Source organism: Pristiophorus japonicus, chromosome 14 (assembly GCF_044704955.1).
Source record: "Pristiophorus japonicus isolate sPriJap1 chromosome 14, sPriJap1.hap1, whole genome shotgun sequence".
In the NCBI taxonomy this organism is placed as follows: Eukaryota; Metazoa; Chordata; class Chondrichthyes; family Pristiophoridae; genus Pristiophorus; species Pristiophorus japonicus.
Window position 1 is genome coordinate 24,684,438 of NC_091990.1, and position 144,179 is coordinate 24,828,616.

A 144,179-nucleotide genomic window follows, 5' to 3' on the forward strand; every position below is an offset into this window, starting at 1 on the left:
TGTCCTGAGTCAGTCTCCTGCCACGAATGGCCTTCCTCGCCGAGGGCCAGTGGAAACCTTCATCCGCTCAGCAATAACCTGCAGTTATTTCGCGCTTTTTACACAGAAAATCAACACAAGCCTTTTCACAGATGTGGAATTGTTATAAATTGGACACTGAGCCAGAGAAGAAACTTCCTGGTTTGTTTGGATACAAGTATTTACCTGGGCGGGGAATAGGGCATCCTGAAGAAAGTTGCTCAATGTTCATTTATTTTCCTTTGAATATAAAGGAACGGGGAGCGTTCCTGGGTTCTACCCCTTTCGCCCGAATTCTCTCTCTGTGCTGCACCCAGCTCAGCAGTTAGCCCCAGGCAACAAAAGGACAATCGGCCTCGGAGGGATGCAAAGTCCAAACAGCTCCATCCTGATAATGAAGGTGCGCCGGATAGAGCAAGGGGCAGAGGGCTGGGTCTGTCTCTGGGGTCTGGGTAGGGTCTGGCTCTGTCCCTGTCCCTAGGTCTCTCTCTCTCTCTCTCTGTCTGGCTCTGGGTCTCTCTCTGTCTCTGGGTTCCGGGGCAGTGACAGGCAGCAGCGGGCGGGGCTAGCTTCCGAAAGGCGGCAGTATCGGGGCGGACTGGGAGGCGGAGCGGAGCCGGGAGTTCGGCGGATTCCCCAGCAGGAGCCGGCGGGATGGATCTCAGATACCCAGAGCCCGAGAGAGACCCGAGCAGGGTGAGAGGAGGAGGGGGGTGAGAGGAGGAGGGGGGAGGACCGGCCGGAGCGGGGTCTGGGGAGAATTGTGTAAAATATAAAAACGGTTCAATAATGAAAGCGAAAGATGCCGAGGGAGAGTTTCACTTTCCGTTGGCTGCCCAGTTCGAGAGGAGCAGGAAGTAAAAGCTACCAACCTAAAACTAAATCTGAAAACAAGCTGGAAACATTCAGCAGGCCAGTCAGCATCTGGGGTATAAACCACTCCTCCGACCCTGGTCTGAATGGTCCCAATCCTGAACTCCAAACCCCAATCAACACAGACAAGGGACTTGTCCAAGAGAGTCAAGTGTTCAGACTGAATAGCTCCGATGGGAAATGCACCTGTGTCTTTGTCGGTTTCCCTAAGGTGATTTGGATTAACCTGAGGCTTTGGCTAAAACGCTTCAAACTGAATGGTGACAATAAGACAAGCGCAGGGTAAACACTGGGACAAATGGTATTCAGACTTGTTGTCCGGAGTGTGGCCAACACATGGATTGGACTTGCTGTGAAGTGGGGCAGTGACAGTGACCTTCTGACCTGTGACTATCTTGTGCCAGGTCAGGTTGAGTGACGAAATCTGCAATAATCTAACTTGATTTCATTAAGATGTAGACTTTTATAGAATTACACTATATCTACAGCACAGGAAGAGGCCAGTCGGCTCAACTAGTCTATGCTGGTGTTTATACTCCACATGAGCCTCCTCCCACTCCACTTACCTCTTCCCACCCTGCATTCGTATCATTTAAGAATGATTAAAGGATTTGATAGGGCTAAATAGAGAGAAACGATATCCTCTGGCGGGGGAGTCCGGAACAAGGGGACACAACAATAAAATTAGAGCTCGGCCATTCAAGGGTGATGTCAGGAAGCGCTTCTTCACACACAGGGTCGTGGGAATCTGGAACTCTTTCTCCCCCCACCCCCCCCAAAAAAAAAAGCTGCTGAAGGCTGGAGGTCAATTGAAAATGTCAAAACTAAGTTTGATAGATTTTTTGTTAGACAACGGTATTAAGGGTTACAGGACCAAGTCGGGTAGATGGAGTTAAGATACAGATCAGCCATGATCTAACTGAATGTGGAACTGGTTAGATGGGCTGAATGGCCTCCTCTTGTTCCTCTGTTTTTTCCTTCGACCTCTTGTATGCATCAAGCCTCCCCTTAAAGGCATCAACACTATTTGCTTTAACTACTCATTGTTACAGTGAGTTCCACATTCTCACCACTCTCCATTAAAAGAAACGTCTTTATTTGATCTTATATTTATGCCCCCTTGTTCTGGACTCGACCACTACTGGAAATGGGTTCTCTGTATCCACCCTATCGATTGAACCCCTTCATCATTTTAAAGCCCTCTATCAGGTCTCCTCTTTAGTCTTCTCTGTTGACATCTTATCCCAGCTGGCGTGTTGAATGTTTTATGTAAGGATATAAATGACCAAGAACCCTATTCCTGATTGTTGCAGGTGGATGATTACCATGGGATTAAAGTACCGGACCCCTATGCCTGGCTTGAGGATCCCAACAGTGAGCAGACCAAGGTGAGAGATTACCCAGCGACTTCCAATAGTCCTATACCCACACTCTCTTGGATGTCTCTATTCTATCAATCCTACAGGTGGCACTTGCATAATTTGGGCCCAAGTTTCGGATCGAGTTGCTCCTATTTTTTTGGAGCAACTAGTTTAGTATGGCGTATCTTAGAAATCGCAATTCTCGGCATTTAGTTTGCTCCAGTTCTAGTTAATTAGAATAGTTTCATTTTAGTACAATTTCTTTTTCAAAAGGGGGCATTACCAGCCACTTACGCCTGTTTTGCAAGTTTAGGCAGTGAAAACTTACTCCAAACAAACTTAGAACGGAGTAAGTGTAGATTTTTGTACGCTCAGAAAAACCTTGCCTACATTTTATAAATTAGGCGCAGGGAATGAGATATGGGGGGGTGGAAGTGAAGTTAGGGGATTTTGCAAAGCATTAAACACTTCACTTTTACCAATAAAGAGCTATCATCCATAATAAATGATAAATAAATCAATAAATCAACCAATAAATAAATCAATCAAAAAAAATTAATAAAAAATAATAATAACAAATCAATTAATAAATAAAAAATTTAAAGTTTCTACTCACCTACTGCAGCACAGGGGGCTCTCCAACAGCCTGCTAAAGAGCTGGTCAGATGGGCCACGCTGCTGACGAGGAGCTTGGGCGGGCCCTGCCGCTGAAGGTGTTTGGGCAGGGCCTGCCACAGAGGAAGAGTTTGGGCGGGGCCTGCCACCAAAGAGCTGCTGGTCGGGTGGGCACCACCGCCGAGGAGGTAAGGGCAGGTAGGCCACTCGGCCCAGGATAGGGGCGCCATCCCTTCGGCCAGGGATAGGGTCGCCTCGAGACAGGACGCACTGGGAGGGCCAGGAGCTACTGCACACGCATGCACACTGCTGCCGGCACACTTTTTGGCACAGGGCTGTAGCTCCACCCCCAGCTGCTTGTGTTGCGCTGCATTGACTGTGAAATAGGCCTGCTGGACTCGGAGAATCGCGAGGTAAGTTTTAGGTGCCTTTTTTTTCTAAAAAATAGGCGGGCCTCTTGGAATGCGCCGTTCTGGGAGGACGTCCGAAACTTGGGCCCATTGTATGTAGAGGTGCGTAAAGTGTATGTGGTGTGTAGAGTATATGTGGTGTGTATTGTATATATGGTGTGTGGAATATTACATTACATAGGATATACAACACACAAACAGGCCATTCAGCCCAACCAGTCCATATCAACGTTTATGTTCCACTCGAGCCCCCTCCCGTCTTTCCTCATCTAACTGTATCAGCATAACCCGCTATTCCCTGCGCCCTCATATGCTTATTTAGCTTCCCCTTAAATGCATCAAAACTATTCACTTCAACCACTCCCTGAGGTAGCGTACTCTCAGGCTAGATACAGAGGCTGGTTAAATACCTCTACACTGGCCCAACATTGTGCCTCAATGCAACCTCAAGTGCCTTTTCATTTCTCGTACCAGTTCGAGGAGAAGGTGAATCTTGTTTTTGTAATCCACTCTACTCTACTTTTCAGGCATTTGTTGAAGACCAGAACAAGCTGACGATGCCTTTCCTGGAAAAGTGTAGAATCAGGAACAGACTCAAGGAGCGGATGACCGAACTGTATGACTACCCCAAGTATAGCTGCCCGTGCAGGAAAGGGAAACGGTGAGTGTTGTACCAGGTGTGTCCTCACTCTTTGGGGCGATTTCATTGGCAGCGTTCTGCTTTGTTGGTCGCACTGAGGACCGTTTGTAAGGCTGGAGCTCCTTCACTATGGGCTACGGTAGTACAGTGGTTATGTTATTGGACTAGTAATCCAGTGGGTGAGTTCACATCCCACCATGGGCAGTTTGAAAATTTGAATTCAGTTTGAAAATTCTCAAAATGTAAAAGTGAGCCATGATGGTGTTGTCATTTAAAAACCCAACTGGTTTGTTAATGCCCTTTAGGGAAGGTAATCTGCCATCCTTCCCCTGTCTGGGCCTATACGTGACTTCAGTCCCACACCAATGTGGTTGACCCTTAACTACCCACTGAATTGTCCTAGTGAGACACTCCATTGTATCACACTGCTACAAATGGCTGCAATGGTTCAAGGAGAAGGTCTACTACCATCTTAGTAGGACAACTAGTGATGGATAATAATTGCCGGCCTTCCCAGCGATATCCACATCCTGAGAAGCAATTTAAAAAGAAAGACATCTAAAGGCATAGTCGGTTGGTGGGTTACTGATACCAGTTTCCATGCTCTCTGAAGAAACTGAAAATTGCCTGTTGTATTCCTCCCTCAGTACTGCACTGGGAGTGTCAGCCTAGATTTTGTGCTCAGGTCTGTGGAGTGGGACTTGAAGCCGCGACCTTCTGACTCAGAAGCGAGAGTGCTACCCACTCAGCCATGGCTGGCACTTAAGATGATGTGAGGACAGAAGTGGGCTCAGCTGAGATGACCTACGTGGCCAAATAGCTTGTCAATAGCTGTCGAGGTTTGTACCTGACGAATGAACCTAGTGACTGGGTTCAGTAAGAGACACGGTCTTCAGAAGGGATGGGGAGGAAGCTGGCAGAAGCAAAGAAGGAAGATTAACAGCTAAGGGTGTTCTGAAGATGTCACCAAGCCTGGTTGAGTGTCGATCTCCTGTTTTTCAGGTATTTTTACTTCCATAACTCTGGGCTACAGAACCAGTACGTGTTGTACGTCCAAGATTCCCTCCACGGAGAGGCCCGGGCCTTCCTGGATCCCAACAAGCTGTCCGAGGATGGGACCGTTGCCTTGAAAAGTAGGTTGTCCACTAAGGGTGAAGTCTCATTCCTATAGCTGAATGTTACGCTCCATCAGGGGGCAGGAGATCAGTTTGTAAATCAAATTTAAGTTTTTCTGTGCATTGTTTAATACTGGAGGGATGTGGGGGGAATTTAACTGCGATTTTAGAAGGTGCTGTGTTAAGAATATCTTACCTTGGTCAGTCCTCCATCTGGAGTACAGATTTCAGTTCTGGCCAGTGCACCTCAGGAAACACATATTGGTCTTGGAGGGGCTGCAGCACGGATTCACCAGAATGATACTGGGGTGAAAAGAGTTAAATTATGCATAAACTTGGCTTGTACATCTTTGAGTTTAGAAGATTGGGGGTAATCTGATAAATTGTTTAAAATGATAAAGGGATTCGATAGGGTAGATACAGGCAAACTATTTCCTCTGGTGGTTGAATCCAGAACAAGGGGTCACAATCTTAAAATTAAAACTAGGTCGTTCCGGAGTGAAATCAGGGAGCACTCTTTCACACAAAGGCTTGTGGAAATCTGAAACACTCTCCCTTGAAAAGGCTGGGGGTCAATTGGAGCTTTCAAGGCTGAGTGATCGAGTTTTGTTGAGTAAGGGTATCGAGGGAGATGGAGAAAAGGCGGGTAAATGGGGTTGTGGTGCAGATCAGCCATGATCTAATTGAATCGAGGGGCTGAATGGCCTCCTCCTGTTCGCAGCTGATGTTGATTGGAAATTTGAAGGGGTAGAGCTCCGAGGAATCTACGATTCATGCCGGCAGCACATGAGGCCTTTGTCTGCTTCACACAGCCTTTCAAAATCTATCGCTCTGTGGGGTATAAATTCACCTTGTGCGGTTGTACAAAATTCCCATTGATTCAATAGAAAGGGAAATCAATCGAGGTGGAAAATGGGCTGTGAATTCACTGTTACACATTTTACACTATCGGCCAACACCAATTTATATCCCAGTGTGTCTGTTGAAAGTTAGTAAACTGTTTTTTTAATTATAACTATCCAGTATATTTTATTTTATAGAATCATCATATATTAGAGCAGGGAAGGTTAAGGGGAGACCTGGTGGAGGTATTCAAAATTATGAGGGGTTTTAATAGAGCAAGTGGGGAGCAACAGTTTCCTCTGGCAAGTGGGTCAGTAACCAGAGGTCATGGATTTAAAATAATTGGTAAATGAACAAGAGGGGAAATAAGGAGAAATTCCTTCACACAGAGGGCTGATAAGATCTGGAGCACACTATCTGAGAGGGTAGTGGAAGCAGATTCCAGAGGAATTTCAAAAGGCAGTTGGACATGTATTTGAAGAGGACCAATTTGCAGGGTTATGAGGAAAAAGCTGGGGAGTGGGACTACATTGGACAACTCTTTCAAAGAGCCAGCACTGGCTATTAAAATTGAGATTGATAGAATTTTGTTAGGCAACATTAATATACGGTTCAGCAATGATCTAATTGAATGGTGGAACAGGCTCGAAGGGTTGAATGGCCTATTGTTATGGCTTATGCCAGGCTGCCTGTTGGCGGCCCGGCCGATCCCGGGGGCATAATTGTCAGACCAACAACGCAATCGGCCAACAGAAAAATCTGGTTGGCCCAGGGAGATAGGTCAATTCCCCAGCCTCCTGGTAGTATTGAGGCCAACCAACAACAGGCCTGCCCTGACTTCTGACCTCTCGTTTTGTTTGCCTAGTACTGGCGTTCTCCGATGACAATGAGTACTTGGCATACGGACTCAGCAAAAGTGGCTCCGACTGGGTCACAATCAAAATCCTGAAGGTCGAGGGTCCCGAAGAACTGCCGGACACTCTGGAAAAGGTGAAGTTCAGCTGCCTATCCTGGACTCACGACGGGAAAGGCGTCTTCTATAACCGCTACCCAGAGCAAGAGGGAAGCATGGATGGTACGTGGCAGGGTTGGGGTTGCTGAGATAAATGTGCGTTGGTTACACTGTGAGGCTGTGGTACCCTGTACAACAAACAACAACAACTTGTATTCATATAGCACCTTTAACGTAGTATAACATCCCAAGGCGCTTCACAAGAGCGATTATCAAACAATAAACTTGACACCGAGACATAGAGAGATATTGGGACAGGTGGCCAAAAGTTTGTCAAAGAAAGAAATAATTACATTTATATAGCGCAGTTCACGACCTCCGGACGTCCCAAAGCGCTTTACAGCTGATGAAGTACTTTTTGAGGTGTAGTCACTGTTGTGATGTGGGAAACGTGGCAGCCAATTTGTGCACAGCAAGCTCCCACAAACAGCAATGTGACAATGACCAGATAATCTGGGGTTTTTAGATGTTGGTTAAGGGATAAGTATTGGCCAGGACACCACTGCTCTTCTTCAAAATAGTGCCATGTGATCTTTTACAACCATCTGAGAGGGCAGATGGGGCCTTTGTTTAACATCTCATCCAAAAGATGGCACCTCTGACTAAGTAGCACTCCCTCAGTACTGCACTGGGAATGTCAGCCTGGATTTTGTGCTAACGTCCCTGGATTAAAGGAGCGACTTAAAGGAGGAGAGAGAAGTAGAGAGGTTTGACCAAACTTTTAGTCTCCTGTCCTAATATCTCTTTATGTGGCTCAATGTTAAATTTTGTTTAATAATCACATTGTAAAGCACCTTGGGACATTTTTACTGCATTAAAGGGGCTATATAAATGCAAGTTGTTGTTGCTGTAAGGATCGAATCAGGCTTGGTCGTGATGCTTGTCACAGTTGAATAATCTGTTGATCCTGACTGCGCAACAACAACAACAAATTGCATATAGCGCCTTTCACATTGAAACATAACCCTCATGAAAAATGGCTGTTCGGCATCTTCAGGATGAGTCGTTAAACCGAGGCCCCGTCTGCTCTCTCAGGTGGACGCAAAAGATTCCATGGCACTATTTTGAAGAAGAGCAGGGAAATTCACCCCAGTGTCCTGGTCAATATTTATCCCTCAACCAGCATCACTAAAAACAGGTTATCTGGTCATTATTACATTACTGTTTGTGGGATCTTGCTGTGCACACATTGCTGCTGCATTTCCCACATTACAACAGTGACTACACTTCAGAAAAGTACTTTGTTGGCTGTAAAGCGCTTTGGGACGTCCTGAGGTTATGAAAGGTGCTATATAAATGCAAGTCTTTTTTTAATATCCTTGTCAGTTATTTCATTAATTCTATTAATTCTTCATAAAATGGCTCCAATGGCGTTTCTGCGCCCCCTCTTCTCTTTACTTTCAATCTTTGTACATCTTCCAGCCCAATTGTTTTTGCTTTCACTCTGATTTATTTTTTCTTCCCATCAGCCAACACATTTCTCTTTCCTAAAGAAACTTTCTTTAACGAACCTCGGACTCTACTGGTGTTTTAGTTACCTTCGATGCGTGACTTACTGATGATCCATCTTTTCCAGGTACTGAAACCACATCCAGCCTCCACCAGAAACTCTACTACCATGTGCTCGGCACCGACCAATCAGAGGACATCCTGTGCGCAGAGTTCCCAGATAATCCCAAATGGATGAGTGGAGCCCAGGTAATTTATTAATGTCCGCAGTGTGGCAGCTGGCTCAGTGGTGGTAGCACTCTCTCTCTCGCCTCTGAGTCAGAAGGCCGTGGGTTCGAGCCCCACTCTAGAAATTCTAGTCCATAATCCAGGCTGATGCTATCAGTGTAGTGCTGAGAGAGTGCTGCACTGCTAGAGCTGCTGTCTTTTGGATGAAATGTTAAACTGAGGCCGCGTCTGCTCTCTCAGGTGAAAGTAAATGATTCCATGGTGCTATTTTGAAGAGACCAGCCTTTTCTGGTGACTATTCAACATCCCCGTAACTAAGGGATTAGCTGGTCATTCACATCATTTACTGTGTGTGGGACCTTGCTATTTAGCTGCATTTTGAAAAGTAATTCATTGGTGATGAACTGCTTTGAGGTCACAAATTGATGTGTTCAGGCATTATATGAAGGCAATTTGTTTATATTTTATATTGTCACTGCTAGGGGCCATAAATATAAGATAGTCACGAATAAATCCAATACAGAATTCAGGAGAAACTTCTTTACTCAGAGTGGTGAGAATGTGGGACTCACTACTACATAAAGTGGTTGAGGAGACTAGCATAGATGCATTTAAGGGGAAGATAAATAAGCACATGAGGGAGAAAGGAATAGAAGGTTATGTTGCTAGGGTTACATGAAGTAGGGCGGGAGGAGGCTCGTGTGGAGCATGAACACCGGCATTGACCAGTTGGGCTGAATGGCCTGTTTTGGTGCTGTACATTCGATGTAATTCATTTACCTAATTTGCTGGTTGAGGGATCTTGCTGTGAACAATTTGACTACCACTTTTTCTTACATAACAACAGTAACTGCACTTCCAAAATAATTTATTGATTATAGACTCTCTGCTCTGGGCAGAAACACTCCTCTCCCCCACCACCCCTCTGGAGGAACCTTCAAGAAATCCTTGTTACAGGACTCTGCCCATTTTCCCTCTCTGTTGCGCCGGCACATTAGAAAGGTTTTGTTATGTCTTGAATAAAGAGTCAGGCTAGATACTGCAAGCTCAAAGTAAGGTGTGACCATAGCCCTTTATTACAGATCTCAGAGTGCCTCTCCAGCCTGTGAGGCCTCCTTATATACAGGTGCTCCCAAGGTATTGTGGGATCCCTTGGGACTCCAGGGGATAAGCCCTCTAGTGGTTAGACATGGTATTTACAGGTTTACATACAGAACAACACCCCGCCCCCCTGCTCAAAGTCAATAGTGTAACTATTTACAATGTGAGTCGATCTGGGGCCTTCCTTTCCCTGGTTGATCATCCAGTGCAAATGCTGGTTTTGGTGACTCATTTGTTGGGCCCTTGCTGGGCTGTTGGGGTGGTGAGTCCTGCTGGGCTGCTGCGGGTGATGAGTTCTGCTTCGTGGTCAACCGCCGGGTCGGTTGCCACTTGTGTGTGTATTGGAGGGTCGAAAAGGGTAGAGTATTGTGGGTTGTTCTGGATAGTCTGTAAATCTGAGTTTGGTTTGGTCCAAGTGTTTCCTGCAGGTGAGTCCATTTGAGAGTTTGACCACAAAACCCTACTCCCCTCTTTGGCCAAAACAGTGCCAGGATGCCACTTGGGACCTTGTCCATAGTTCAACACAAATACAGGATCATTTATCTCAATTTCGCGTGACACATTTGCGCGATTATGATATGTATTCTGTTGAAGCCGCCTGCTCTCTACCTATTCGTGTAGATCAGGGTGGACTACCGAGAGCCTTGTCTTAAGTGCCCTTTTCATGAGCAGTTCAGCGGGAGGAACCCCAGTGAGTGAGTGGGTTCTTGTGCGGTAACTAAGCAGGACTTGGGATAAGTGAGTCTGCAGTGAGCCTTCCGTTACCCGTTTCAAGCTCTGCTTGATTGTTTGAACTGCTCATTCTGCCTGACCATTGGACGCTGGTTTAAACAGGGCAGATGTGAGATGTTTGATCCCATTACGGGTCATGAACTCCTTGAACTTGGCACTGGTAAAGCACGGCCCATTGTCACTTACAAGGACATCAGGCAGGCCATGCATGGCAATCATGGTCCGTAGGATTTCAATGGTGGCAGCGGACGTGCTTGCCGATATTATCACACATTCAATCCATTTGGAGTACGCATCTACAACCACTAAGAGCATTTTTCCCAAGAATGGGCCTGCATAGTCAACATCGACCCTAGACCACGGTTTGGAGGGCCAGGACCATAAACTTAGTGGCGCCTCCCTGGGTGCATTGCTTAACTGGGAACATGTATTACATCTGTGCACACAGAACTCTAAGCCTGCATCGATACCGGGCCACCACATGTGGGATCTGGCTATCGCTTTCATCATTACGATGCCTGGGTGGGTGCTGTGAAGATCACTAATGAAGATGTCCCTGCCCTTTTTTGGCACCACTGCCCGATTATCCCATAGGAGGCAGTCTGCCTGTTTAGACATTTCATCTTTGCGCCGCTGGTATGGTTTTATTTCTTCCTGAATCTCTAACGAAACATTAGACCAACTCCCATGGAGCACATTTTTTACTAAGGATAGTAAGGGGTCCTGGCTCGTCCAGGTTCTAATCTGTCGGGCGGTAACAGGTGATTGCTCACTCTCGAATGCTTCCATTACCATAACTACATCTGCGGGCTGTGCCATCTCCACCCCTGTGGTGGGCAATGGCAGCCTACTGAGAGCACCGGTACAGTTTTCTGTGCCTGGCCTGTGGCGGATGGCGTCGTTGTATGCGGACAACGTGAGCACCCGTTTCTGGATGCAGGCCGATGCATTCGTATTTATCCCCTTACTTTCAGAAAAGAGGGATATAAGCTGCTTATGGTCGGTTTTCAATTCAAATTTAAGCCCAAACAGATATTGATGCATTTTCTTTACCCCGTAAACACACACTAATGCTTCTTTTTCGATCATGCTGTAGACCCTCTCAGCCTTAGACAGACTTCTGGATGCATCAGCAACTGGTTGCAATTTCCCAAATTCACTAGCTTGTTGCAATACACACCCGACCCCATACGACGACGCATCACATGCTAGTACCAAACGTTTACATGGATCATACAACACAAGCAATTTGTTTTAACATAACCGCTTCCTAGCTTTCTCAAAGGCATTTTCTTGGCTTTTACCCCCATACCCATTCATCTCCTTTATGCAGTAAAAAGTGCTGGGGTTCTAACAATGTGCTAAGACCCGGTAAGAAGTTACCAAAATAGTTCAGGAGTCCTAGAAATGACCGTAGCTCCGTCACATTCTGTGGTCTCGGTGCGTTTTTGATTGCCTCCGTCTTTGAATCGGTGGGCCTGATGCCGTCTGCCGCGATTCTTCTCCCCAGGAACTCCACTTCAGGTGCCAGGAAACTCACTTCGTGTGTTTTAGCCTGAGCCCCACATGATTAAGCCGACTAAGAACATCCTCCAGGTTCTGCAGGTGCTCGACGGTGTCCCGACCTGTAACCAAGACGTCGTCCTAGAAGACTACGGTGTACAGGACCGACTTCAGCAAGCTTTCCATGTTCCTCTGGAATATCGCCGCTGCCGATCAAATCCCAAACGGGCATCTGTTGTAAATGAAGAGACCTTTGTGCACATTGATGTAGGTGAGGCCTTTCGATGTCTCCAGCTCCTGCGTCATGTAGGCCGAGGTCAAGTCCAGCTTCGTGAACATTTTCCCCCCGCCACCGTCGCAAATAGGTCATCTGCCTTTGGTAGAGAGTATTGATCCTGCAGTGAGGAACGATTGATAGTTACTTTGTAATCACCACTGATTCTGACGGTGCTGTCTCCCTTGAGGACTGGAACAATCGGACTGGCCCACTCATTGAATTCGATCGGCGAAATGATGCCTTCTCGTTACAGCCTGTCCAGCTCGATCTCCACCCTCTCTCTCAATATGTAAGGTACGGCTCTCGCCTTGTGATGGATGGGTCGCGCCCCTGGAATCAAATTAATCTGCACTTTTGCTCCTTGGAATTTCCTGATGCCTGGTTCAAACAGCGAGGGGAACTTGCTTAGGACCTGGGTGCATGAGGTGTCGTCGACTGACGAAAGCGCTTGGACGTCGTCCCAGTTCCAGCGTATCTTTCCCAGCCAGCTCCTGCCGAACAGTGTGGGGCCATCGCCCGCTAGCACCCAGAGTGGTAACTCGTGCACCGCTCCATCGTAGGAGACCTTTACAGTAACACTGCCGATTACGGGAATCAGTTCCTTTGTGTATGTTCTCAGTTTAGTACGGAAGGCCTTGAAGCCTTGCTGCATCACAATTTATCGAAAGTCGTTTTGCTCATTATGGACTGGCTTGTGCCTGTGTCCAACTCCATGGACAGGAGGAGTCCATTTAATTTAACCTTCAGCATTATCGGGGGACACTTTGTGGTAAATATGCGCACCCCATATACTTCTGCACCCCATATACTATCTGAGGCTCTGATTCGTCGTGATCTGTCCTCCTCTGCAACATGTTGGTTTGCAGGATTAGCAGGGTTTGCAGCTCGCCTGCACATACATTGGAGGTGTCCCATTGTTCCACAGCCCTTGCAAACGTATCCTTTGAAGCGGCATGAATGGAAACAATGATCACTCCCGCAGCGCCAACAAGGTGTTAATGGTCTTCTATTCACCACCCTTGATGGTAGACTCTTGAGTCATCTGCGAACGTGCAGCTGCAGGCATGTAAGTCCTACCCTGTACATTTCGATTCGAAAACAACGTTACTTTGCAGCAGTACTAGTGTGCTGAAAAATTTGTTTGGTATTGTCACTGGTGGCGATAAACGCCTGGGCTATCGCTATGGCTTTACTCAAGGTTGGGGTCTCTACAGTCAAATGTTTGTGAAGTCTTCATGGTCAATGCCAAGTACAAAGAAGTCCCTGAGCATGTGCTCCAAGTGTCCTTCAAATTCATAATGTCCTGCAAGGTGCCTTAGCTCGGCAACGTAGCTCGCCACTTCCTGGCCTTCAGACCTCTTGTACCTATAGAGCCGATACGTCGCCATCAGAACGCTTTCCTTTGGGTTTAGATGCTCCCGGACCAGTGTGCACAACTCATCGTACGACTTGTCTGTGGGTTTCGCTGGAGCAAGCAGGTTTTTCATCAGGCTGTACGTTGGTGCCCTGATTGTGGGATCCCTTGGGACTTCAGGGGATAAGCCCTCTGGTGATTAGACATGGTATTTACAGGTTTACATACATAACGGGTTTAATCTGCCTGAATGGGGGCTGCTGAAGGTTAATTATTTCCAGTTTAAACGGTTGATGACTCCAGCGGCGTTTAATTTTTTTTGTCTTCATTTAGGTTTCTGACGATGGGCGTTACGTAGGGTTGTCTATTCATGATGGTTGTCAGCCCAAGAACCAGTTCTGGTACTGCGATCTGCATCAGCTGCCAAATGGCATAATTGGTAAGTACCTGCTACTGGCCAAGCTGAAAGAACTTGTTACAATGCTACCTCAGAGATGGAAAATCAGCTGATGCAGTAAAACCCTTTCTACATTCACATCGACTTCCACACTCACAATAACAACTGTTTGGGAATGTACTCAAAGTCAAAGATGAGGAAAGGCCATTGGCTCCATCCCTCTAGGACCCAACTTGCCCAGCCAGCGTCCAACAGCATGTGTGGCAGAATCCATTCAGCCCCTCAACCACTGTTACCATTCTGATATATCTCCGCTGCATCCCCTCTAAGGCCAATATATCCTTCCTGAGGTTGAGTGCCCAGAACTGAACACAGTACTCCAGATGCGGTCAGACCAAGGCTCTGTACAACTGAAGGATCACTTCCTTACTCTTGTATTCCAACCCCATTGACATAAAAGGCCAACATCCCATTAGCATTTTTGATTACTTTTTGTACTAGCTTTTAGTGATTTGTGTATATGGACATCTAAATCTATATCCTCCCCCAAAGCCCCTAATCTCTCACCATTAAGATAATTTTCAGATCCAAAGTGGATGACTTTGCATTTCCTCACAGTGAACTCCACCTGCCACAGTTTGTTCCGCTCACTGAGTCTGTCTATGTCCCTCCATTACTTTCCCCTTTAGATTATTCTCAATGCTGATCAATAACCTTTTGAGTAAAAAAAACATTCTTCCAAAGATATGTTTTAAATTTACTTCTCAATAATCTGAATTTATCTCTTATTTTACAGGCCTGACTGATCTTAAAGTAATTTTCTGGGTTCACGTTATTTTTCCCATTTAACAGTTTATAATCCTCAACGGAGGCCTCCCCTTAATCTCCTAATTCCTAGTTGCTGGATTAGAATAAGAGAAACTTTCCTCTGGTGAGGGAAGTCCAGAATAAGGGGGCATAACCCTAAAATTAGAGCGAGGCTGTTCAGGGGGTGATGTCAGGAAGCACTTCCTTCACACAAAGGGTAGGGGAAATCTGGAACTCCCTCCCCCAAAAAGCTGCCGAGGCTACGTCAATTGAGATTGATAGGTTTTTGTTAGGTAAGGGTTACGGAACCAAGACGGGTAAATGGAGTTGAGGTACAGATCAGCCATGATCTAATTGAATGGCGGAATAGGCTCGAGGGATTGAATGGCCGCCTCCTGTTCCTATATTCGTTCTCTCTGGACTGCTCAGCTGGGATTTCACCGTTCTGAAACAGGGGCGAGCAGGAGCAGAGTATAGGTCAAGGGGGTCGGCTCCCCATGTATCTGCCCAATGTCACATGTACCTCATCTCCTATAGCCACGGCCCAGATGACTTGTAGGCCGTGATTCTTACCAACGGATCCATCACAGACCCAATCCACGTCCGGACCGGGGTCAAGCTGCGACATCGCCCCAACCCTCTTCTCAATCTTACTCGCTGCCATACTTCACCTCACAGTCAACAAGCTCTCCACTGGAGTGGAACTAAACTACAGAACCAGAGGGAACGTGTTCAACCTTCGCCATCTCCAGGCCAGGACCAAGACCACCCCAACCTCTGTCGTCGAGCTATAGTACGCGGATGACGCCTGCGTCTGCGCACATACAGAGGCTGAACTCCAGGACATAGTCGATGTATTTACTGAGGTGTACGAAAGCTTTCAAAAAGCTTTTGACAAGGTCCCACACAAGAGATTAGTGTGCAAAATTAAAGCACGTGGTATTGGGGGTTATGTATTGACATGGATAGAGAACTGGTTAGTAGACGAGAAGCAAACAGTAGGAATAAACGGATCCTTTTCAGAATGGCAGGCAGTGACTAGTTGGGTACCGCAAGATTCAGTGCTGGGACCCCAGCTATTTACAATATACATTAATGATTTAGACGAAGGAATTGAATGTAATATCTCCAAGTTTGCAGATGACACTAAGCTGGGTGGCAGTGTGAGCTGTGAGGAGGATGCTAAGAGGCTGCAGAGTGACTTGGACAAGTTAGGTGAGTGGGCAAATGCATGGCAGATGCAGTATAATGTAGATAAATGTGATGTTATCCACTTTGGTGGCAAAAAGAGGAACGCAGAATATTATCTGAATGGTGACAGATTAGAAAAAAAAAGGTGCAACGAGACCTGGGTGTCATGGTACATCAGTCATTGAAAGTTGGCATGCAGGTACAGCAGGCGGTGAAGGTGGCAAATGGCATGTTGGCCTTCATAGCGAGAGGATTTGAGTATAGGAGCAGGGAGGTCGTTCTGCAGTTGTACAGGGCCTTGGTGAGGCCACACCTTGAATATTGTGTACAGTTTTGGTCTCCTAATCTGAGGAAGGACATTCTTGCTATTGAGGGAGTGCAGCAAAGGTTCACCAGACTGATTCCCGGGAGGACTAGCAGGACTGACATATGAAGAAAGACTGGATCGACTAGGCTTATATTCATTGGAATTTAGAAGAATGAAAGAGGATCTCATAGAAACATATAAAATTTTGACAGGATTGGACAGGTTAGACGCAGGAAGAATGTTCCCAATGTTGGGGAAGTCCAGAACCAGGGGTCACAATCTAAGGATAAGGGGTAAGCCATTTAGGACCGAGATGAGGAGAAACTTCTTCACTCAGAGAATCGTGAACCTGTGGAATTCTCTACCACAGAAAGTTGTTGAGGCCAGTTCGTTAGATATATTCAAAAAGGAGTTAGATGTGACCCTTACTGCTAAAGAGATCAAGGGGTATGGAGAGAAAGCAAGAATGGGATACTGAAGTTGCATGATCAGCCATGATCATATTGAATGGTGGTGCAGGCTCGAAGGGCCGAATGGCCTATTCCTGCAACTATTTTCTATGTTTCTATTTAAAGCATGGGCCTTACGCTAAACATCAGTAAGACAAAGGTCCTCCACCAGCCTGTCCTCGCCACACAGCACTGCCCCCCAATCATCAAAATCCACGGCGCGGCCCTGGACAACGTGGACCACTTCCCTTATCTCAGGAGCCTCTTATCAACAAGAGCAGGCATTGGCGACGAGATCCAACACCGCCTCCAGTGTGCTAGTGCAGCCTTCGGCCGCCTGAGGAAAAGAGTGTTTGAAGACTAGGCCCTCAAAACTGCCACCAAGCTCATGGTCTACAGGGCTGTAGTAATACCCGTCCTCCTGTATGGCTCATAAACATGGACCATGTACAGTAGATGCCTCAAGTCGCTGGAGAAATACCACCAACGATGTCTCTGCAAGATCCGACAAATCCCCTGGGAGGACAGACACACCAACGTTAGCGTCTCGACCAGTCCAACATCTCCAGCATTGAAGCCCTGACCACACTTGATCAGCTCCGCTGGGCAGGCCACATAGTTTGCATGTCAGACACGAGACTCCCAAAGCAAGCACTCCTTCACAGCAAACGAGCCAAAGGTGGGCAGCAGAAACGTTACAAGGACAGCCTCAAAGGCTCACTGATAAAGTGCAACATCCCCACTGACACCTGGGAGTCCCTGGCCAAAGACCGCCCTAAGTGGAGGAAGTGCATCCGGGAGGGCGCTAAGCACCTCGAGTCTCGTCGCTGAGAGCGTGCAGAAATCAAGCGCAGGCAGCAGAAAGAGCGTGCGGCAAACCAGTCCCACCCACCCCTTCCCTCAATGACTATCTGTCCCACCTGTGACAGAGTCTGTGGCTCTCGTATTGGACTGTACAGCCACCTAAGAACTCATGTTAAGAGTGGAAGCAAGTCTTCCTCGATTCCGAGGGACTGCCTATGATGATGATGATGATGATATCCGCCCAATGTCACGTGTACTTGATCTCCTAAAGTTAGGGCCCAACAGCTTCCCAAAAATGGGTGTACTTCTCGTCATTTGCACCAGCCTGTCGGTTTGATGCCGTTACCCCATGTCAGGCCTCCAAAGTCTGGCACAGTCAAACTGCCCCCACTCCATGAGAGAGGTCGAGAAATCTGTCTAACAAATGTTTTAACAAACAGGAAGCCAGAAAATCGGCCACAGTCAGGGACTTTGTGGCGACAGGAACATAGGAACAGGAGTAGGCCTTTCAGCCCCTCGAACCTGTTCCACCATTCAATGAGTTCATGGCTGATCTGCATCTTAACTCCATTTGGTATGTAAAATTTGTGTCAGTACTGTAGTTTGACTCACTTCATTTATGGTTTAAGCACTCATTTCCCAATCCCCATTCCCCTTTCCCCATTAAGCCCCTTTCCCCATTAAGTCCCATTCACCCATCACCCCTGTGCTCGCTGACCTACATTGGCTCCTTGATTTTAAAATTCTCATTCTTATGTTCAATTCCCTCCCTGGCCTTATCCCTCCCTATCTCTGTAACCTCCTCCAGCCCCACAACCCTCCGAGATCTCTGCGCTCCACCAATTCTGACCTCTTGGACATCCCGATTTTCATCGCTTCACCATTGGCAGCCATGCCTTCACCTGCCTAGGCCTTACGCTCTGGAATTCCCCCTCTACCTCTGTTTCCTCCTTTAAGATGATCCCTGAAACCTACCTTACCTGTAGTAATATCTCCTCCTTTGGTTCAGTGTCAGCTTTTGTTTGATAACCACTCCTGTGAAGCACCTTGGGATGTTTTACCACATTAAAGGCGCTATATAAATGCAAGTTGTTATTGTTGTTTGCAATTTGGCCATTTTCAAGTCTTGAATAACTCTAGGCATCATTCTTACAGGCCTCCTGCCCTGGGTTAAACTGATTGACAACTTTGATGCAAAGTACACCTACATCACGAATGAAGGGTCTCTGTTCTGGTTTAGAACTAACCTTGACGCCCCTCGCTACAGAGTCCTCAACATCGACCTGGAGCAGCCAGCTCCTTCGCAATGGAAGCACCTCATTCCCCAGCACCAGAAAGATGTCTTGGGTAAGACGGGACACTTGCCTCTTTGGGGCAGTGTACATTGGTTGAAGATTTGTAACAAGAATGTCTTATCAAACCTCGCTCCTCCACATTTCAGATTGGGCAACCTGTGTCAATTATAAGTACCTGGTCCTGAATTACTTAAAGGATGTGAAGGACATCCTCCAGCTGTACGATCTCACCACCGGAACCTTTCTCAAGGACCTCCCGTTGGACGTTGGCAGCATCGCTGGATACAGCGGGCGGAAGAAAAACACAGAAATCTTCTACAGCTTCACCTCCTACCTGACACCAGGTATGATTCACAGAGAGGCTTATTGTAGACAGATACACAAATCACTAAAAGTAGTGCCATAGGTTACTAAGGCCATTAAAAAAGCAAACCAAGCACTGGGGTTCATTTCTAGAGGGATAGAATTGAAAAGCAGAGAAGTTATGTTAAACTTGCATAGACCCTTGGTTAGACCACACTTGGACTACGGTGAACAGTTCTGGTCGCCATATTATAGAAAGGATATAAAGGTACTGAAGAGGGTACGGAGAAGATTTACAAGGATGATACCAGAAATACAAGGGTATACATATCAGGAAAGGATGAACAGACTGGGTCTATTTTCTCTTGGAAAAAAAGAAGGCTGAGGGGTGACCTAACAGGGCTCTTTAAAATTATGAAAGGTTTTGATAGTGGGTACAGAAAGAATGTTTACATTTGTGGGGAAGAGCATAACTAAAGGCCATCAATATAAGTTAGTCATCAAGAAATCCAATAGGGAATTCAGAAGAAACTTCTTTACCCAAAGAATGCTGAGAATGTGGAACTCGCATTGGCGAAAGTACACAAAAATTTACTAGGATACCAGAACTGAGAGGTAACGACTATCGGGAAAGATTGAACATGCTGGTGCTCTTTTCTCTGGAAAATAGAAGACTGAGGGGTGACTTGAAAGAGGTGTTTAAGCTTCTGAAAGGGTTTGGTCGGGTAGACATAGAGAAGATGTTTCCACATGTCAGGGAGACCAAAACTAGGGGCCAAAAATATAAGATAATATACTAATAAATTCAGGAGTACTGTGAATGTAGAACTCGCTACCACAGGGAGTAGTTGAGGCAAATAGCATAGATACATTTAAGGAGAAGCTCGATAAACACAGGAAGGAGAAAGGAATAGAGTGGGATGAAGTAGGGGGGGGGAGGAGGCTTGTGTGGAGCACCGGCATAGACCAGCTGGGCCAAATGGCCAGTTTGTGTTCTGTACATTCGTTGCAATTCTACGAAGGGCAGATGATTTTGTGAGCTGGTGGAACTGTGCAAGTGTGAGGTTAAAGCAAACTCAATTAGTCAAGGGTGTGTGAAGTAAGTTGTAAGGTTGGGCAGATGCTCAGGGATGTTGCTTGACCTGTCTTCTGGGGGAAACCTTGTCGGACTTTGGGTAGAGTCTACGACGGAGCAGATTTCACACGGATGGAATGAGCTTGGTGAGCCGGCAGTGGTGCAAAGAATTGAGCTAACTTGGAGGGGCCCCTGCCCACCGATCCTGCCCTCAACCCCGCTCTAGTTTCAGCCACATCTGCTCTCCCCGCCCCCCACCGATCAGGCCAACTGGCTTCGGGCAAACATCCCTGGCGCCTGCAACTTAAAATTGCAGTTAGCGGGTTCGGGCCAGATCAGCCCCCCGCACCATTTTAATGGCCCCAAATTAAAATCCCACCTCCCCAATGAGTTTCCCAATTTCAGGCATCTTGGGCTGGATTTTGAGTCTTCCGCCCGGGAGGCAATCGAGCAGACGCTCCCCGAAAATCACGGGGGAAGAGTAACCAACACGCACCGTCTCCTCATCACTGTGGCCACGGCGATCTTCCCTCGAGCCGACAGCTGAGAGGCCGGAGCACCCCTCTGGGACAGACAGTCAGCCCATTTAAAAGACAAATCAGGGTCCTCTAACGTACATAAGACACCAGTTGCTATTTTAGCAGAGTAAAAAAACTTGCATTTCTACATCGCCTTTCACAAACTCGGGACGTCCCAAAGCACTTTACTGCCAATAAAATCCTTATGCAGTGTAGTCACTGTTGTAATGTAGGAAATGTGGCAGCCAATTTGCGCACAGCAAGCTCCCACAAACATCAGTGAGATAAATGAACAGATGATCTGTTTTAGTGATGTTGGTTGAAGGATAAATATTGGCCAGGACACCAGGAGAACTCCTCTGCTCTTCTTCGAATAGTGTCGCTGGATCTTTTACTGCCACCTGACAGGACAGACAGGGCCTCGGTTTAGCACCTCATCTGAATGGTGGTACCTCCAACAGTGCAGCACTCCCTCAGTACTGCACTGGAGTGTCAGTCGAGACTTTGCGCTCAAGTTTCTGGATTGGGACTCGAACCCACGACCTTCTGTCTCAGAGGCAAGAGTGCTGCCCACTGAGCCACTAGCCAAAAGGTAAGTCTGCGCTTATCTCTGTCGGGTTGGGAGGAGCAGGAGTTCCAGTAATGCCCACATCCTGAGAATGAATAATAATAAAACAAAAAAGAAATCGGTGATTGAGCATATCGTGAAATGAAGGCCAGGAAAACAGTTCACACTTGATTTTTGCATTCTCTGCCAGGAATCATCTACCACTGCGACCTGACCGAAGAGATTCTGGAGCCCAAGATTTTCAGGGAGGTGGCGATCAAAGAATTCAACTTCTCCGAATATCAGACAGCTCAGGTGAGACACTAATGTATGGAGATCAAGAGAAAGAACACAGGTCCCGGGAGCCTGATATAAGGGAAAAGGCTATACGTGCAAAGCAGGTCCGTCAGTATTGGGTGGGCTAAGGTACAAACTGATGGAGAGTCCCAGCTGAAAAGGCTGTTTCTCTTTCAAATGGTCACTGACTGCTGAGAATTTCCAGCTTTTTTACAAATATTGATAGGATCCAAAAGTTTGAATTGAATTTATTCACCTACGTGTTTTGACCAGTGAGCTCAGGGTCCCTGACCTCTGTAGGGAGTCCTTCGCTTCTTTACTTCATAAATACAAGTTCAGACGGAAGAAAGGACTTGCAATTTCCATAGCGCTGTTCACAACCTCAGGGCATCCCAAAGCGCTTGACAGCCCATGAAGTATTTCTTGAAGTGTACTCATTGTTGTGACTACACTTCAAATATTAGGAAAGCAAATGGTGTGTTAGTTTTTGTTACAAAGGGATTAGAGTATAAGAGTGAAGAAATCTTAATACAGGGTATTGGTGAGGCCACACCTGGAGTATTGTATATAGTCTTGGTCTCCTTACCTAAGGAAAGATATACTTGCCTTAGAGGGAATGTAACAAAGTTTCACTAGACTAGTTCCTGGGATGAGGGGATTGTCCTATGAGGAGAGATGGAGTAGACTAGGCCTATATATTCCCTAGTGTTTAGAAGAAGGAGGTGATCTAATTGAAACATATAGGGGTCGCAATTTGGTTTCTAGCAGCCCTGTTGCTGCCGGAGAGAGCCGGCTAATGAGCAGCTAATACTTACCGTGGGCGGCGACTGGGTTCCTCGGCTCATGATAAATGTAGTTGGGCGGTGGGGGTGATGCCAAGATGTACCACTGCGCACTCTACCGCCACCCACGTGGTGACATCATCGAGCATGCAAAGCCCCCTTGCCGCCACGGCTGTGAAATTAGGTGAGTACGGTGGCTTTACCGGCAGGTGTCCGTACAGCCTGGGAAAGGTGGCGGGGCATCGGGGATCCCAGGGTGGCAGCGTCCAGGGACCAAGGTAAGTGGTTCTGTTTATTTTTTTCAGCATTTATGTATTAATGGGACCAGTAGGGAAGTGTGGGTGCGGGTGAGGGAAATTGTCAGAAACTTTTTTTTCCACTTTTTTTCATCTCGCATACCGGCAGCCTACCATCGGGAAATTCGGTCGGCCTCCTGAGATGCCGCTCCATTGGCACCCGAGGGTGAGTGTGCATCCCCACTTTTAGCGCTGCTGTCTCACCTTTGGGGGGGGCAAAACTGAATTTTGCAGTTTGAGGCGGCATCTGCCGCTTGGCGTTAAAATCAGCACTCAGCCTCAAAAACGGCGGAACCGAATTTCGACCCCATAAAATTCTTAAGGAGCTTGACAGGGTTAATGCTGAGAGAATGTTTCCCCTGGCTGGGGAATCTAAAACACAGGGTCACAGTCTCAGAATAAGGGGTCGGCCATTTAGGATTGAGATGAGGAGAAATTTCTTCACTCAAAGGGTTGTGGATCTTTGGAATCTTTTGGGAACTAAGGAACTTAAAGGATATGTGGATAGAGCAGAAAGGTGGAGTTGAGGTAGAAGATCAGCCAGGATTTTGTTGAATGGCAGAACAGGCTTGAAGGGCCAAATGGCCTACTCCACCAATATTTCTTATGTTCTTCTGTTGTAATTAGGAAATGGGGCAGCTAATTTACGCACAGCAAAGTCCCGCAAACAGCAATGAGATAAATGACTAGATAATCTGTTTTAGTGATGTTGGTTGAGGGATAAATATTGGCCCCAGGGCACTGGGGAGAACTCCCCTTCAGAGATTAGTACCTGTTACTGAACTCAGTATTCTTCGAATATATAGAAAGAGAAACGAAAGCCACTGGGCAGACCCAGAGCTGGAGAATTCTCTCGTGCATACGGATAGCCAGGGCATTCAACTGCACCTGAGCAACTGAAAACTGGCTTCAATTCAGAGAAATACTTCCAGCTCATCCCTCAAGTGGCTTAATTATTCATTCATATTCTGCCGAGCTATACAGACCAGAATGCTCCAGGTTTTCTGCATGATGCTTGTTGGGCTAGCAGATTTCAGTCATGGCTCTACAATTGGTCTCAGTGCCCCAGGTCAGGAAGGGGAGGAAGCGGCCAGGATCCTTCTTCCATTGACCTCCTCTCCCTGAGGAAGAATGAGCTGAGTTAAGCCAGGCTCAAACTCAGCTGGCATTCCCCAACTGTTGAATAACCTGTCATCACCCATTGGAGGTGATTTTGGTGAGAGTGTAAAACAAGCGATATCGGATAGGCCTCCTGTCACACATCTCTCTCCATTTTCCTTTCCATTCAAGTGGGTTTGCACCGGAAGCAGCGAGTGTCCCAACTCGCACCAAGTTCCGCTCACCCATCACCCCTGTGCTCGCTGACCTACATTGGCTCCCTGTTAAGCAACGCCTCAATTTCAAAATTCTTATCCTTGTTTACAAATCCCTCCATGGCCTCGCCCCTCCCTATCTCTGTAATCTCCTCCAGCCTCACAACACCACAAGATTTCTGCACTTTTGAGCATCCCTGATTATAACTGCTCAACCATTGGTGGCTGTGCCTTCTGCTGCCTGGACCCCAAGCTCTGGAACTCCCTCCCTAAACCTCTCTTTCCTCCTTTAAGACGCTCCTTCAAACCTACCTCTTTGACCAAGCTTTTGGTCATCTGCGGTAATTTCTTCTTAAGTGGCTCTGTGTCAAGTTTATTTGTTTTGTCTTGTAACACTGCTGTGAAGCACCTTGGGACGTTTTACTACGTTAAAAGCGCTATATAAATAAAAGTTGTTGTTGTTGAAAGATAGTCAAAGACTGGCAGACATTTTGCCACCGGTTAAACTATAGCCCACCAAGGAATTAGAACCTTCAGGAGAAGAGGGGCAAGACTGAGAGAGTCAAAGTTATTGGCAATGGGTTACACATGGCCATTGACCTAGTTAGGTATTCGCTGATTGGTTTGTTTTAATTGCCCGCTACATCACTGATGTCACACTTTTTGTCTCATAGGTTTTTTACCCTACTAAAGATGGGACTAAGATCCCAATGTTTATTGTCCACAAGAAAGGGATCAAACGAGACGGTTCCCACCCAGTATTCCTACATGGCTATGGAGGATTCAACAATTCGCTAACTCCATATTACGAGTAAGTTACAGATGGTACTGAGCTCTTTACAGCTAAACCTAGTGTAGAAACACCTTACGGGGCCTTTTCCACTCATGGCCCCATGCGCACGCAGCAGGTACTTTATTGTGCTGTCCCTTTAAAGGACAGTGAGAAATAATTTGGATCCACAATAAAATGTTATATTGTTCCTGGGTATCTAGGATTCTAAATCAGCGATATTAATTTTTACATTCAAGAGATTAGGAAACAGATTTTCTATTCTTGGCCTTGGAGGGGGTGCAGTGCAGATTCACCAGGGGTGGGGTGGGTGCAGTTAAAGGGTTGAATTATGAAGACAGGTTGCATAAACTTGGCATGTATTCCCTTGGCTTTAGAAGTTTGAGGCAGCACTAATCCAGGTATTTAAGATGATTAAAGGAGTTGATAGGGTAGACAGATACTATTTCCTCGGGAGAGTTCAGAACAAGGGGACATAACCTTAAAATTAGAGCTAGGCCGTTCAGGAGTGAAATCAGGTTGCAATTTTTCACACAAAGTTTAGTAGAAATCTGGAACTCTCACCACCAAAAGGCTGAGGATGCTGGAGGTCAATTCGAGCTTTCAAGACAGAAATTGATAGATTTTTGTTGGGTAAGGGTATCAAGGGCTATGGAACAAAGGCGGAAAAATGGAGTTCAGATACAGATCAGCCACAATCTAATTGAATCATGAAGAGACTCAAGGGGCTGAATGGCCTCCTCCTGTTCCTATGATTCTGTGCCTGGGTGTATTGAGCTGATTGTCCACAGGGACTAGAGGGAAACCAAGCAGGGTGACTCATACACGGGTAAGGAAGCCTGCTCAATTTATTTAAATGTGTGGAAAATCAAGCATACAACCATAGAACAACTTGCATTTATATAGCGCCTTTAATGTAGTAAAACTATCCTAAGGCGCTTATAACCATGTAATCCTTCACACTCAGTTGATATAATTCACTGTCTCAGTTGATCCAATACACCAGCCCAGTTGATCCAATACACCGTCCTAGCACATTCTTCCTCACAGAGGGGGGGGGGGGGGGGGAGTCAATGGCTAGCGAACAGGCACAAGGGATGTTCGGTTCTGGTCATTTCGGGGCGGTAATGGTGATGGGGAGGTAAGGTTTGTGCCCGATAACAGTTTGCCCCCTCAGTCAGGAAAATTCATCAGCTGGGCCCTGAGTGTGGGGCAGAGCGCTAAGGGAGGCATTACAAACCTCTTTTAGGGCGCAAGGCTGGCTGAGCAACCGAAAATCCGTTGCGAAAGAGCCGGCCTCGGAGCACCCTAAGAGAGGCTTCTAGGAGTGGCAAAAAAAATCGCACCTAAAAACACAACAAACATTCCCAATACCTTAAACACCCCACAATATAGCTACATCACAAAAATAAAACTAAACAAAGCAATCAAACTTACCTCATTCCCCAATTCCCATCATTCACCACTGCCAGGACAGCTCTGACCGCCTGGCTTTCAAGGTGGTCCCGCTAGGGGGTGCTATAGGGTGAGCGCACAACAAATTTCACCGCACAGTTGGAACCGGCAGCGTTGCATGCCGGCTCGCCACTCCCGGGTGGTGCTGCTCTGCAACCGGCAACAAATTTCCCGGCGGGGTGCAGGGAGCTGGCCGCCTGCCCGGAAACCATCCCTGCCGCCATTACCGCCCCTCCGGGGCGCGAACGGAGGCGGCAACATAGGAAAAACCCAGCCCTTCGACCCTGACCGACCCCTCCCCTTCCTGAGAGCCCCATTACTGCACTATTTGAAGAAGAGCAAGGGAGTTCTCCCCGGTGTCCTGGCCAATATTTATCCCTCAACCAACATCACTAAAACAGATTATCTGATCATTATCACATTGCTATTTGTGGGAGCTTGCTGTGTGCAAATTGACTGCCGCGTTCCCACATTACAACAGTTCAGTAGTATTGCATTGGCTGCGAAACGCTTTGGGACGTTCTGAAGTCGTGAAAGGTGCTATAAAAATGCAAGTGTTTTTTTTAAATCGCCCATTTAATACATCACCGCTTGCACTGATTCCAACAGAAAATGATTTCAGGCATCAGTTATGGCTATCGGCAGGGACAACACATTCAATCCAAGCGAAGTACTTCGTTTGAAATCCTAGGCTCGTGTCCAATCACCAGAGACAGTTCAGTCCCCTGTTATTGATTGTAGGATTATTATGGTTTGTTTAATCACCCTCTCCCACCTTTTTACTGCCACCTGCTGTTTCCAGCATTGCGTACCTGATTTTCGTCAGGCACCTGGGAGGGATCCTAGCTGTGGCCAATATACGAGGAGGAGGAGAGTATGGAGAGACTTGGCACCAAGGTAAGAGATTCCAGAGAAGCTGTCCTTCACCTCAGCTTCACTTCATTCACTTCATTTAACTCCAGCCAAGGGGAAACAGCCTCTCTACCCTGTCAATCCTCTTCAGAATCTTGTATGTTTCAATGAGATCACCTCTCATTCTTCTAAACTCCAGAAGGCCCAAAGTACACAATCTCTCATCATAGGACAGCCCTCTCATCCCAGGAATCAGTCTTGTGAATCTCCGTTGTACTGCCTCCAAGCAAGTATATTCTTCCTTAGATAAGTAGACCAAAACTGTGCACAGTTTTCCAGGTGTGGTCTCACCAAGGCCCTGTACATTTATAGCAAGACTTCTTTACTCTTATACTCCAACCCCTTTGCAATAAAGGACAACATGCCATTTGCCTTCCTTATTGCTTGCTGTACCTGCACGCTAGCTTTCTGTGTTTCTTGCACGAGGATACCCAAATCTCCCTGAACAACAACATTTAAAAGTTTCTCACCATTTAAAAAATATTCTGTCTTTCTATTCTTCCCACGAAAGTGAATAACTTCACATTTCCCCATATTATACTCCCATCTGCCACCTTATTGCCCACTCATTTAGTCTGTCTATATCCCTTTGCAGGCGCTTTGTGTTCTCCTCACAGCTTACTGTCCCACCTGTAACCTGGTTTGTTTTTCATTCTCTGCAGCTGGGATTCTGGGTAACAAGCAGAACTGTTTTGATGATTTCCAGTGTGCAGCTCAGTACCTGATCCAGGAGGGATTCACCTGCCAAGAGAAACTCACCATCAACGGAGGCTCCAATGGGGGACTGCTCGTCGGTAGGGAGTCCCAGTCAGACAATGATTGAGTAAAACAAGTCTGAGAGCGGTGTTGAGGATATTTAGGATACATGTGTCACTCATACATTGCACTAGGAAAGCCCAGAATTGAACAAACTGTCTTTGAGCTGAGCCATTTGGTCCATGAAAGGATCAGGTACAAATCCTATACTGCACAGAACTAGGAACTAGGTGATCTCAGGAGGCCATGGCACATACAGCTGTCAGCTTTAGCTGCCCTGGGTTAGCAAGGCGGGGGGGCGGTAGGCACGGTGGAGTGGGGAGCAGGAAAGCAGTTACTGATTGCTATCTACTGACTCTTACTGGAAAGTGTGTTTGTAAGGATTCCTGTGAGAGCATCATTGGAGTTGGTCGTAACACTCCAATTGCGCACAGCAAGGTCCCACAAACAGCGATGAGATAAATAAGCAGTTAATCTGGGTTTTTTTATTAATGTTGGTCGAGGGATAAATATTGGCCTAGGACATCGGGGAGAACGCTCCTGCTCTTCCTCAAAATAGTGCCACGGGATCTTTTACACCCACCTGGGAGGCATGGCCTTGGTTTACGTCTCATCTGAAAGATGGCAACTCCGACAATGCAGCACTGAGGGTGTCAGCCTAGATTTTGTGCTCCAGTCTCTGAAGTGGGACTTGAATCCACAACCTTCTGACACAGAGTGCTGCGCTGGATTGCCAGATCGGTAGATTTAAGTCTGAGGCTATCACGTTGATTTTGTACGGTTGAAGTCTTGGATACATTGCAGAGATAAGGCACTAGATTAATCTCTAACGTCATTGGACTCAGTTATAGGGAAAGGTGAGAAAAATTCTTCAGAATAGGGGATCTTATAGAGGTGTGTAGAGGACCAAATGGATTAGAAAGTGTTAATCCCAAGTTAAGGACAAGGGGGACATAGTTACAAACAGGCAAAACGCAAGTTCAAAACTCGAAGCAGTTCGCACAAAGTGTGATTATAGAAACATAGAAATTTCCAGTGCCGAAGGAGGCCATTTCAGCCCATCGTGTCCGCGCTGGCTGACAAAGAGCCGCATGGCCCTCGGTCAGCAGCCCTGAATGTTACATATAAACCTATGATCAATGAACAATGGCGTAAAGGTAAAGAGCACCCAGCCCAACCAGTCCAGACCCCACACACAACTGCAACACCCCTTGCACTGAAACATTCTACACTCCACCCCAACTGGAGCCATGAGATCTCCTGGGAGAGGCAAAAACCAGATAAAAACCCAGGCCAATTGGGGAAAAAAATCTGGGAAAATTCCTCTCCGGCCCATCCTGATGATCGAAACAAGCCCAGGAGATCACCCTGGCCGTATTCGATTCCCTGCAGTACTTACCATCATATTTGCGCCAGCCAACAAGAGGTTATCCAGTCTAATCCCAATTACCAGCTCTAGGTCGGTAGCCCTGCTGGTTACGGCACTTTAAGTGCCCATCCAACCAGCTTTTAAATGTGGTGAGGGTTTCTGCATCCAGCACCCTTCCAGGCAGTGAGTTCCAGACCCCCACAACTCTCTGCGTGAAGAAGCCCCCACCTCAAATCCCCTCTGAACCTTCCACCAACCACCTTAAAACTATACCCCCTCATAATAGACCCCTCCACCAATGGAAATAATGCTATCCATTATATCCAGGCCCCTCAACATTTTGTACACCTCAATGAGGTATCCTCCAACCTCCTCTGTTCCAATGAGAACAAACCCAGCCTATCCAATCTGTCCTCATAGCTAAGATTCTCTATTCCAGGCAGCATCCTCGTAAATCTCCTCTGCACCCTCTCTAGTGCAATCACATCTTTCCTATAATACAGCGACCAGAACTGCACGCAGTAGTCCAGCTGTGGCTTAACCAGAGTATTATACAATTTAAGCATAACCTCCCTGATCTTGTCTTCTATGCTTCGGCCAATAAAGGCAAGCATTCCGTATGTCTTCTTAACCACCTTATCCATCTGGCCTGCTATTTTCAGGGATCTGTGGACAAGCACTCCAAGGTCCCTTTGTTCATCTACACTACCGCTTAATGTGTATATCCTTTCCTTATTAGCCCTCCCAAAGTACATAACCTCACACTTCTCCGAATTAAATTCCATTTGTCACTGCTTTGCCCAGTTGACCAGTAGATTTTTATCCTCCTGCAGTGCATGACTTTCCTCTTCATTATCAACCATACAATCAATTTTAGTGTCATCTGCAAACTTCTTAATCATACTCCCTATATTAAAATCTAAATCATTGATATATAACACAAAAAGCAAGGGACCCAGTACTGAGCCCTGCGGAACCCCACTGGAAACATCCTTCCAATCACAAAAACATCCATCGACCATTACCCTTTGCTTCCTACCTCTAAGCCAATTTTGGATCCAACTCACCACCTTGCCCTGGATCCCATGGGCTTTAACCTGCGTGACTAGTGTACCATGTGGGACCTTATCAAAAGCTTTGCTAAAGTCCATTGTATGCACTACCCTCATCGACCCTCTTGGTTACCTCCTCAAAAAATTCAATCAGGTTAGTCAAACACGATCGTCATTAACAAATCCATGTTGACTGTCCCTAATTAATCCTTGCCATTCCAACTGTAGATTTATCCTGTCTTTCAGGATTTTTTCCAATAATTTTCCCACCACTGAGGTAAGGCTGACAGGCCTGTAATTACACGGCCTATCCCTTTCTCCTTTCTTAAATAAGGGTACCACGTTAGCAGTCCTCCGGCACCATGCCCAAATCCAAAGAGGACTGGAATAGTCTTGGGTCGGGAGTGGATACAAAAGTCTGGAGTCATTTGAGAGGCAGTTAGGAGCTGCGATGGGTGGGCAGTAGATTTCTGTGGATAGAAGGCTAGCGGGGTGGAATGGCCTCCCTCACCTTGTCTCGGTGATATATTAGCATTTTATGATTGCAGTATCTCTCTTGCAGGTGCGTGTGTGAACCAGCGACCCGACCTGTTCGGCTGTGCCGTTGCTGAAGTCGGCGTGATGGATATGCTCAAGTTTCACAAGTTTACCATCGGCCATGCTTGGACCACCGACTACGGCTGCTCCGATACGAAGGAGCAGTTCGACTGGCTCATCAAGTGAGTGAGCTCTGGAAGGGACTTGTGTCACATCCCTGGTATCTCATGTTATGGAGCTGGTTGCACTGACGTATTTAATAAACATGTGCTATCCGCTGCAGGGAACTGCCTTCACATCCACTAACATTGAGCCTCTCAGTTGAATTTCAGAGAAGTATAATTCTACAGGCACTGACTCTCACTGGGGTACAGTTCCCCATGCACTGACTCTCACTGGGGTACAGTTCCCCATGCACTGACTCTCACTGGGGTACAGTTCCCCATGCACTGACTCTCACTGGGGTACAGTTTCCCATGCACTGACTCTCACTGGGGTACAGTTCCCCATGCACTGACTCTCACTGGGGTACAGTTCCCCATGCACTGACTCTCACTGGGGTACAGTTCCCCATGCACTGACTCTCACTGGGGTACAGTTCCACAGACACTGACTCTCACTGGGGTACAGTTCCACAGACACTGACTCACTGGGGTACAGTTCCCCATGCACTGACTCTCACTGGGGTACAGTTCCCCATGCACTGACTCTCACTGGGGTACAGTTCCACAGACACTGACTCACTGGGATACAGTTCCACAGGCACTGACTCTCACTGGGGTACAGTTCCCCATGCACTGACTCTCACTGGGGTACAGTTCCACAGACACTGACTCACTGGGATACAGTTCCACAGACACTGACTCACTGGGATACAGTTCCACAGGCACTGACTCTCACTGGGGTACAGTTCCCCATGCACTGACTCTCACTGGGGTACAGTTCCCCATGCACTGACTCTCACTGGGGTACAGTTCCCCATGCACTGACTCTCACAGGGGTACAGTTCCACAGACACTGACTCACTGGGGTACAGTTCCCCATGCACTGACTCTCACTGGGGTACAGTTCCCCATGCACTGACTCTCACAGGGGTACAGTTCCACAGACACTGACTCACTGGGATACAGTTCCCCATGCACTGACTCTCACAGGGGTACAGTTCCACAGACACTGACTCTCACTGGGGTACAGTTTCACAGACACTGACTCTCACTGGGATACAGTTCCAAGGGCACTGACTCTCTCTGGGCACATAGAAACATAGAAAATAGTTGCAGGAGTAGGCCATTCGAGCCTGCACCACCATTCAATAAGATCATGGTGATTGTTCACCTCAGTACCCCTTTCCTGCTTTCTCTCCATACCCCTTGATCCCTTTAGCCGTAAGGGCCATATCTAACTCTCTCTTGAATATATCCAATGAACTGGCATCAACAACTCTCTGCAATAGGGAATTCCACAGGTTAACAACACTCCTCATCTCAGTCCTAAATGGCTTACCCCTTATCCTTAGACTAGATCCCCCCGGTTCTGGACTTCCCCAACATCGGGAACATTTTTCCTGCATCTAACCTGTCCAGTCCCGTCAGAATTTTATATGCTTCTATGAGATCCCCTCTCATCCTTCTAAACTCCAATGAATACACCTTCCCCAAATGCCCATTTATCATGGGTGACCCTGGAAAATGAGTTTCAAAAGACTGTTCTATCATGGAATGGATGGTCATAGCTAACCTAATCCCATCCCCCCCCCCCACTATCTGTGCGTGTGTACTTTCCAACAGGAACCCTTACTGACCAGTTTCCATCTCCCTCGCCCAATGGCACTGAGGCCAATTATAGAGCTGTTACCAAATAAAGGGGGGGGAGGTGGCAGGGGAATGGGAATCTTTTTAACAATAATGAATATGAATTACTTCTTCCCCTAGATACTCTCCGCTCCACAACATCAAGGTACCAGAGGCAGGGGTCCAGTACCCAGCCATGCTGCTGCTGACTGCTGATCATGATGACCGCGTGGTGCCCCTTCATTCTCTGAAGTACATTGCTACCATACAGCACATAGTGGGGCGCAGCCCCAGTCAGAAAAACCCTCTCCTGATCCGAATCGACACCAAATCCGGGCACGGGGCTGGAAAACCCACCACCAAGATGATCGAGGAAGAGTCGGACATCTACGCCTTCATCGCCGAAACCTTGCAGCTGGACTGGGTGCAGTGAGGGAGGTCTTACTTAGTCTGAAACGAAAATAAAGTTGACTGCTACTTTTACGAAGCAGACTGAAACACTTACTTGTTTTAGCTCATTTTCTCCCTCTTTCTGTGCTTCATCTTTTGGACTGGATTTCGATTGCCTGAGGGGTTCGGAGAGGAATTTTCCACAGAATTTTTTCCCTTATTGGCCCCGACTTTTTTGCCTCTCCCAGGAGATTACATGGCTGCGGGAGTAGGTGGAAAGTGTCTAGTCTCGATGCTCCAGCCATCACGGGAGCGGGTCAGTCTTTGATGGGCCAGCTGGTCTATTCCTGACCGCCATTCTTTTACGATCCAGTTGAGAAGGCAGGTGGGACTCTGGTATTGCTTCTGGGAGCTGCAATCTTCCAGCTGCACCACCCTCTATAGCAATAGTGAACCTCTCAGGCACCACAATCCTGCACTCTGGAATTCCATTTCCAAATCCTTTTCTCCATTCTCCCCCCACTCTGCTACCCCCCCCCCCCCACCCCCACCCCTAGCTTTGCTACCTCGCCGTCCTTCAAAAAACCTCCATGAAACTTGGCTCTTTGACCATGATTTCAATTCCCTCCTTTTAAATGATCTTTTGCTTCCTGCTCAATGTCCACTACTCACCCAGAGGGTGTGGAGCACTTTGGAAGGTTTCCTTGTGTGAAAGATGACATATAAATGTATGTTTTGGCCTCCAGTGGTTCCCACTGGTTGCTGCTCGGTTATGGGACCTTGATTTAATTAAAGCTTTAGGCTGATTCCTCATCTAAAGCACATTGTGACCCTGCCTGCCCTCTTCGGTGGACATTAAAGATCCCATGGCATTATTTGAAGAAGAGCAGAGGAGTTCCTGCTGGTATCCTGGACAACATTTATCCTTCAATCAACATCAGTAAAACATGATCTGGTCGTTTAGCTCACTGCTGTTTGTGGGATCTTGCTCTGCACAAATTTACTGCCACGTTACCTACGTTACAACAGTGACTACAATTCAAAAGTAATTAATTGGTTGTAAAGTATTTTGGGACTTCCTGAGGTCGTGAAAGATGCTATATAAATGCAAATCTTTCTTTCACTCTCTCTTGGAGCGTTCAGTCTAACACTGAGCTATATCCTCTTGTACCACTGCTGACTGTTGTAGTAATAATGCTGATTCAGAAACCTTGTAGACAGAAATCATCTTTGAGATTGTACCTGGGCAAAGAATGAAATAAACAGCCACACTGTGTAGATCGCTTCTTTTAAAAAAAAATGAATGGTGTAATTCTGAATTAAGAGTGTGGTGAAAATATGGAACAGATTGCCCCGGACACAGGAAATGGTGATAATGTCATCAGATGCAAGAGGGAACTGGATAGATATATGGCAAGAGAAAGGGGTATGAGAGGTGAATCCAAATATGGTACATTTCAATCTTTAGGACCCCTCAGCACTATTCAAAGAAGAGCAGGGGAGTTCTCCTGGTGTCCTGGTCAATAGTTATCCTTCAACCAACACAATCAACTAAAACAGACTATCTAGTCATTATCTCATTTCTGTTTGTGGGAGCTTGCTGTGCGGAACTTTGGCTGCCGCCTTTCCTACATTATAACACCGACTGCATTTCAAAAAAACAAGTATTTAATTGGCTGTAAAGCGCTTTGGGTATCCCGAGGGCATGAAAGGCGCTATATAAATGCAAGTCCTTTCTTTCACTACACCATTACTGTCACAGTGAGGATTTTAGGTTAATAAAATCCATGCTCCATATATTATAAACAAACACAGGATTTAAAAAAAAACACCAACAAGAAAATGTACACAAAACACAATCCTTTTTTAATCCAATTTTCATTTCAAGTCAAGTTATAATTCACTTCTTAAAAATGTGCTTGTTACAGTTCAGGATTGTTCCCTGGCTCTCAAAGGCCCCTCACACAGCCTTGCCGTGTCACAGTTACAACAGTGGGTCAAAACCCATTGGAGCCACAATGCTTTGGTTACTAGCAGTAAACGATGCTACATTCTCCTGTCAATTCTTCCTGTACAATCCCAATTACATCCTTTGCTTTATCCATCTATCTGTAAACAATGTCTTCAAAATGTGTTTAAAAAGTAAAGGTAAACACGATATATATAAATATCACATTTTTTAGGAGAATAAGTAACAAATTCTAGTGAGTATCTAGGTAACTATACTGATACATACAAGACAAGCACAAAAAAAAAGTGTTCACATCTGTCTTAATTCACAGGAGCAACTAGATAGAGATTTGGGGGGATACCCAAGGAAATTGCATATTCCTTTTGTGAGTTCCACTCTTTAGTCACAGTAACATATTAAACCTATTCTGAGGTAGCTCTGTATAGTTATTCAAATTGAAAAGTGTACACAATCTGTGTATACTCTTATCGCTTCACTACATAAATGGCATGAAACATTCGCTTTCTGGAGCACAGCCTGTGACTTGGAGAGACAAACGAAGTCTAAAAGAGTTCAAATGTTTCATGCCGTTCTATCAAACCTACACTAAACACGTTTCTATTTATTGCATAATATAGCAGTGTTTACATCCACACAATGTAGACAGACACATGAGGGGAGTGCAACAGTGGTCGGACCCCCAACGAGAAAAGGGATGCCTCTAGCTGTCCCAGAAACCTGCAGTGTGATCCATGGCTGTCACTAGACTGTAGACAGAATACTGACCAGCCCTGTAGCATATTGATTCCCATCTAGCTCTGCTCTCTACTCCTTTTTCTATGCCTTTGTGTGGCTAGCACTATATTCTAGGGGTTGTTGGCTGCGTCTGATAGTTATTTTGAAAATTTAAGAAAAATTTGGACCTTAGCTCTCCGATAGGCTCTTGGCTGGCTCTATATCCTATAGATCCTGAATAGCTGTATATATAATTGATCTTGGTTAGTTATATACCCTATAGGTCATGGTTAGTTCCAAATAATATACATTAGAACTAGCTCTGCAATCCTATAGATCTCAGCTACGTCAATATACTATAGATCTCGGCTAACTCACTGGGCTCAATTTTCCCCAAAGCTGTTTTTTGGCTTACTTGAAGAGTTACGCCCGCCCAAAAAAAATCATCTACATTTCCCCGTTTGAATTCTTCATTTTGGTGCTGCCTAGCCTGTCCTTTAGTTTTGGGGGGGTGGAGCCTAAGATCTGCACCAAAAAGATTGGGTTGCCACAGTAACCAGGGGCACACTGTGGGCTGAGGCTGGAAAGTGAAACATACAGCCACCTCATAGCAACCTGCACAAGCACATTACAGCAACTTATCTCCATTAAATTATTAAAGTGTAATGACAAAAGTCTATCGCCCCCTCCCCCCCGCCCCTCTCGATGCTGGTACCCGCTCCTATCCCAGGCCAAATGGCCTCCCGGTCTCGGCTCCTATCCCAGGCCAAATGGCCTCCTCCCTCCCAGTCCCGACTCCTATTTCAGGCTGAATGGCCTCCTCCCTCCTGGTACCCGCTCCTAACTATGCCCGAAAGGCTCTCCCCCACCTCTCCTCCCCACTCTCACCTCTGCTGCTGCTGCTGCTGACCGGGCCTTGGAACTGCATCTGCTGCGCTGATTTACTTACCTGAGCCGATTTTCTTAACTCAACAGAAGGTTTTTCTACAGAGGCCACATACACCGTCCTGAGAAAAATTGGAGTAAATCGGAGCTGGCCAAACTTGCTTAAATGGCCAGAATTGGCATGGGTGGCAGGTTATGAGAAAAAAAACTAACTTAACAAAATCGTAACTAACTGAGTTATGTTGGCGCACATTGATTGGGGAAACTTGGTATTTTTTAAACTTAGGCCAAAAAAACACAAATCATTGGGGAAAATTGAGCCCACTATCCTATAGATCTTGGCTAACTCTGTATCCTATAGAGCTTGTGTGTCATTCCTGTTTGACTCTCCAATCACCCGGCTGGCCTCTCAAAACAAGATTGCCCAGCTTTTATGGAAATTCTTGAATGTGCGCCCATGCTCCTTATGTGAGGCTGTCCAAATTAGGTTCACTTTGGATCCTTACAGGCATCAAACAGAGAGCACTTTCTTCCTATCAACCTGGCTCAGCTCCATTCAAACTCTCTTAATCAGGCCTCATGTTTAAATCAGCGGGAAAATACCCTAATCAGTGACCTCTTACTAGAGAGCTTGACAGGGTAGATGCTGAGAGGCCAGCCGGATGGAGAGTCCAGAACCAGGGCTCATAGTTTCAGGATAAGAGGTCGGTCATTTAGGACTGAGATGAGAAATTTCTTCACTCAGAGGATTTTGAATATTTGGAATTCTCTGTTCCTGAGGGCTGTGGATGCTCAGTTGTTGAGCATATTCAAGACTGAGATCAATAGATTTTTGGACACTAAGGGAATCAAGGCTGGAATGCGGAATTGAGGTAGACATCAGTCATGATCTTACTGAATGCGGAGCGGGCATGAGGGGCTGTATGGCCTACTCCCGCTCCTATTTCTTATGTTCTTGCCAAAGCCGTCAGACAAAGCAAATGTCAAACTAGGAGCCGCAAGATTGCAGAGAGAGAGCCTGAACATGGGTATTGGATAAAGCAGCCTACTCCAAATATACTAAGGATGAAAAGAATGGAACATCTCAAAATGGAATGGTATTGGAACTATTCTTTTTCACAATGGCTAATTACTTAACTTTGAATCCAAAAATTAAGACATTTTAAACATGAGTCAATCAGCTTGTGACACAGACTAACCTCACTTGATTTATTTTCTGGCTGCTTTTTAATCCCAGAATTAGCCTAATCTTTCCCTTAGAATTTAAAATAGTTCAGATTGCAGGAGACTGAAAGCTGTGGCATATTTTGTTTGATACAGGAGTTGGGGGGGTCGGCAGCGAGGAATCGGATCTCGCATTGTTTTGACAAATCAACCACTTAGATCAACGTTTACTCTCCATGAATCCATTGCAGGGTGTCCCTGGCTGTTGCACTCCCTCTAACACAGAACCATTCAACACAATGAGATCAACATTATTTTTAAAAACGCTCATTAATCACTTTTGAGAACTTACAGACCAGCAGACAGATTATAGAGGAATGTCTGGTCTGAAAGGCTATGAGAAAACTACCATCATACCAAAAATACCGAGAGGTAGATCCAGTTTTCACCAGAATTGTACCATTGCAGTTCGATTATACATCAAAAACACCACACTACCAAAATGAAACAGCTTCATACAGTCCCTGAGTAGAGCTTTTCATCCTGAGTTACTTGATTGCAGTTATACATTACAATATATAAAAATACAAAAACAATATATTAAAACATAGTCTGCAAGCACTGTATGAGTGCACACTGATATCAGCATACAGACTTAATCATTACTTTTTTTTAAATGCCGGTTTCAGCACAGCAAGTTCTTGCTAAGACCTGATCCAAGGGGATTTCCAGTTGTCACAGCCCTGGCTCCACTCTCTCCTGCCCTTTCTGACTTTGACCTAGATGATCTATTCCTGTGTGTCTGCAGATTTCCAGACACTCACAGTCTGGTTCTTAAAATACAGGGCTGCGCTGTTCCATGTAGATCTGTGTCTTGCAGTGTGAAGGAGTTGTTTGCTACGGTTAGCCGTGAAATACCAGCAGCTTAGCAAATGGGAGAGGTGATGCCCTGCTCTCGCCTCCCTGTCCTGTCCACTGTCTGATTGTGTACTTTTGGGAAAGGGAATAGGCTGTTTCTGGCTCCTGTACCGATTCTAAAATTATTTCCTCTGGGAAAGGTGAAAGATTTCTAAAAAAAAGCCTTTAGTAGTTGACAGAAAACTTCAATCTGATGGTCTGGCACCGCATTCTATTGGCACCGTGTTCCATTGGCACCGTGTTCCATTGGCACAGGGTTCCATTGGCACAGGGTTCCATTGGCACCGTGTTCCATTGGCACAGGATTCCATTGGCACCGTGTTCCATTGGCATTGCGTTCCATTGGCACTGCGTTCCATTGGCACAGGGTTCCATTGGCAACGTGTTCCAAAGGTGCCCATCAGGTCAACTGAATGTGAGTGTGAAACGTGTGAAAAACAGGGCTACTGTATTACATAAACAGAAAGGATTTTGCTTTCACAAGATACAAAGTGACTCGTGGCTGGTAAGGGCTTGTATCCCTTTTAGGAATGTTGATGAGCCCGCTTCTCCCTCCCCCCCACACTTTTCTTAGCAGACCCTGTGAAACTGGGAATTGTTCTGGTCAGGTATTGGCTCGGTATGGTGATGTTGCATACCTGCTGCAATGTGACAGTGGTCGCTGAGCCGCACACAGAACGTTAAGTAATCTGTAACTGGTCCATAACCGTAATACTCCCAATAGGCTTTAGCATCAGAGCACGTGTGACAATGAGGCCAGGACAGCTGGTCTGGACTGTTGATTGACAGATTGACAGGTTCCCCCCTCAATTCCACAGCATGAAGTGTATGTGTAACTGAGGAATTGAAAATCAACTGTTTCATATGATTATTGAGAAACAGAAACCACTCCATTGGCAAAGAAATTGGGCCGGTGTTGAGTAAAGTTGGTCTTCATCCCCCACCTCAGTGGGACCAGTGTGCAGCCCCAGTGAGAGGGCACTCACTGGGTAAGGGGGCACATACTGGGTGAGGGGGGCTCACTGGGTGAAGGGAGCACACTGGGTGAGGGGCATGCACTGATTGAGGGGGCACTTACTGGGTGAGGGGGGCTCACTGGGTGAAGGGAGCACATTGGGTGAAGGGAGCACTCACTGGGTGAGGGGGGCTCAGTGGGTAGGTGCACTCGCTGGATGAGGGGGCATACATTGGGTGAGGGGGCACTCACTGGGTGAAGGTGGCACACTGGGTGAAGGGCATACGCTGGGTGAGGGGGCACTCACTGGGTGAAGGGGCACACTGGGTGAGGGGCATACACTGGGTGAGGGGGCACTCACTGGGTGAAGGGAGCACACTGGGCAAGGGGGGCTCACTGGGCGAAGGGGGCACATTGGGTAAGGGGGCACAGACTGGGTGAGGAGGGCTCAGTGGGTAGGTGCACTCGCTGGGTGAGGGGGCATACACTAGGTGAGGGGGCACTCACTGAGTGAAGGGGGCACACTGGGTGAGGGGGGCACACACTGGGTGAGGGGGGCACACACTGGGTGAAGGGAGCACTCACTGGGTGAGGGGGGCTCACTGGGTGAGGGGGGCGCTCGCTTGGTCTGGATACAATTTATCAAGTGGACAGAAAGAGAGGGAGGGAGTCAGTCACAACGGGAGATTCTCCAGAGGTAATGGCTGGGTACACGTTGGTGCATTCTTGCATCCAATGTAGATCTATGTTCAACTCTCCCAGCAACACCCGCCCTTACACAAACACACACAAAAACTCAAGAATTGCAGAATATCACTGGCAGATTGTAAACAAGAGTTTCAATTATAATACCGCACTCAAGGGCAGGTGTCAAGAGAGCACTATAGGGGATTTCAGAATGAGTGGATGGACCTGTTGGTCCTGACCCTGCTCCCCTGTCAGAGTTGAAACTACAACTTGTCGTAGAGTGATAGAAGGAGTCCTTGAGACATGACTGGCTTTAAGACCACTAGTGGAAGTCAATATCACAGCCATTAGCCTGTAAACACCACCTGGTTTGCCAAAATAACAAAATACCTTTACATGTATAGTGGGCTCGGGACAACTCAATCTCTCTTCCAACTGCACTTTGGTAAAAATCCCGCAAACATTTAATTACAAAAGAAAGCTGATAGGTCTGTGCAGCAGAGCAGGTCACCAGTCGTCTTGGTTAATTCTTGCCACTGAACCAAAACCTAGCTCTGTCAAGCCTGTGTGATGGCTGGTGTGCAACAGCCACCGCACGTTAAAAAAATCCACGCACAGGCATCTTCCATCCCTCGGGATGCAGTTCAGGACCTGGAATAATAGGTCCTTCATTGAAACACCTGTGAACTCATCCATTTTGGCGTGGAAGCAAGTCATCCTCGTTTCGAGGGACTGCCTATGATGATGCTGTCCAGTTGTTGGCCCCTCACTGCTGTCCAGCTGGAAGCTGAGTCACTCCGCTTTAAAGACATTTTCAAATCTGATCAGTACTTGGTATTTCTTGAAATCCCTGAGATCAAAATTTCCTCAGCTAAAGGTACAATTTGGGTAAAAGAGAGGCAGCCGGAAACTCATTAATATGTATATGTTTATATGTATAGTGGGCTCGGGACAACTCAATCTCTCTTCCAACTGCACTTTGGTAATAATCCCGTAAACATTTAATTGCAAATAAAATCTGATTGGACTCAATCCAATATTCAGAAAGTAGCTTTAAATTCCCCATCCGATGCTATCCCGCAAAAACCAATAGCAACGCTTAAGAATGTCTTTTAGATTTGGTTGAAAGTCGGCAAATGGAATCTGAATGACAAGAGGGGCCTCGCAATGTTTAGAAATTGGGAACGTTGAATATCAGGAGTGGTGTGGTGTGACAACTGCAGAGGGCCCATCACGGCTCAGATAGTGAATACACGACACAGTGTGGTACTGAGTCAGAGACCAGCTACATTACTGGCCCGCTCCCCAATCTGCGCTGAGCTACACTGGAGCCCTGAGAATTCTACCAGTTTCCTAGTATTGGGCAGAATCTCCAAGGCCAATAATGGCAAGAGGTGGAGCCTGGAATCGAGGGGGGGGGGGAGGATTCTCCCTAGGCTGGGACTTCCTGTGTCGGGTAAGACTGGAGCCTGGAACATCGTGAGACATGAGCATTACAGCCTCCAAAAGAGTACAAATGGGGCCCAACGGGGAGTGGGAGGTGGGGGCAGAAGGTCCAATCAGGAAAGTGGATTCCACCAAAGGGATTGGGGGTCCAGCCCAGGAAGAGGGACTCGATGGAATCTCTGGGAGGTAGGACCTCTCACCCCTGATGGTGGGGGGGGGCACCGTGTAGCTCAACCTCTTGGGGCAGGCGGGCGCTGGAGTTGCGCCTGCAATGACCCCCTGCATCCACAAGGTGGTCCTTCAGCACTGACCCCACAAACTCCCGATGGGTCAGCACCGGAGGGCACAACCTCGGGATGACCACTGGGGTTGTGGCCCGTGGTTCTTCGATGTTTCAATAATGGCGGGGTGGTTTCCCGTCTCTAGCACTCCCAGTGCAGAGCTCCAGGAATCCGGGCAGGTGCTTTCCATGGGCAGGGGGCGTGCAGCTAAACTCCAAACGGGCTCCCCTTGTGGCAAATCTGTGCGCCTGGAAAGGTAAAGACACAAATTTATCCCATTTAATGTATTCAGGCCGGTTTAATTTAGTGCAGGCAGTGTAGTGATCATGTTACCGGACTAGTTATCCAGTAGAACATGAGTTCAAATCCGACCATGGCAGTTTGAGAATTTTAATTCAGTTAAATTAAAAAGCTGGTATCAGTAAAATGACCATGAAGCTGTCGGATGATCGTCAAAAACCCAACTGGTTCACTAATGCCCCTTAGGGAAGGAAACCTGCCATCCATACCTGGTCTGGGCCTGTATGTGACTCCAATCTAACACCAACGCGATTGACTTTTAATGGCCCTCTGAAGTGGCCTAGCAAGCCACTTGTCAGGGAAACTAGGATGGGCAATAAATACTGGCATTGCCAACGACACGTGAATGTATTAAAAAACAAATGGTGAGACTCGAGCATTCCTGTTGACTGATAGTGGGGGTGGGGCGGCAGACACAGGGTGCGGATTTATTGGGCACTTCATTGGGCCATAATATCAAACATAGTATGTTATTATAGAGCAATGGAGTGCTATGGTTTAGCAGATTGCCAGAAATACGAACACTGATTTCTTCACCAATTTCATCTTTCAGTGACTACAATTCCTTATGTCGTTGGCAAGGAAGGTGCTGGCTACCGGTGAACACTTCACAGGCAGCAAACACCCCCAGCTGTTGGACACAGGGCCTTTGGGTTTTATATAAAACAGCTACACATCGCAGAGCAAATGGACAGAAGTGATTCCAAACCATCATGCTGTGCGATACTGCTCTCCCGGGATTGTATGGAACTCCTCCGCCTGCTATTTAACCCGTATTTAAAATAAACCAGTCCAAGCCTTTGCAGGCAAAGCAGTTTCATACAGACCCATTTGCGCCTTCACCATTCATATCGTCGGTGAATCAGTGAATGGTAGTGCACATTCCTACCACTGATCAGATTATCTTCTGGCTGGAGTAAAAGCTTCATCTGATGGTAGGGTTCCCAAGATCTCGGAGAATGCCCCACCACTGTGCATCAGGTTCGGGTGTCCGTGTTCTATCTGCAACAGACTATTCAGTTCAAACCTCTTGGATCAGCAATTCTTCACCTCCGTGCAGGCCCAGGAAAGACGGTGCTTCTGAGGAACATGAGACGAGCTAGGTCAAAGGGGAATGGAAGGGAACAATACTGAGAGGGAGGTCAGTTTCTGGGACAGCTGATCTCGGGAGGTTGTAAGACCAACTGGCTTAGTTCTCTTCAAATTAAAATTTGACAAGTATCTTGAAGAGAATCATATCATTGGTTTGAACGGCTAGAACATGAGGAAGTCAGATCAGATGATTCCTTGGTCACTCCCAGCCTTGAGATGTTCTATAATTCTTTGGAAAGCTAACCTAATGTAAGATATAATAACTCGTCAGGGCTGTTGCAGATATACGGACATGAGAAAAAAATGCAGCTTTGGTGGGAAATGATCCAAATCTGTCACCCACTGATGGCCAAGTTTAGATCCTATGATATTATTATTTCCATCTTGTGGCTCTGAGGGCTTTCGTTGTCCTCCCTATATGAGAGTGTTGCTGAGTTAACTCTTAGTATTGACGAGTCGATGGTAGAAAGTCAGATCTTCCAGATATGGGGCAGATGGAAACGTGTCTTCCTGATGAGCTGAGATGAGATCAATAACCTTCAGTTAAAAGGGGAAACGATTGTCCTCGATGTGAGTACTGTCCATTTTTGGGGGATGTAGCTGTGTGTGTTCAAAGTTTTTAAGGGCACATCTCTGGCTCTTCATCATCTGACCCAGTGCTCGGTGAATTAAAGGCTAAATTGTGTAGGGGAGGATGCCGCAATGCATAGGTCATGGACCAGAGATGAAGGAACTTTGTTGAAAGGTGAATGTTCAGAATTCAAGGCAAGTCAGCCTTCAGAATAGTCGATGTGGTTGTTGGCTGGTCAAGCCATTGTTGATGATACCTAGAAGAAAAAGAAAAAGGAATTGGCAAGGAGCAAGGAGTTCGCTCTTATATTCGAGGAAAGAGAGACCTCTTTGCTCTGAGCTCTTTGGTAAAATGGCCGTAGACGAAATAAAGTCTTGACATTGCAGGAATGAAGACGGGCCTCTAAAGGTTTTTGTGGTGGGGTGGCAAGAGGAGTCTGGTGCCTAAACAGGTTTCAGTGTGCATCAGTTAGCTGAATATCTGTCCAAATCCTATTCATGATCAGAATGAGCAGAAGTTGGATTCGCGATGAAGTCTTTTGATTGTTTTGGAGAACTGCTGGATTTTGACCTCGGCAGCGTAGGTGAACCTGAGGTAGTTTCGTATCCTGAATTGGTTCCTGGCGCTGACAGGCGTCAGGTCTTTTTTCTTTTCTGCAGGCTCGAGCCTTGCCTGCCCGGCTCCTCGGTGGATTCCTGCAGGGCGCCCTCGGAAGATTCCGGAAGCAGCTTTTCCAAGTGCTCCCCCGTCTCCTCCAGGAGCAGAGCAGTGCTGTGCTCTCCACTCACTTCGTGCAGCGTGCTGGGTGAGGGAGAGGATGCCAAGGGCCCTGCCATTGGTTTGTTTTCCTGCTTTCCCTGAGAGCTGGTGGTCTGCTGTTGTTGGGCAGCTTTGATTGTGCAGCTGGCCACCATGTGGCCGATGCTTTGGCAATAATGGCACTTCTTAGGCTGGGGGGCGAGTTTACATTCCTTGGCGTGATGATCCAAACCGCCACAGTTATAGCATCTAAAACAAAGCAAAAACATGAAGGGTTAGCGCATCTAGGCTGGGGGTTCCTGCACAGTCGCGTTGGTTTTTATCCGCACAATTTGCCCCAAATTGGCCAAACGATCATGGAGTTTTAAGCGCAATTTAAGTCCAGCGCAAACCGAGTTGCCGTACTCTTTGGCGCTAGTTTAAAAAACATCGCGCTAGAAGCCAGCCCCGCCCACAAAACTGGCCATGCCCCCAATCGAATTAATCACTGTGGGGAGTTTCCGCTCAGTGCACCTGTTTTCTGGCCCTCAAGGAGGCACTTAAAGTTAAGCTGGTTGTTTTGGGCGCAAGGACACCAATAAATAAGATTTTACGTTTGGCGATGTGCAAATGAATGAGTGGAAACTTGAGAAATAGTGCCATTGGATTTGTACATCAACCTGAGAGGGCAGACAGGGCCTCGGTTTAGTGTCTCCTGCGAAAGACAGTGCAGCATTCCCTCAGTACTGCCCCTCCGACAGTGCAGTGCTCCCTCAGTACTGCCCCTCCGACAGTACAGTGCTCCCTCAGTACTGCCCCTCCGACAGTGCAACGCTCCCTCAGTATTGCCCCTCCAACAGCGCAACTCTCCCTCAGTACTGCCCCTCCGACAGTGCAGCACTCCCTCAGTACTGCCCCTCCGACAGTGCAACGCTCCCTCAGTACTGCCCCCCCGACAGTGCAACGCTCCCTCAGTACTGCCCTCCGACAGTGCAACGCTCCCTCAGTACTGCCCCTCCGACAGTGCAACGCTCCCTCAGTACTGCCCCTCCAACAGTGCAATGCTCCCTCAGTACTGCCCCTCCGACAGTGCAACGCTCCCTCAGTATTGCCCCTCTGACAGTGCAACGCTCCCTCAGTACTGTCTCTCCGACAGTGCAACGCTCCCTCAGTATTGCCCCTCCGACAGTGCAGTGCTCCCTCAGTATTGCCCCTCCGACAGTGCAGTGCTCCCTCAGTATTGCCCCTCCGTCAGTGCAGTGCTCCCTCAGTACTTCCCCTCCAACAGCAGAGTTCCCTCAGTGCTGCCCCTCCAACAGTGCAGTGCTCCCTCAGTACTGCCCCTCTGACAGTGCAGTGCTCTCTCAGTACTGCCCCTCCAACAGCAGAGTTCCTTCAGTAACGAACCCTGGTACCAATGACCCTGCAACAACATGCTGGTCCTTCATTTCAAACTCTGATTTTAAAAAAGACATCATGCAGATGTGCAGACAGCTGCAAAAAGACAGGGAAGGCATAAACTCATTAAAAAGGGAATACAGGCTCATTAATGCAGCATGCCAAGCAAGGACCCCACCAGCTGCACTGTCGTTGAATGGACATTAACAGTAGGGGGCAATGTCACACCATTAACAGCAGGGTATTCAAAGATCCTGTTAACATTCTTCCAAGTTCTATCTCCTGCTCTTATTTCCTTTTACTGCCGGTGCTTGTAGCTATTATTGGGACTTGACAAGAGTGCTGTAACTGCTTTGTATCGTGTGCTTATACAAAACGCCAAGACACAGTGCCCACTCTGCAGTCCCTATTCACTCAATAGCTTGTCACATTCACACTCAGATTCACACTCACGCAGGCTCAGTCACACTCACACTCAGGTTCACACTCACACCCATTCACCTATCAAATAGGCAAATTCTGTGCCTGATCGTACTTCACCAATGTGCTCTGTGCCATTGTATTCTCTCCACATATACTCAAATACATCACACGTACACACACTCATATACACATGCACTCATATATACATACAGTCATATATTCACACAGATATATTTAAAAAAATCACTCATCTACTCATACAAACACTATCCTACATACACTGATATATAAACATATTTTACCATATGTGTTCATACATACATTCACTCTTAGAGGTACATACACATACACACACACACACACAGATTGATGCGTAGAGGGCTCTGCTCCAGTGCCTAGATTACGTGCTAAAGTCTCTGGGGTGGGACTTGAACCCACAACCTTCTGACTCGTAGACGAGAGTGCTACCCGCTGAACCACAGTTGAAATCTGGGTGCACCCCATAAGAGAAATATTTGGTGAAAATAGACTTTGAAATGACTCGCACCCGTAACGCATCGCATTTTACACGGGGAATTGTGTCAGCTCCACGGCTGCACCTCACATCTTGAGTCTGAACTATAATAATATGGTTCTCTTTGTGTATCTTCTGTGGCTTACTGTTATTGGTGAAAAAGATCTCTCATTGCATCTATATTAATCACCAAGGGACGGCAGCCCTGCCTAAACCATTAACTGCAGGCCCCAGGCTAGGAGGGGAGAATTGGCCAGCATTCCTGCTTCGAATCGCTATCTCCTGCTGGTAAGTATGGGTGTGTGGATGTGGGATGTGGATAGGTTTGGCCTGGACTACAGCGCTCTCAATGCCCAGATTCCATCCCTACACTCCCTGTCTGCGCTCACACATGAAGACTTGGCTAAGACAGCGCAAGCAGAGTTAGACACATAGAAACATAGGAACAGGAGGCCATTCAGCCCCATCAAACCTGTTCCACCATTCAATTAGATTTTGCTTATATCTTAACTCCATCGACTCGCCTTTGCTCCATATCCCTTGATACCCTTCCTTACCCAACATAAAATCTATCGGTCTCAGTCTTGAAAGCTCCAATTGACCCCCAACATCGGAATTCTCCCCAGTGTCCTGGCCAATATTTATCCCTCAAACAGCATCTCTGAAAAAACGGATTATCTGGTCATTATCTCATGGCTGTTTGTGGGAGCTTGCTGTGTGCTAATTGGCTGCTGTGTTTCTTACATTACAACAGTGACTACACTTCAAACATGCGTCAATGGCGGAAAAGCGTTTTGAGACACCCCAAGCTCGTGAAAGGCGCTATATAAATGTACGCCTTTCTCGTCTAATTTCCGCGATGATTGGCATGTCAGATGACCAATGCCGGGAGGGGGTGGGGGCGGGAGGTCATTTGCTGAAAATTCCGGCAAAGGCTGCCAGAGGATTGGACCCCAGCAAGAGCCTGCGGCTTCTCGGGAGGCAGGCAGGGAATTCGGAGGGCAACATTCCGGTTCTTTGTGACTCAGTGATGGGATCCCCTCTATTACAACAAAAGCTCAAAGGGAAAAACAAATGGAGAGCCCCGAATCCATGGAGCACAGAGTCGAGAAGCAAAGCAATGGCCAAATGACATTCATCAATGGGCATCTTGTTTTAAGCATCGCCTCCTGACCTTTGAAGGCAACTAAATAAGTGATGCAGAATAAATAATTCATGAGGCTCAATTGGTAAATAAACACAATGGATGCTGAGGCTCAATTAATCAATGTCATTGGTCTCAATCACCATGGAAATATTAAATGAAAATCAATCACACTGATAACGGGGGAATAAGGTCACGGGGGCTCTTCCCAAACAAACTACGCACCCTCAGGGAGTCACCGCTCACTAGCTTATTTTTTGCTGATTCCTCAAACTATTGTGATACTCTCCCTCTCACCTCTCACACTCTCTCTTGCTCACTACCTCTGTCTGTATCTTTGTCTTTCTCACTGTCTCTCTCTGTCTCTCTCTCTCTCTCTGTCTCTCTCTCTCTCTCTCTCTCTCTCTCGTTTTCTTTCTCTCAGTCTCTCTCTCTGTTTCTCTCTCTCGCTTTCTTTCTCTCTGTCTCCCTCTGCCAACAACAACTTGCATTTATATAGCACCTTTAACGTAGTAAAACGTCCCAAGGTGCTTCACAGGAGTGCTATCAGACAAAATTTGACACCGAGCCACATAAGGAGATATTAGGACAGGTGACCAAAAGCTTGGTCGAAGAGGTAGGTTTTAAGGAGCATCATAAAGGAGGGAAGAGAGGTAAAGAGGCGGAAAGATTTTGGGTGGGAATTCCAGAAATTAGGGTCTCAGCAGCTGAAGGCACAGCCACCAATGTTGGAGCGATTAAAGTCGGGAATGTGCAAGAGGTCAGAATTGGAGGAGTGCTGGAGGAGGTTACAGAGATAGGGAAGGGCGAGACCATGGAGGGATTTGAAAACAAGGATGAGAATTTTCAAATCGAGCTGTTGCTTAACCGAGAACCAATGTAGAGTGATAGGTGAATGGGACTTGGTACGAGTTAGGATATGGGCGAAAGAGCTTTGGATGATCTTATGGTTTTTGAGAGTGGAAGATGGAAGGCTGGCCAGGTGTGCATTGGAATAGTCAAGTCTAGAGGTAACAAAGGCATGGATGAGGGTTTCAGCAGTGGATGAGCTGAGGAAGGGGCAGAGTTGGGCGATGTTACGGAGGTGGAAATAGGCGGTCTTAGTGATGGCCTGGATATGTGGCTGGAAGCTGAACTCGGGATCAAATACGAACAGTCTGGGGAGAATGTTGGAGTCAGTGGCTAGGGAACGGGGCTTGTGGTGGGGACCAAAGACAATTGCTTCGGTCTTTCTTTCTCTCCCTGTGTGCGTGTGGGTCTCTCTCTGTCTCTTTAGATGTCTCTGTCTAACTCTATTTCTCCCCTTGTCTCTCTCTCTAGCTCGCTCCTGTCTATCCAGTAGTCTGTAATTGTTCCAGGTTGTTGCAGTATTTAACACTTTGTTTACACGCAGCCCAGGAATCAGAGCCAGTGTCAGTATCCCGCTCACTCGTCGCCAATCTGTGCTGTGCGGCTGGTTTCAGCCACTCTTGTGGACTTCACATCAGAGACACTAGCTGAGGCTTCAGAAACTCTCACTGCACCAGTCCTTACTCTCATGTTTGACATCATTACCGCTCAATAGTGTCGAATGCTCCAGCCTGCGTAATCCTGTGTGTAACACAGTCCAGCTGCGTAATCCTGTGTGTAACACAGTCCAACCTGCGTAATCCTGTGAGTAACATAGTCCAACCTGCGTAATCCTGTGTGTAATACAGAGCAACCTGCGTAACCCTGTGTGTAACACAGTCCCGCCTGCGTAATCCTGTGTGTAACACAGTCCAACCTGCGTAATCCTGTGTGTAACACAGTACAGGCAGTGTAATATCCTGTACACTCCAGCCTGTGTAATTCTGTGTGTAACACACTCGAGCCTGTATAATATCCTGTGTGTAACACATTCCAGCCTGTGTAATCCTGTGTGTAATACAGTCCAGCCCGTGTAATCCGGTATGTAATAGACCCCGCCCATAACACTATCCAGTGCCTCAGGTGGACATAGGAGGTTTGGAATCGCCTGATCCAATATGGGGTCGGGGATCTTTCAAGCGTCCTTGAGGCATTGACCCCCAAAAATTGGGTGCAGTGAAGTCCAATTTCTCTTCACTCTGCATCCCACTTCCCTCACCCTCTTTCTCCCCATTCCTCATTTGGAATGTTATAGTACGTTAAAGGCGCTATCTAAATGCAAGCTGTTATTGTTAGCTCACTCTCCCCAGACCAGGCTGTAATAGAATGTGGTTTACGGACCAAGGCTTGGATTGCGAGCTGTTGCTGCCCACAAGCCACACTGCCGTCCCACCTCACCTGTCTCCCTTGGGTCTTCGCTTCTGCACGTTCTTCCCTTTCGGCCTCCGTTCACTCCCGATGCAGGAGGTGCCACCTGGGCCTGTTACCCGTATCGATTCCAGACCTTTGCAGGATTTCTTAAAAGTAAATTCCACCGGCTCTCCCTCTTTCAGGCTACGGAAGCCTTCCATGTGCAGCTTGCTCTGCAATAAATGACACAGACCGGTGAAGAAAGTTCGAACATCTAAAGCACCAAAACCTCCCAATGGTTTTATTTCATCCCAAAGCAATTCCCAAATGACCCTCAATAGAAAACAGCAAGGAGGGCGGTACAGGAGTGAGTGCAGCACATACTATCCCAGCAAAATTGCACTTTCATTGTGCACGTCAATCGATAGGCCTGAGCTCTGCCCTCAGCACGTGGTCGCCAGGATTCACTACTTTGCTGTGTACCAGAGTTTGCAATGTTTGGACGTCGGTTACGAACTTCCCCAACACTCCCAATTCCTGGTGTGCAGTATAACCAGGTATAAACACCCAACATAACAGTACTTGGGGGGGAAATATCAAATCCACTGTACAATCAATCAATGGTGCACTAAATTAATAAAATAATGGCCCAGTCACAATGCATTGACCACTCAGTGGGGGTGTGGGGGAAGTCACGAGTTCCAGGCTGGGGTTTCCAACTCTGGTTGGACGTATCCCTGGAGGTTTCATCACATGACCTCCTGCCTCCAACAGCCCCGCCCCCACACTCCCACCATTGATCATCCTCCATGTCCATTCTCGCGGTGCCCCGCCTTCCCACAGCTAATCGGAAAGTGAACAGTTTCTTTGATACCCATTTGGGTGATTCTTGACTATCAATCAGTCTTTGTTCCCCATCTCCAATATTTTTATAACTAATAAAACACAAGTGTTCAAAGAAAAATGGAATGCCCCTATGATGTTTCTCCCAGGGTTTGCTCACAGCAGAGTAATCTTTAATTCCTGGAGACTCCAAGACAATCCTGGAGGGTTGGCAACCCTGACCGTCCGTTCACAGTCAAACACATATACAAAGAAGTGTCCCAACTACCGGTGAGGTTAAACCACCCTGCCTTCAGTTTGAGGATTCAGAAAAGAATAAATTTAAAAGCAGTAAGACAAATGTCAAGGCGCTGCAGCAGAATTTGGTGTAAAAATAAGCAGCAGGGACAAAGAGCGTAACAAAGGTAATAGGGCATCAATGACTAAGGTGACATCAGGAAAAAATAGAAAAAAGTCAAAGCTCAAGGCACTATATCTGAATGCGCGAGGCATTCGCAACAATATATCTGAATTAATAATACAGATTGAAATTAATAGGTTTGATCTAATAGCCATTATAGAGACATGGTTGGTTGCAAAGTGACCAAGGCTGGGAACTAAATATTCCAAGATACTTAACTTTTAGAAGAGATTGGCAAAATGGAAAGGGAGGAGGGCTAGCCCTGATAATAAAGGGTGGGATAAAGACAGGAGAAAGGATCTTAGCTCGGAAAATCAAGAATTGGAATCAGTTTGGGTGGCGCTAAGAAACAGCAAGGGGCAGAAAACCTTGGTAGGAGTTGTTTATAGGCCCCCAACCATAGTTGTAATGTAGGGCACAGTAACAATCAGGAAATTGGAGGTGCATGTAACAAGGGTAATACAGTAATCATGGCGGACTTTAATCTACATACAGACTGGGCAAACCAAATTTGCAGTAATAGTGTGGAGGGCGAATTCATGGATTGCATACAAGATGGTTTTCTCGATCAGTCTGTTGAGAAACCAACTAGGGTGCAGGCTATTTTAGATCTAGTATTGTGCAATGAGAAAGGGTTAATTAATAACCTTGTAGTAAAGGGGCCTTTAGAGAAGAGTGACCATAATATTCTCGAATATTATATTGAATTTGAAAGTGATTTAGTTAAATCCGAAAGTAGGGTCTTAAATCTAAACAAAGCAAACTACGTATGTCCGAGGGGAGAGTTGGCTAAGGTAGATTGGAAAATTAAATTAAAAGGTATGATGGTAGACAAGCAATGGCTAGCATTTAAAGAATGAATATATAATTTGCAACAAACATACATTCCTCTAAGACACAAAAACCCCACAGAAACAGTGATCCAACCATGGCTAACGAGAAGTTAAAGATAGTATTAGATCAAAGGTAGAGGCTTATATAATGTTGCCAAACAGAGAAGAAAGCCTGAGGATTGGGAAGATTTTAGAATTCAGCAGAGGACCAAGAAATTTATCAAAAAAGGGAAAATAGAATATGAGAATAAACGAGTGAGAGACATTAAAAACAGATTTTAAAAGCTTCTACCTGTATAGGTATGTAAAATGGAAGAGACTAGCGAAAGTAAATATGGATCCCCTACAGGCTGAGACCAGGAGAAATTACAGGAGAAATTATAATGGAGAATAAGGAAATGGCAGAGAAATTTTAAAAATACTTTGTGTCTGTCTTCACGGAAGAATACACAAAATTCTCCCGGAAATAATGGAGAACCAAGGGTCTAGCGAGAATGAGGAACGGAAAGAAATTAGTATTAGTAAAATAATAATACTGAAAAAAATAATGGGATTGAAAGCTGATAAGTCCCCTGGACCTGATGGCCTACATCCTAGGGTTTTGAAAGAGGTGGCTATAGAGATAGTGGATGCATTGGTTGTCATCTTCCAAAATTCCATATATTCTTGAATGGTTCCCGCAGATTGGAAGGTAGATAATGCAACCCCGCTATTTAAGAAAGGAGGGGGAGAGAAAATGGGGAAATACAGACCAGTTAGCCTGACATCAGTAGTAGGGAAAATGTTAGAATTTATTATTAAGGATGTGGTAATAGGGCATTTAGAAAATAATAATAGGATTGGGCTGAGTCAACACAGATTTATGAAAGGGAAATTATGTTTGACAAATCTGTTAAGAGTTTTTTGAGCTTGTAACTAGTATAATAGATGTGGTGTATCTGGATTTTCAGAAGGCTTTTGATAATTTGCCACACAAGAGGTTATTAAACAAAATTAGGGCTCATGGGATTGGGGGTAATATACTAGAATGGATTGAGGATTGGTTAATGGACAGAAAACAGAGAGTAGGAATAAATGGGTCATTTTTGGGTTGGCAGACCGTAACTAGTGGGGTGCTGCAAGGATCGGTGCTTGGGCCCCAGCTATTCACAATCTATATCAATGATTTGGATGAGGGGACCAAATACAAGTTTGCTGATGAGACAAAGCTAGGTGGGAATGTAAGTTGTGAGGAGGATGCAAAGAGGCTTCAAGGGGCTATAGACAGGCTAAGTGAGTGGGCAAGAACATGGCAAATGGAATATAATGTCGAGAAATGTGAAGTTATCCACTTTGGTAGGAAAAATAGAAAAGCAGAGTATTTTTTAAACGGTGAGAGATTGGGAAATGTTGATGTTCAGAGGGACCCGGGTGTCCTTGTACACGAATCACTGAAAGTTAACATGCAGGTACAACAAGCAATTAAGAAAGCAAATTACAAGAGGATTTGAGTATGAGATTAAAGTCATCTTACTGCAATTATATAGGGTCCTGGTGAGACCGCACCTGGAGTATTGTGTACAGTTTTGGTCTCCTTACCTAAGGAAAGATACACTTGCCATAAAGGGAATGGTACATGAGAACATAAGAAATAATAACAGGAGTAGGCCATACTGCACCTTTGAGCCTGCTTCGCCAGTCAATAAGATCATGGCTGCTCTGATCATGGACTCAACTCCACTTCCCCGCCCGCTCCCCATAACCCCTTATCCCCTTATCATTTAAGAAGCTGTCTATTTATGTTTTAAATTTATTCAATGTCCCAGCTTTCACAGCTGTCTGAGGCAGCGAATTCCACAGATTTACAACCCTCAGAGAAGAAATTTCTCCTCATCTCTGTTTTAAATGGACGGCCCCTTATTCTAAGATCGTGCCCTCTAGTTCTAGTCTCCCCCCCATCAGTGGAAACATTCTCTCTGCATCCACCTTGTCAAACCCCCTCATAATCTTATACGTTTCGATAAGATCACCTCTCATTCTTCTGAATTCCAATGAGTAGAGGCCCAACCTACTCAACCTTTTCTCACAAGTCAACCCCCTCACCCCCGGAATCAGCCTGGTGAACCTTCTCTGAACTGCCATCAAAGCAAGTATATCCTTTCATAAGTATGGAAACCAAAACTGCACGCAGTATTCCAGGTGTGGCCTCACCGATACCTTATATAGCTGTAGTAAGACTTCCCGGCTTTTATACTCCATCCCCTTTGCAATTAAGACCAAGATACCATTGGCCTTTCTGATCACTTGCATTCACCAGACTGATTCCTGGGATGGGGATTGTCTATGGGGAGAGATTGGGTAGACTAGGCCTATATGCTCTAGAGTTTAAGAATGAGAGGTGATCTCATTGAAACATACAGCATTCTTACAGAGTTTGACAGGTTGGATGCAGGGATGATGTTTCCTCTGGCTGGGAGTCTAGAACCAGTGGTCACAGTTTCAGAATAAGGGGTCGGCCAATTCGGACTAAGAAGAGGAGAAACATTTTGACTCAGAGGGTGGTGAATCTTTGGAATCTCTACCCCAGAGGGCTGTGGAGGCTCAGTCTTTGAGTATATTCAAGACAGAGATTGATAGATTTTGGATAGTAAGAGAATCGAGGGATATGGGGATAGTGCAGGAAAGTGGAGTTGAGGTCGATCATCAGCCATGATCTCATTGAATGGCAGAGCAGACTCGAGGGGCCGAATTGCCTACTCCTGTTCCTGATTCTTATGTTCTTATGATCAATAATCAGTGATAGAGATTGATCAATAATCAACAAAAGCAACTTGTGTTGATATAACACATTTAACGTAGTAAAACACCCCGAGGCGCTTCATAGGAGTGTGATAACATAAAAAATAAATTTGACACTGAGCCAGATAAGAACAAATTACGGCAGATGACGAGGTAGGTTTTAAGGAGCGTCTTGAAGGAGGAAACAGAGGTAGAGAGGTTTAGGGAGAGAATTCCAGAGCTTCGGGCCCAGACAGCTGAAGGCACGGCCACTGTGAGCAGTTGTAATCAGGGATACTTAAGAGGGCAGAATTTGAGGAGCGCAGACATCTCAGGGGATTGTGGGTCTGGAGGAGATTACACAGATAGGGAGGGGCGAGGCTATGAAGGGATTTGTAAACCAGGATGATAATTTTAAATTCGAGGCATTGTTTAACCGGGAGCCAGCGAGCACAGGGGTGATGGGTGAGCGGGACTTGGTGCGAGTTAGGACACGGGCTCCCCAGTTTTGGATGACCTCAAGTTTATGTAGGGTTGAATGTGGGAGGCCAGCCAGGAGTGTGTTGGAGTAGTCAAGTCTAGAGGTATCAAAGACTTGGATGAGGGTTTCAGCAGCAGATGAGCTGAGGCAGGGGCAGTGATGGGCGATGTTTCAGAGATGGAAATAGGCGGTTTTAGTTATGCTGCGGATATGTGGCTGGAAGCTCATTTCAGGGTCAAATACAAGACCTAGGTTGCGAACAGTCTGGTTCAGCCTCAGACAGATGCTAAGGAGAGGGATGGAGTCAGTGGCTAGGGAACACAGTTTGTGGCGGGGACCAAAGACAATGGCTTCGGTCTTCCAAATATTTAACTGGAAAAAAATTCTGCTCATCCAGTACTGGATGTTGGACAAGCAGTCTGACAGTTTAGAAACCATAGAGGGCTCGAGAGAAGTGGTGGTGAGGTAGAGCTGCATGTCATCAGCGTACATGTGGAAACTGATGCTGTGTTTTTGGATGATGTCGCCAAGGGGCAGCATATAGATGGGAAATAGAAGGGGTCCAAGGATAGATCCTTGGGGGACACCAGAGGTAACAATGCAGGTGTGAGAAGAGAAGCCAGTGTAGGAGATTCTCTGGCTACGATTAGATAGATAATAATGGAATCAAACAAGTGCAGTCCCATGCAGCTGGACGACGGTGGAGAGGCGCTGGAGGAGGATGGAGTGGTCAACCGTGTCAAAGGCTGCAGGCAGGTCAAGAAGGACAAGGAGGGATAGTTTACCTTTGTCACAGTCACAGAGGAAACCTGATTGAATGGTTTCAAACATGGAGTTCCGAATAAAGATGAGCACGATTTGGGAGGCGACAACACATTTCAGGACTTTGAAGAAGAAAGGGAGTTTGGAGATGGGTTGGGGTCAAGGGTTGTTTTTTTGAGGAGAGGGGTGATGACAACAGATTTGAAGGAGAGGGGGACAGTACCTGAGGAGAGAGAACCATTAACAATGTCAGCTAACATAGGAGTCACAAAAGGAAGTTGGGTGGTTAGTAGTTTAGTGGGAAAAGAGTCATCAAGGGAGCAGGATGTGGATCTCATGGACAAGATCGCAGCATAACTAAAACCGCCTATTTCCATCTCTGAAACATCGCCCATCACTGTCCCTGCCTCAGCTCATCTGCTGCTGAAACCCTCATCCAAGTCTTTGTTACCTCTAGATCAGTAATAGAGGAGATTGATAAATATTCAGTGCTAGAGATTGAACAATAATCACTGATATTGATCAATAATCAGTGATAAATGAGATTGATCAATAATCAGTGATAGATATTGATCAATAATCAGTGATAGAGATTGATCAATAATGAGTGATAGATATTGACCAATAATCAGTGATACAGATTGATCAATAATCAATGATAGAGATTGATCAATAATCAGCGATAAATGAGATTGATCAATAATCAGTGAAAGAGATTGATCAATTAATCAGCAATAGTTATTAATCAATAATCAGTGATAGAGATTGATCAATAATCAGTGATAGAGATTGATCAACAATCAGTGAAGGAGATTGATCAATAATCAATGATAGAGGAGATTATCTCAATAATCAGTGATAGAGTTTGATCAATGATCAGTTAGAGAGATTGATCAATAGTCAGCAAGAGGAGAGTGATCAATCATCAGCGACAGATATTGATCAATAATTAGCGATAGAGAAGATTAACCAATAATCAGCGATAGAGGGAAATAAGGGACGCTTCCAGTGTCCTTGACTACTAAGTGTGCAGGAAGTGTGTCCAGCTGCAGCTCCTGACAGACTGCATTGCGGCACTGGAGCTGCGCATGGACTCACTCTGGAGCATCCGCGATGCTGAGGATGTCGTGAATAGCACGTTTAGTGAGTTGGTCACATCACAGGTACAGGCAGATAGGGAATGGGGTGACCATCAGGCAGAGCAGTGGAAGGAAAGTAGTGCAAGGGTCCCCTGCAGTCATCTCCCTCCAAAACAGATATACCGTTTTGGGTACTGTTGGGGGAAATGACTCATCGGGGAAGGCAGCAGCAGCAAGGTTCATGGCACCATGGCTGGCTCTACTGCACAAGAGGGCAGGAAAAAGAGTGGGAGAGCTATAGTGGTGGGGGATTCTATTGTAAGGGGAATAGACAGGCGTTTCTGTGGCCGTAATCAAGACTCCAGGATGATATGTTACCTCCCTGGTGCAAGGGTCAAGGATGTGTCGGAGCGGCTGCAGGGCATTCTGGAGGGGGAGGGTGAACAGCCAGCTGTCGTGGTGCATATAGGTACCAATGATATAGGTAAAAAATGGGATGAGGTCCTACAAGCTGAATTTAGGGAGCTAGGAGTTAAATTAAAAAGCAGGACCTCAAAGGTGGTAATCTCAGGATTGCTACCAGTGCCACGTGTTAGTCAAAGTAGAAATAGCAGGATAGTTAAGAGTAATGCGTGGCTTGAGGAATGGTGCAAGAGGGAGGGATTCAATTCCTGGGACATTGGAACCGGTTCTGGTGGAGATGGGACCAGTATAAATCAGACGGTCTGCACCTGGGCAGGACCTGAACCAATGTCTTAGGGGGAGTGTTTGCTAGAGCTGTTGGGGAGGGTTTAAACTAAAATGGCAGGGGGGTGGCAATCTATACAGGAAGACAGATGGAAGTAAAATGGGGGCAGAAGCAAAAGGTAGAAAGGAGATAAGGAAAAGTGGAGGGCAGAGAAATCAAAGGCAAAAATCTAAAAGGAACACAGTACAACATAATTCTAAAAGGACAAAGAATGTTAAAAAAATAAGCCTGAAGGCTCTGTGTCTCAATGCGAGGAGCATTCGTAATAAGGTGGATGAATTAACTGCGCAGATAGCTGTTAACGGATATGATGTAATTAGAATTACGGAGACATGGCTCCGGGGTGACCAAGGCTGGGAACTCAATATCCAGGGGTATTCAATATTCAGGAAGGATAGACAGAAAGGAAAAGGAGGTGGGGTAGTGTTGCTGCTTAAAGAGGAGATAAACGCAATAGTAAGGAAGGACATTAGCTTGGATGATGCGGAATCTGTATGGGTAGAACTGCGGAACACCAAAGGGCTAGTGGGAGTTGTGAACAGACCACCAAACAGTGGTAGTGAGGTTGGGGATGGCATCGAACAGGAAATTAGGGGTGCGTGCAATAAAGGTACAGCAGTTATCATAGGTGACTTTAATCTACATATAGATTGGGCTAACCAAACTGGTAGCAATACGGTGGAGGAGGATTTCCTGGAGTGTATAAGAGATAGTTTTCAAGACCAATATGTCGAGGAACCAACCAGAGGGCAGGCCATCCTAAACTGGGTCTTGTGTAATGAGAGAGGATTAATTTGCAATCTTGTTGTGCGAGGGCCCTTGGGGAAGAGTGACCATAATATGGTAGAATTCTTCATTAAGATGGAGAGTGACACAGTTAATTCAGAGACTAGGGTCCTGAACTTAAAGAAAGGTAACTTCGATGGTATGAGACATGAATTGGCTAGGATAGACTGGCGAATGATACTTAAAGGGTTAACGGTGGATAGGCAATGGCAGACATTTAAAGATCACATTGATGAACTTCAACAATTGTACATCCCTGCCTGGCGTAAAAATAAAAAGGGGAAGGTGGCTCAACCGTGACTAACAAGGGAAATTAGGGAGTGTTAAATCCAAGGAAGAGGCATATAAATTGGCCAGAAAAAGCAGCAAACCTGAAGATTGGAAGAAATTTAGAATTCAGCAGAGGAGGACAAAGGGTTTAATTAGGAGGGGGGGAAATAGAGTATGAGAGTAAGCTTGCAGGGAACATAAAAACTGACAGCAAAAGCTTCTATAGATATGTGAAGAGAAAAAGATTAGTGAAGACAAATGTAGGTCCCTTGCAGTCAGAATCAAGTGAACTTATAATGGGGAAAAAAGAAATGGCAGACCAATTGAACAAATACTTTGGTTCTGTCTTCACGAGGGAAGACACAAATAACCTTTTGGATTACTTGGGGACCGAGGGTCTAGCGAGAAGGAGGAACTGAAGGAAATCCTTATTAGTCAGGAAATTGTGTTTGGGAAATTGATGGGATTGAAGGCCAATAAATCCCCAGGGCCTGATAGTCTGCATCCCAGAGTACTTAAGGAAGTGGCCCTAGAAATAGTGGATGCATTGGTGGTCATTTCCAACATTCTATAGACTCTGGATCAGTTCCTATGGATTGGAGGGTAGCTAATGTAATCCCACTTTTAAAAAATGGAGGGAGAGAGAAAACAGGGAATTATTGACCGGTTAGCCTGACATCGGTAGTAGGGAAAATGTTGGAATCACTTATTAAAGATGGAATAGCAGCGCATTTGGAAAAGAGTGACAGGATCAGTCCAAGTCAGCATGGATTTATGAAAGGGAAATCATGCTTGACAAATCTTCTAGAATTTTTTGAGGATGCAACTAGTAGAGTGGACAAGGGAGAACCAGTGGATGTGGTGTATTTGGATTTTCAAAAGGCTTTTGACAAGGTCCCACACAAGAGATTAGTGTGAAAAATTAAAGCACATGGTATTGGGGTAATGTATTGACGTGGATAGAGAACTGTTTGGCAGACAGGAAGCAAAGAGTCAGAATAAACGGGTCATTTTCAGAATGGCAGGCAGTGACAAGTGGGGTACTGCAAGGTTCAGTGCTGGGACCCCAGCTATTTACAATATACATTAATGATTTGGACAAAGGAATTGAATGTAATATCTCCAAGTTTCCAGATGACACTAAGCTGGGTGGCAGTGTGAGCTGTGAGAAGGATGCTAAAAGTGACTTGGACAGGGTTAGGTGAGTGGGCAAATACATGGCAGATACAGTATAATGTAGATAAATGTGAGGTTATCCACTTTGGTGCCAAAAACAGGAAGGCAGAATATTATCTGAATGGTGACAGATTAGGAAAAGGGGAGGTGCAACGAGACCTGAGTGTCATGGTACATCAGTCATTGAAAGTTGGCATGCAGGTACAGCAGGCGGTGAAGAAGGCAAATGGCATGTTGGCCTTCATAGCGAGAGGATTTGAGTATAGGAGCAGGGAGGTCATTCTTGCTATTGGGGGAATGCAGCGAAGGTTCACCAGACTGATTCCCGGAATGGCAGAACTGACATATGAAGAAAGACTAGATCGACTAGGCTTATTTTCACTGGAATTTAGAAGAATGAGAGGGGATATCATGGAAACATATAAAATTCTGATGGGATTGGACAGGTTAGATGCAGGAAGAATTTTCCCGATGTTGGTGACGTCCGGAACCAGGGGTCACAGTCTAAGGATAAGGGGTAAGCCACTTAGGACCGAGATGAGGAGAATTGTGAACCTGTGGAATTCTCTACCACAGAAGGTTGTAGGGGCCAGTTCGTTAGATATATTCAAAAAGGAGTTAGATGTGGCCCTTACAGCTAAAGGGATCAAGGGGTATGGAGAGAAAGCAGGAATGGGATACTGATGTTGCATGATCAGCCATGGTCATGGTCACATTGAATGGTGATGCAGGCTCGAAGGGCCAAATGGCCTATTCTGCACCTATTTTCTATGTTTCTATGTTTCTAATCAGTGATAGAGATTGATCAATAATCAGTGATAGAGATTGATCAATAATAGGAACATAGGAACAGAGGAACATCGAAACAGCAGTTGGCCATTCAGCTAATCAAGCTTGTTCCGCCATTCATTGAGATCATGGCTGATCTATGACGTAACTGCATATGCCTTTGGCCCATATCCCTTTATATCTTTGGTTAACAAAAAGCTACCAATCTCAGATATAAAATTAACAATTGATTTAGCATCAATTGCCATATGCGAAAGAGTTCCAAACTTCTACCACCTTTTGGGGCCAAAATTGCCCGGTGCTGAGTTTGGGACGCATAATTTGAATTAAGTTAGCTCAGGCCAAGATGGGCGGGAGGAAGTTTGTAATTTCAGCACTTTAGGACATCGGAGAGTTGCGTTGTTGGGAGTGCTAAATGGCCTCCGCGTGGTGCTGGAGGGGAGTTGGTGGAAATGTGCAGCCAATTTCAGGTGAGTTTCATTCACGTATAACGAGACACCTGGACTTTGGGCTTCTTAAAGGGGACTAGACACCTTGCTGCTCTGTTCTGCTGATTCTCTTCTTCCTCACAGTTCAGTGGCTGCTCACTGAGGGCTGTCATTGAAGCTGGGAGAGGCAGCACAAGGACCAGGCATTTCCCAGACGCCAAATTGGAGACATTGGTGGGGACAGTGGAAGACAGGAGGCGCATCCATTTCCCTCCAGCTGAGAATTCCGCTCCATGCTTCTCAGAGCTCGCTGGGCAGAGGCAGCTGCCGTGGTGTCGGGCACCTCCGCCGTTGATCGCAGGAAGTTCTGCGACCTCACTCGTCTGGTCAAAGTGAGTACATGTTCCCCCAACTCTTACCTATGAACCTCTGTCGGTTCCCACAGCTCTTACAACGCAGCCTTTGTGCAGACTCAGTAAAGCAGCATTTAACTCAGGATGTGCCTACTCGGAGTTATTGCCTCATTTGATGCTTTGTTTAGAATCACAGCTGCTTATGCTACCCAACTATTTCTTCCACATACATAACTGTACTGTGACTCACCAAGCTTCCTTTCTTTTGCAGGCCAAAAGGGCACATAACAGCCTGCAGCAGCAGCATACAGGAGGAAGAAGTTGATGCAAGCACTGCGTCACTGGTTCTCACACTCGCACGCATCAGCTCAGGATCTGCGCCAGCTCACAGACCTGGAGGAGCGAGTACTTCGCCTATGGGCCCGCAGGTGGCCATCCCCGTAGCAGTGGGCACCGCCGAGCCCACTGGGGTCAACATTGGTAAATGAAACCCTTCCTCTCATCCCACCTTCCATTTTAAGCAGAAGGCCTTATCATTTAGCCGCTTCACATTATGACCACCATTCTTCCTGCATGCTCCTCCCTTCCCTCACCTTGTGCCATTTGCACTAGGTCCATGCAGCAGAGCAGGTCTCCAATCGTCCTGGTTAACCCTTGCCACTGGATAAAGGCCTAGCTCTGTCAAGCCCATGTGGTGGCTGATGGGCAACGGTCACCACACGTTAAAAAAATCTACGCACAGGCATCTTCCACCCCCTCAATTGAAATTCAGGACTGGATTATCGGGTCCTTCATTGAAACATCTGTGAACTCATGTGGAAGCAAATCATCCTCGTTCAAGGGACCGCCTATGATGATGCACTTTCAGACAATGCCCCAGCCACAGCCCAGCCTGTTCCTGAGCCCCACCCCGCCCAGCCCAGTCTGCAGGCCGAAGAAATGGGGGAGGAGGAGGTCGATGCAAGCACCGTGTCACTGGTTCTCACACTCACACGCAGCAGCTCAGATACTGAGAGTACGCAGTCGTTGCAGTTGAGCTTAGGAGAAGGGTCTGCACTGAGTGATGCACCGGGACTTAGCGGGCTGCAGCAGGGTCAAGGAGTAAAGCAAGCCCAGGAGCCAGGAGCCAGCTCCCTGGAGGGCGAGTTCGCGCATAAGATCTGCTCCACAGGATTCAGGTGAGGACATCGTTGAGGAGGTGTTTGAACAAAAAGTGATGGCCTTGTACTTCGCCATGGGTGCCCGAGAGCCTGTCGCATGTGGTAAGGAGTATGGACAAGTCTGCCTCCCGCATTGTAAACAGTACTGTGCACACCACGGAGCACATCATTGGCAGTGTGCAGACGATGGTAGACTCCCAGACAGATCGTGCAGATCCAGACCTCATGAGGCGTCTCATGGGCGATATGGCACCTTCTATTGGGGCACAGGCGGAAGCAACGCAACGCTTACACTCTACAAAAAGCTTCTGACAAGGTACCGCATAAGAGGCTTCTTTATAAGATCGGAGCCTCTGGTATTCGTGGAAATATATTGAGTTGGATTCAGAACTGGTTGGCAGGATGCAGGCAAAGAGTAGGTATTTGGATCTGTTTGGAGACCGGTTACCAGTGGTGTCCCACAGGGATCAGTGTTGGGACCGTGGCTTTTTACTATTTTTATTAATGATCTGGATTTTGGGGTTGGGGGCACAATTTGCAGATGATACCAAGATCTGTTAACATAAGAACATAAGAACATAAGAAATAGGAGCAGGAGTAGGCCATACGGCCCCTCTAGCCTGCTCCGCCATTCAATAAGATCATGGCTGATCTGATCATGAACTCAACTCCACTTCCCTGCCCGCTCCTCTTAACCCCTTATCATTTAAGAAACTGTCTATTTCTGTCTTAAATTTATTCAATGTCCCAGTTTCCACAGCTCTCTGAGGCAGCGAATTCCACAGATTTACAATCCTCTGAGAGAAGAAATTTCTGCTCATCTATTTTAAATTGGCAGCCCCTTATTCGAAGATCGTGCCCTCTAGTTCTAGTCTCCCCCATCAATGGAAACATCCTCTCTGCATCCACCTTGTCAAGCCCCCTCATAATCTTATACGTTTCGATAAGATCACCTCTCATTCTTCTGAATTCCAATGAGAAGAGGCCCAACCTACTCAGCCTTTCTTTATAAGTCAATCCCCTCATGCCCGGAATCAACCTAGTGAACCTTCTCTAAATTGCCTCCAAAGCAAGTATATCCATTCGTAAATATGGAAACCAAAATTGCATGCAGTATATCAGGTGTGGCTTCACCAATACCTTATATAGCTGTAGCAAGACTAGCCTGCTTTTATACTCCATCCCCTTTGCAATAAAGGCCAAGATACCATTGGCCTTCCTGATCACTTGCTGTACCTGCATACTATCCTTTTGTGTTTCATGCACAAGTACCCCCAGGTCCCGCTGTACTGCGGCACTTTGCAATCTTTCTCCATTTAAATAATAATTTGCTCTTTGATTTTTTTCTGCCAAAGTGAATGACCTCACACTTTCCAACATTATCCTCCATCTGCCAAATTTGTGCCCACTCACTGAGCCTGATTTGAGTGTTTGGACTGTAGAAGATGCTCATCTGCTTCAGGCAGATCTTAATGTCTTGGGAGATTGGGCTTAAGACTGGAAAATGATGTATAACTTCGATAAGTGCAGTGTTATTCATGTGGGCAGGGCGAATGCTCAACATTCATACACCCTCTAGGGAAAGGCATTAAAGATGGTGGGAGATAGAAATGATTTGGGCAATCTAGTGCATACATCCTTAAAGGTACCGTGCTGTGCAGAGATAGCTAGAGCAAATAGGGTGCTGGGGTGCACCCATAGGACAATTGAGTATCAGACAATGCAGACTGTTTTGTCCATGTACAAGACCTTAGTCAGGCTGCACTTGGGAATAGTGTGTCCAATTTTGATCTCCTCACATGGTGGGTGATATTGAACTCCAGGTGGGCAGAGGAAACATTTCAAGGACACCCTCAAAGCCTTCTTGATAAAATGCAACATCCCCACCAATACCTGGAAATCTCTGGCCAAAGACCATCCTAAGTGGAGGAAGAGCATCCGGGAGGGCGCTGAGCACCTTGAGTCTTGTCCCGAGAGCATGCAGAAAGCAAGCGCAGACAGCGGAAGGAGCGTGCGGCAAACCAGACTCCCCACCCACTCTTTTCTTCAATCACAGTCTGTCCCACCTGTGACAGAGACTCATTCCCATATTGGACTATTCAGTCACTTGAGAACTCACTTTTAGAGTGGAAGCAAGTCTTCCTCGATTTTGAGGGACTGCCTATGATGATGATGATGATATTGAAGTTCTTGAAGCGGAAGAGGGCCACTAGACTAATTCCACTAGTTATCAAGAAAGACTAAAAGAGTTGGGACTCCCTACCGTAGAGCAGCGCAGACTTAGGGGGGATCTGTTGAGGTTTTTATGATAATGAAGGGAATCATCATCATACCATAGGTGGTCTCTCGACACACCACACCAAAAAAGGATGAGTTCACAGGTGTTTCGAATTAAGGACCCCAACTACATCCTCAAGGGTGGAAAGATGCCTGTGCGTGGATTTTTTTTAACGTGTGGTGACCGTTGCACACCAGCCACCACACGGGCTTGACAGAGCTAGGTCTTAGTCCTGTCGCGAGGATTACCCAAGACGACTGGAGACCAGCTCTGCTGCACGGACCTAGTGCGCACACATATCACAGTGTGGGCTGGCCCATGCTGTCCCTGGGCCCCTGGGAATAGACAGTGTTCCAGCTGACTGTTTATTTCAATTAAATAGGTTAGGCAGGATCAGGGGTCACAAATTTAAGTTGTATAGGGAAAGATCTAGGTTAAATCTCAGGAGGTGGTTCTTTTTCCAGAGAATAGTAGACCTCTGGAACAAGCTGCTGTTTCATGTGGTGGATGCAGACTCGCTGAATTCCTTCAAGCGAAAACTGGATGTTTCTGGCTGCGGCGGCGATCACCTCTTACAGAAGGTAGATACTGCAGGGAATTCAAGGCCAGTGTGATCTCCTGGACTAGTTTTGATCGCTTAGATGGGTCGGAGAGGAATTTCCCAATTTTATTTTTCACCGAAATTGGCCTGGGTTTTTTAGCTGTTTTTTTGCCTCTCCCAGGAGATCACATGGTTTCAGGTGGGGTGGAGTGTATATGTTGTGATACACAAGGTATCGCAATTGTGTGGGACAGGCTCGCTGGACTAGATGGTCTTTACATGTCTGTCATTGTTCGTACACTTCAAATAGCTTCTGGAGTTCACAGCGATTGGTCTCTCTACTATAGTATCCCATTAACTACTACATTTAAACAGGCCTGTGTAACCTGAGCTTTATCCGTGTCCATTCACCTGCACACTTTGGCTGCCGCTCTGGACCAGAGCCATTCAATACTTTTCCACTTTCTCCCCATCTTTCCTTTTCTCTTTATCCTTCCCTGAGCTTCCCTCCGGTCTTCATGCCTCCTTTCATCTCTCCTCTCTCAGATACTCTGCCTTTCCAAATCCCTACCCAATCCTTCATTACTCTTCGACCTTCCTACTCACCTGCCACCATCCCAGGCTCAACCCCCTCCTAGATATTGCCTGCAGCTTCACTCTGTGCCTCACTTGGTATCCTACGAAGGGCCCCCCATCGAGGCAATCGTTACTGCCTCCTTACGAGCTGTAATCCCAACTGTCCCATCCTACTCTCTCACCGACCTTCTACCCAGCGCGCACGCTGGGGCGAATCTTGCCAATCTCCTCCCCGTTCAACTCACCCACCCTCCCCCCCCCCCCCCCCCAGCGCTGACCCTGTGAACTCTGGCAGTGGGGCAGCCATCAACGACCATCTCCGCACTTCAATCCAGAACGTCCGTTCGCTTGCGAACAAGGCCCTTCCCATCCATGAGCTTATCGTGGATGATGGCATCAACATCATGGCCCTGATGGAAAACTGGTTGAGGGCGATGACACTTTACCCATAAATGAAGCCTCTCTGCCTGGCTATACCTTCCACCACTTGCCCTGCCATGGTGGCGGTGTGGCTCTCATCACCAAATCACACCTTGCTCTGTCCCCCGACTCCTCCGGCACTTTTTCCGCCTTTGAGCATCTCACCTTACTCCACCCCTCTCATTTAAAATTCTCGTTCTCTACCGCCCAGCCAAGTGCCATAAAAATGTTATTACCATTATTTCTTCACTACTTTCCTCTGCACCGAACAACTTCTCATCCTCGGTGATTTCTTATTGTCCCTTAATCTCTCCCTCCATGTAAACTCCCCAACCCATATTCACGGCCAGCCCCTCGACCTTGCATCTCTCGTGGCCTCGCTACTCCCATCGTGTCAATCGCAGATAAGGCCATCTCTGACCACTTCCCCATATCGCTCTCCACCCACATTCCTTTTCCACCATCTCCCCCAAGCCCCCCAAACCCTACCTCCTTCTGTGTCCGCTCCAAGAAAAACTATCTCCCGACTCTCTTACAACTGCACTTATGAACTCCCAGCTGTCCAGCCTTTGGCCCTTCATTCACCAGGACATTTCTGCAGCCACCGATCTGCTCAATCACACCCTCACCACCAGCTTTGATGCCCTAGTCCCTATTAAAACTATTACTCTCTCTCACCCTGGCCATTCCCTCTGGTACAGCCCTGATCTTCACTCCCTTAGGTCCAAGGGACGTAGACTTGAACGGATATGGTAGATAACTGGTTTAGCCATTCACCGCCAGATCTGGCTGGATCACAAAAAGCATTATCGGGTCCTGCTCTCGTCTGCCAAAATTGCTCACTATTCCAGAATCATTCTGGAATGTAAAGATAAACCCTGGCTTCTATTCTCCACTGCTAACAGTCTTTTTAAACCCATCTCCCCAGTCTCCACCCTAATCTCGGACAATAAGTGTGAGGAGCTCATGGACTTCTTTGTTTCTATAAGATTGAGACCATCCGTTCAGCCGCCTCTGCATCTTCCCTTCCTTCCCCTAGCCCACCGGGCCAAAATTCCTCTAGTCCTGACCTCACATCTTTCCCCAGTTTCTCTTCAATCTCCCCTCATGACCTTTGTAAGCTGATCCTGTCCATGAGACTCACATCCTGCTCCCATGACCCTATTTCCATCAATTGCTGACCATGCAACTTCCTTTTCTGACTCCCATGTTACATAAGAACATAAGAACATAAGAAATAGGAACAGGAGTAAGGCCATACAGCCGCTCGAGCCTGTTCTGCCATTCAATATGTTCATGGCTGATCTGATCATGGACTCAGCTCCACTTCCCACCCCGCTCCCCATAACCCCTTATCGTTTAAGAAACTGTCTATTTCTGTCTTAAATTTATTCAGACCAAGCTTCCACAGCTCTCTGAGCCAGCGAATTCCACAGATTTACAACCGTCAGAGAAGAAATTTCTCCTCATCTCAGTTTTAAATGGGCGGCCCCTTATTCTAGTTCTAGTCTCCCCCATCAGTGGAAACATCCTTTCTGCATCCACCTTGTCAAGCCCCCTCATAATCTTATACATTTCGCTATGATCACCTCTCATTCTTCTGAATTCCAATGACTAGAGGCCCAACCTACTCAACCTTTTCTTATAAGTCAAACCCCTCATGCCGGGAATCAACCTAATGAACCTTCTCTGAACTACCTCCAAAGCAAGTATATCCTTTCATAAATATGGAAACCAAAACTGTATGCAGTATTCCAGGTGTGGCCTCACCAATACCCTGTATAACTGTAGCAAGACTTCCCTGCTTTTATACTCCATCCCCTTTACAATAAAGGCTACGATTCCATTGGCCTTCCTGATCACTTGCTGTACCCACATATTATTGACATAGTTAACGGTTCTCCTCAGGCACTGTCACCCTCTCCCTCAAATCTGCTGTCATCACCCCTCTCCTCAAAAGATTCACCCTCGACCCCTCTATACTTGCAAACTACTGCACTATCTCCAACCTCCCTTTGCGCTAAAAAGTCCTTGAACGTGTTGTCTCCTCCAAAATCCGTGCCCATCTTTCCTGCAATTCCATGTTTGAATCCCTCCAATCCGGTTTCCGCGCCTGCCACAGTATCGAAACGGCTCTCATCGAAGTTACAAATGACATCCTTTGCGACTGTGACAAAAGCAAACTATCCCTCCTCGTCCTTCTTGATTTGTCTGCAGCCTTTGACACGGTTGACCACTCTATCCTTCTCCAACGCCTCTCCACCATCATCCAGCTGGGTGGGACTGCACTCACCTGGTTCCATTTTTATCTATCTAATCGTAACCAGAGAATCACCTGCAACGGCTTCTCTTCCTGCCCTGCATCGTTACCTCTGCTGTTGCCCAAGGATCTCTCCTTGGCCCCCTCCAATTTCTCATCTACATGTTGTCCCTTGGCGACATCATCTGGAAACACAGCATCAGCTACGCTGATAACTCCCAGCTCTACCTCACTACCACTTCTGTCAACCCCTCCTCGGTCTCTAAATTATCAGACTTCTTGTTCGACATCTAGTTCTAGATGAGCAGTAATTTTCTCCAATTGAATATTGGGAAGACTGAAACCATTGTTTTTGGTATCTGCCACAAACTTTATTCCCTAGCCACTGACTCCATCCCTCTCCCCAACTTCTGTCTGAGGCTGTTCGCAACTTTGGTGCATCCTGAAATGAGCTTTCGACTACCTCTATAAATCGCCCGTCTCTGCCCTTACCTCAGCTCATCTGCTGCTGAAACCCTGATCCATGCCTTTGTTACCTCTAGATTTGACTATTCCAATGCACTGCTGGCTGGCCTCCCATACTCTACCCTATGTGAACTAGAGGTGATCAAAAACTAGGCTGCCCATGTCTTAACTTGCACCAAGTCCTGCTCACCCATCACCCCTGCGTTCACTGACCTACATTGGCTCCCAGTTAAGCAACGCCTCAATTTCAAAATTGTCATCCTTGTTTTCATGGTATCGTCCCAGCCCCCCCCACCCATCTCTGTCATCTCTTATGTAATCTGTAATCACCGGGACGTCAGATTTCTGTTCCGAAACCCGAAAATCGGAATGGCCTCGGTTATATTTACAGTTGTAAACATAGTCTCAGATTTGCAATTTTTTATATGCTCGTTTATATTTATGTAGCCTATATTGAGTGATTGCAATTGGTTTTGTGCTTTGTACATTTAAAGTTTAGGTAGTCACTTACTGTGATTGAAAGACAGCATTAGAGGGAGCAGCGTGCAGCGGCCCGGCCCGGCCCAGAAATTTACGCGGTCCCGGCCTGCAAGACCATCAGCAGGCCGGGGCCATCAGAGGGAGCAGCGTGCGGCGGCATACCACTGCAGGAGGGCGACGGCTGCGAAGTCAGGTCGCTGATTGCAGTGCGGGCAGGCACAGCAGGAGGGGCGAAGGAGCGACAAGAGTTTGTAGATGGAAGTGACCGGGGCCCAGGAGAGGCATCAGTCTGGAGCCCAGAAGAGGTGAGGGCCCAGGGGCAGCACGGGCCAGCCCACACTGCGACATGTGTGCGCACTAGATCCGTGCAGCAGAGCTGGTCTCCAGTTGTCTTGGTTAATCCTTGCCACTGGACCAAGACCTAGCTCTGTCAAGCCCGTGTGGTGGCTGGTGTGCAACGGCCACCACACGTTAAAAAAATCCAAGCACCGACATCTTCCACCTTCCAAGATGTAGTTCGGGATCTGGAATATTGGGTCCTTCATTGAAACACCTGTGAACTCATTCCTTTTTGGCGTGGAAGCAAGTCATCCTCGCTTCGAGGGACTGCCTATGATGATGATGATCTCCTCCAGCACCACAACTCCCCGAGATGTCTGTGCTCCTCAATTCTGCCCTCTTGAGCATCCTTGATTAAAATTGATCAATCATTTGTGGCCATGCTTTCTGTTACCTAGGCCCTAAGCTCTGGAATCCCCTGCCTAAACCTGTCCGCCTCTCTACCTCCCTCTCATCCTTAAAGACGCTCCTTAAAACCTACCTCTTTAACCAAACTTTTGGTCACCTGTTTTAATTTTACCTTATGTGGCTCCATGTCAAATGTTTTGTATCCTGTGAAGCACCTTGGGACAGTCATGCAGTCTTAGCATGATGCCAGGCAAGCCCTGACTGCTGCCATCGTGCTGGGTCTACCACGACGCAGCAGCCCAGCAATCTGTACTCCATCAGACTGATGCGTTTGAGGTGCAGTCCCGGAGGAGTGGCACTGGGTCAGTGGAGCAAGAACCTGCTGTCCTCTCTCAGGACGACAGCATTTCTGATCTCACCACTGCCACTCCGTCTTTGCAGCTAGCCACGGCTGTCACCCAGCCAGCCCAGACTGCCGCCGCCCAGCCTGAGGTGCTTCAGTCTGCAGCCAGGCCTTCCAGGCCCAGAACTGGTTGAGGGCGTCCTAGTCTCTGACCCGGAAACACAGCAGCCATGCTGCAGCCACAGGGGAGACACTGCGGCATAATAATAGAGTAGGTTTACATAAATGAGGATATAAGGAAATGTACAAGGGTGAATGATACATGTTATGTTGATGTTGCACTTATTACACATAAATGTTGATTCTCATCTTTGCTACATGATCTTGTATCTCATTTCATTGTTGGGCATGTGGAATGGAAGGAAGGGTTCATTGATGTGTTTATGGGGAGGCACAATGGAAGTGGTAAGTGGTGAGCACCTTTTTGGAACCAAGATTTAATGAGACGGTCTCGGACTTCCCTTGTCGTATTGGACGGTGTCGGCTGTGCCTCCTCTGGCTCCTCCTCCTCCTCCTGAGGTGCAACAGTTATGTCTTCGGGCAATGGCTGTGCCCTCATGATTGCCAGGTTGTGAAGCATGCAGCAGACGACGATGATGAGGGACACCCAGTCAGGCGAGTACTGGAGGACTCCTCCTGAGCGGGCAAGGCAGCGGAATCGATGCTGCAGCACTCCGATGGTCTGCTCAATGATACCCCTGGTGACGGCATGACTGTCATTGTAACAGTGCTGGACAGGAGTGCTGGGGTTGCGGAGGGAAATCATGAGCCAGGTGCATAGCGGGCAGCCCTTGTCTCCGAGGAGCCAGCCGGGAGCTGCATTAGGTGGCTGGAACAGACCTGGCACATCAGTCTGGCGCAGGATGAAGGCATCGTGGCTGCTGCCTGGATAGCGGGCATTAATGGCTATTATTGTGCGTGTGTGGTCACACACCAACTGCACATTGAGTGAGTGATATCCTTTTCAGTTTCAGAAGATCTGAGGATTGCGGTGCGGAGCCCTCGAGGTGACGTGAGCGCAGTCTATGGCACCCTGCACCATGGGGAAGCGCACCATCCTCACAAAGCCAGTTGACCGCTCCAGCTGCTTGTGTCTCATCATGGGAAATGAGATGTGTTCCATCCTCCTTCTGTACAGAGCATCTGTGACGACATGAATGGAGCAATGGGTGGCACACTGGGAGATGATCGAGATGTCTATTGTGGCTCCCTGGACAAATCGATTGGCAAAGAAATTAAGGGCGATGGTGACCTTCACTGCCACTGAGAGAGCCATCCTCACCCTTGTTAACATAGAAACATAGAAAATAGGTGCAGGAGCAGGCCATTCAGCCCTTCTAGCCTGCACCGCCATTCAACGAGTTCATGGCTGAACATGAAACTTCAGTACCCACTTCCTGCTTTCACGCCATACCCCTTGATCCCCCGAGTAGTAAGGACTTCATCTAACTCCCTTTTGAATATATTTAGTGAATTGGCCTCAACTACTTCCTGTGGTAGAGAATTCCACAGGTTCACCACTCTCTGGGTGAAGAAGTTTCTCCTTATCTCGGTCTTAAATGGCTTACCCCTTATCCTTAGACTGTGACCCCTGGTTCTGGACTTCCCCAACATTGGGAACATTCTTCCTGCATCCAACCTGTCCAACTTTGAGGCTCAAAGTCTGGCTGCAGCAAATGGCACAGCTGCGTCACCACGTCTTTTGTAAATCGCAGCCTTCAGACACACTGCTCCTCAGAGACGTAGGACACACGGCCAGGCGAGTACTGCAGGACTCCTCCTGAGCGGATACGGCAGCGGAATCTGCCCTGGGTGCATATGGCCTTCTGTTCACACGTCTGTGTAATGGTCGTTCTCTGCCCACATCCGCATGGACCTCCTCATGTTGGTCCTGCAGTTGCTGTCCCTCTGCATCCTCCTGCTGCTGTGCCTCTGCCTGCTGCTCTTGCTCCCTTGGCCTCTCCCTGCACCTTTCCATCTGCCTGTGGCTGCTCCTCTCCCTGATCGTCGGAGCATGGGCCTCTCCCAGTGCAGGTGCCTCTCCCAGTGCTAGCCTTTCTCTTTCCCTCTCCAGATGCTGCTGCCTGGCTAAATCACGCGCCATTGTCTTCTGCGAACCATCCTCCGATGGTGAAGTTGCAGGAGGCAGTCCACTGCCAGCACTGAGCCCATTATTGGCAGAGAATATTGTGCCCTGCAAATGGAGCTGACTAAAGTAGGAGGGTGATGGAAGCCAAAGGAAACTGAGGGCCAGCAATCAATGATGGCCGTGGCAGAACCAAAAAACAAATTAACTGCAAACTCAGGAAAAATGTAACCGACAAAATAATATATCGAACAGCGTGCCTTTAAATCTCGCTGGCGCTGCAGCATACTAATATTGTATTCCAATCCTCTAGACATAAAGGCCAGCATTCCATATTTTCTGTACCTGTTCATGACATTTTAATGATCTATGTACCTGGATCGCAAGTCTCTGGACATCACTGTTTTTAGCTTTTCACGATTTAGAAATTAACCTGTTCTATCCTTTTTAGGTCTAAAGTGGATGATCTCACATTTGCTTACATTGAAATCCATTTGCCATAGTGTTGCCCATTTGCTAAATCTATCAATAATTTTATATTTTCATCTACACTGCCTCCAATGCCACATACCTTTGTGCATTCGGCAAATTTGGATACATGACATTCTATGCCAACATCCAAGTCGTTAATAAATATAGTGAATAGTTGAGACCCCAACACAGATTCCTGTGGGACACCACTAGTCACTGCCAATTAGATACATACGAACACCTACGGACCGGTAAAGACCATCTGGTCCATCGAGCCTGAACCACACAATTGCGATACCTCGCATATCACAACATATCCATTATCTCTACTCGCTGTCTCTTGCCGTACAGCTAATTTCCTATCCAGGTCAATAATTTGCACTCAGTCTCATGTGCTTCTACCTTAAAGTACCAGATAAGGACTGTTATTTATCAAATGTCCTCTGGAAGTCCATATAAATAACATCCATAGACAATCCCCTGTCCACTACTTTAGTCACCTCTTCAAAAAATTCAATCAGGTTTGTCAGGCATGACCTAGCTTTCACAGATCCATGCTGGCTCTCTCTGATCAACTGAAAATTTGCAAGGTATTCAGTCACCCTATCCTTAATTTATAAACTCTAGCAATTTCCTGACACAGATGTTAGGCTAACTGGTCTATAATTCCCTGGTTTCCCTCTCTCGCCATTCTTAAATAGCGGAGCGACATGCGCAACTTTCCAAATTAAAGGAATGGTTCCTGAATCGAAAGAACTTTAGAAGATTATAGTTGGGGCATTTGCCATCTGCTCACCTATTTCCTTTAGATCCCTGGGATGAAAACCATCTGTTCCTGGGGATTTTAAAAAATTTATTCCTGGGATGTGGGCATCGCTGGCAAGACCAGCATTTATTGCCCATCCCTAACTGCCCGAAGGTGGTAGTGAGCCACCTTCTTGAACCGCTGCAGTCCACGTGGTGAAAGTGCTCCCACAGTGCTGTTAGGGAGGGAGTTCCAGGATTTTGCCCCAGCGACGATGAAGGAATGGCAATATACTTCAAAGTCAGGATGGTATGTAAATTGGAGGGAAAACTTGCAGGTGATGGTGTTCCCATGCGCCTGCTGCCCTTGTCCTTCTAAGCTACCGAAGAAGCCTTGGCGAGTTGCTGCATCTTGTGAATACTATGGTACACCGGTGGAGGAGGGAGTGAATGTTTAAGGCGGTGAATGGGGTGCCAATCAAGTGGGCTGCTTTGTCCTGGATGATGTTGAGCTTCTTTAGTGTTGCTGGAGCTGCACTCATCCAGGCAAGTGGAGAGTATTCCATCACACTACTGACTTGTGCCTTGTCAATGGTGGAAAGGCTTTGGGGAGTCAGGAGGTGAGACACTTGCCACAGAATACCCAGTCTCTGACCTGCTCTTGTTGTCACATTATTTATGTGGCTGGTCCAGTTAAGTTTCCAGTCAATGATGACCCCAGGATGTTGATGGTGGGATATTTGGCGATGGTAATGTCAACGGGCAGTGGTTAGACTCTCACATGTTGGAGATAGTCTTTGCCTGCCATTTGTGTGGCGAGAATGTTACTTGCCACTTATTAACCCAAGCCTGAATGTTGTTCAGGTCTTGCTGCATGTGGGCATGAATTGCTTCATTATCTGAGGAGTTGCGAATGGCACTGAACACTGTGCAGTCATCAGCGAACATCCCCACTTCGGACCTTATAATGGAGGGAGGGTCATTGATGAAACAGCTGAAGATGATTTGTCACTCTTTAGTGCCATTATTTTCTTCATTACTGTTATTTTACTTACGTTAATTTTATTGAGTCCCTTTCCCCGATTCAATATTAGTTTCCTTGGGATTTCCGGCATGCTATCCTCTTCTTCTACTGTAAATACGGATGCAAAGTAATTATTCAACATGTCAGCCATTTCCTTATTATCATTGACAAAACCACCACTTTCAGTTTTTATGGGACCAACTTGCTCCTAACTACCTTCTTTTTCCTAATGTAAAAATTCTTAGTATTAATTTTAATATTCCTTGCAAGTTTCTTTTCATCCTCCCTTTTTGTAGCTCTAACTATCTGTTTTGTGACCCTTTGCTGTTCTTTGTATCTTTCCCATTCGCCATGATCTGTGCTATTTGTTACATTTTTGTATGCTTTTTCTTTTTAGTCTACTGCTGTCCCTCACCTCTTTAGTTGTCCATGGGTGGGGGGGGGAGGGGTTTAAGAACATAAGAAATAGGAGGGTTTGGCCCCTCGAGCCTGTTTCACCATTCAATAAGATCATGGCTGATCTGATCTTGGGCTCAGCTCCACTTCCCTGCCCGCTCCCCATAACCCTTCACTCCCTTATCACTCAAAAGTCTGTCTATCTACACCTTAAATATATTCAATGACCCAGCCTCCACAGTTCTCTGGGGCAGAGAATTCCACAGATTTACGATCCTCTGAGAGAAGAAATTCATCCTCATCTCAGTTCTAAATGGGCGACCCCTTATTCTGAAACTATGCTCCCTAGTTCTAGATTCCCCCACAAGGGGAAAACATCCTATCTGCATCTACCTTGTCGAGCCCCCTCAGTATTTTATTTGTTTCAATAAGATCACCTCTCATTCTTCTAAACTCCAATGAATATAGGCCCAACCTGCTCAACCTTTCTTCATAAGTCAACCCCTTCATCTCAGGAATCAATCCATTGAACCTTCTCTGAACTGCCTCCAATGCAAGTATATCCTTCCTTAAATAAGGAGACCAAAACTGTACGTAGTACTCTAGGTGTGGCCTCACCAATACCCTCTACAGTTGTGGCAGGACTTTTCTGCTTTTATACTCCATCGCCTTTGCAATAAAGGCCAACATTCCATTTGCCTTCCTGATTACTTGCTGTACCTACATACTAACTTTTTGTGTTTCATACACAAGGACTCCCAGATCCCTCTGTACTGCAGCATTTTGTAATTTCTCTCCATTTAAATAATCATTTGCTTTGCTTCCTTAGTTAGCCATGGATGGTTCTTCTCCTAAAGTCTTTCCTTCTCGCTGGAATATAGTTTTGTTGACAGTTATGAAATATCTGCCACTGCTGATCAACCGTCTTACACTTTAATCTACTTTCCCAGTCCACTTTAGCCAACTCTGCCTTTATACTTTTGTAATCTTCTTTATTTAAGATCAGGACACTGGTTTGAGATCCAACTTTCTCACCCTCCAATTGAATTTGAAAGTCAATCATGCTATGATCACTCTTTCCTAGAGGATTCTTTACTATGATATCATTTATTAATCCTGTCTCATTACACAGTACCAGATCTAAGATAGCCTGCTCCCTGGTTGGTTCCGCAACGTACTGTTCAAGGAAGCTATCCCGGATACACTTTATGAACTCTTCCTCAAGGCTACCTTGGCCCATTTGATTTGTCCAATCAATATGAAGATTAAAATCGTCCATGATTATTGCCATATCTTTATTACAAGCCTCCATTATTTCTTGATTTATACTCCGTCCAACAGTGTAGCTACTGTTAGGGGGCCTGTAGACTACGCCCACCAGTGACTTCTTCCGCTTGTTATTTTTTATCTCCACCCAAACTGATTCTACATCTTGATCTTCTGAGCCAATATCATTTCTCACTACTGCACTGATCTCATCCTATATTAACAGAGCTACCCCACCTCCTTTTTCTTTCTGTCTATCCTACCAAATTGTCAAATAACCCAGAATATTCAGTTCCCAGCCTTGGTCACCTTGCAAACATGTCTCTGTAATGACTATCAGATCATATCCATTTATATCTATTTGTGCCGTCAACTCATATACCTTGTTATGAATGCTGCATGCATTCAGATAAAGAGCTTTTAATGTTGACTTTTTACCATTTTTCCCTGTTTTGATCCCACTTTCTGATACACTCTTATTTTTATACATTCTGTCCTTTCCTGTCACACTCTGGTTATCATTTCCCCCACCGCTACCCTACTCTATTGCCTTCTCCTTGCTCTTTGACTTTTTAAATTTTTGCTCACCTGAACCTTCCCCCTCACTATTTAGTTTAAAGCCCTCTCTACAGCGCTAGTTATTCGATTTGCCAGGACACTAGTCCTAGCATGGTTCAAGTGAAGTCTGTCCCAATGGAACAGCTCCCTCTTACGCAGTACTGGTGTCAGTGCCCCATGAATCGAAAGCCATTTCTCCTACATCAGTCTTTGAGCCACATGTTCAGCTCTCTGATCTTATGCAAATCTGCTCGTGGCTCAGGTAGTAATCCAGAGATTATTACCTTTGTGGTTCTGCTTTTTAATTTAGCCCTTAGTTGCTCATATTCCCTCAGCAGAACCTCTTTCTTTGTTCTATCTATGTCCTTGGTACCTATGTGGACCACAACAACTGGATCTTCCCCCTCCAGCCCAGAAGAGATGTCCTTAGCCCGGGCACCAGGCAGGCAACACAGCCTTCGCGACTCATTCTTTTGGCAAGTAGAGTTCTTGACCCTCACGTTAAATACTTCTAAAAACATTTCCCACTGGTCTTCTATCATTTTACGGATTAACAGATTTTCCCAGGGTTATTGTGGACAATCTCTGCCTCAACCTGTTGAAGTTGGCCTTACCCAAATCCAGAACCTTAGTAGCTGTTTCACATTTTTCCCATTCAAACGCTACATTAAACTCAATCATATTATGATAGCTATTGGATAAAGGTTCACGCTGTTAGGCTGTTAACTGGCTCATTACTCAGAATGATAGAGATTGATCAATAATCAGTAATAAAGATTGATTAATAATCAGTGATAGCATTGATCAATAATCAGTGATAGCGATTGATCAATAATCAGTGATAGAGATTGATCAATAATCAGTGATAGATTGATTAATGATCAGTGATAGAGTAGATTGATCAATAATCATAAAATCATAGAAAAATTGCGACACAGAAGGAGGCCATTTGGCCCATCGTGTCTGTGCCAGTCGGAAAAGAGTTACCCAGCCTAATCCTTTAGCACTAGGTCCGTAGCCCTGTAGATTACAGCTCTTTAAATGCACAACCAAGTACTTTTTAAATGTGATGAGGGTTTCTGCCTCTACCACCCTTTCAAGCAGTGAGGTCCAGACTCCCACCACTCTCTGGGTGATGAAATGTTTCCTCATCTCATAGAAACATAGAAACATAGAAAATAGGTGCAGGAGTAGGCCATTCGGCCCTGCTAGCCTGCATCGCCATTCAATGAGTTCATGGCTGAACATGCAACTTCAGTACCCCATTCCTGCTTTCTCGCCATACCCCTTGATCCCCCTAGTAGTAAGGATTTCATCCAACTCCTTTTTGAATATATTTAGTGAATTGGCGTCAACAACTTTCTGTGGTAGAGAATTCCACAGGTTCACCACTCTCTGGGTGAAGAAGTTTCTCCTCATCTCGGTCCTAAATGGCTTACCCCTTATCCTTAGACTGTGTCCCCTGGTTCTTGACTTCCCCAACATTGGGAACATTCTTCCTGCATCTAACCTGTCTAAACCCGTCAGAATTTTAAACGTTTCTATGAGGTCCCCTCTCACTCTTCTGAACACCAGTGAATACAAGCCCAGTTGATCCAGTCTTTCTTGATAGGTCAGTCCCGCCATCCCAGGAATCAGTCTGGTGAACCTTCGCTGCACTCCCTCAATAGCAAGAATGTCCTTCCTCAGGTTAGGAGACCAAAACTGTACACAATACTCCAGGCGTGGCCTCACCAAGGCCCTGTACAACTGTAGCAACACCTCCCTGCCCCTGTACTCAAATCCCCTCGCTATGAAGGCCAACATGCCATTTGCTTTCTTAACCGCCTGCTGTACCTGCATGCCAACCTTCAATGACTGATGTACCATGACACCCAGGTCTCATTGCACCTCCCCTTTTCCTAATCTGTCACCATTCAGATAATAGTCTGTCTCTCTGTTTTTACCACCAAAGTGGTATCCACATTATACTTCATCTGCCATGCATTTGCCCACTCACCTAACCTATCCAAGTCGCTCTGCAGCCTCATAGCATCCTCCTCGCAGCTCACACTGCCACCCAACTTAGTGTCATCCGCAAATTTGGAGATACATCCCCTCGTCTAAATCATTAATGTACAGTGTAAACAGCTGGGGCCCCAGCACAGAACCTTGTGGTACCCCACTAGTCACTGCCTGCCATTCTGAAAAGTCCCCATTTACTCCTACTCTTTGCTTCCTGTCTGACAACCAGTTCTCAATCCATGTCAGCACACTACCCCCAATCCCATGTGCTTTAACTTTGCACATTAATCTCTTGTGTGGGACCTTGTCGAAAGCCTTCTGAAAGTCCAAATATACCACATCAACTGGTTCTCCCTTGTCCACTCTACTGGAAACATCCTCAAAAAATTCCAGAAGATTTGTCAAGCATGATTTCCCTTTCACAAATCCATGCTGACTTGGACTTATCATGTCACCTCTTTCCAAATGCGCTGCTATGACATCCTTAATAATTGATTCCATCATTTTACCCACTACCGATGTCAGGCTGACCGGTCTATAATTCCGTTTTCTCTCTCCCTCCTTCTACCAACTACTTTAAATCTATGCCCCCCTGGTAATTGACCCCTTTGTTAAAGGAAATAGGTCTTTCCTAGCCACTCTATCTAGCACCCTCATAATCTTATACACCTCAATTAAATCTCCCCTCAGCCTTCTATCTTCCAAAAAAAACTCCCGCCAATCCAATCTTTCCTCATGGCTAAAGTTTTCCACTCCTGGCAACATCCTCGTAAATCTCCTCTGCACCCTTTCTAGTGCAATCATATCCTTCCTGTAATATGGTGACCAGAACTGCCGCAGTATTCTAGCTGTGGCCTAACTAGTGTTGTGTACAGTTCTAGCATAACTTCTCTGCTCTTATATTCTATGCCTCGGCTAATAAAGGAAAGCATTCCATATCAACCTGTCCTGCTACCTTTAAGGATCTGTGGACAAATACTCCAAGGTCCCTCTATTCATCCACACCTCACACTTTTCCGGATTGAATTCTATTTGCCACTTTTCTGTCCAACTGACCAATTCATCGATATCTTCCTGCAGTCTAGAGCTTTCCGCCTCATTGTCAATCACACGGCCAATTTGTGTATCATCTGCAAATGTCTTTATCATGCCCCCTACATCATTAATATATACTACAAAAAAGGAATTTAAGAATTCTGTGCCCTCTGTACCGTTTACACTGATAGTATCCCAGTTAATATTAGGGTAATTGAATTCCCCCTCTATTACTGCCCTATTGTTTTGCACTTGTCAGAAAATTGCCTTCAAATTTGCTCTTCTATCTCCCTCTGACTGTTTAGGGGTCTACTTGTATACTCCCAGCAGTGTGATTGCCCCTTTTTTGTTTAACCCATATGGCCTCATTTGATTATCCTTCTAACATATCATCTCTCCTCACAGCTGTACTTGTTTCTTTAATCAATAGTGCGCCCCCCCCCCACCCCGCTCCCCACCTCCATTGTTAACCCCCTCTCTATCTCACCTGAAAACCCTGTAACCAGGAATGTTGAGCTGCCATTCCTGCTCTTCTTTCAGCCATGTCTCAGCAATGGCTATAATATCATACACCCATGTGTCTCTCTGTGCCCTTAGCTCATCTGCCTTATTTCCTAGACTCCTTGCATTAAACTATATACCATTTAGCATTGCCAAACTGCCTTGTTGTCTTTTTTCTGCCTTCCAAACTCGCTTACTAATTCTCTGCCTTCCATTTCCAGCTTGGCTTCTCTCCCTTCTGACAATGCTCTCAAGTTCCCATCCCCCTGCCAAGCTAGTTTAAACCCACCCCAACAGCACGAGCAAACCCCCCCCCCCCCCTGTTAGAATACTGGTCCCGGCTCTGTTGAGGTGCAACCCGTCCGGCTTGTGCAGGTCCCACCTCTCCCAGAAATGGTCCCAATGCCTCAGAAATCTAAAACTCTCCCTCCTGTACCATGTCTCCAGCCTCTGTTCAATCCTCCTACTTCGGTACTCACTAGCATGTAGGAGTAATCTGGAGATTACTAACTGTTGGGTCCTGCTTTTTAATCTCTCTCCTAGCTCCCTAAAATCTGCCTGCTGGACCTCATCCCTCTTTCTTCCTATGTTATTGGTACCAATATGGACCACGACCTCTGGCCTCCCCCCTCAGAATGTCCTGCAGCCACTCAGTGACATTCTTTCCTGGAATCATATAAACATAGAAAATAGGTGCATGAGTAGGCCACTCGGCCCTCCGAGCCTGCACCACCATTCAATAAAATCATGGCTCATCATTCACCTCAGTACCACTTTCCTGCTTTCTCTCCATACCCCTTGATCACTAAGGGCGAAATTTAACTCCCTCTTGAATATATCCAATGAACTGGCATCAACAACTCTCTGCAGTCGGGAATTCCACAGGTTAACAACTTTCTGAGTGAAGAAGTTTCTCCTCATCTCAGTCCTAAATGGCTTACCCCTTACCCTAAGACTATGTCCCCTGGTTCTGGGCTTCCCCAACATCGGGAACACTCTTCCTGCATCTAACCTGTCCAGTCCCGTCAAAATTTTATATGTTTCTATGAGATCCCCTCTCATCCTTCTAAACTCTAGTGAATACAGGCCCAGTTCATCTAGTCTCTCCTCATATGTCAGTCCAGCCATCCTGGGAATCAGACTGGTGAACCTTTGCTGCACTCGCTCAATAGCAAGAATGTCCTTCCTCAGATTAGGAGACCAAAACTGAACACAATATTCCAGGTGAGGCCTCACTAAGGCCCTGTATAACTGCAGTAAGACCTCCCTGCTCCTATACTCAAATTCCCTAGCTATGAAGGCCAATATACCATTTGTCTTCTTCACCACCTGCTGTACCTGCATGCCAACTTTCAATGACTGATGTACCATGACACCCAGGTCTCGTTGCACCTCCCCTTTTCCTAATCTGCCACCATTCAGATAATATTCTGCCTTCGTGTTTTTGCCACCAAAGTGGATAACCTCACATTTATCCACATTATACTGCATCTGCCACGTGTTTGCCCACTCACCTAAGCTGTCCAAGTCACCCTGCAGCCTTTTAGCATCCTCCTCACAGCTCACACCGTCACCCAGTTTAGTGTCATCTGCAAACTTGGAGACACTACACTCAATTCCCTCATCCAAATCATTAATGTATATTGTAAAGAGCTGGGGTCCCAGCACTGAGCCCTGCGGCACTCCACTAGTCACTGCCTGCCATTCTGAAAAGGACCCGTTTATCCCGACTCGCTGCTTCCTGTCTGCCAACCAGTTCTCTATCCACGTCAGTACATTACACCCAATACCATGTGCTTTAATTTTGCACACCAGTCTCTTGTGTGGGACCTTGTCAAAAGCCTTTTGAAAATCCAAATACACCACATTCACTGGTTCTCCCTTGTCCACTCTACTAGTTACATCCTCAAAAAATTCTGTCTGTGACGTCTGTGGCCGCAGAAACACTTGACCGCTCCCCTAACTATTGAATCAACTACCACTATTGCTCTTCCACTCTTCTTTCCCCCCGCCCGCCGCCGCAGCTGAGCCACCTGTGGTGCTGTGGACTTGAGCCTGGCTGCACTCCCCAGAGGAACCATTGCCCCCACCAGTAGTCAGAGCAGAATACTGGTTGGAGAGCGAGATGCACTCAGGGGACTCCTGCACTACTTGCTTGGTCCTCCTCCCTCCCATAATCAGTGATAGAGATTGATAAATTATCAGTGATTGAGATTGATCAATAATCAGTGACAGAGGAAACTGATCAATAATCAGTGATAAAAATTGATCATAAGTGAGAATTGATCAATAATCAGTGACAGAGATTGATCAATAATCAGTGACAGAGGAAATTAATCAATAATCAGTGATAGATAGAGGAGATTGATCAATAATATCGGAGTTTGTCAATAATATTCCCAGCAGGATAGTGGGAGGAAGGAGGTGGAAATGTGAGGTAGAGGACATGGGGAGTGTGAGTGTGAGCAGGAACTGAGAGAGATTGGGAGAAATAGAGCGGTCGAGAGAGATTGAGAAAAAGGGAGAGATTGGGAGAATGAGAGCAGTAGAGAGAGAATTTGAGAGAAAGAATGACAGAGATTAGAGAGAGAGAAAGCTCCAGCCTGGATTATCATCAGATTGCCCCCACTACATAAACACATGATGAAGTGAATTGCTCTGTGATCGCTGATGCATTTAAAATGACTTTAATAGACTTATATGAAAACAGTATTAGCATATGGCCAGTGATTGAATTGTTCAGCATCTGCTCCGTGGGCTGCGCTGCATCACAAGTCCCCTTTCACACAACACATTAGATTGCCGTTGAAATCAATCACCTCACAATTAACTGTGCTTATTTCCTCACAATGAAAACAGCTGGATGGGACATAAAGCCCAAGGGAGAACTGAGTATGATGGCACCTGGGAATCTGGGGCATACTGGGTTCATGCCAGAGCACAATAAAGGACCATTCACATACACCAGCTTTATAATATATAGGACCATCAATAAACACCAGCGTTATAATATACAGGACCATCAATAAACACCAGCTTTATAATATACAGGACCATCAATAAACACCAGCTTTATAATATACAGGACCATCAATAAACACCAGCGTTATAATATACAGGACCATCAATAAACACCAGCGTTATAATATACAGGACCATCAATAAACACCAGCGTTATAATATACAGGACCATCAATAAACACCAGCTTTATAATATACAGGACCATCAATAAACACCAGCGTTATAATATACAGGACCATCAATAAACACCAGCTTTATAATATACAGGACCATCAATAAACACCAGCGTTATAATATACGGGAACATTCACATATATCAACATTATAATATAGTGTACCATTCTTATACACTAGCTTTATAATAGACAGGACCAACAATATACACCAGCTTTTTAGGTCAGTGAACACAGGGGTGATGGGTGAACGGGACTTGGTGCAAATTAAGTCACGGACAGCAGAATTTTAGATGAGCTCAAGTTTATGGAGGGTGGAAGATGGGAGGCCGGCCAGGAGAGCATTGGAATATTCAAGTCTAGAGGTAACAATAGCATGGATGAGAGTTTCAGCAGCAGATGAGCTGAGGCAGGGGCGGAGTCGGGCGATGTTACGGAGGTGGAAGTAGGCTGTCCTGGTGTTGGCACGGTCATACAGGACCATTCTCATACACCAGTTTTATAATATACAGGACCATCCTCATATACCAGCTTTATAATATACAGGACCATCAACATACACCAACTTTATAATATACAGGACCATTCTCATACACCAGTTTTATAAAAGACAGGACCATCCTCATATACCAGCTTTATAATATACAGGACCATCAATATACACCAACTTTATAATATACAGAACCATCAATATACACCAACTTTATAATATACGGGAACATTCACATACACTAACTTTATATTATACAGGACCATCCACATACACTAACTTTATAATATACAGGACCATGCTCATACACCAGCTTTATAATATACTAGACCATCAATATACACCAGCTTCATAGTGTACATGAACATCAACATGCACCAGATTTATAATATACACCAGCTTCATAGTGTACATGGACATCAATATACACCAGCTTTACAAGGTACAGGATCATCCACATATATCAGCTTTATAATATACAGGACCTTCAATATACACCAACTTTACAATATACCAGACCATCCTCATACACCAGCTTGGTGATATACAGTAGTTTTATAATACAGGGCCATCCATCTACACCAGTTTTTTTATATATATGACCATGCACAAACACCAGTTTTATGATATACCGGAAAATCTTCATACACCAGCTTTGTGAATATACAGGAAACTCCACATACGCCAGCTTTATAATATAAATCTCGCAGGCCTTTTGATCCGGGGGCTGTGGGGGTGCAACTGGATTATTGCCCACATTGGCCCCGGTTCCCTGCCAACCCCCCCCTCCCCCAATTCAAATCGGCCCTAATGGGTGAACAACCAATATTGAGAATCACGTAGCAGCCGGTGAGGTATCACTGAGCCAAGGACTGTTTCTCTAATCCAGGACTGGCCCCGTAGGTTACCACAGCACTGGCATCCTTTATCAAAAACAATGGGATATATTTAAGAAGGAGATATATGGATTTCTAGACACAAAAAGCAGGAATATGGTGTTGCGATACAGGATCGGCCATGATCATATTCAATGGTGGTGCAGACTCGAAGGGCCGACTGCTCCTACTCTCTATGTTTCTATGTAAATAGGGAGGGATTGGGAGCGCCATTAACGAGCTGCTATTGTTGCAGCTTTTTCCTAAACTGGTTAATGTGAAGTTCAGTGATTCAAATGACTGCAATTTATGATTAACTTGTACCTCCTTGAGCCATCCCCCGAGTGTAATCTGAGGCAAGCCGATCACTCAGAAGCCCCAGAGTCTCTCACTCTGTTTAAAAACAAAGAAAAAGACTTTGTATTGGCCGGGCCACCAGAGAGAATGCCACTGCTCTTCTTCAAAATAGTGCCATGATATCTTTTACGCTTATTTGAAAGGGCAGACGGAGCTTGGTTTAACATCTCATCCAAAAGACAGCACCTTTAACAGTGCAGCATTCCCTCAGTATTAAACTCTCAAATTCCCTCCCTAAACCTTTCCTCCTTTAAGACCCTCCTTAAACCCTACCTCTTTGACCAAAGCTTTCGGTCACCTGTCCTAATATCTCCTTGTGTGGCTCGGTGTCAAATTTTATTTGATCATCATAAGCGGCCCCTCGTATCAAGGATGACTTGTTTCCACGCCAAAAAAGGATGAGTTCACAGGTGTTTCAATGAAGGACCTAATATTCCAGGTCCTGAGCTACATATTGAAGAGTGGAAGATGCCTGTGCATGGATTTTTTTTAATGTGTGGTGGCCATTGCACACCAGCCACCACACGGGCTAGGTCTTGGTCCAGTGGCAAGGATTAACCAAGACGACTGGAGACCTGCTCTGCTGCACGGACCTAGTGCGCACACATATTGATCGCAGTGTGGGCTGGCCCGTGCTGCCCCTGGGCCCTCGGCTCTTCTGGACTCCGAACTCTCGCCTCTCTTGGGCCCCGATCATGTCGCTCCATGATCACACGTCGCTCCTGCGCCCCAACCTCACCGCTCCTGCTGTGTCTGCCCACGCTCCAATCACCGACCTGGATTTTGTTGACATCCAATCCAGTCGTCCTCTTCACAGCCGTCGTACTTTGAAGTGGTATGCTCGTTTGAAGGCCCCGACCTGACTGTGACCACAAGGCTGTGTCACTATCACACACAGATACCGTTTCCTTGTTTTACACCTCCATACAAAGACCATCTCTTTACACATCCCCTTTCTACACAATTGCAGTAGGCATGAGCAAAGACGTGAGGCTCACTCAAAGAGACACACATTTCATAACAGCATAGGTTACATTGGGGCAAATCTTCAGTCCATTTCCACTCAGACAAAATACAGAGCAGTCCAGCAGCTCACTGGCAGCTTAACAGAGTTTGATAACACATCTTGGCAAGTCATAGGTGCTCTATAAATCTGGCGTGTTTATCTTTGATGTGGCTTCCGGTGACACCAGACTGTTCACCACAATCTGGTGACACCCGGGCTGTATAAAAACTCGAGGCACCTAGGGGATGTGACAAGGTGCTGTGGAAAAGGACTCCAGCGGTGTGTCAGGAACTGCAGTGATACTGGTTCCTGGTTGGCACCCCATCAATATTCCAATCTACCCAATACCACCTCCACCCCGCTCAACTCGTGTTACCAACCCCCAGGATTGCCCTGGAATCTCCAGGAATTACAGTTTAATCTCTAAAGTTTAAACTACCTAAAAACCAGAGGGGAAATCATAGGAGCGTTAAAAACAATAGTCTTTTTCATTGAACACTTTCATTTGTTAATCATCAAAATATTGGGAGATGAGAAAAAAGGGTTGTTTGAGCGGGTGTGGCGCAGCAAGTCATGCGATGAGGCCCCCTAGTGACCCAATGCACTGCCCTTCCCCTTTCCCCATTCTATTCCCCACTTCACAACAGCACGGCTGCGATTTCGCAGCGTGTCCCATTTTAATCCAGGGAGGTCCTAACTTTAGCTTCAATGGCGGGGGCGGGGGGGGGGGGGGGAGAATTGGTCTGTGGTCACGGCGCAAAATGGGCGATGGCCAAACGGCCGCCGATTTCCTGTTGAAGTCAGTGGAACAGTAATTCGGACCCGGTGTAAAACGGGCGGCCGATTGGCTAGCGCACGTTTTTGCGCTAGCGCCCCAGACCAGTTGCAGCCCCAACCTGCCTCCGCAGATCGTTTCAACGTCGCACGTTTTTCAATTTCTAATCTCCGTAATGAAACTGCTTCCTGTAATGTGTCATGTTTCTTTCTGTGCCTCTGCATGGAGATTTACACTTCTCCTTCCCACTGGGAATCAGAGAATCTCTGGGAGATTCACCCCGGCCCCTGCTCCTCTGCTGGCAGCTGAGAGAGAGGCAAGAGTGAGTGCTTTCACACAGAGGGCGGGGGGGAGAAAATGCACATTCACAAAAACAAAACCGGTTTAAAGTGACTATTTCTGTCGCAATTACCAACCCAGGCAGAATCGCTTAAAAATCTTCCCGCTGGTTACAAAAGTTTGGAAGGGGGATTTGAACCCATTTTCAGTTAAAGTTATGTGTCGGTGAATGTAATGCAGCCTGAAATGATCGGCCTAACTACTTATCAGCGGGGGCCCTCCCATCACTGGGAGAAGACCCGCACAGCAGTGCACCTCCCCCAACCACCCCCTTCTCATCCCATTCAAACTCTCCGAATGCAATTCCCAGGATAAGGATGTCCCCTTTGGATAAATAGGGGTATCCAGTGACCAAGGTGATGGGTGGTCTGGGAGAGGCCACCCTCAGCCGGCTCTGTGTTTGGGCCCACAAGATAAGAACAAAGTAGTGGTCAGACCCTGCTGGTCACTGCCGCCGCATTCTTGAAGTGCCTGCACCATCAGGTCAGATTAGAAGTGGGCGATCAGTGATTGCATCAAAGGCAGCCTGGGAACGGAAGACTGAGATAATTAATCTCTGATGGAAGCTCCTCCGCCACTCATTGTATTGTGTTCCTGGGCTGCCCACTAGCCTGTGGTTCAGAAACTGTCGGGAGGAGGGGGAGCAGGAGGAGGGGCGGTGAGAAAATAAAAATCAATCATATTCAAAAAGGGGAAATTTGATAGAGGTATTCAAAATCATGAAGGGTTTTGATAACGGTAAATAAGGAGAAACTGTTTCCAGTGGCAGGAGGTCGGTAACCAGAGGACACAGATTTAAGGTGATTGACAAAATAACCAGAGGGGACACAAGGAAACATTTTTTTTTAACACAGCGAGTTGTTATGATCTGGAATGCACTACCTGAAAGGATTGTGGAAGCAGATTCAATAATAATTTTCAACAGGGAATTGGATAAATACTTGTAAGGAAAAGCAATTGCATGGCTATGGAGAAAGAGCTGGGGAATGGGATTGATTGGATAGCTTTTTCAAAGAGCCGGTACAGATATGATGGGCTGACTGGCCTCCTTCTGCGCTGTATCATTCCATGATTCTAATCCCTACGTTATACAGAATGCAGTCTTTTGACAGCTATCTGCTGAATAAAGTCTGCTTCACCATTCCCCAGTTTCCCACTCCCCTCACTGGATTACAGAGTCCCAACCCACTCTTCCCCCGTACCTTTAGAGCACTGCGTTCAGCTCTGGGTACCGCACCTCAGGAAGGATATCTTGGCCTTGGAGGGGGTGTTTCACCAGAATAATACCAGGGCTAAAGGGGTTAAATTTATGCGGACGGTTTGCATTGACTAGACTTGTATTCCCTTAAATTTAGAAGATAAAGGGGTGAGCTCATTGAGATGTTTAAGATTATTTAAGGATATGATAAGGTAGATAGAGATAAACTATTTGCACTAAAATGAATGGTCAGGTAGTGTGATTTATTATTTTTGCGGGTATTGGTTGAGGGAAGAATATTGACCGGATCGCCTGGAGAATCTTGACCAGGATGCCTCTCTGCTCAGAGGCGAGAGGGTGCTGCCCACTGAGCCACGGTTGATACGCATCGATTGACAGTGCGTCTATCTCGAGCCATCGACAGCACTTGTACCTAACCGGTGTAACTGGCCTGAAACTTTTTCATGGGTCTCGCAATTTGCTGCTGGTAAAATAAGTTCTGTGGCCTGCAGATCAGGCTGTCGGAATGATTGAGACAGGATGGAATCACATATCCTGGGCAGTCCACTAAGTGAAATCACATTATAGTATGGAGGCAATTTCAACCCAACTCTCCCGGTGGGAAATTGACAGGATCGGATCACCTGCCCAATTTTACTTTCCAGTGATGTAAAACTGGCAGCCGATTCATCCTAGTCAGTTTCCCACCGGGCGAGTTAAGTTAGCATTAACCCTTAAGTGTCAGCTTGGTTCAGTGGGTAGCACTCACCCCACTGAGTCAGTACATTGATAATAAGATTAAGAACATAAGAAATAGGAACAGGAGTAGGCCATACGGCCCCTCGAGCCTGCTCCGCCATTTAATAAGACCATGGCTGATCTGATCATGGACTCAGCTCCACTTCCCTGCCCGCTCCCCATAACCCCTTATCCCCTTATCGTTTAAGAAACTGTCTATTTCTGTCTTAAATTTATTCAATGTCCCAGCTTCCACAGCTCTCTGAGACAGCGAATTCCACAGATTAACAACCCTCTGAGAGAAGAAATTTCTCCTCATCTCTGTTTTAAATGGGCGGCCCCTTAGTCTAAGCTCATGCCCTCTGGTTCTTGTTGTGTATCTGCAAAGCATGCACTCCCATGTTCCGCCACCAGGGAGCGCATCTCCTGAAGTCCCAAGGGATCCCAGCATCCCTTGGGAGCACTGTATATAAGCCGGCCCCGAAGGCCTGTTCCTCACTCTGGAGTGTCTTAATAAAGACTGAGGTCACTGTTACTTTAACCTCCCGGTGTGCAGTCTCATCTGTGTTAGGAACACAACAACTGGTGACGAGTACACGAATCCAACGCAAAGATGCAGCAAACTGTGGGCATCCAGGAGAAATTCTCGGAGGGTGAGGACTGGGAAGCCTATGTCGAACGGTTATACCAGTACTTTGTAGCCAACGAGCCGGACAGAGAAGGAAGCGCTGCAAAAAGGAGAGCAGTCCTCCTCACGGTCTGCGGGGCACCGACCTACAGCCTCACGAAGAATCTTCTGGCTCCAGTGAAACCCACAGATAAGTCGTATGAGGAGCTGTGTACACTGGTTCGGGAGCATCTTAACCCGAGGGAGAGCATGCTGATGGCGAGGTATCAGTTCTATATGTACCAGCGATCTGAAGGTCAGGAAGTGGTGACCTACCTGGCTGAGCTAAGGCAACTTGCAGGACAATGTGAGTTTGATGGCTACCTGGAGCAAATGCTCAGAGACTTTTTTGTACTGGGCATTGGCCACGAGACCATCCTACGAAAACTTTTGACTGTAGAGACACCGACCCTCAGTAAGGCCACTGCGATAGCACAGGCGTTTATTTCCACCAGTGATAACACTAAACAAATCTCTCAGCACATAAGTGCTAGCAATGTTCCTAAATAAACTGGAACTGTGTTTTTGAGCAGAAATATACAGGGCAGGAACCACGAGTCTGCAACTGCCAGCAGGCCTCAGGTGACCCAGATGACAGAGTCCGCAACAAAGAATGAATGCAAGGCAATTCACACCTTGTTGGCGTTGTGGAGGCTTCCATTCAGCCTATTCATGCCGCTTCAAAGGGTATGTTTGCAAGAGCTGTGGAACAATGGGGCACCTCCAATGAGCTTGCAGACGAGCTGCAAGCTCTGCAAAACCTGCTAACCACCATGTGGCAGGGGAAGATCGGTCCATGGTGGACCAAAGAAATTTCAAGCCTCAGAGAGAGGAGGCAGATGCTGAAGTACATGGGGTGCACACATTTTTGACGAAATGTCCATCTATAATGGTAAACATAAAATTGAATGGCTTACCCATAGCCATGGAACTGGACACTGGCGCCAGCCAATCCATCATGAGTAAAAAGCAGTTTGAGAAACTGTGCTGCAACAAGGCACTCATACCAGCCCTGAGCCCCATCCACACGAAACTGAGAATGTACATCAAAAGAGCTTATCACTGTCCTGGTCAGTGCTATGGTCAAGGTCACCTACGAGGGCACAATGCATGAACTGCCACTCTGGATTGTCCCGGGTGATGGCCCCACACTGCTTGGAAGGAACTGGCTGAGCAAAATCCGCTGGAACTGGGATGACATCCGAGCACTATCACATGTCGATGAGGCCTCATGTACCCAGGTCCTTAACAAATTTCCTTCCCTTTTTGAGCCAGGCATTGGAAACTTCCGGGGCGAAGGTGCGGATCTACTTGGTCCCAAAGGCACGACCCATTCACCACAAGGCGCGAGCGGTACCTCACATGATGAGGAAGAGAGTGGAAATCGAGCTGAATAGGCTGCAACGCGAGGGCATCATCTCCCCAGTGGAATTCAGCGAGTGGGCCAGCCCGATTGTTCCAATACTCAAAAATGATGGCACGGTCAGGATTTGCAGCGATTATAAAGTAACTATTAATCGTTTCTCGCTACAGGACCAATACCCGCTACCTAAGGCAGACGACCTATTTGCGATGCTGGCAAGAGGCAAGACGTTCACCAAGCTCGACCTGACTTCGGCTTATATGACGCAAGAGATGGAGGAATCTTCGAAGGGCTTCACCTGCATCAACATGCACAAGGGACTGCTCATCTATAACAGATGCCCGTTTGGAATTCGGTCGGCTGCAGCGATCTTCCAGAGAAACATGGAGAGCCTACTCAAGTCGGTACCACGCACGGTGGTTTTTCAGGACGACATATTGGTCATGGGTCAGGACACCATCGAGCACCTACAAAACCTGGAGGAGGTCCTCCAGCGACTGGAACGCGTAGGGCTGCAGCTGAAGAGGTCGAAATGCGTCTTCATGGCAACAGAAGTGGAGTTTTTGGGGAGAAAGATCGCGGTGGACGGCATTCAGCCCACAGACGCCAAGACAGAGGCTATCAGGAACGCGCCCAGGCCACAGAACGTCACGGAGCTGCGGTCGTTCCTGGGACTCAACTATTTTGGTAACTTCCTACTGGGGTTAAGCACTCACTTAGAGCCCCTACATGCGTTATTGCGTAAAGGTGAGAACTGGGTATGGGGAAAAAAAACCAAGTAATTGCTTTTGAGAAAGCCAGAAACAATTTGTATTGTATAACCCATGTAAAAGACTCGTGCTAGCATGTGATGCATTGTCGTACGGAGTTGGGTGTGTATTACAACAAGCTAACGTTGCGGGGAAGTTGCAACCTGTCGCCTATGCTTCCAGGAGCTTGTCTAAGGCCGAGAGGGCCTACAGCATGATTGAGAAAGAGGCACTAGCATGTGTGTTCAGGGTAAAGAAAATGCATCAGTACCTGTCTGGCCTCAAATTTGAGCTGGAAACCGATCACAAGCCCCTCATATCCCTGTTCGCTGAAAACAAGGGGATAAATACAAATGCCTCAGCCCACATACAAAGGTGGGCACTCACGCTATCAGCATATAACTATACTATCCGCCACAGGCCAGGCATCGAGAACTGTGCGGATGATCTCAGTCGGCTACCCTTGCCCACTACGGGGGTGGAAATGGCGCAGCCTGCAAACCTGTTGATGGTGGTGCTGCCCACAGACTTGTTGATGGCCATGGAAGCTTTTGAAAATGATAAATCACCTGTTACGGCCCACCAGATTAGGACTTGGATCAGCCAAGCTCCTCTGCTGTCCCTAATAAAAAACTGTGTACTGCATGGGAGCTGGGCCAGCATCCCCGTTGAAATGCAAGAGCTAATCAAGCCATTCCAGCGGCAAAAGGACGAGCTGTCCATTCAGGCAGACTGCCTGTTGTGGAGTAACCGCGTAGTGCTACTCAAAAAGGGCAGGGAGTCATTCATCTCGAATCTCCACAGCACACACCTGGGTATAGTAATGATGAAAGCGATAGCCAAATCCCACATGTGGTGGCCCGGTATCGACTCTGAATTAGAGTCCTGTGTACAGCAATGCAGCGTGTGTGCTCAGTTGAGCAACGCGCCCAGAGAGGCACCACTAAGTTTGTGGTCCTGACCCTCCAGACCATGGTCGAGGATCCATGTCGACTATGCAGGCCCGTTTCTCGGTAAAATGTTCCAGGTGGTGGTGGATGCTTTTTCAAAATGGATTGAATGTGAAATAATGTCGGGAAGCACCACCACTGCCACCATTGAAAGCCTGAGGGCCATGTTTGCCACCCACGGCCTGCCTGACATACTGGTCCGTGACAACGGGCCATGTTTCACCAGTGCCGAATTTAAAGAATTCATTACCCGCAATGGGATCAAACATGTCACCTCGGCCCCGTTTAAACCAGCCTCCAATGGGCAGGCAGAGCGGGCAGTACAAACAATCAAACAGAGACTCAAACGAGTCACAGAAGGCTCACTCCAAACCCGCCTGTCCCGAGTACTGCTCAGCTACCGCACGAGACCCCACTCGCTTACAGGGGTGCCCCCGGCTGAGCTACTCATGAAAAGGACACTTAAAACCAGACTCTCGCTGGTTCACCCCAACCTGCATGATCAGGTAGAGAGCAGGCGGCAGCAACAAAATGTAAACGATGATCGCGCCACTGTGTCACGTGAAATTGATCTGAATGACCCTGTGTATGTGCTAAACTATGGACATGGTCCCAAGTGGATCGCTGGTACGGTGATAGCTAAAGAAGGGAGTAGGGTGTTTGTAGTCAAACTAGACAATGGCCAAATTTGCAGAAAGCACCTGGACCAAACGAGGCTGCGGTTCACAGACTGCCCTGAACAACCCACAGCAGACACCACCTTTTTCGAGCCCACAACACACACCCAAAGGATCAACGACACCACGCCAGACCAGGAAATCGAACCCAACAGCCCAACAAGGCCAGGCTCACCCAGCAGCCCCACAGGGCCAACAACATGCCAGCCCAGCGAGGGCACAGCCAAAACACCAGAACAGACATTTGTACCGAGGCAGTCCACCAGGGAAAGAAAGGCTCCCGAGCGCCTCACCTTGTAAATAGTTTTCACTTTGACTTTGTGGAGGGAGTGATGTTGTGTATCTGCAAAGCATGCACTCCCATGTTCCGCCACCAGGGAGCGCATCCCCTGAAGTCCCAAGGGATCCCAGCATCCCTTGGAAGTACTGTATATAAACCGGCCCCTAAGGCCTGTTACTCACTCTGGAGTGTCTTAATAAAGATTGAGGTCACTGTTACTTTAACCTCCCTGTGTGCACTCTCATCTGTGTTAGGAACACAACAGTTCTAGTCTCCCCTATCAGTGGAAACATTCTCTCTGCATCCACCTTGTCAAACCCCCTCATAATCTTATACGTTTCAATAAGATCACCTCTCATTCTTCTGAATTCCAATGAGTAGAGGCCCAACCTACTCAACCTTTGTAATGTGATACCCTGGATATTCCAGGCTGACACTCCCAGTGCAGTGCTGAGGGAGATGTAGCACTGTCGGAGGATGAGACATTCAACATGCCCGCTCAGGTGGATGTAAAAGATCGCAAAGCACGATTTCAAAGAAGAATAGAGGAGTTATCCCCAGTGTCTTGGGCCAATATTTATCCCTCAACCAACATCACCAAAACAGATTATATGGTCATTATCACATTGCTGATTGTGGGATCTTGTTGTGCGAAATTGCTTTCCCACAGTGACGACACTTCAAAAGTAATTCCCTTGAATGACTATATTTGAGGTGGCAGTGAAAAGGCCAAAAATATACTAGACAGAAATAAACTCATAGCATCCGTCCGTACCTGCGCCTTGCAACTGAAAGGTGCGGGACAATAAGCTCTGGAGTCAGTGAATCACGAGACAGTCATTCAATCCAGTTTACCACTGACATTACAAACCACTACTCTAAAGCTCTTCAATGGTTCATGAGTGTAAGCAAGTCCCCAGAGCACTGACCTCCATCCCTCCATTCACTGCCAGAACCGTTATCATTCTATTATGTACCCCAGCGTTCAGTTAAATATAGCAATAACCAAGTTAGATTTTTCTTAGCAGTATTGTACAGTGGACACTCTGAGCATACTAGAGAGACAGTGGGGTGGAGGCAAAAATCTACTAACACAGATGAGGGATGCTAAGGGGTTACAGTAACTCCCACTTAATTCAAGCCAATTAATAGAAGCTAACTCTCCAACACACTATATTATCTGTACGCTATACAATGCATTCCATGAAATTTGCTATGGTATATTACTTTTGTCTATATGATGTATAATAATCCCTATGTAATCTATACACCACATAAACTATGTAACCTATACACTGTGATATATTTGCTATCATCTGTGTTATATAATATTCTCTATAACCTATGCAGCACAACATTTTTATAATAAATACACTATAATACACGCTATGTGCCACACATTATGCTCTTTAATCTATAATGCACCATATAATCAATAAACTATATAATACTCTATATGCTATATAGTATACTCCTTTACCTGTATACTTCAAGACTGCAGATTAGTGTTTTTCACAGAAGAATGGACAGAATTGGGAATAATAATTCTACTCGAGGTCCATCAGAGGTCCCAGATATTGCTTTCCTTTCCCTTCATTTTTGCCTGTTCTCAGTCCACTCTCCCTTTCAGCCTCACCCCATAATGGGTTGAAATACTTTCCGAGCCTTTTGAAAGGCTTTTGGTTGTGTCCTATTCTGATTGTCCCCTTACCTTTAAATTTATTTTACGTACAATTCTCTACTCACACCACTGGTGTGCTCGCTACACCTGTCCGAATCTGCACCAATGCTATGCTAATACCAGCCATTGGAAAATAGGGTGCAGACAGAAGACCTCCACTTGAATCAGGCTACAACTTGCCAATGGTCAGTCGGGTCTAATCAAAATCTTATCACTATGCAGAATTCCTGCCCAATTTCACGTTGTCACAATTTTGGATCAAACCTTTGTGTCAAAATTTAACATTGAAACTGCCTATGTAAACATTTAGAATAGAAATCGTGTATGTAAACAGTTACCTGTAATAATGTACTTGCGAGGTCTGGCCAGCAGGTGGCAAGGTGGAGCTAGTTTGTCTCAAATTTCTCTCCAAACTCTGCTGCCATCTTGTATGTAAAAAAGCCTTAAATTCAACTATACAAATTATATAAATTTATATGGCACTCTCGTCTCTGAGTCAGAAGGTCATGGGTTCCAGTCCCACTCCAGAGATTTGAGCGCAAAATATAAGCTAACACTCCCAATGCAGTACCTCTGCTGCATGGTTGGAGGTGCCTCAGATGAGACGTTAAACTGAGGCTCCATCTGCCCTCTCAGATGAACGTAAAAGTTCCCATGGCATTATTTCAAAGAAGAGCAGGGGAGTTCTCCCCGGTTTCCTGGCCAATGTTTATCGCTCAACCAGCATCACTAAAACTGATTATTTGGTCATTTTCCCATGGCTGTTTGTGGGAGCTTGATTTGCGCTGTGCTGTGTTTCCTACATTACCACAATGACTACATTTCAAAAGGACTTCATTGGCGGTAAAGCAATTTGGGTCGTCCTGAGGCTATGAAAGGCACTATAGAATTGCAAGTCTTTCTTTTTTTCATTAAGTAACCATTGAGAACACCACAGCCGATGTGCTCGTACATTATGTAGCATATACCACAATAGTATAGGTAGCTATAATAATTCCCTTTCATAGTACGATGAGATGGAGGAGTAAGACCAACAACAACTTGCATTTATATAGCAACTTTAACGTAGTAAAACGTCACAAGGTGCTTCACAGGAACATTCTGAAAGGGCCATTCCTCTCAGACCATCCAACTTCCTCTTTCACGATCCACTTGGTCCCTTATGGAATCAGTTCTTTATAAAACCCGCTCCTTAAAGAAGCCGCTCCTTATAAAACGTGCCCGTTATAGAACCCAATTGTTATTGAACCCATTCCTTATAGAGCCCGCCCGCTATAGAAGATATAGAAGATGGAAAGTCACTGCGAATATATATTATTGCATTATGTAGTTTGTAATATATTGGATTAAATGCAACTAGAATCTATGTTGTATGATATTGCTGTACGAATGCTTAATGTGTTTAGAGAAAGCTATTTTTTTTGCGATTTAATTGGAGATATTAATCTGTTTAAAGTACACTCACATGGACACACAGATAGATGCACACACATGCTCACACTCAAACAGAAACAATCACACACATACAGACACATTCATTCACAAGCTCACAAGCACAGACACAAACAGACTGACAGACACAAACAGTCACATAGATAGATGCACACACTCACACACATATTCATTCAGGCACACACACTGACAAACACTCAAACACAGACTGGTAGACACAAACAGGCACACACAGACATACACTCACACAACTGACAGACACAAGCAGGCACACACAGATTCACAGACACACACTCACACAGACTGACAGACATACATTCACACTCACTCACATACACAGGAACTCTTCCAAGAATACACTCTATCCTGTAGTATGGCAGGGTCAGAGGTTAAAGACGGGGATTCGATGTGGAGCAGTGCAACATTCTTTAAAAGGAAAGGTCGCAGAAAGCACTGTGAAAGCTTTCCGCTCCTGTCCCTCCTCATGCTACAGCTCGGCTTCAGGCTCTTGGGGGCTGCTTGGGGGCAGCATTGATGCCAGTGGATCCGCTACCCTGATCTTTACTCTGCTTAAAGTGACACCACCCCCTTGAGGAGACTGCTGGACCAGGCACCTTTTAAAACACTTAAAAACAACTGGGTTTAACTGCTGCCCCACTCCAGAGGCTTGAGCGCCTTAATCTAGGCTGACTCTCCCAGTGCAGTACTGAGGGAGCGCTGCACTGCCGAGGTGCCGTATTTTGAATGATGTTAAACAAAGTCCCCCATCTGCACTGTCAGGTAGACGTATAAGATCCCATGACACTAGTTCAAAAAAGAGCAGGGGAGTTCTCCCAATATTTATCCCCTCAATCATCACTATCACAATGTTGTTTATAGGGCCTTGCTGTACACAAAATTGTCTGTCGCGTTTCCTACATTAAAGCAGTGACTACACTTCAAAAGTACTTCATTTGCTGTAAATCACTTTGGGACGTCCTGAGGTTGTGAAAAGCATGATATAAATGCAAGTCTTTCTTTCTTATTCACATGCCCAAACCCACTCTATCCTGTCGCTCACTGTTTCACTGATGTCTTGTGCCATCTTGACCATCTCATGATCCCTCAACCACCCGCACCCTCCTCATCGAAACCTTTTGTCCCCATAATTCCTCAGGACCGGGGACACCCACGAACTGCTGCACTCATACAGGGGCACTCAGTGAGAGACGCATACTGGGGGAAGGGTAATATCAGCCTGTCCTGCAGAATGATTGCTATCACTTTAAGCATTTGCATATGCTAATTGCACCAAGGAGGGAAGTATGTGAATGAGTTTACAACAGGAACAGTCCTGAATGGGCTGTCAGCAGGGAGTGGTGGTGCGAGGGAGGCTTTTATCCATTCTGTCTTCATTCAGTCAGGACAGGATTTGATTCTCAGCAGACTGCTAAATGTAGGTCCCACAGCTGTTGATCAGTTTTATCACTGTGGCCAGAAGCCAATTTAAAACAACAGGAACAATTTGCATTTATATAGCACCTTAAACGGAGGAAAACGTCCCAAGGCGCTTCATGAGCGTAATCAAACAGAATTTAGCACCGAGCCTCATAAGGAGATATTAGGACAGGTGACCAAAAGCTTGGTCAAAGAGGTAGGTTTTAAAGTGCATCTTAAAGGAGGAGAGAGAGGTAGAGAGGCAGAGAGGTTTAGGGAGGAAATTCCAGAGCTTAGGGCCCAGGCAGCTGAAGGCACGGCCTGTGTATTATATCGTGCCTGTGCCGGCTCTTTGAAAGAGCTAACCAATTAGTCCCACTCCCTGCATTCTTTCCCCATAGCCCTGCAATGTTTTCCTTTTTAAGTATATATTTAATTCCCTTTTGAAAGTTACAATTGAATTCAGGCAGTGCATTCCAGATCAGAGCAACTCACTGCATAAAGACAATTCTCCTCATTTCCCCCTCCTGGCTCTTTTGCCAATCATCTTAAATATCTGTCCTCTGGTTACCACCCTTCCTGCCACTGGAAACAGTTTCTCCTTATCTCCTCTATCAAAACCCCTCTTAATTTTGAACACATTTGGTTTGGGTGCAGGGCTCAGCCATGCTCAGCTCCTCTCTAATCAATCTCATCGCCTCCCCCACCCCAACGCAAAATAAGTTGCATTGAATACAATAAATTAGCGCAGCCTCAGAGCAACATCATGTGACCGCGTGACCGTGTGACCACGTGCCGCACTGAGATAGACACTGCGCCCAACACAGCAGCAAACCTCTTCAAAAACACGTTGCCACTTGTCAAGGGAGAGTCCAAATCTAGAGGCGATAAATATAAGGGTCTGGAGTTCCCGCTCGATTGCGCTGATTTTTTCAGCGTAAACAATCGCAGAATTTTAAGCGCAATTTGCGTTCAGCGCTACTCAGGTTTCCACAATCTTGCGTTAGTTTTACAAACATCGCCCACATAACTGGCTATGCCCCCAGGGTGCATTAATCACCATTGGGAGTTCCCGCTAATTGCTCCTGTTTGCAGGCCTTCAGGGAGGGTTTAAAAATTAAGCTGGATCTTTTGGGTGCAAGAACACTAAAAGGTACATTTTAAAAGCTTTTAAATGAGTTTTTGTTTTAATTTACTAAGAAACTGACTAATGTACCCCAATATGAGAAAATAATTGTATATAGTTTTTAAAAGCAAATTTCAGTAATTTAAAATCAGATTACTCAGAGATGGTGAATTGGCACTCTGATTAAAAATACTTATTTTTTTCTGATAAACCTATTTTCAGCCATTTTAATCAAACGTCACTCTTAAACATATGAAGGAAATTTTTTTAAAGCAAAATTCTTTTTAATATAATGTACATTTTTAAAGGCTGCCCGATAGCACTGGTTTAGGGCAGATCTTGCATTCGATGATATGCAAATGAGTTTGAGCGGCAACTTGACAAAACGGCCATGATTTTGGGCACAGTTTGCGCTGGAATCGGCAATTCCACCCAAGATAGTTACTAATTAATCCAATAGGGTATTCAGGAGAAGCTTCTTTGCCCAGAAAGTGATTAGAATGTGGAACTTGCTACCACAGGGAGTAGTTGAGGCGAATAGTATAGATGCATTTAAGGGGAATCTAGATAAGCACATGAGGGAGAAAGGAATAGAAGGATATGTTGATGTGGTTAGATGAAGCAGGCTAGGAGGAGGTTCAGATCTGTTGGGTCAAATGACCTGTTTCTGTGGTGTAAACTCAATGTGACGTGCAGGTTGGAGTGAGTCTTTAGCTCCCTGGTAGCTATTCCGGGTTAGAAACATAGAAATTTACAGCGCAGAAGGAGGCCATTTCGGCCCACCGTGTCCACGCCGGCCGACAAAGAGCCGCACGGCTCTCGGTGTCAGGTTTAAACCTTTGCTCCAGACAGTCTTGGCAAGTGGAGACACTCCTGCTTGGAATCTAGGGGCTAGCATCCAGCGGGATACTCGCATCCGGTGGGTGACCCCTCCCTCATCGTATGGGCTGTGAGAGCCCATAACCCCCCCCCCCCCCCCCCAACCCCCTTCATGTAGGACTAACCCCTTCATCAGCTGGGATAAAGATGGTCACAGCCATGGAAGGAGCGTTCCCATGGCAACCTGTCAGACTGTTAATCAGCCTGCGAAACCTTCCACTACTTCACACCGTTCCCCAAAGAGAAGAGCAAGAAGATACGAAAACAACAACAACAACCTTGCAGGTTATTGAAACAGCTGCACATGGCTGAAAGAGGGACAATGCCCCTTGAATTATTAACAGCCCCTGTTTCTGGTTCCTCTTCACTGTGTGGAACATATCCCAGATGGAATGTGCTGTGAGAATCATTTGCAGAGATCAGTCCTGGAGACCTCTCAGTGTCTGATAATGAATCCTTTGCGAGGGTCTCTATTAGCCCCCCTCCCCCCCACCCCACCCCATGCAAACCGAGCAGGAGTTGGGGGAGGGGATCAAACAGCAAACTGAATTTGCAATCCTTTTCTTCCCGTATCTTTCTGCTACGTGCCCCTACCCTTCTTTGCTAATCCTTTTGTTCACACTTCATTTTGTTTGCTTCCCTTTCTCGCTCTCCTTTTTTTCCTCCTATTCTTTCTCTGTCTTCCATTCTTTCCGTCTTGCCATTTATTTTTCTTCACCCTTTCCTCCCATTCAATCTCGACTTGTGAGCTTTCTGCCCTCTTTTCCCTCCAGCCTGCGCTAAAGTTATAGCAGGAGGCTACTTGGCCCATTGTCTCTGTGCTCACAGCCCATCAGATCTCTCTGCTCCAATCGCATCTCGCTACTTTTTATTGGCCCTGAATTTCCTAAGAGCTCCTGCCAATGCATTGCCGTAGCGACATCGGGGTTTACACTGAAGTTCAGACAAAGTTATGGCAATTCCACTTTATCACGTTCCCTTATGTTGCCCAGAGACAGTCGAAGCAGGACCAGATTTTGTGTCTTGTCTCTCAGAACTTCACCTCGCTCACATGGACCCCATATCCTCTTCATTACCAAGTCCGCCTATTTCCACTTGCGTAATATCGCTGGTCTCTGCCCCTCCCTTAGCCCATCTGTTGCTGAAACCCTCGTCCATGCTTTTGTTACCTCCTGACTTGACTATTTTAATGCTCTCCTATCTGGCCTCCCACATTCTACCCTTCATAAACTTTAAGTTCATCCAAAATTCTCCTGCCTATATTCTAACTCACACCAAGTCACATCACCCCTCTGCTCACTGACCCACATTGGCACCCAGTCAGGCAACAACTCCATTTTAAAATTCTCATCCTCATGTTTAAATCCCTCCATGGCCTCGTCCCTTCCTATCGCTGTAACCTCCTGCAGCCTTACAAACCTCCAAGAACTCTGTGCTGCTCCAATTGTGGCCTCTTGCACAACTTTGATTTTCATTGCACCACCATTCATGGCCGTGCCTTCGGCTGTCTAGACCCCAATATCTGGAATTCCCTCCCTAAACCTCTCTGCCTTTCTCTCCACCTTTAAGTCACCCCTTAAAACTTATCTCTTTGACCAAGCTTTTGGCCACCTGTCCAAATCTCTATTCATGTGAAGTGCCTTTGGACATTTTACTACTTTAAAGGCACTATATAAATGCAAGCTATTGTTGATGCTTAAATTCCCGCCCTTAAACTAATTTAATAAGAATCCTGTTTTTGCTTTCAAGGATACTAGACCTCCCTCATGGCTCAGTATCTTTATCCAGTGAGTAGCTGAACTTGGCTGGCACTCCAGTGCACTACTAAGGGATCGCTGGGAGTGCTGTACTGTCGGAGGGGCAGTACTGAGGAAGTGCTGCACTGTTTAAGGTGCCGTCTTTCGGATGAAACATTAAACCGAGGTCCTGTGGATTTAACAGATCGCACAACCACTATTTCAAAAAAGAACAGGAGAGTTCTCCCTAGTGCTCTGCCCAATATTTATCCCTCAACCAACGTCAATAAAGCAGGTCATCTGGTTATTATCACATCTGTTTGTGGGAGCTTGCTGTGCGCAAATTGGCTGCCGCGTTTCCTACGTTACAACAGTGACTACACTTCAAAAATTCTTCAATGGTTGTGAACTGCTTTGGGGTGACCTGAGGTCATGAAAGGCGCTATAGAAATGTAAGTCTTTCTTTCTTAAGAAGCAGTTCCACAGCAAGAATCAGCACTCTATCAGGAGAGGGTCAGAGGACAGGACAGCAGAGGGAAGGGCTGGGGGGGGGTGGGGGGCGGAGATTGACAAGAGAAAACATCACAGAGCGGATCCAACTTTAACAAACATCTTCAAAAGAAAACAAATGGGAGCTGGCATGGTGGTGTTGCTGTTTGATGTTACAGAGCAGAGCATTTGGAGCAATAAAGAAATCATTTGGGGCCTTCCTGGGAGAAACAATCGCAACAAAACTGATACCAAATGGTGAGCTTAGCAGTGATAAAGACCATGACGTTAACAAGATGACAACTTTTGCACAAAAGCTGCTCGCAATTGCATCAACTACCTCCATTGCAATTATATTGCCTTTTACTGTTCCGTGTGTAGGGTTGCCACTCTGGTCCGACATAATCTCAGAGGTTTCATCGCATGACCTCCTACCTCCCCCCAGTCAAACAGCCTCCCGCCGCCCCACCAATCCCTCCATCTCTAATACTGTTAGAACTAAGAAACAAAAGTGTTCAAAGAAAATGAAGAAAACAAAAATTATTTTTAACGCCCCTATGATTGTCCTCCTGGGTTTGCTCGCAGCAGTGAATGGAAATAAATTCCTGGAGACTCCAGGGTAGTACTGGTGTGGCGGTATATCCCGTTAAGCTGAACAGCCACATGTCATGTCGCGCAGCAGTGGGGCACAGGGGTCCTAACTGCGGGTCTGGGACTGTGGCCAACCCCACCCCCACCCCTCCCCCGACCACCCCAAGCTCCTAACGACCCGCTTATGAACCCCAGGCAGTTCAGTCCATATTAGCGCTCGTATTTCTTATTTGCTGGTTTGCCCTGTGTTGAAATTTGTGGACCAGGAGGTTTGGACAAGGGGCTGAATGCTGTTGCTTCACATCCAGTGATCCCCGCTGGAAAGTCTGGATACCAAGTGAGGACAGGCTATAATACTTCCCTAGGTGCCACCCCCACTCCCCCCCCCATCACCAAACCCATCACCCCCTGCTTCCCAGACTCGCACGAAAAAGCCACTCTTAGATTGAACACCTGGGAGAGTCAGCACACATGTGTATCTATGTTTGAATAGTGCAGCCCACATCAGTTACAAAGTGGACCCCAGTATGTCACGATACTTAGATAGTTTGGCCAGTAAACAGGCGCAAAGTGCCAATACCATGAGACTGCATCATTGCCTCACAATGGTGCATCGCCACTCCCGTCTTTGTGCTGATGTCGTGATGTCGTCACGGGATACAACAACCATGTGTTTAATTTTTTTTATAATTCATAATTTTAAAGACTACTCTCAGTTGGGAAGACCAGGGTACAAAAAAAATGGTCTTCCTGGAAATAATCTGGTGAATTGAGGTTGTGGTCAGCATCACCTGCACAAAACGCAACTGGACCAGCCACATAAACATAAACAATCTTTGAGCATTTAAGACAGAGATCGATAGATTTTTGTATATTAAGGGAATCAAGGGATATAGGGATAGTGTAGGAAAATGGACTTGAGGTAGAAGATCAGCCATGATCTTATTACATAAGAACATAAGAATTAGGAACAGGAGTAGGCCATCTAGCCCCTCGAGCCTGCTCCGCCATTCAACAAGATCATGGCTGATCTGGCCGTGGACTCAGCTCCACTTACCCGCCCGCTCCCCGTAACCCTTAATTCCCTTATTGGTTAAAATAAAATTGGTTAAATGGTGGAGCAGGCTCGAGGGGCCGAATGCCAACTCCTGCTCCTAATTCTTATGTTCTTATGAATGCCATAGATATCAGAATAGATCAGAGGCTGGGTATTCTGCAGTGAGTGACTCACCTCCTGATTCCCAAAGCCTCTCCACCACCTACAAGGCACAAGTCAGGAGTGTGATGGAATACTGTCCACTTGCCTGGATGTGGCGGCTACAACTCAAGATGCTCGACACCATCCAGGACAAAGCAATCTGTTTGATTGGCAGCCCATCCACCACATTAAACATTCACTCCCTCCACCATTGGTGCATGGTGGCTATCTACATGTTTCTTTGACAGCACCTCCAAAATGACATGAACAGGTACAGAAAATAATCAAAAAGGCTAATGGAATGTGGCCTTTATATCTAGAGGACTAGAATACAAGGGGGCAGAAGTTATGCTGCAGCTATACAAAACCCTGGTTAGACCACACCTGGAGTACTGTGAGCAGTTCTGGGCACCAGACCTTAGAAAGAATATATTGACCTTGGAGGGAGTGCAGCGAAAGTTTACCAGAATGATACCTGGACTTCAAGGGTTAAGTGACGAGAAGAGATTACACAAATTATGGTTGTATTCCTTAGAATTTAGAAGGTTAAGGGGTGATTTGATTAAAGTTTTTAAGATATTAAATGGAACAAATAGAGTAGATAGAGATAAACTATTTTCACTGGTTGGGGATTCTAGGACTAGGGACATAGTCTAAATATTACAGCCAGACCTTTCAGGAGTGAAATTTAGAAACATTTCTACACACAAAGGATGGTTGAAGTTTGGATCTCTCTTCCGCAAACGGCAATTGATGCTTGATCTATTGTTCATTTTAAATTGGAGATTGATAGCTTTCTGTTAACCAAAGATATAAAGGGATATGAGCCAAAGGCGGGTATATGGAATTAGGTCATAGATTGGCCATGATCTCATTGAATGGAGGGGCAAGCTCGAGGGGCTGAATGGCCTACTCCTGTTCCTATGTTCCAAACCCATTACCTCCAATGTCTAGAAGGACATGAGTACCAGGTGCATGGGAACACTATCATCTCCAAGTTTCCCTTCAAGTCACGTACCATCCTGACTTGAACATATATCACCGTTCCTTCATCCTGGAACTCCCTACCTAACTGCACTGTGGGAGCACCTTTAGCACATGCACTGCAGCGGTTCAAGAAGAAGCCCCACCACCACCTTCTCAAGGGCAACTAGGGATGGTGAATAAATGGCAGCCTTGCCATCACCACGAACATCCTGAGAATGAATCCCACACCCCACGAGCTGATGGCAATATAAAAGTACTGGAGAATGGTCTCTTGAGCAAGGCACCAGGGAGAAGGGGTATTAGTGGGAGAGCACTTGGGTGCCAGTGACCATAATTCAGTCAGATTCAAGTTGATTATGGATAAGAACAAGAATAGGCCTGGAATAAAAGTTCCGAATTGGGGAAAAGCTAATTTTGCTAAGTTAAGGGGTGATTTGGCCATAGTGGACTGAAAACAGCTACTTGTGGGTAAATCAGTGTTAGAACAGTGGGAGGCATTCAAGGAGGAGATCCAAAATGTTCAGGCCAAACATGTGCCCTTAAAGATAAAGGCTGGGAAAAATAATTCTAGAGCCCCCTGGATGTCTAGTGACTTACAGGGGAGGATTAAGAAAAAAAGGGATGCTTATGTCATATACCAATGGCAAAATACTTTATAATCTTTAGAGGAATATAGAAAGTTAAGAGGCTAAATTAAAAAGGATATTAGGAATGCTAAAACAGAGCACGAGGAATTCTTGGCCAGTAAAATAAAAGAAAACCTTAAGCTGTTCTATAAATATATTAAGAGTAAAAGGGTAACTAAAGAAAGGGTAGGGCCTATTAGAGACCATGAGGGTAATCTTTGTGTGTAGATGGAAAATGTTGGTAGGGTTCTCAATGAACACTTTGCATCTGTTTTCACAAAGGAAAGGTGTAATGTAGATACTGCTAGTGAAGAGGAGTGTGATATTTTGGATGAAATAAATATAGTGAGAGAGGAAGTATTAAGGGGTTTAGCAGCATTGAAAGTAGATAACTCCCCAGGCCTGGATGAAATGCATCCCAGGCTGTTGAGCAAAGTAAAAGAGGAAATAGCAGAGGCCTTGACCATAATTTTCCAGTCCTCTTTGGATCTGGACATGGTGTCAGAGGATTGGAGGACTGCTAATGTAGTACCCTTGTTTAAGAAGGGAAAAAGGGATAGGCCAAGTAATTATAGGCCTGCCAGCCTAACTTCAGTGGTAGGAAAATTATTGGAAAAAATACTGAAAGACAGGATAAATCTGCATTTGGAAAGGCAAGGATTAATTAGGGACAGTCAGCACGGATTTGTTAAGGGAAGATCGTGTCTGATTAACCTGATTGAATTTTTCGAGGAGGTAACCAAGAGGGTCGATGAGGGTAGTGCGTACAATATAGTATATATGGACTTTAGCAAGGCTTTTGATAAGGTCCCACATGGTAGACTGGTCATGAAGGTTAAAGCCTATGGATACAGGGCAAAGTGGCAAGTTGGATCCAAAATTGGCTTGAGGTAGGAAGCAAAGGGTAATGATTGATGGATGTTTCTGTGATTGGAAGGATGTTTCCGTGACTGGAAGGATGTTTCCAGTGGGGTTCCGCAGGGCTCAGTACTGGGTCCCTTGCTTTTTGTGGTATATATCAATGATTTAGATTTTAGTATAGGGAGTATGATTAAGAAGTTTGCAGACTACACTAAAATTGGCTGTGTGGTTGATAATGAAGAGGAAAGTCATGGGCTGCAGGAGGATATCAATCTACTGGTCAGATGGCCAGAACAGTGGCAAATTGAATTTAATTCAGGGAAGTGTGAGGTGATGCACTTTGGGAGGGCTAATAAGGAAAGGGTATAAACATTAAGCAGTAGGCCACTTAATAGTGTAGATGAACAAAGGGACCTTGGAGTGCTTGTCCACAGATCTCTGAAAGGTGGATAAGGTGGTTAAGAAGGCATATGGAATGCTTGCCTTTATTGGTCGAGGCATAGAATATAAGAGCAGGGAGGATATGCTTAAATTGTATATTACTTTGGTTAGGCAGCTGGAGTACTGCATGCAGTTCTAGACACCATATTATAGGAAGGACGTGATTGCACTAGAGAGGGTGCAGAGGAGATTAACTAGGACCTGAAATGGAGAATCTTAGTTATGAGGACAGATTGGATAGGCTGGGTTTGTTCTCATTGGAACAAAGGAGGTTGAGAGGAGACCTCATTGAGGTGTACAAGATATTGAGAGGCCTGGACATAGTGGATAGTAAGGGCCTATTTCCATTGGTGGAGGGGTCTATTATGAGGGGGAATAGTTTTAAGGTGGTTGGTGAAAGTTTTAGAGGAGATTTGAGGGGGGGGGGGGTTCTTAATGCAGAGGGTTGTGGGGATCTGGAACTTGCTGCCTGGAAAAGTGGTGGATGCAGAAACCCTCACCACTTTAAGAGATGGTTGAATGGGCACTTAAAGTGCAGTAACCTGCAGGGTTATGGACCTAGAGCTGGTAATTGGGATTGGACTGGATGACCTTTTGTTGGACGGTGCAGATATAATGGTAAGTACTGCAGGGAATAGAATATGGCCAGGGTGATCTGGACTAGCTTTGATCACCTGGATGGGTCAGAGAAGAATTTTCCCAGATTTTTTTCTCCCTAAATTGGCATGGGTTTTTATCTGGTTTTTGCCTCTTCCAGGAGGTGGAGTGTAAAATGTTTCAGTATAGGGGGTGTCGCAGTTGTGTGAGGCGGATTGGTTGGGCTGGGTGCTCTTTGCCTTTCCGTCATTGTTCATAGGTTTATATGTAACCTTCAGGGCTGCTGAGCAAGGACCGTGTGGCTCTTTGTCGGCCGGCGTGGACACGACGGGCCGAAATGGCCTTCTTCGCTGTAAATTTCTATGTTTCTAACAGTGACCCCAGGGTTAGCACATGCAGGAGAGAAGGGGAAACAGTCTATCCAAATTCCATGACTGATTGGATAGTGCCAATTGTTCCTCGCTGTCAGCCGTGGCTCAGTGGGCAGCACTCTCATCTCAGAATCAGAACGTTGTGGGTTCAAGTCCCACTTGAGCACTTAATCTAGACTGACACTCCAGTAAAACATTGAAAGATTGCTGCATTACTACAGTGACTACACCAGCCTCTCCCCTCACTATGCTTTAATTGAGTTAAAACATGCTGCTAATTGGCTGCTCCCCCATCCCTGATCCAGTTCTCAATAAACAAACTTAACACTGGACTGACATTTCAGCTCACAGCAGTTCCTATCTCCCTTAGATAAAAATGTGTTGGAATTTATTTTTCTAAAACTAGCCATCAAATATAATCTAGTGGAGGGATAGGAATATAGGAACAGGACTAATCCATTTCAGCCCCTCTAGCCTGTTCCACCATTCAAGTAGATCATGGCTCATCTGTATCTTAACTCCAATGTACACACCTTGGTTCCATTTTCCTTGATACCCTTACCCAACAAAAATCTATCATAGAAGCATATAGAATATACAGCACAGCTCTTCAACCCAACTGGACTATGCCGGTGTTTATGTTCCACACGAACCTCCTCCCACCCCTCTTCATCTAATCCTATCCACATATCCTTCTATTCCTTGCTCCCCCATGTGTTCTCTAGCTTCCCCTTAAATGCATCTATGCTATTCGCCTCAACTGCTCCTTGTGGTAGCAAGTTCTGGTCTCCCCCACAAGTGGAAACATCTTCTCTACGTCGACCCTATCAAACACCATCATAATTTTAAAGACCTCGCTCTATCAGGTCACTACTCACCCCTCCCTTTCTCGAGAAAATAGCAGCCTGTTCAGCCTTTCCTGGTAAGTATATCCTCTCAGTTCTGGTGTTATCCTTGTAAATCTGTTTTGCACCATCCCCAAAGCCTCTATATCCATTTTATAATATGGAGACCAGAACCAGAACCAGAAAGGGGTAGTGGTTATGTTACTGGACGAGTAATCCAGAGGCCTGGGCTAATAATCTGGAGACATGAGTTCAAATCCCACTGCAGCAGCTGGGGAAATTTAAATTCAATGAATTAAAAAGTTAGTATCAGTAATGGGTGACCATGAAACTGGATTGTCAAAAAAAACGAACTGGTTCACTAATGTCCTTTAGGGAAGGAAATCTGCTGTCTTTACCCAGTCTGGCCTATACATGACTCCAGACCTACAGCAATGTGGTTGACTCTTAGCTGCCCTCTGAAATGGCCTAGCAAGCCATTTAGTTATACCCAACCGCTACAACAAAATTGTGAGAGCACCTTCACTGCACACCCTCGGGTTAGGACTCACCACCACCTCCATTGTTTTAAACTGCACGGGAATCCTCTCCGTTTTGAAAGTTTCAATTGACCTCCAGCCTTAATAGGTTTGTTTTGGAGGGGGGTTGGGGAATTTGCATTACCCTTTGTGTGAAGAAGTGCTTCCTCACATCACCCCTGAACAGCCCTGAACTTAGCAATTGCACATCACCATCTGGGATCTCAACCGAAGCCAGCCTGAAGAATTGCATTTAAAATATATAATACATAGCTCAACATATTAAATCATTACTGTAACAATCAAGCCACATTAAATGGTGCAATCTTATTCAAAAACATTTTTTACATACTCCAAATTTGCCACGAAGCGGGGTCTCTGAATATCGACTGATACTCGCCCTGTATTTGCCAATAGACTTTACAAAGTATTGACTGTATTGGCATGAATTAGTCCCGGGAGTGCGCCAGGGCAACACTTGGAACTGTTCGAACACACAACAAACATCCTACTTTCTATCCACCCAAAACTTAATGCTCACGACACAAAACAAGATAGCTGCGAGTTTCTTAGAAAGCGTTAGAAAGGATTGTTCAGTGTATCCCAAGTGGTTCCGATCTCTGGAAACTCGCTTAAAGAGTTCGAGAATTTTTATGAATGAAATGAATTTCCGGGTGACGTCACTGGGCTGGTATCATGAACTAGTTCGGGATACCCAAAGCACAGACTCTCTTTTATACTTTATTTCATACATTCCATTAGAATCCAGTCAATCCGTGCCGAATCCGCGGCTCTCGGGGATGATGATCCCGCTCGGGGCTCCTACATCACATTTACACATTTAAAATCATCACATTCCGCGCAATGAGAATCCTGCACTTCTCCCACTGAACTCCAGGGGATCAGGGGTCATTGAACGGGAAAACAAGCTCCGAGAGGAGCAACTGGAGAAAGAGTGGACACCGAACAATTCTACACACACAGAAACTGTAGAGAGAGTGGACACAGAGTAATTCTACACACACACACAAACACACACAGAAACTGTAGAGAGTGGACACAGAGTAATTCTACACACACACACACAAACACACACATAAACTGTAGAAAGAGTGGACACAGAGTAATTCTACACACACACACAAACGCAGAAACTGTAGAGTGGACACAGAGTAATTCTACACACACACACACAGAAACTGTAGCGAGAGAAAGAGTGGACACAGAGTAATTCTACACACACACACAGAAACTGTAGAGAGAGAGTGGACACAGAGTAATTCTACACACACACACACACATAAACTGTAGAGAGAGAGAGAGAGTGGACACAGAGTAATTCTGCACACACACAAACAAACTGTAGAGAGAGTGGACTCAGAGTAATTCTACACACGCAGAAACTGTAGATAGAGAGAGTGGACACAGAGTAATTCTACACACACACACACACACAGAAACTGTAGAGAGAGAGTGGACACAGAGTAATTCTACGCACAGAAACAAACAGAAACTGTGGAGAGAGGACACAGAGTAATTCTACACACACACACACAGAAACTGTAGAGAGAGTGGACAAAGTAATTCTCCACACACACACACAGCAACTGTAGAGAGAGTGGACACAGAGTAATTCTACACACACACACAAACAGAAACTGTAGAGAGAGAGTGGACACAGAGTAATTCTACGTACAGAAACAAACAGAAACTGTGGAGAGAGAGGACACAGAGTAATTCTACACACACACACAGAGAAACTGTAGAGAGAGTGGACAAAGTAATTCTCCACACACACACACAGCAACTGTAGAGAGAGTGGACACAGAGTAATTCTACACACACACACAAACAGAAACTGTAGAGAGAGTGGACACAGAGTAATTCTACACACATACACAAACAGAAACTGTAGAGAGAGAGTGGACACAGAGTAATTCTACACACATACACACACACAAACACACACACAGAAACTGTAGAGAGTGGACACAGAGTAATTCTACACACGTACACACACACACACAAACTGTAGAGAGAGAGTGGACACAGAGTAATTCTACACACACACACAAACAGAAACTGTAGAGAGAGAGTGGACACAGAGTAATTCTACACACACACACAAACAGAAACTGTAGAGAGTGGACACAGAGTAATTCTACACACGTACACACACACACACACACAAACTGTAGAGAGAGAGTGGACACAGAGTAATTCTACACACACACACAAACAGAAACTGTAGAGAGAGAGTGGACACAGAGTAATTCTACACACACACACAAACAGAAACTGTAGAGAGAGTGGACACAGAGTAATTCTACACACACACACACACAGAAACTGTAGAGAGAGAGTGGACACAGAGTAATTCTCCACACACACACACACAGAAACTGTAGAGAGAGTGGACACAGAGTAATTCTACACACATACACACACACACACACACACACACACAGAAACTGTAGAGAGAGAGTGGACACAGAGTAATTCTACACACACACACAGAAACTGTAGAGAGAGTGGACACAGAGTAATTCTACACACATACACACACACACACACACACACACACAGAAACTGTAGAGAGAGAGTGGACACAGAGTAATTCTACACACACACACAGAAACTGTAGAGAGAGAGTGGACACAGAGTAATTCTACACACACACACAAACAGAAACTGTAGAGAGAGAGTGGACACAGAGTAATTCTACACACACACACAAACAGAAACTGTAGAGAGAGTGGACACAGAGTAATTATACACACACACACACACACACACAGAAACTGTAGAGAGAGAGTGGACACAGAGTAATTCTCCACACACACACACAGAAACTGTAGAGAGAGTGGACACAGAGTAATTATACACACACACACACACACACACACACACACACACAGAAACTGTAGAGAGAGAGTGGACACAGAGTAATTCTCCACACACACACACACAGAAACTGTAGAGAGAGTGGACACAGAGTAATTATACACACACAGAAACTGTAGATAGAGAGAGTGGACACAGAGTAATTCTACACACATACACACACACACACAGAAACTGCAGAGAGAGAGTGGACACATAGTATTTCAAAAATATCTGATACAATCGTTCAATTTCCCAGAACAGGTCCTTGATATCGATTTTGGGAATATCACAATCGGCAGCTGGTCTGACTCTGAAATGGGCTCGTGGAAAAAATTGCCGATCTAAACCAATGCCCGAATTCTACCCATTCGCAAGCGCTTAAAGTCATCCCAATCATCCCCTTGTGATAACATTTATCGTCAACCGAACATTCATGTTCCCAGTATTGTCCACACTCCGTCAGACAGTCCCCGGCAAAGCTCGGTTTCCTCATTCCAAATCTCTCACTCTCATCCGTCTTCAATTAAAACTGCTCGTCTTTTGCTCAGATCTCCAGGTAGAGGGAGATCAGGTACAGGGAGATCAAGTATAGTGAGATCAGGTACAGTGAGGTCAGATACAGGGAGATCTGGTACGGGGGATCGGGTATAGGGATATCTGGTAGAGTGAGATCAGGTAAAGTGAGCAGGTATAGAAAGATCAGGTACAGTGCGATCAGGTACAGTGAGATCAGGTAAAGAGATCAAGTTGAGTGAGATCAGGTACAGGGAGATCAAGTACAGGGAGATCAGGGACCGGGAGATCAGGTATGGGGTGATCAGGTGTAAGGAGATCAGGTACGGGGAGATCAGGTATGAGGAGATCAGGTAAGAGTGATCGGGTACAGGGAGATCTGGTACGGGGAGATCAGGTACAGGGAAGATCAGGTCCAGTGAGATCGGGTAAGGGGAGAATCAAGTACAGGGAGATCAGGTACAGGGAGATCTGGTACAGGGAGATCAGGTACAGGGAGATCAGGTATGGGGAGATCTGGTACCGGGAGATCCGGTACGGGGAGATCCGGTACAGGGAGATCATGAACGGGGAGATCAGATACAGGGGAATCAGGTACAGGGGGATCAGGTACAGGGAGATCTGGTACAGGAGGATCAGATACGGGCAGATCGGGTACAGAGATCAGATACAGGGAGACCAGGTACAGGGGGATCAGATACAGGGAGATCAGGTACAGGGGGATCAGGTACGGGGAGATCTGGTACAGGGGGATCAGGTACGGGGAGATCTGGTACAGGAGGATCAAGAACGGGGAGGTCAGGTATCTTGAAGCCGGGGACGGAGAGACTGGGAACAGGATTCAAAGGGTTCCCACCATCAACCACAAAAAACAGCCCCAAGTGAGTGATGCGCTTCTGGATGTACCTGGTGGACAAAGACATCGATGGGAGATTCCAGGGGTGCTCCGTCCCGGCCGGTCATGGAGAGGAAACCAAATCCCATGCGGACGTTGAACCATTTACACTGGCCAGTCCCGTGTGAGACGGCCGCCTTGGGAGAGTCCCCGAGCTCCTGGTCAGCGCCTCTCCCGGAACCTGCTGCTGGGCGAGAAATCATGAATGAAAATCCAGCGTTTGATTCAAAACAATCCTTAAGACCCACAACCCGCATCTTTTTCTCGCACTCACACACACAGAGACACACGCTCACAGAGCCCTCCGGCCAGCCTCACAACATCAGCGGCTGTGAAACTAAAGACATTGAAAAGGGCTTTTAAAAATCCCCCAAATCGATACAGAACCTCCAAACTGCTGATTGGAAACGGATCCCATTCCGGTGTCGGTGCCAGCACCTCCGCTTCTTCCAAGTGTGCTGATTTATATCTTCTCTTTCTTCTGACCCTCTCTCCCTCTCTCTCTCTCTCTATCTTCCTCTCTCTCTCTCTCTCTCTATACAGTAGACCTCCCGTTTTCAGTTGTAAATCCTCCAATGTAAAAAAAGGTGAAAGTTACTGCAGGTCGCGGGAGCAGCTTAAAGTGAAAGGGCAGAGGATGGGAGGGATGGGAGCTATACAAAACATGTTCGCTTTTGCATGGAGGTGGGCGGTACGTGGGGCTGAAGAATAGAAGCGGATAAACAATGGACAGCTAGCCCGAGCTCCCTCCCCCTCTCCACACACACACTCACAGCCATAAAAGAAACGATCCAAAAGAAGAGAGGGAATAAAATGACCATCCCCTCCTCCTTTCCAAAAAAATAAAACCTTCGGCCATTTTGGCAGGCGGTGTTAATCCCGGGATAACTCCTGTGTCTCTTTCTTAAAAAAAGGCAGCGAGCTGTCCAGATTTGAGAGATGGGCAAATTGCTGGTGTACTCCCGCCTTTGTAAGTTTCGCCGAGAGATGTGTCAGTTCCAGGTACTGACTCTCTCTCTCCACCTTGTGTGTGTGTGTGTGTGTGTGTTTTGGCTCCCTTCCATGTGCACATGATCCCCAATTGAAACCTTCCCCGGGATCGATAACTATCACAAATCACCCACTTCGATCCATCGACCATCCCAAAAGAGAAAATATAAATGATATATATTTAAAATATGCCTTTGAAAGACTAGACCCCCCCCCCCCCGCCCCCCCCCCCCCCCCCCCCGCCTCCACACACACACACACACATACACACACAATATTTATTGAGATTCGGGGGGTTAAGTTGTAAACAACACACTCCGATTGTGGAATCTGCTTCTGTTTTGTGTTTCTGGGCCGTCAGGATAAGGGTCAGCAGCAAAGTTCTCTTTTTTAATAAACTGCGAGAGGTTGAAAGGAGCCAAGGGCAAATTCGCGGAGCCTTTGTCGGTCATTTCACCCAGCTGCAATGTTTTACAGCACTGCGGGCTCACAGGTTAGATACAACATTCAGGGCACATTAACTGGTCTTTCTCTGGTTACAGACACACACACATTCTCTCTCTCTCACTCGCACACACAATCACTCACACACACACACACTCACACAAACACTCACTCACATTCTCTCTCACTCATACACACACTCATACAACATCATCGTCATCATAGGCAGTCCCTCCAAATGAGGATGACTTGCTTCCACGGATACACAATCACTCTCAAACACACTCACACATTCTCGCGCTCTCTCTCTCTCACTCACACATATAATCATTCTCACACACACACACACACTAACACATTCTCTCTCACACACTCACTCAAACACATACACACACACTCAGTCACACACATTCTCACACACAGGCACACACACACTCACACACTCTCGCACAGGCACACACACGCACACTCTCTCGTACAGGCACACTCACACACACACACTCTCGTACAGGCACACACATACACACACACACACATTCGTACAGGCACACACACACACTCTCGCATAGGCGCACACACACTCACGCACACACTCTTGCACAGGTACACTCACACACACACTCTCGCACAAGCACACACACTCACATACATACACTCTCGCACAGGCACACTCTCACACACACACTCACACTCGCAAGGCACACTCTCACACACACTCTCTCACACACATTCTCGCACAGGGACACTCTCACACACTCTCTCACACACACACATTCTCTCTCGCATACACGCACACTCTCACACGCTCGTGCACCTCCCTCAAACTTTCTCACTAGATTCTTCCTGATAATCCACATACCAACCCCATCCTAACCTAACACTGGCCAATGACCGCGAGAAACTACTTGTCAATGGAATAATGGATGGGCGAGTTGAGAGAGAGGAAAGAGAGAGAGGGAGGGAGATTTTCACCCCGGTTAATTTGGCTGCAAGGTGGCCGCTCTGCCTCGGCCCAGGTTATTTGCAATTATGGCCCCTTCATGGCACATTCCTTTTATACCTCAGGACCTCCCAGGCGCTGAACAAATGTCTCGAAAAAGTTTGAAATTCTAATTCTGTCACAATTGCACCTCGTCCAAAATTATAACCGTATAAAAGGAAACAATTTAAAAGGGGAAACGCTGATTCTGTCAGTGAATGTGTGTGTGAGATAGTGTGTGAGTGTGGGTGATTCGGTGAGTGTGTGTGAGAGTGTGGGTGAGTGTGTGTGTGAGTGTGGGTGAGTGTGTGTGTGTGAGCGTGTGTAAGACTGTATATGAGTGTGTATGAGAGATTGAGAGTGACTGTGAGTGTAAGAGTGTGTGTGAGTTATGTGAATGTGTAAGATTGTGTGTGTGTGGGGGGGAGTGTAACTGTGTGTGAATGTAAGAGTGTGTGTGTGTGTTAGATTGTGTGTATGAGAGAGAGTGTGACTGTGTGTGAGTGTGTGTGTGTTAGATTGTATGTGAGAGAGAGTGAGTGTGACTGTAAGTGAGAATAAGAGTGTGTGTGTGTTAGATTGTGTGAGAGAGTGAGTGTGACTGTGTGTGTGAGTGTAAGAGTGTGTGAGAGAGTGGGAGTTTACTTCACTAAATAATGAAACAGAAAGAAAATCTTTGAGAGAGAAAAAGAGACAGGATTGTAAAACACTGATCTAACTTCACACCGACAAGAACGGTGCAAAGAATTGTAAAGAGAATATGGAGGAACCATCTCAGTCAAATCATCCATTGTTTGAAGCAAATAAATCTAGAAATCTTCTCTGCAGAAAGTGACCATTTAAAACATCACTTTGCTTAAAAGGGTTAAAATAATCTTGGTGGATCTATTTCTAACTTCTCGTTGCTCCCGCGTTTCTGCCATCCGGTGCCTTGACTTTCCTGATTTGATGTTGAGTTTGTGGGGCGAGGGGCCGCTGTTTACCGGACAGTGGGCTTGGTGTGAGCTCAGTGTCCAGCTCCGGGCTATGGAGTCACGGCCTTAAACAGCCCCGGACTCACACGGGGTCAGTTTAGCGAGATGAGTAAAATCGATTAGCGTCTCGTGTAATATTAAACATTTAAAAAATAAATATCTCCCGGAAGGAATCATTGTGGAAAACGAGAAAAAAAGGCATTTGCAAGAAATGAAGCGGGTTTGAATGACGACAGATTGTATTGTGACCTCCAGTGAATCAGGACATGTCCTAATGTTCATATCACCGAGGACACGGGAGTCAAAGCAGCTTTATTGGGTTTTAAATTACACGTTAAACAGGTCCATTGGCGCCGAGATATGTTACTGTGGATTTCGATGCAATGAATGTTTAATAAACGGGAAGACTTTTTAAATGCAAGGGAATCGGAATTTGTTTTAACTGTACAAAAATTGCTATGGAGCATTACTCGCTGTCCAGGGGTCGGTGAAACCACACACAGGGTCCTGGGGTTATCTGGGGAACTTGCCCCGTTACAGAGAGAAAAACGGATTTAATATCTATCAGTATTAAAGATAGATTTGTTTTTTTCAAATCGATACACGAAGCGATCGAAATAACGACAATCAGCCGCCCTGATCGATCCATTCCTCTCCACATATTGACAACCAATCTCTTTCATTGTGCCTGCCCTCCCGGGGGCTGCGGGGTATTTAAAGGTTCCCACCAGTGACCAATCTCCGCAGGTCAAACCTTATCGGCTCATCCATTTCCTGTGGGTGCCAGGGCTGGACAATGGCAGCAATTGGGATGGTGCCGTCAAAGGGCAGGCACTGAGAGCCAGTGAGAGCCGGGCCCAGACTGCAGCCACACAAACGGTGCATTATCTCCACACTGGATCACACAGCCCACTGGTAACCGGAGATAGAACTGAGCACAACACAGGGACCCCGCTCCCCCCTCCCCTAGAAACACTGCCCACAGCCCACCCCCCAGAAACACTGCCCACAGCCCCCCCCAGAAACACTGAGCACAGCCCCCTCCCCCAGAAACACTGCCCACAGCCCCCCCAAAACACTGAGCACAGCCCCCTCTCCCAGAAACACTGAGCACAGCCCCCTCCCCCAGAAACACTGCCCACAGCCCCCCCAGAAACACTGAGCACAGCCCCCTCCCCCAGAAACACTGCCCACAGCCCCCCCAGAAACACTGAGCACAGCCCCCCCCCAGAAACACTGAGCACAGCCCACCCCCCAGAAACACTGCCCACAGCCCCCCCAGAAACACTGAGCACAGCCCCCTCCCCCAGAAACACTGCCCACAGCCCCCCCAAAACACAGCACAGCCCCCTCTCCCAGAACCACTGAGCATAGCCCCCCAGAAACACGGCCCACAACCCCCCCCCTCGAGAAACACTGAGCACAGACCCCTCCAGAAACACTGAGCACAGCCACCCCCCAGAAACACTGAGCACAGCCCCCCTCCAGAAACACTGCCCACAGCCCCCCCAGAAACATTGAGCACAGCCCCCTCCCCCAGAAACACTGAGCATAGCCCCCCCAGAAACACTGCCCACAGCCACCTCCCCCAGAAACACTGCCACAGCCCCTTCCCCCAGAAACACTGAGCACAGCCCCCTCCCCCAGAAACACTGAGCAAAGCCCCCTCCCCTCCCCCAGAAACACTGAGCACAGCCACCCCAGAAACACTGCCCACGCCCCCCCCCCCGAGAAACACTGAGCACAGCCCCCACCAGAAACACTGAGCACAGCCTCCCCCCAGAAACACTGAGCACAGCCCACCCCCCAGAAACACTGCCCACAGCCCCCCCCAGAAACACTGAGCACAGCCCCCTCCCCCAGAAACACTGCCCACAGCCCCCCCAAAACACTGAGCACAGCCCCCTCTCCCAGAAACACTGAGCACAGCCCCCTCCCCCAGAAACACTGCCCACAGCCCCCCCAGAAACACTGAGCACAGCCCCCTCCCCCAGAAACACTGCCCACAGCCCCCCCAGAAACACTGAGCACAGCCCCCCCCAGAAACACTGAGCACAGCCCACCCCCCAGAAACACTGCCCACAGCCCCCCCAGAAACACTGAGCACAGCCCCCTCCCCCAGAAACACTGCCCACAGCCCCCCCAAAACACTGAGCACAGCCCCCTCTCCCAGAACCACTGAGCATAGCCCCCCAGAAACACGGCCCACAACCTCCCCCCCTCGAGAAACACTGAGCACAGCCCCCTCCAGAAACACTGAGCACAGCCACCCCCCAGAAACACTGAGCACAGCCCCCCTCCAGAAACACTGCCCACAGCCCCCCCAGAAACACTGAGCACAGCCCCCTCCCCCAGAAACACTGAGCATAGCCCCCCCAGAAACACTGCCCACAGCCCCCCCAGAAACACTGAGCACAGCCCCCTCCCCCAGAAACACTGAGCATAGCCCCCCCAGAAACACTGCCCACAGCCCCCCCAGAAACACTGAGCACAGCCCCCTCCCCCAGAAACACTGAGCACAGCCCCCCCCCAGAAACACTGCCCACAGCCCTCCCCCAGAAACACTGAGCACAGCCCCCTCCCCCAGAGACACTACCCACAGCCCTCCCCCCGAGAAACACTGAGCACAGCCACCTCCCAGAAACACTGAGCACAGCCCCCCTCCAGAAACACTGCCCACAGCCCCCCCAGAAACACTGAGCACAGCCCCCTCCCCCAGAAACACTGAGCATAGCCCCCCCAGAAACACTGCCCACAGCCCCCCCAGAAACACTGAGCACAGCCCCCTCCCCCAGAGACACTGCCCACAGCCCTCCCCCCGAGAAACACTGAGCACAGCCTCCCCCCCAGAATCACTGAGCACAGCCCCCTCCCCCAGAAACACTGCCCACAACCCCCTCCCCCAAAAACACTGAGCACAGCACCCCCACTCCCAGAAACACTGCCCACAGCCCTCCCCACGAGAAACACTGAGCACAGCCCCCCAGAAACACTGAGCACAGCCCCCTCCCCCAGAAACACTGCCCACAGCCCACTCCCCCAGAAACACTGAGCACAGCCCCCTCCCCCAAAAACACTGAACACAGCATCCCCACTCCCAGAAACACTGCCCACAGCCCTCCCCACGAGAAACACTGAGCACAGCCCCCCAGAAACACTGCCCACAGCCCCCTCCCCCAGAAACACTGAGCACAGCCCCCCAGAAACACTGCGCACAGCCCCCTCCCCAGAGACACTGCCCACAGCCCTCACCCGAGAAACACTGAGCACAGCCTCCCCCCCAGAATCACTGAGCACAGCCCCCTCCCCCAGAAACACTGCCCACAGCCCCCTCCCCCAAAAACACTGAGCACAGCCTCCCCCCCAGAAACACTGCCCACAGCCCTCCCCACGAGAAACACTGAGCACAGCCTCCCCCCCAGAAACACTGCCCACAGCCCTCCCCACGAGAAACACTGAGCACAGCCCCCCCCCAGAAACTCTGCCCACAGCCCCCCCCAGAAACACTGCCACAGCCCCCTCCTCCAGAAACACTGCCCACAGCCCCCTCCCCCAGAAACACTGCCACAGCCCCCTCCCCCAGAAACACTGCCACAGCCCCACCCCAAAAACACTGCCCACAGCCCTCCCCCCCAGAAACATTGCCACAGACCCTCCCCCAGAAACACTGCCACAGCCCCTCCCCCAGAAACACTGCCACAGCCATCCCCCCAGAAACACTGAGCACAGCTCCCCCAGAAACACTGAGCACAGCTCCCCCAGAAACACTGCCCACAGCCCCCCCTCAGAAACACTGAGCACAGCCCCCTCCCCCAGAAACACTGCCCATAGCCCTCCCCCAGAAACACTGCCCACAGCCTCCTCTCCCAGAGACACTGCCCACAGCCCCCACCCCAGAAACACTGAGCACAGCCCCCCCCCTAGAAACACTGAGCACAGCCCCTCCCCCTGGAAACACTGAGCACAGCCCCTCCCCCAGAAACACTTCCCACAGCCCCTCCCCCCTAGAAACACTGCCCACAGCCCCCCCAGAAACACTGCCCACAGCCCCTCCCCCAGAAATAATGTCCACAGCCCCTCCCCCCAGAAACACTGCCCACAGCCCCTCCCCCTCAGAAACACTGCCCACAGCCCCTCCCCCTAGAAACACTGCCCACAGCCCCTCCCCCTCAGAAACACTGCCCACAGCCCCTCCCCCTAGAAACACTGCCCACAGCCCCTCCCCCTCAGAAACACTGCCCACAGCCCCTCCCCCTAGAAACACTGCCCACAGCCCCTCCCCCCTAGAAATACTGCCCACAACCCCTCCCCCTCAGAAACACTGCCCACAGCCCCTCCCCCCTAGAAACACTGCCCACAGCCCCTCCCCCTCAGAAACACTGCCCACAGCCCCTCCCCCCTAGAAACACTGCCCACAGCCTCTCTCCCTCAGAAACACTGCCCACAGCCCCTCCCCCAGAAACACTGCCCACAGCCCCTCCCCATCAGAAACACTGCCCACAGCTTCCCCCTCCCCCACCAGAAACACTGCCCACAGCCCCTCCTCCCCAGAAACACTGCCCACAGCCCCTCCCCCCCAGAAACACTGCCCACAGCCCCCTCCCCCTGAGACAATGACCACTGCCCCTCCCCCCGCCGGACAAAGCTTATACAACCTGGGGGGTGGGCGGTTAACGAAACAGCGAAAATATATACAGATTCAGGTGGCTTGACAATGCGAGGGGAGACAGATAAAAACTATATTAATATAAACACCGGCTAATGAAATAAGGCTCCATTTATATAAGGAAACTTATTATTTTAACATTTCAATTTTCTTCCATTCAACATCATCATCATCCTTTCTAATTTGAGAAAAGAATCAGTAAAATATCACTATATTAGCACAGTATATTAGGCAGCTGATATTATCCCGGCCAGAACTCTTGATTTAACACACAGTATTCCTGGATCCAGTGACTGCGGGGAGGGCCGCCAGCGCCTCCTAGCGGATTGCTTCAAACCCACCTGCTGTGGGACATCACAACACGAACACACGGCATCGCAGCAGCGGTCCTGAGCCTCATCCACTATTTCAAACTCGAATTTAAAAATTCCCATGCGTGCCAATTGATAGCAGTTTACTGCTATTTTATAGATCTGGCACACTGGATGGCTGCCAGGTATTTATATATATATATATTATATATGCGTATGTGTCTATTTATATGTGTGTATATATACATATATTTATATATATTACAACCACAATTAAAAAATGCAGGTTATCATAGTGGTCTTATTGTAGCTTGTACAATAAGACAACTATTATGTGAACCTGCAACATTTTAAATGATGTTCTATTTTAAATGTAATAACCAAGCCAGTGGAATGCGTACTGACTTGGACAGAAGTCCTCAGTGTTTAAACACACCCACACAAAAGCCAAGCTTTGAGCTGCTATCTCCCTCCCGATTCCCTATCGCTTGTTACCATCCGACTACCTCCTGATGTGTAGGGACCTTTGTATTGGAGCCAGCCCTTGACGATTGGACGTGCAATGACACAGGGAGTGCTGTACTTCACAGGGCGAATTACTGTCCTTCACACACTGTGTGCCTCCTATTTTCCTTTATGTTTCTCCCTTCCCTCTTTCTCCTCTTTTCTTCACCAAGGAGAGAGATGGTTTATTATATACAAGGGGAAAGATCGCAGAATCACAGAAGGAGGGCATTCGGCCCACCTTACCAGTCCTGGCTCTTAGAAAGAGTTATCCAATTAGTCCCACTACCGCTGCTCTTTCACCATTGGCCTGCAATTTTTTCCTTTTCAAGTATTTATTCAATTCCCTTTTGAAACTTACTATTGAATCTGCTTCCACCATCCTTTCAGGCAGCGCATTCCAAATCATGACAACTCACTGCGTAAAAAGAATAATCTGTATTTCCCCTGGATTTTTTGACAATTATGTTATACGCATGACCTCTGGTTAATGACCCTTCTGCCAATGGAAACAGCTTCTCCCTCTCTCAAACTCCTTTAAACTTTTCTGCTCCACGGAGAATACACATATGGTATGTTACATACAAAGACGGAGAGGACTATGAGAGCACTCCCAGAACAGGTACAGCATTGGTTAAATACAGAGTAATTAACACTGTCCCATCAAAGTATTTACCCAATTACCTTTTTAAAGTTACCATTGAATCTGCCTCCACCAAGCTCCCAGGGCAGGTACAGCACGGGTCAGATGCAGAGCAAAGCTCCCTCTACACTGCCCCATCAAACACACCCAGGGCAGATACAGCAGTGGTCAGATGTAGAGCAAAGCTCCCTCTACACTGCCCCATCAAACACTCCCAGGGCAGGTACAGCATGGGTCAGATGTAGAGCAAAGCTCCCTCTACACTGCCCCATCAAACACTCCCAGAGCAGGTACAGCGCGAGTTAGAATCAGAGACTGAAATGAACTTCAATACTGTGTCCAGTTCTGGTCATTGAGACACAAGGAAGCAAACTGTGGTAAATTTGCATTTTTGGGTGAAAATTTGAACATTTTAAATGAAAATTAAATAAAAGCTAAACAGGTGATATAAACAGGTGATACAGATCACCTTCACATCTCGCTGTGTGTCCTGCTTTGCTGACAATATTTTCAGCATCTGCTTTTCAGAATATCTTTTCAAAGTGTATAGTTTAACCCCCAGAAGTTTGTACCTTGTTACGCCCACCTCATTTACCCCCGTGACACTCCGGCCTTGCAACTAAAAGAAAAAATGTTGGAAACACTCAGCAGCTTTGGAGAGAGTGGAGGAGTTAGCAGTTCAAGTCGTATCCCTTTCTTCAAAACCCAAATCGTTAACCCCTCTGCTCTCTGCACAGACACTACCTGACCTGCTGAGTAGATCAAACATTTTCTGTTTTTGATTCAGGTTCCCAGCATGGGCAGTATTGTGCCTTTTATGTTTATGGATTAGCCTTGCATTGTATAAGCATTTCGCCCCCAGTCTAACTTTGACACAATGAATGGGAAATCATTAGTAGTTACCTGAGCAGCTTCCATTCATTTTCATGCATGCATTTCCACACAGTTGCATGAGACGATTCACCATTTCCAATCGTCGAACCAGCCTAGATAATGGAGAACCCCTTTGTGGGCGGTAGCCTCTGAAATAGCTCAGGTGTTACATACTGCTGGGAACAATTTGATGTAGAGATTGTAAGAGAGATACAGCCAGAATCCAGAGTAAAATGGCAAAAGTTAGCTCCCTGAGCCAGTCCATTCCCACTGGGAACAACATTGCGGAGATAAAAGACTTGGATTTATATATCATCATCATCAAAGGCAGTCCCTCGGAATCGAGGAAGACTTGCTTCCACTCTTAACATGAGTTCTTAGGTGGCTGTACAGTCCAATACGAGAGCCACAGACTCTGTCACAAGTGGGACAGATAGTCGTTGAGGGAAAGAATGGGTGGGACTGGTTTGCCACATACTCCTTCCGCTGCCTGCGCTTGATTTCTGCACAAGGGGCTCAGCGTCCTCCCGGATGCACTTCCTCCACTTAGGGCGGTCTTTGACCAGGGACTCCCAGATGTCAGTGGGGATGTCGCACTTTATCAGGGAGGCTTTGAGGACGTCCTTGTAATGTTTCCGCTGCCCACCTTTGGCTCATTTGCCATGAAGGAATTCCGAGTAGAGCACTTGCTTTGGGAGTCTTGTGTCTGGCATGCGAACAATGTGGCCTGCCCAGCGGAGCTGATCAAGTGTGGCCAGTGCTCTGGATTTATATAGCGCCTTTGACTCAAAGCGCTTTACAGCCAATTAAGTACTTTTGGAGTGCAGTCACTGTTGTAATGTAGAAAACATGGCAGCCAATTTGCGCACAGCAAACTCCCACAAACGGCAATGTGATAATGACCAGATTTTTTGATTGAGGGATAAATATTGGTCAGGACACCGAGGAGAACTCCCCTGCTCTTCTTCAAAATAGTGCCACGGGGTCTTTTATGTCCACTTGAGAGAGTAGATGGGGCCTCGGATTAACGTCTCATCCGAAGGACTGCACCTCCGACAGTGCAGCATTCCCTCAGCACAGCACTGGAGTGTCAGTCTCGATTTTTTTATGCTTAAGTCCCTGGAGTGGGACTTGAACCCACAACCTTCTGATTCAGAGGCGAGAATGCTACCCACTGAGCCATAGCTGTCATAAGAAAGCAATGCCCACATGGCATTGCACAACAAGATCAAGGCTGCCACAGTACAGATTTGTTTCTATTTAAATTAAATTTGACCTGCTCAACATGGAATAATGTATTTTGCTGCCTGTATCCTAACTCACACCAAGTCGCGTTCACCCATCAACCCCTGTGCTCGCTGACCTCCATTGGCTCCCGGTCCGGCAATACAAAAATTTAAATATTTGTTTCATCGAAACAGAAAATGCTGGAAATACTCAGCAGGTCAGGCAGAATCTGTGGAGAGAGAATCAGAGTTAATGTTTCAAGTTGATGACCTTTCTCTTTCCACAGACCTGACCTGCTGAGTATTTCTGGCATTTTCTGTTTTTATTTCAGATTTACAGTATCCGCAGTATTTTGCTTTTTAAAAATTGTGTCCTTGAGTGCAAATCCTTCCATGGCCTCACCATTTTCCTGTTGCTGTAACCTCCTCCAGCTCCACAACCCACTGAGAACTCTGTGTTTCTCCAATTCTGACCTCTTGTGCACCCCGATTTTCATCGCTGCATTATTGGCGGCCGTGCCTTCAGCTGCCTTGGCCCTAGACTCTGGCGTTCCTTTCTAAATCTCTCCACCTTTCTACCTCGCCTCCTTTAAGATGCTCTTTAAAACCTATCTCTTTGACCAAGCTATTGGATACCTGTCCTAATATCTCCTTAGTGGCATGGTTTCTAACTTTGTCAAAAATGACCCTGTGAAGCATCTTTGGACATTTTACTATGTTAAAGGCAAGTTATTGTTGTAGTTGCGTTAGATAATCCCCCATCCGTCCCTGTCCTCACTGACCTACATTGGCACCTGGTCTCCCAACATCTTAATTTAAAATTCTCATCCTTATGTTTAATTCCCTCCATGGCCTCGCCCTTCCCTATCGATGTAATCCCCTCCAGCCCTACAACCCCCAGCCCTCGAACTCTCCGCCCCTCTGACTGTGACCTTTTGTACATTCCCCATCCTCTTCACCCCACCATTGGCTGCCTCGGCCCCACTCTCTGGAATTCGCTTCCTAAATTCCTCTGCTACTCCACCTCCCCCTGCTCTTTTAAGACCCACCTCTTTGACCAAACCTTTGGTCAGCCCTCCTGTGCAGGCTGGTCATCTGTTCTTTTCTTGCACCTCTGTGAAGCACCTTTGGATGTTTCTCTGTGTTAAAACTCCTTTATAATTTCAAGTTGTTGTCATTGATGATTTAGGGGATGTCCAAGGCAACCTAGTTTAATACAGTAAAATTAGACACGAAAAAACAAATAAATGCGGAAAATATGCAGCACCTGTTAAAAGCTAGACTGGCTATTGTTTCTGGACTAGACACTTCATCACAAAGTACACCAACAGGATAAGTGAATCCTGAACAAAACAAGAGTAGGCAAGACAGGAATTGAAAGCCTCACTGACTTCAATCACAGAGAGGCAGTTAATGGATCAAGTGGCATACACGCAGGCAATCACTTATCTTCCAGTTCCGATGAAGTGTCTTCACCTACAAGTTAATTTGTCTTTTTGTTTTCAGATGCCTTTTCTAAAATAACCCACAAGGAAGACACTGGGACGCCCCAGGGTCATCAACCAAAAGCCAAACAAAAGTGCCTGATTTTTTAAAGGGGTTCAACTAATAAAGAAGTTAGCCAATCAACATAACAAAAACAGATTATCTGGTCATTACCACAATGCTGTTTGTGGGACCTTGCTGTGTGCAAATTGGCTGCTGCATTTCCTACATTACAGCAGTGACTACATTCCAAAAATACTCCATTGGAGATGTCCAGTGGTCATGAAAGGCAAAGGAAAATTAGAAACTTAAATAATATCATCGCCAGTGTCTAATATGCCCACTGGTCGCGGAAGTCCTCAAGCATACCAGCGGACACCGCTTGCTCGCTCTCCAGGGACACTCGGGCGAGGACAAGGCTGTGGAAGAGAGGTAGGCAGAGTGACCACCCCCATGAGCTGTGTCCAACACGTATCTGTAAATGGTTTTCAGATGCTGCTGGTGTATTTTGAGCACTCACAGTTTTTTTCCTTTCTGATCTCTGAACCACTTTTTCCATTCTGTTTCCTTTCGGAATTTAAAATATAATCACAGACTCTTACAGCACAGAAGAACATAAGAACATTAGAAATAGGAGCATGAATAGACCAGTTGGCCCCTTGAGCCTGCTCGGCCATTTAATAAGATCATGGCCGATCTGATCATGGATTCAGCTCCACTTCCCTGCCCGCTCCCCATAACCTTTATTCCCTTATTGCTCAAAAATCTATCTATCTCTGCTTTAAATATATTCAATGACCCAGCCTCCACAGCTCTCTGGGGCAGAGAATTCCATAGATTTACAACCCTCTGAGAGAAGAAATTCCTTTAAATGGGCAGCCCCTTATTCTGAGACAATGTCCGCTAGTTTTAGTTTCCCCAATAAGTGGAAATATCCTATCTGAATCCACCTTGTCGAGCCCCCTCATTATCTTATATGTTTCAATAAGATCACCTCTCATTCCCCAATGTGCATAGGACCAACCTACTCAACCTATCTTCATAAGTCAACCCCCTCATCTCCACAATCAACCTAGTGAACCTTCTTTGAACAGCCTCCAAATACGGAGACCAAAACTGCGCGCAGTACTCTAGGTGTGGCTTTACTAATACCCTGTACAGTTGTAGCAGGACTTCTCTGCTTTTATACTCTATCCCCTTGTAATAAAGGCCATTATTCAATTTGCCTTCCTGATGACTTGCTGTAACTTTTTGTGTTTCTTGCACAAGGACCCCCAGGTCCCTCTGTACTGCAGCACTTTGCAATTTTTCTCCATTTAAATTATAATTTGCTTTTCTATTTTTTCTGCCAAAGTGAATAACCTCACATTTTCCCACATTATACTCCATCTGCCAAATTTTTGCTCACTTACTTAGCCTGTCTATATCCCTTTGCAGATTTTCTGTGTCCTCACAATTTGCTTTCCCACTCATCTTTGTATCATCAGCAAACTTGGCTACATTACACTTGGACCCTTCATCCAAGTCATTAATATAGATTGCAAATAGTTGAGGAACCAGCACTGATCCCTGCGGCACCCCACTAGTCACTGTTTGCCAACCGGAAAATGAGCCATTTATCCCGACTCTCTGTTTTCTGTTAGTAAGCCAATCCTCTATCCATGCTAATATATCACCCCCCAACCCCGTGAACTTTTATCTTGTGCAGTAACCTCTTATGTGGCACCTTATCGAATGCTTTCTGAAAATCCAAATACGCCACATCCACTGGTTCCCCCTTATCCACCCTGCTCGTTACATCCTCAAAGAACTCCAGCAAATTTGTCAAACATGATTTCCCTTTCATAAAACCTTGCTGACTCTGCTTGATTCAACTATGCTTTTCCAAATGTCCCACTACTGCTTCCTTAATAATAGACTCCAGCATTTTCCCAACGATAGATGTTAGGCTAACTGGTCTATAGTTTCCTGCTTTTTGTCTGCCTCCTTTTTTAAACATTTGCAGTTTTCCAATCCGCTGGGACCGCCCCAGAATCCAGGGAATTTTGGTAGATTACAACCAATGCATCCACTATCTCTGCAGCCACTTCTTTTAAGACCCTAGGATGTAAGCCATCGGGTCCAGGGGACTTGTCCGCCTTTAGTCCTATTATTTTACCGAGTGCTACTTCATTAGTGATAGTGATTGTATCAAGTTCCTCCCTCTCTATAGCCCTTTGATTATCCACTATTGGAATGTTCTTCGTGTTTTCTACCATGAAGACAGATACAAAATATTTGTTCAACGTCTCTGCCATTTCCCTGTTCTCCATTATTAATTCCCCAGTCTCATCCTCTAGGGGACCAACATTTACTTTAGCCACTCTTTTCCTTTTTAAATACCTGTAGAAACTCTTACTATCTGTTTTTATATTTCGTGCTAGTTTACTTTCATAATCTATCTTCCCTCTCTTTATCATTTTTTTAGTCATTCTTTGCTGGCTTTTAAAAGTTCCCAATCCTCTGGCCTCCCATTAGTCTTGGCCACATTGTACGCCCTTGTTTTCAATTTGATACCATCCCATTTTTCCTTAGTTAGCCACGGACAGTTATCCCTTCTCTTACAGCCTTTCCTTCTCATTAGGATATATTTTTGTTGCGAGTTATGAAATATCGCCTTAAATGTCTACCACTGCTCATCAACCTTTAATCTATTTTCCCAGTCCACTTTAGCCAACTCTGCCTTCATACCAACTTTCTCACCCTCCAACTGAATTTGAAATTCGACCATGTTATGGTCACTCATTCTTAGAGGATCCTTTACTATGAGATCATTTATTAATCCTGTCTCATTACACAGTACCAGATCTAAGATAGCCTGCTCCCTGGTTGGTTCCGCAACATACTGTTAAAGGAAACTATCCCGGATACATTCTATGAACTCTTCCTCAAGGCTACCCTGGCCAATTTGCTTTGTCCAATCAATATGAAAGTTAAAATCGTCCATGATTATTGCCGTTCCTTTATTACAAGCCTCCATTATTTCTTGATTTATACTCCGTCCAACAGTGTAGCTACTGTTAGGGGCCCTAGACTACGCCCACCAGCGACTTTTTCCCCTTATTATTCCTTATCTCCACCCAAACTGATTCAACATCTTGATCCTCTGAGCCAATATCGTTTCTCACTAACACACTGATTTCATCCTTTATTAACAGTGCTACCCCACCTCCTTAACCTTTCTGTCATTCAGCCCATCGTGCCCGCATCAGCTCTTTGAAAGAGTGATCCAATTAGTCCCACACCCAGCACTCTTTCCCCATAGCCCTGCAATGTTTTCCTTTTCAAATTATATATCCAGTTCCCTTTTTGAAAGTTACTATTGTATATAACAGTCAATTTACATCAAATTATTTTGTCATCTTTATTGTAAAGGATGGACATGCTCCTGAACAAGCCAGACCTGTGGTCGTGCTTACAAATTCCGAAGCTCTAATAGAATTTTGCAACAGCAAAGTTAGGTGTGTACTGGTAAGTTCTGCACCAAATCCATGTTGTATTTATGACAGACATGCGACATTATCTGATGGTCAGTACATGGTTATAGGCTGTGTCTTCTTGAAGTGACAGAGAGTGTCTCTCTGGTTGTTGCTCCTTGCCTTTCAGAGACGTGGTGCTGTATCAGCCAGCGAGGTTTCCAGGGAGATGCTCACTGTTCAGTTAATATGCCTCCATTCTCCAGTGTCAGCTGTGGCTCAGTGGATAACACTCTTACCTCTCAGGCATGAAGGTTGTGGGTTCCAGACTACCTCCAGAGACATTCCAGAGCTTCCTGGTGAATTTCCAACCCTCACAGACACAGAAACAGGCCATTTGGTCCATGTCAGAGTTTACCCTCCTCATGATCAACTAGCCCTAATTACATTTACTCATTCTGTTCCCGATCCATTCATCTCCTTATCCAGTCCAAGCCAATCTTGAATGTTGACTCAGTGTCACTAGCCTCTCCTGGCACCTCCTGTTTGCCAAAGTGTAGCTCGGCCATTGAGTGGAAATGACCATAGCCAAATTTCTGAATGAGTTATTGCATTGGCCTCTTGATGAAGTGCCCACGACACAGCCCACGGTTCAATGACAACCATCGAAGAGCATCAGGTGGTTGTAATAAATGTGATAATTTAGCTATTCATTAGAACAGCTTCAGTCATAGGCAATCCCTCGAAACGAGGATGACTTGCTTCCACGCCAAAAAAGGATGAGTTCACAGGTGTTTCAATGAAGGACCTAATATTCCAGGTCCTGAACTACATCCTGAAGGCATGGAAAATGCCTGTGCGTGGATTTTTTTAATGTGGGGTGGCCGTTGCACACCAGCCACCACACGGGCTTGACAGAGCTCGTTCTTGTCCAGTGGCAAGGATTAACCAAGACGACTGGAGACCTGCTCTGCTGCATGGACCCAGTGTGCACACATATCACAGTGTGGGCTGGTCCGTGCTGCCCCTGGGCCCTCGCCTCTTCTGGCCCCAAACTCATGCCTCTCCTGGGCCCCGATCACATCCCTCTACAATCTCTCGCTACTCCTTCGCCCCGACCTCGCCGCTCCTGCTGTATCTATCAACGCTCCAATCACCGACCTGGACCTTGATGACATCCCTCTTCGCTGTCATCGCCCTCCTGCACCAGCTCGCGCTGTACCTTGCAGTGGTACGCTGCTACGCTGCCCATGGCCGCCGCTCATCGCTCCTTTTATGGCCCCGACCTGCCGCTGATGGTCTCTCGCAGGTCGGGGCAGCCACGCTTCAGCTTACAGAAACAGCTTACAGTCTCACTGTTACACATCTCCTTGGGCACAGCGGTTTCTGTCAATAAGATTGGCTACTGCCTCCTTTGACCTACGTAGACTACATATCACTGTTTGTAATGGAGTCTGATTACTGTCATAATATCTCACCTACATGGGCTGTGTGTCTGTTCTTACCAAGACTGACAGGAATAATGACCCACTTACATGGACATAATTGGGAAGAGTTTGACCATTACAAAATTCAATTTACATTTCACTTACTCTTTACCTGTACTACAATACAACAGTGACTACACTCCAAAAGCACTGCATTGGCTGTAAAGCGCTTTGAGATGCCCGGTGGTCATGAAAGGCACTTTTACAGAGAGTCCAAACCCATTGCCACTGGGATAGTTTAGGAGGACATGAAGACTGCATCATGCTATGAAAGTTAGGTGTAAGTCATGGCTCAGTGGATAGCACTCTTGCCTCTGAAGTAAAAGGTCGTGAGTTCTAGTCCCACTCCAGGGACTTAAGCACATAATCTAGGCTGGCACTTTTGTGCAGTACTGAGGAAGTGCTGCACTGCCTTTAGGGTGAAATGTTAAACTGAGGCTCCATTGGCACTCGCAGTTAAATGTAAAAGATCCCATGGTACTATTTGAAGAGCAGAGGAGTTCTCCCCAGTGTCATGGTCAATATTTATCCCTCCACCAACATCTTTAAAAAAAAACAGATTATCTGGTCATTATCACGTTGCTGTTTGTGGGAGCTTGCTGTGCGCAAATTGGTTGCCGTGTTTCCTACATTACAACAGTGACTACACTTCAAAACGTACTTAATTGGGACTTCTTTCTTTCTTTCTTTTTCCTTCCTTTCTTTATTTCTTTCTTTCTCTCTTTCTTTCTTTCTTGAAAGTCTCAGTGTCTGACATTGTGAGATACTCACACCTGATGTGCCTCAGTTCCCTGGGCACCAGATTCCACTGGCGCCCCCGTGGATCTACTTTAGCGTATACACCACAGAAACAGACATCAAGGTGCAGGAGACTCAATCCAAACAAAATTGAGATGGCTCGAGCAAGGATAGAGATCAAGAGAAAATTCGGCTTCCCCAAAGATTGATGGATGTGGAACAGATTCCCAGAGACAGGAATTGGTTCGGGGTTATTTGACATCTTTAAAGGGAGCTGAATCAAATGTGTTGAGAAGGAGGGTTAGGGGTTGGAGAGAGATTAACAGTACTGCTTTAATTATTTTCTGGGGAGTTAGGGGAAGGAACCTAATGTTCCTTAAAGCAGTGGATTGATTGGTGAAGGATTAGAATAGTTTGACATGGGCTCGAGGTGGAATGGGACTGATGGGCCAAAAGCCCTTTATTCTCAAAAGAGAGAGTTTGTCCTTCTAGATTATCTAGTCATTAACACATTGCTGTTTGTGGGAGCTTGCTGTGTGCAATTTGGCCAATATGTTTCCTACTTTACAACAATGACTACAATTCAAAAGTACTTAATTGGCTGTGAAGCACTTTGGGACATCCTGATGTTGTGAAAGGTGCTATAGAAATGCAAGTTTCTTTCTTTCTTGACACTGATTTCAGAGGCTGGGTGTGGTTTGAACACTTCTTTCCACAAAGTTTATGGTAGATCAGATATCGTGAGACTCCTCATCCCTGTTCCAGTCCCCTTTTCCAACCAAGTAGCGAGAGCTTGGGCTAGAAACCGACCTCAACTCCTGGGGTGGATGGGTTACAATAGTGTTGTAATAAGCATGAGTGGGTAGCACTTGCTCTCTACCCTATCCGATCTGACTATCATTTAAACACTTTGATTAGATCACCCTTTAACCTTCAAAACTCATGGGGATGCAAAGCATGTTTATGCAACCTGTCCTCATAATTTAACCCTCATATTCCGGTGAATCTGCGCTGCATCCCTTTCAAGGCTACTATATCCTTCCTGAATTGGTGGCCAAAACTGAAAGCAGTACTCCAGATGGGGGTCTGCCTGAGGCTTTGTACAACTGAAGCAGCACTTCCTCACTTTTGAATTACAATCAATGCAGCACTGACCGGGGATTGGGGAGTGACAGTAACACTGGTTAGGCCCCAGCTGGAGTATTGTGGCCAATTCTAGGCACCACACTTTAGGAAGGATGTCAAGACCTTAGAGAGGATGCAGAGCAGTTTACCAGAACGCAGAGAGACTAGATAAATTGAGGTTGTTCTCCCTACAGCAGAGAAGGTTGAGGGGAGATTTAATAGAGGTATTAAAAATCATGAAGGGTTTTGGTAGCGTAAATAAGGAGAAACTGTTTGCAGTGACAGAAGGGTCACTAACCAGAGGACACAGATTTAAGGTAATTGGCAAAAAAATCAGAAGCGACATGAAGAAACATTTTTTTACGGATGAGTTGTTGTGATCTGGAATGCACTGCCTGAAAGAGCGGTGGAAGCAGATTCAATAGTACATTCAAAAGGAAATTTGATAAATACTTGAAAGTAAAAAAAAAATGACAGGACTTTGGGGAAAGAGCAGGGGGAGTGGAAGTGGTTGGATCGCTCTTTCAAAAAGCCGGCACAGGCATGATGGGCTGAATTGGCTCCTACTGTGCTGTATCATTCTATGATTCAACAAGAACACAACATAGACTAGGAACTGACAGAGGGCACAGTACAGACCAGGGTGTGACAGAGAGCACAGTACAGACCAGGATGTGACAGAGGGCACAGTACAGACCAGCACTGACCACACTTGATCAGCTGCACTGGGCAGGCCACATTGTCCGCATGCCAGACACGAGACTCCCAAAGCAAGCGTTCCACTCGGAACCCCTTCATGGCAAACGAGCCAAAGGTGGGCAGCGGAAATGTTACAAGGACACCCTCAAAGCCTCCCTGATAGCGCAACATTCCCACTGACACCTAGAAGACCCTGGCCAAAGATGGCCCTAAGTGGAGGAAGTGCATCCGGGAGGGCGCTGAACACTTCGAGTCTCATCGCCGAGAGCATGCAGAAATCAAGCACAGGCAACGGAAAGAGCATGCGGCAAACCGGTCCCACCCACCCCTTCCGTCAACGATTATCTGTACCACCTGTGACAGGGACTGTGGTTCTCATATTGGACTGCACAGCCACCGAAGAACTCATGTTAAGAGTGGAAGCAAGTCTTCCTCGATTCCGAGAGACTGCCTATGATGATGATGATAGACCATGGTGTGACAGAGGGCACAGTACAGACCAGGATGTGACAGAGAGCACATCATGGCCATAGTGTTCACCTTCTCAGATTGAGACCCTGAAAGGTAATAATACGTTTGAATAAACTGAGGATGAAACTTGGCTACCATCCACTGAGACTTTCAATTCTGTTCTTTTCTTTTGCTCCACTTTCCCCAACTGCCTCTGAACGAGCTGATCTTTTGATGGAATACAGTTCCACTGGCCCCCTGGTACCCCCACACCAGTCCATTATTCATATCTGAACCCAGGAGTTGGCTATCAATGGGTTATTTGGCTGTGGCAGGTGTCACTGTCCAGAACCAGGGGACACAACTTTAAAATTAGAGCTAGGCCATTCATGGAATTCTGGAACTCTCTCCCCATTTAAGCTATTGAGGCGATGTCAATTGAAAATTTCAAAACTGAGACTCATAAATTTTTGTTAGGCAAGGCAATTAAGGCCGGTGGAACTAAGGCGGGTAGATGGAGTTAAGATACAGAACAGCCATGATCTAATTGAATAGTGGAACAGGCTTGAGGAACTGAATGGCCTCCTTCTGTTCCTTCCGCTGTTACAGTTATATGAAGCTCTGGTTAGAACCCTTTTAGAGTATTGCATTCAGTTATGGGCACCACACCTCAGGGAGAATATATTGGCCTTAGTAGGGGGTGCTGTGCAGATTCACCAGACTGATACTGAGACTTAGAGGACAGATTGCATAGACTAGGCTTGAGTATAGACAATTGAGGCATGATCTGATCGAGGTGTTTAATATATTAAAAGGATTCAATAGGGTTGATATGGAGAAACTATTTCCTCTGGTGGGGGATTAGAGGTGACATAATCTTAAAATTAGAGCTGGGTCATTCAAGAGTGAAATCAGGAAGCGCTTTTTCACACAAAGGGTCGTGGGAATCTGGAACTCCCTTCCCCCCAAAAGCTTGTGGATGTTGGGGGTTATTTGAAGCTTTCAAGACTGAGATCGATCGATTTTTGTTGGGTAAAGGTATTGAGGGATATGTAGCAAAGATGGTAAATGACACTGAGGTGGGATCCCACTGGTACTAACGGGGCTGTATTCTTAACTAGAAGAAGGGGGGGGAAACTGTAGCAAAAGGAGACAGAAACAAGGATTGGTTTTTGTCACCAATTTCCCCCCCCCCCCTCCCCTTGTCTTCTGAAAGTGTTACTCATTCCTGGTGCAAGGTTGCACAGGCACCAGCTATCACCCCTACCCCCAGCCCCTCATTCAAGTGGCCATTCTTCACTTGGATGCTGAATGTTGGTAGACTATTCCACTATATGGGCCATCACAGCTCACTGGCCCTGTCCTGACCTGGTGCCGATGTCCAGCTGAAATCTCCGCAGGAACCCTGACTGATTTCCCCTCTTCCTTAACCCAGAGGTCCTGGGGTCGATTGCAGCATCTCCAACTGCGGGTCCAGTTCGAATCAGCAGACTCCACACAGGCTGTGATTATCCAGTGCCTTCCTGCCAAGTACTGCTTTAACCATCGCTGGATTAACCAGTGTACTTGAGTTCAGAGGATTGAGCACCTGGTTTGTTAATCCTGTGGTTACTTTTCAAACGTTTCCTGAACGTTCAAAACAAAACCTTGTCCAACTGCTGCCAAATTGAATATAAAATTGCAAGAGATACAAGGAATTATTGAACGTTCATTAAATACAAACCCTGATGAATATTTTTTTGAGGAACTTTAGGAGATAAATCGCGCTAAGGAACGAGTTCCTGAATGTGGTTTTTGTACAGTTTCTGAGCTGTGAAACCACTTACCTTTCTCACTCCAGAACTCGTTCAGGTCCACTTCTGGACTGACATCTCAAGCTGTGACATGTTGAACTGCCAATATCGAGCTTGAAATGGGAGTTGTTGCTCACACACAGAGCACTCAGACACTTACTGCTGATAGTGACCGACTTTGACCAGTGAGAACTCTACACATAAGCACTCTGCTGAAAATGTGCTTGCAATGTCTATCGCCGTCTCAGGAAGGGACTGGAGCAATTCTATTTATAGACGGGCACGTATCGACATAAAATGACAAGTTCGTAAGGCCGGTATAAAAGTTTAATTAAAATAATTGTAACCAGAGATCTCTTTCATTCTTTGTATCAATCACCTGGAGTGTAATGTCAGTATGAGGCTCACGTCAACAGGTGCCTGTCCATATTTAATAACGGTTTCTACATCCGCTTGGTATTCAATGATATCCCGGCAGCATCTGCTTGGGTTTGGTACCGGAGAGGGTGGGCTTGTGTTTCCGCCGGCCTATTAAGTGAGATGTGTGGTTTGCAACTCACCTATTCATCACAGAAAGCCGTCCGGTCAGCTCCTCCTGTGACTCAGCCCTGAGTCACCAACCCCAAGGTGCTCCTGGCTGACATCACTTACCACATCACAATACCCTGAGCAACGCTGCCAGCTTCTCAGAGTTGGGCTCTTCCAACCCACCTGAACATCTGTTGGATAATAACCACAGCGTTCAGCTGGCCAAGAGCACTCTGCGCTATGACTACTACCCAGACTGGTGTTGAGTTACAGATCTGTTCAGTGTTAGGTATAGCTGGCTGGTATAATTATCTCTGCTGATGCATGGGCTTAGCTGGCATGGGTTCAAGGCGAAGCTGATGTAAGTTTCTCTTTTCTCTTGTGCAGTGATGGAGCCTAAAACAGATTCCACCATTACTTTGCATTAAAAACATTTTTTGAACAAACCTCAAGCCTCAGTATCACACCAGAAATACTTTTGTTCTTCACCAATTCCCTGTGCGGTGAGTCACACTGCTGCTTTCAATCTGCTCCAGCATACGAGAACTTTCTTCTCTTGTGTATGTTTTGTCCTCAGTTGCTTGTTGATCAGTGCAGTGCACAAGTCACATTTATTTCACAAGGCTGTTAGGCAAAGGTAAAGTCCAGATATTGTCTCTGACATAGGAGGTAGTAACCAGTTCGTAGACAGACGGGAGAGGTGAGGAAAGAGGTACGGAGGCGATGACAGGTCCAGCAGGGAGGGTAAAATATTGTTGGGTGTAATGTGTAACCCCCCTGCCCTCGCCATCACCCCGACACCCAGCCTGAACCCCAAGTGCTGTAAGCGCTGACATACGCCCTCCATTTTAGACAAAATAGTCATGTTATCTTTGAACGTTACCCACTTTCATTCTAAGAGTGTAAAATTTACCATTAAAAAAAATCCTGCTTGCAGCACAAACTAAAATTCAATCTGCATTGTCAATTTTATTTTCCTTCCCCTCATGTTCTCCTCTCATCGAGTTGTTGACTGTTTACTGATGTGTGGGTCCGTTGCTAACTTCAGTACCTTAACTCAGTGGCCATTATTCACGTGTCGGCCTAGCCAGGGAGTAGCAGCAGATTCACAAGCCCAATCTTATCCTCACCTACATACACAGGCACACACACTCACATACACAGGCACACACACTCATACACACACATACACAGGCACACACACACCCACATACACAGGCACACACACCCAAATACATAGGCACACACACTCACAGATAGACACACATACACCCACATACACAGGCACACACACTCATACACACACATACACAGGCACACACACTCACATACACAGGTACACACACTCACACACATACACAAGCGCACACACCCAAATACATAGGCACACACACTCACAGATAGACACACACACAGATAGACACACACACTTACAGATAGACATACACAGGCACACACACTCACAGATAGACATACATACACCCACATACACAGGCACACACACTCACATACACAGGCACACACACACATACACAGGCACACACACTCATACACACACATACACAGGCACACACACTCACATACACAGGCACACACACTCACACACATACACAGGCACACACACAGGCACACACACTCATACACAGGCACACACACACCCACATACACAGGCACACACACTCACAGATAGACACACACACATATAGACACACACACTTACAGATAGACATACACAGGCACACACACTCACAGATAGACATACATACACCCACATACACAGGCACACACACTCACAGATAGACACACACACACCCACATACATAGGCACACACACTCAAATACACAGGTACACACACTCCCAGATAGACACACACACACTCACAGATAGACATGCACACACACACACTCACACTCAGACACACTCACAGATAGACACACACACACATAGATAGACACACACACTCACACTCACTCACATACACAGGCACACACACTCCCAGATAGACACACTCACACTCACAGATAGACACACACACACTCACATACACTCACAGATAGACACACACACACACACACTCACACATACACACACTCACACACACTCACAGATAGACAGACACACACTCAGACACACTCACAGATAGACACACACACAGACACACACACTCACACACAATCACAGATAGACACACACATACTCACACACACTCACAGATAGACATACAAACTATCACTCACAGATAGACACACACACACACTCACACACTCACAGATAGACACACACACTCACACACACTCACAGATAGACACACACATACTCACACTCACTGAGAGACACACACACTCAGAGAAAGAGACACACACACACACTCACACTCACTCATAGATAGACATACACACACTCACAGATAGACACACTCACACACACTCACAGATAGACACACACACACTAACACTCACTGAGAGACACACACACACACTCACACACAGACACGCACACTCACACTCACTGAGAGACACACACACTCACACACAGAGAGAGAGAGAGACACACACACATAAACTCACAGATAGACACACACACTCACACTCACTGAGAGATGCACACATTCACACACATAGACACACACACAAACACACACTCACACACATTCACTGAGAGACACACACACACTCACACTCACGCACACTCACACACACTCACACTCACTGAGAGATACACACACTCACACACATTCACAGATAGACACACACACTCACACTCACTGAGAGACACACACACACTCACAGAGAGAGACACACTCACAGATAGACACACACACACACTCACACTCACTGAGAGACACACACACTCACACTCACACACACTCACACACACTCAGAGAGAGATACACACACACTCACACACGCTCACAGATAGACACACACACTCACACTCACTGGGAGACACACACACTCACACACACACTCACAGAGAGAGAGACACACACACTCACACACACACTCAGAGACACATTCGGAGACACACAGACACACACACTCACATACACAGACACAACCACACTCACATATGCACAGACACACTCACATTCGCACACACTCACACACACTTACACACACTCTCATACGCTGATACACTCGAATACACAGGTGCACATACAGTCACACACACAGACATGTACAGCGACAAACACACACACACCTAAACAAATATATATACATACACACAGCCTGAACACACACTCAGATACACATGTACACATACACACACATTTACTTTCCAGCAGGAAGTACTAGATAGTGATCAGGAGCGGGAAAGCCTGATCGATTTTCCCTTCCATAAACCAAGGCACTGAGGCCTTGTAGTGTCCCTCCTGCCATCCTAGCTGTTAACTCAGCACAGACTGGGGTTTAAAGGTGGAAAGTTCCCACATTGACATCATTTACCCACAGAGCCACTGAGGCAGCTCAAATGCTGAATACTTTGGGAAATTTGCACTCATTTAGTGTCTTTCATACAGAGACACTGAATCTGAATTGCAGTCACTGTTGTTGTGTAGGATAAACCAGCAGACAAATTGCTCAAAGCAAGGTTCCACAGAAAGTAATTACATAGAGGACCAGATAATCTACTTTAGTGACGTTGGTTGAGGAATGAATATTGGCTAGGACACCGGGAGGAATTTTCCTTGAATAGTACCATGGGATCTTAGATCCATCCGAGAGGACAGATGGGGTCAAAGTTTAACATCTCACCCAAAATACCTCCGACAGTGCAGCACTCCCTCGGTACTGCACTGGAGTTTCAGCCTCGATTATCTGCTCAAAGTTGACTAAGAGGAGAAAAGGCAAGGCAGAGCGCGGAGCAATAGAAAAGGACAAGGCGGAGAGCGGCGTGGTAGAAAAATATATTCCAGTGAGGAGGAAAGGCTGTAAGAGAAAAGAAAGCCACCGTGGCTAACTAAAGAAATAAAAGACGGTATCCAACTAAAAACAAGGGCATACAAAGTGTCCAAAACTAGTGGAAGGACAGAAGACTGGGAAGCTTTTAAAAGCCAGCAAAGAATAACTAAAACAATGATTAAGAAAGGGAAGATAGACTATGAAAGCAAACTAGCACAAAAATATAAAAACAGATAGCAAGGGTTTCTATAGGTATATAAAAAGGAAAAGGATGGCTAGAGTAAATGTTGGTCCCTTAGAGGACAAGACCGGGGAATTAGTAATGGGGACATGGAGATGGCAGAAACACTGAACAATATTTTGTATCAGTCTTTACGGTAGAGGGCACTAACAATATTCTGACAGTGGATAGTCAAGGGACTATAGGGGGGGAGGCACTTAACAAAATCACAATCACTAAGAAGGTGGTATTCAGTAAGATAATGGGATTAAAGGCAGATAAATCCCCTGGACCTGATGGCTTGGATCCTAGGGTCTTAAGAGAAATAGCAGCAGGGATTGTGGATGCATTGGTTGTAATTTACCAAAATTCCCTGGATTTTGGGGAAGTCTCAGCAGATTGGAAAACTGCAAATGTAATGCCCCTATTTAAAAAAGGAGGCAGACAAAAAGCAGGGAACTATCGACCAGTTAGCCTAACATCTGTGGCTGGAAAAATGTTGGAGTCCATTATTAAAGAAGCAGTAGCAGGACATTTGGAAAAGCAAAATTTGGTCAGACAGAGTCAGCATAGATCTATGAAGGGGTAGTCATGTTTGACAAATTTGCTGAAGTTCTTTGAGGATGTAACAAACAGGATGGATAAAGGGGAACCAGTGGATGTGGTGTATTTGGACTTCCAGAAGGCATTTGACAAGGTGCCACATAAAACGGTACTGCACAAGATAAAAGTTCACAGGGTTGGGGGTAATATATTAGCATGGATAGAGGATTGACTAACTGAGAACAGAGAGTCGGGATAAATGGTTCATTCTCTGGTTGGCAACCAGTGACTAGTGGGGTGCTGCAGGGATTGTGCTGGGACCCCAACTATTTACAATCTATATTAACGACTTGGAAGAAGGGACTGAGTGTAATGTAGCCAAGTTTGCTGATGATGCAAAGATGGGAGGGAAAGCAATGTATGAGGAGGACACAAAAAATCTGCAGAAGGACATAGACAGTCTCAGTGAATGGGCAAAAATTTGGCAGATAGAGTATAAAGTTGGAAAGTGTGAGGTCATGCACTTTGGCAGAAAAAAATCAAACAGCAAGTTATTATTTAAATGGAGAAAGTTTGCAAAGTGCCACAGTACAGCGGGACCTGTGGGTACTTGTGCACGAAACACAAAAGGATAGTATGCAGGTAAAGCAAGTGATCAGGAAGGCCAATGGTATCTTGGCCTTTATTGCAAAGGGGATGAAGTATAAAAGCAGGGAAGTCTTGTTACAGTTATACAAAGTTTTGGTGAGGCCGCACCTGGAATACTGTGTGCAGTTTTGGTTTCCCTATTTACGAAAGGATATACTTGCTTTGGAGGCAGTTCAGAGAAGGTTCACTAGGTTGATCCCAGGGTTAAGGGGGTTGACTTATGATGAAAGGTTGAGTAGGTTGGGCCTCTACTCATTGGAGTTCA

General features: G+C 46.4%; 2 protein-coding genes across 2 annotated transcripts; one reads left to right on the forward strand and one right to left on the reverse strand.

Annotated features, from left to right (window-relative positions):
- Window positions 1-596: 596 nt before the first annotated feature.
- LOC139279321 (prolyl endopeptidase-like) lies at window positions 597-34,240 on the forward strand. Its single transcript, XM_070898443.1, has 15 exons — window positions 597-714; window positions 2,205-2,279; window positions 3,805-3,938; window positions 4,920-5,050; window positions 6,741-6,950; window positions 8,464-8,585; window positions 13,865-13,970; window positions 18,642-18,833; window positions 18,928-19,125; window positions 21,436-21,539; window positions 24,587-24,723; window positions 26,960-27,054; window positions 27,732-27,863; window positions 30,809-30,965; window positions 32,715-34,240. The coding sequence occupies exons 1-15, from the start codon at window positions 673-675 to the stop codon at window positions 33,004-33,006; spliced, it is 2,127 nt and encodes a 708-aa protein (XP_070754544.1). The 5' UTR covers window positions 597-672; the 3' UTR covers window positions 33,007-34,240.
- A 10,343-nt stretch (window positions 34,241-44,583) lies between these two features.
- Window positions 44,584-115,648, reverse strand: LOC139279322 (protein lin-28 homolog A-like). Its single transcript, XM_070898444.1, has 4 exons — window positions 115,618-115,648; window positions 115,242-115,414; window positions 50,452-50,636; window positions 44,584-44,956 (listed from the first exon to the last, which is right to left on the reverse strand). The coding sequence occupies exons 1-4, from the start codon at window positions 115,646-115,648 to the stop codon at window positions 44,584-44,586; spliced, it is 762 nt and encodes a 253-aa protein (XP_070754545.1).
- Window positions 115,649-144,179: the final 28,531 nt, after the last annotated feature.

Coding starts and splice junctions, on each gene's coding strand:
- LOC139279322 (XM_070898444.1), bottom strand. CDS start 115,648: ATGGGATCCGTTTCCAATCAGCAGTTTGGAG. Junction 115,415..115,617: donor TTCCAATCAGCAGTTTGGAG/GTTCTGTATCGA, acceptor CTCGCCCAGCAG/CAGGTTCCGGGAGAGGCGCT. Junction 44,957..50,451: donor CGAAGACCCAAGGGAGACAG/GTGAGGTGGGAC, acceptor GCTTTGTTTTAG/ATGCTATAACTGTGGCGGTT.
- LOC139279321 (XM_070898443.1), top strand. CDS start 673: ATGGATCTCAGATACCCAGAGCCCGAGAGAGACCCGAGCAGG. Junction 2,280..3,804: donor CCAACAGTGAGCAGACCAAG/GTGAGAGATTAC, acceptor TCTACTTTTCAG/GCATTTGTTGAAGACCAGAA. Junction 3,939..4,919: donor CCGTGCAGGAAAGGGAAACG/GTGAGTGTTGTA, acceptor CCTGTTTTTCAG/GTATTTTTACTTCCATAACT.